The following is a 139,141-nucleotide window of genomic DNA, read 5'->3' on the forward strand; positions in this document are numbered from 1 at the left end:
TCCCTGAGGGGGTCAGGAGGATGGAGAATGAGGGGCCCTGAGGCAGGGGGACGTAGGCCTAGGAGTGGGGGGCCCCGAGGCAGGTGGGGAGCAGCCGGGAGTCGGGGGCCTTGAGGCAGGGGGGTACCGGCTGGGAGTGGGGGTCCCTGAGGCAGAAGGGCATTGGCCCAGGAGTGGGGTCGCTGAGGCAGGGGAGATGGCCCAGGAGTGGGCGGCTCTGAGGCAGGGGCTACCACCGGCCTGGAGTGGGGGGCCCAGAGGCGGGGGGACGGGCCGGGAGTGGGGGTACCTGACGCAGAAGGACATTGGCCCGGGAGTGGGAGGCCCCGAGGCAGGAGGGGGGAGCAGCCGCGAGTGGGGGGCCCTGACGGGGGAACGGCCAGGAGTGGGGGTCCCTGAGGCAGGGGGGGACCAGCTGAGAGTGGGAGTCCCTGAGGCAGAAGGCCATTGGCCCAGGAATGGGGGGCCCTGAGGCAGGAGGCGATTGGCCCATGGAGGGGGGGGGCCTGAAGCAGGGGGCGATTGGCCCATGAGGGGGGGCCCTGAGGCAGGAGGCTATTGGTCCGGGAGTGGAGGTCCCTAAGAGGACAGAGGGGGCCCTGCAGGGGCACTGGGTGGGAGTGGAAGGGGCACTGGCCGGGACACGCGACTAGGTAGAGGTGGGTGGTGCAGCCGGGCTGGGGAGCCTCCCCTAGTGAGTGTCAGGCCCGGTGTGCAAGTAGCCCTGCCAGTGTGAGGGCCCTGCCGAGGCCGGCGTGAAGCAGATGCCCTTTAAGGTTGCAAGAAAAGGCCCCTGCGGGTGGGAGTTGAGAGGCCTGAGTCTCTGCCTTCACTTTGGCCTTTTGTGTAAACTAAAATTCAGTGGGGTCATAACAATTTTCACTCCAATATTAAATCCCAAATGTTTTAAGGTGAGGCAGGAGCTCCTTGGTTTCCTTGAGATTTTGTGATCAGGACGATGGTGCTGCGGAATCCCTGGGTTCCAGCAGCCCAGCCTGGGGCATCCAGGCAGGCCCCTCAGGAAGAGCAGCTGTCCATCCTGGGACAGACCTTCCCCACGGGGGCAGCCGAGCGGCCGCACTGCTCAGGGCACTGCACCAAACACCTTATTGGGGGTGGGGTGGCCTTGTTCACACAAGTGTCCCTGATAGGGGCAAAGCCCCACAGGCCTTTTCCTGGCCAGTCCTCATGCCCATGGCACCCAGTGTGTGGGTTGTGATGTGAAGACTCAAGGGCAGGTAGGACCCCAGCCAAGGCCCCAGTGGTCAGTCCTGATCTAGGACTCCCTGCAGACACACCCTTGAGCTTAGGGGGTGCAGGCCACTGGGGCCCTGACCTCTTCTGCACCAGACCCAGGAGCTTCGTGTCACCTCCATTCTACAGATGTCTGTTTACCTGTGGCCAAACAAGCAAGCTGAGCCCGAACCCTTCTCTCCTCCACCTCAGGGAAGCCAGATGGAAACCAAGCTGGAGGTTCTCCACAACACAGAGCAAAAGTAAGACACAGTCTCATGAAAGAGAAGATGAAAAGACACGAAACCCTTCACAGAACAGGAGACGGGGACAGTGGCCTCTCAGACAATGGAGGTGATGCTCAGAGGAGTGAAGAACAAAGCCTCGAACGTAGGCGTGTCAGAGGGATACTCAGGAAGGCCTTCGGAGAGGATCTTCTTTAGAATTCAGACTGATCCTACAGAGGAGGGGTTGCCAAAATACTAAGAGAATTGAACCGTAACTCATACACAGTGAAACTAGCGTTCCAGTGAGACAGCAAAATAAAGGTGTCTTCACGGCCGGTTAACATCCACATTTACCACACATGCAGTCTGTAAAAGTACTAGAAGAAATACCTTAACAAAGTGAAAAGTGGACCCAAGAGTAAGACGTGGATGCCAGCAAATAAATCAGTCTGGTCCGTTAAAAGAAAATCAACCTGAGAGAAATCCCGGATGAACTCAACATGACACATGGTAAGGCGGGGCGCAGAAGGAAGTGAAAGTGCACGAAAGCTCTTGTATTGTTTGGTTCGAGGAGTTTAGTATCGATAGAAAAAAAGGTTAAAAATTTTAGCTGGGCATGGTGGCTCACATCTGTAATCCCAGCACTTTGGGAGGCCGAGGCGGGCAGACTACCTGAGGTCGGGAGTTCAAGACCAGCCTGATCAACATGGAGAAACCCCATCTCTACTAAAAATACAAAAAAAAAAAAAAAATTAGCCGGGCGTGGCGGCGCATGCCTGTAATCCCACCAGTTGGGAGGCTGAGGCAGGAGAATTGGTTGAAACCGGGAGGTGGAGGTTGCAGTGAGCTGAGATGGTGCCATTGCACTCCAGCCTGGGCAACAAGAGCAAAACTCCATCTCAAAAAAACAAAAAAAAAATTTTAACTATCAGAAAGTTTCCACAAGAATGGTGGAAAAAGAATTTACCACTTTCAGAACAGCTGAGGAAAAAGCGAAATGAAAAACGACAGCAACAACAACAACAAAAAGACAGGAATGAGTAAAAGATAAAATCATGATAAATACAGAACATAATATGAGTTGGCAGAACTAAGTTCAAACATTTGAGTAATCAGAGGAATGTGATTGGATTAAATGCATCTATTAAAAGACAACCTCTCTGAATGGAATATAAATACGGTGAAATACTCTTACAAGAAATTCACCTGAAAAATAACAGATGAAAAATAAAACGATGGGGCCAGGCACAGTGGCTCATGCCTGTAATCCCAACACTTTGGGAGACCAAGGCAGGTGCATCACCTGAGGTCAGGAGTTCAAGACCTGACCAACATACTGAAACCCCACCTCTACTAAAAATAGAAAAATTAGCCAGGCATGGGGGCACGTGCCTGTAATCCCAGCTACTCAGGAGGCTGAGGCAGGAGAATCACTTGAACCCAGGAGGCTGAGGTTGCAGTGAGGCAAGATTGCCCCACTGCACTCCAGCCTGGGTGAGAGAGCAAGACTCCATTTCGTAAATAAAAGGATGGAAATTATCATATGTTTGTTCCTCAAAAGGCACCATAAAGAGACTGAAGAATGAAAAACTAAAAGATATGTACACTTTGCAAATGATTAGTATTTAGAATATGTAGAGAACCCCTTCAGATCCATTAGAAAGAGACAAACAAGCCAATAAAATGATGCACAAAACCGAAATCAACAAAGAAACCCATGTCATAATCAGGCTTCTTGCAGAGAACATGGAAAGGCCAATCATCTTACTAGTAAATTTGGAAATGCAAACAAAAACCACACCAAATAGGCACCAGCGTTCATATGTGGCAATACTCAGCAATGGCAAGATGGCAGAGCAATACCCTGCTGGCCAGAATGTCGAGTGGGACAATTATTTGGTAAATATCTTGGCTGTATGGCGTTACCCAGTGAAAGTGGACATGTTTATCAGTTACCTCTTGCTGCAAAACAAACCACCCCCAAAACTTTGTAGCTCAAAACAACAGTCATTCCTTTTGTTCACACATCTGCTATTTGGGTAGGATTCAGCAGGTACAACTAGACTACTTCCTGCATCCTTATCTGGGACACCTCCACTAGGGGCTGGAGGAGCCGCTTTCAAGATGGTGCACTCACGTGGCTGGGACCTTGATCCAGGCTCTGGGCTGAGGGCCTTGAGAACATCCTCATGGAACAGTAGCCATGCTGCAGGAGCAAGGGTCTCAAGAGAAGCAGGTGGGACCTCTATCACTTTTCACACCCTAGCTTCTGAAGTCACACGCATCACTTCTGCTATAGGGACAAGCCTGTCCAGATTCAAGAGTTAGGGAGAATACAGACCCCACCTCTTGGGACATGTGTTATCATCACATTTTAAGAGAAGCATGCTGTATGGGAGAAGTTGTTGTGGCCACTTTGAGAAGATGCAAGCTCCCCCAGTGTGCATACCCATTCCCGGCTGTAGGGTTAAGTCAATTTGTATTCCTAGGTGCATTCCATGCCTGGGTGTATGCCTAAGAAACCTGTTCATCAGGGCCGGGCGCCGTGGCTCACGCCTGTAATCCCAGCAGTTTGGGAGGCTGAGGCAGGCAGATCATGAGGTCAGGAGATTGAGACCATCCTGGCTAACACGGTGAAACCCCATCTCTACTAAAAATACAAAAAAATAGCCAGGAGGCTGAGGCAGGAGAATGGCGTGAACCCAGGAGGCAGAGTTTGCAGTGAGCAGAGATTGCGCCACTGCACTCCAGCCTGGAGCAACAGAGCAAGACTCCATCTCAAAAAAAAGAAAAAAAGAAACTTGTTCATCAGGAAGCATGTGCATGAATGTTCAGAGCAACACTGTTTTTGGTGTTTTTTTTTATTTTATTTTAACCCTGTTTTTAATAGCAAATACTGGGAGAAATCTTAAATATCAAAGGATGGTGAAATGGACAAAGTGAGGTGTATCCACGCAATGGAATAGCACACAGCAACAGAAATGAATGAATTCCACCACCAACACGGCCAAATCTCAAACACATAATTTTAAATGGAAGAAAGAAATCTCAAAAGATTACAGAATATGATTCCATTTACACTCAGCAGACAGAGCTAGGAAATATGTAAGTATGTACACACACACACACCCCCCCATATCTTTTCTGATACCTCTTAGCAAACCTTGAGTTCATACTGATACCTGTACCTCCAGTTACAATCTAGCATGGAGTTGATTCTACCCTTCTCTGTTTCTACATAACTATCTATGCCTTCACTTAGTAGCTCAGTCCCCCGCTACATAACCATCTCTAGGCTATACAGGACAGAAACTTGGCCCCAGACACAACCACTGCCCCCCATTTTGCACCAGCCAAAAACGCGGTTCTGGGGACATCACTGCTCTCCAGAACGGTTATATCTGCAGGCTGAAAGCACAGCCCAAGAAAAGGCAAGGAGGAGGATGCTCATGTTGTTTCTGATATTCTGTTTCTGGCAGGAATAAGACAAAACCCTTCTTCTTTGATCTATCTCACCTTTAATTTATTTAATTTTTATTTTTACCCGGTGTCTGCAACAATCTACTTTAGGAGACTATCCTTTCACAAACATTAAAATGTTCTTTAAGTGGTGTTTTTCTCACTTCAGAATTCAGGAAAAATAGTTTTACTGACATTTACTTTTAATAAAAATGTAGTAATTTGCGTTGTTGCAGTAGAAATTTGTCCTCCTTGTCACCAGGATATAATCAGACAAATTAATAGTGGAGCCCAGGCCTTACATGGGTGTCGTATTTGAGAATAACTTTCCTGTGCTTCCACAACACGCCCACCTTTAAGGAACAAGGGTTGTGGCTTGTGTGCTGAACCAATGCCCACACAACCCTCAGACCCATACTGGCCGGGCACCTGTACTCTGGCACACAAAGCCTCAGCCTCACAAGTAGTAAGAAGGATACTTCCTGGCAGGCCAAGAGGCATGGCAGACACTGGAACCTTCTGGAAGATAGAAACTTGCACACGCACAGGTCCCGCGGGCACACCTGAGGGAGGTGGATTTGGTTCGGCTTCCTGGCCTAGGAATAGAAGAGCAAATAAGAGAAATTAAAAAAGAAAAAATCTCAGGTGTGATGTAGGCTCAGTCCTACATTCCTTATGATGACACGTCCAGACAGAAGTTGATTTTCCGGCTTGGTCATTGCATAACGCCATCTGGTTTAGCTGTGTCACCTAGCAAGGACACTCGTGTGTGATAATTACCACTTCTTGCAGCACCTGTGTAGATGAATTAGGTCAGAACGCAAGACTAGCTTTCTGTGGTCAAGGATAACCTTCGGAGATTATTTATCATCCCAAGAGGGAGCTAATAAAAATGTCCCAAATTAAGGATTAGACACCCCAAAATGAGTGTGTCCATTCAGTGGCAGGCTGTGTTCCTGAGCAAGCCTGCCAGGCAGATTTTCGGATCCTCTGGAGTGTGCACCTGCTTAACTTGCTATATACTATTGATTATGATATTTTACAACTCAGCAAGGGTAGACTTTAATTTGTTGAAGATAGATGGCTAAGTAAAATTATTCCTGTCTGACACCAATGCAAATAAATTTTGCCCAGTAGTGAGTGATAGAAATTATTTCTGTCCAGTGGAAAAGATTACAGTAAAAAAGGTTGCAGTTTGACTGGGCGCAGTGGCTCACGCCTGTAATCCCAGCACTTTGGGAGGCCAAGGTGGGCGGATCACCTGAGGTCAGGAGTTCGAGACCAGCCTGGCCAACATGGTGAACCCTTGTCTCTACTAAAAATACAAAAATCAGCCGGGCGTGGTGGTGGGCGCCTGTAATCCCAGCTACTCAGGAGGCTGAGGCAGGAGAATTGCTTGAACCTGGGAGGCGGAGGTTGCAGTGAGCTGAGATCAAGCTATTGCACTCCAGCCCGGGCGACAGAACAAGACTCCATCTCAACAAAAAAAGAAAAGAAAAAAAGAAAAGGTTGCGGTTTATGGCCCTGTAGAACATTAACCAGTTTTTTTAAGAATCTAAATAAGCAGAATTACTCAAACTTGTTTAAGTCACTACAAATACTTCCCTCTGTCTAATCTTTTGAACCAGCCTCACCATCATGCTGGTTTCCTCATTAATGATTAAAATAAATCTTTGACACGTCTTCACTTTAGAGTTGTATGAGTCATGTTTTTAACTTTTTTTTTTTTTGAGACGGAGTCTCGCTCTGTCACCCAGGCTGGAGTGCAGTGGCGAGATCTCAGCTCACAGCAAACTCCACATACCAGGTTCATGCCATTCTCCTGCCTCAGCCTCCCAAGTAGCTGGGACTACAGGCACCCACCACCATGCCCGGCTAATTTTTTTTTTTTTTTTTTTTTTTTGTATTTTTAGTAGAGACAGGGTTTCACCATGTTAGCCAGGATGGTCTCAATCTCCTGACCTCGTGATCCACCCACCTCGGCCTGCCAAAGTGCTGGGATTACACGCGTGAGCCACCACGCCTGGCCCTGTTTTTAACTTTTTAAAAAGTGTGCTTTGACAGCTCCAACATCTAGCTGCCTTCTCAGCCTCTCCTCCAGGATGTCCTGTAGGCATCTCGAACTCAACGTGTCTGGCACTCAGCTTTTGGTCTTCATCCCCAAACTTCTCTGCTGTCTCCCTCCTAGGTTATGGGTTGAATTGTGTCCCCTCTGCAAAAGGTATGGTGAAGTCCTAAGCACAGTACCTGGGAATATGAGCTAATTTGGAAATAGGGTCTTTGCAGATATAAAGTTAGGATGAGGCCAGGCGCAGTGGCTCACGCCTGTAATCCCAGCACTTTGGGAGGCTGAGGCGGGCAGATCACCTGAGGTCAGGAGTTCAAGACCCACCTGACCAATGTGGTGAAACCCCGACTCTGCTAAAAATACAAAAATTAGCTGGGCATGGTGGCGCATGCCTGTAGTCCTAGCTACTCACAAGGCTGAGGCAGGGGTATCACTTGAACCTGGGAGGCGGAGGTTGCAGTGAGCAGAGATTGCGCCACTGAACTCCAGCCTGGGCAATAGAGTAAGACTCCATCTCCAAAAATAAATAAATAAATAAGAATAAATAATAGGCCGGGTGTAGTGGCTCAAGCCTGTAATCCCAGCACTTTGGGAGGCCAAGGCAGGCAGATCACGAGGTCAGCAGATGGAGACCATCCTGGCTAACACGGTGAAAACCTGTCTGTACTAAAAATACAAAAATATAGCCAGGCGTGGTGATGGGCGCCTGTAGTCCCAGATACTTGGGAGGCTTAGGCAGGAGAATGGCGTGAACCCAGGAGGCAGAGCTTGCAGTGAGCTGAGATCGCGCCACTGCACTCCAGCCTGGGCGACAGAGCAAGACTCCATCTCAAAAAAAAAAAAGACATAAGAAAAAAAAGAATAAATAATAATAATAATAATTAAGTTAGGATGAGGTCATTGAGTTGGGCCCTAATCTAATGACTGGTATCCCTTTCTAAATTACAACCTGCTAACCTTCTCTGTATCATTCCAATTTTAGTATATGTGCTACTGAAGCAAGCACATGGTATTCTTATAAGAAGAGAAATTGGGACACAGACACACAGAGCAAAGACAGCTCTTTGTGACAGTGGAGACAGAGCAGAGTTATGTGGCCACAAGCCAAGGAATGCAAAGTATTGATGGCCACCAGAAGCTGAAAGAGGCAGGAAAGACCCCTCTTTATGGGTTTCAGAGGGAACACAGTCCTGTTGATGCCTGGACTTCGGGCTTCCGACCTCCAGAGCTGTGGGAGAGTGAGTTGCTGCCATTCTCAGCCCCCCAGGCTGTGGCGCTTTGTCATAGCAGCCATAGAACATGAATCCACTTTCTCAGCTAAGGCAACTCCAGGCTTCCTAGGTGAGAGGCAGTCCTGCACTGCTCATGTCTGACCGGCTGGCAAAGCCTGTCGGCTCCCCTTTCAAAATAAGTCCAGAGCCAGCCCTGTGTCACCTCCTCCTCTGTTCCCTCAACACCTCTCACCTGGATTATCCCAGTAGCCTGACCCACCTCTCTGCTTCACCCTTGTACCCCTCTGCCTCTTCCTCTCTACAGCAGCCCAAGTGACAGCATCTCCTGTGTTTAACACCTTCCACTGGCTTCCCGTCTCCCTCGGAATAAAAGCCACAGTCCTCAACTCCACAACAAAAAACACAGAACCTGATTTTTTTTTTTTTTTTTTTTTTTTTGAGACGGAGTCTCACTCTGTCGCCCAGGCTGGAGTGCAGTGGCGCGATCTTGGCTCACTGCAACCTCTGCCTCCTGGCTTCAAGTGGTTCTCCTGCCTCAGCCTCCCAAGTAGCTGGGATTACAGGTGCACACCATCACGCCTGGCTAATTTCTGTATTTTTAGTAGAGATGGGGTTTCGCCATGTTGGCCAGGCTGGTCTCGAACCTCTGACCTCAGATGATCCGCCCACCTCGGCCTCCCAAAGTGGTAGTATTACAGGTGTGAGCCACTGCGCTCAGCTAGAGCCTGATTTTAAAATGGACAAAGGACTTGAATAGACAACTACAAATAGCCAATAAGCAGATCGAAAGATGATCATCATTAGCTCTCAGGGAACTGCCAATCAAAACCACAATGACATCCTACTGCAGACCCACCTGGAGAGCTAGACCCAAAAAGTCAGGTAGTGAGTGTTGACGAGGATGTGGAGACACCGGAACTCTCTCATGCTGCTGGTGGGACTGTCAAATGGTGCACCTGCTTTAGAAAACGGTCGGGCAATTCCTCAAAATGCTGAACACAGAGTGGCCATAGGTCCCAGCAAGTCCAGTCTGAGGCATATCCCCAAGAAATGAAAATATGTGTCCACATAGACACTTGTATGTGAAGACTCATCGCAGTGGTATTTCTCATAATAGCTGAAAAGTGAAAACAGGTCATGAATGGATAAATCTGGCATATACATAGATGGTATATAATTTGGCAGTAAAAACCAAGTATTGACATGTGCTGCATCATGAAGAACCCTTGAAAACATGACGCAGCCACAAAAGATCACATATTGTAATGATTCCGTTTATATGAAATGCCCAGAATAAGCAAATAGGTTGCCGGGGTCTCAGGGAGGGGAAACAGGGCGTGAGTGCTGATGGGTATGAGGTTTCTTTTGGGGACGATGAACATGTTCTAAAATTGACTATAGTTAGGACTGGACAGCCCTGTGAATATACTAAAAACATTTCATTGAACTTGTTTTTGAGACAGGGACTTGCTCTGGTACCCAGGCTGGAGTAAATCACAGCTGCTGTAATCACAGCTCACTGCAACCTTGAACTCCTGGGCTCGAGGGATCCTCCCATATCAGCCTCCTGAGTAGCTGGGATTAAAGATACGCACCACCACACCCGGCTAAGTTTTTTTGTTTTTTTTAATTTTTTTGTAGAGACAGGGTCTCGCTTTGTTGCCCAGGCTGGTCTCAAACTCCTGGACTCAAGCACTTCGCTCTCCTCAGCCTCCCAAAGTGCTGAGATTATAGGCAAGGGCCACTGCACCTGGCCTGTCCATTTTAAATATACAGTAAACCGCATGGTATGTCTGTGAATTCTTTATCAATGAAGCTATTTTAAAATCCATAGAATAAATAATTACATAAATAGGCCGGGCGCGGTGGCTCACGTCTGTAATCCCAGCACTTTGGGAGGCCGAGGCGGGCGGATCACGAGGTCAGGAGATCGAGACCATCCTGGCTAACACGCTGAAAGCCCGTCTCCGCTAAAAAAAAAAAAAAATAGAAAAAAATTAGCCGGGCGTGGTGGCGGGCACCTGTAGTCCCAGCTACTCAGGAGGCTGAGGCAGGAGAATGGCGTGAACGCGGGAGGTGGAGCTTGCAGTGAGCCGAGATCGCGCCACTGCACTCCAGCCTGGGCGACAGAGCGAGACGCCATCTCAAAAAAAAAAAAAACAGTACAGAAATAAAAATTAAAAATAAAACCAGAGACTTCTAGCTCAAGAGGAGATGGAACGGACTCATCTCTCCGTGCTCCTCCAGCTACACACACCTTTCAGCACTGGGAGCCAGTACAGCAGACAATTGCAGGCCTCGAAGTGGGGGGAAGAGGGGAACCGGCCGGTGGGGACCGCGGACTGGAAAAAGCGCGGCCGCCTGGAGCCTCCCATCCCCGCCCGGCAGTGGAAGGCAGTCCAGGCCCAGTATCTCCTGACCCAAAGTGGTGTAAGGGGGTCCGGGCCTAGGGCCTCCTCTCCTCCCCTCGCCTCTCCCCACGCCTCCCCAGTAGCTGGGGGAAGCCCCACAGCCCTCCCATAGGGGAATCAGCAGAGGCGGAGCCGGAACTTGCTGGCACCAGGTCCGCCCACTCCCCACCTAACAGCTCGGAGAAGCCTGGAGAGGCGCCTCTATCCCCACCGGCAGCACCAGCCTAATTACGTAGACGCCTAAATAGCAGATCTAGTAGATAAACTAAATTCTTGTAGGAACCACAACCCACAAAAGTAGGCCAGGATGTGCTGCACCTCAACAGGGTGACTGCCTGCTAAAATAGCAGGTTTAAGTAGGATTCAGAGTCTGCTAACATACAAACTGTCCAGATGACAATTCCACAATCATGCATCACACCAAGAGCCGGGAGACTCATAACTTGACTAAGAAAAGACAAATAACGATGCCGACACTGAGATAAACCAGGTATCGGATTATCCGAAAATGATTGTAAAGCAGCCGTCACAAAAATGCTTCAACAAGCATTTACAAACTATCTTGAAACAACTGAAAAAATAGAGAAAAAAAGTTTTTGGTTTTTTTTTTTTTTAATGAAATCGGGGTGTGGGGAATGAGGGTAGGCGGCTGAGGCAAGAGAATCGCTTGAGCCCGGGAGGCTGAGGCTGCAGTGAGTCATGATCGCACCGCTGTACCCCAGCCTGGGTGACAGAGAGAGACTCTGTCTCAGAAATAAAGAAAGAAAAGAAAAGAAAAAAGAACCAGATGGAAATTGTAGAGTCGAAAAGTACAATAAACCAAACTAAAAAACTCACTGAATGGGCTCAATAGCAGCATGAATATGACAGAGGAAAGAATCCATGAGCTGGAAGACAGAACAATAGAAGTAACCCAATCTGAAAAAAAGGTGGAAAATAGACTGAAAAAAACTGATGGAACATAGCCTCAGGGAGCTGCGGGACTATTTTTAAAAATCTAGGCCAGGCGCGGTGGCCCACGCCTATAATCCCAGCACTTTGGGAAGCTGAGGACGGCAGATCACCCGAGGTCAGGAGTTGGAGACCAGCCTGGCCAACATGGTGAAACCCTGTCTCTACTAAAAATACAAAAATTAGCTGGGCACGGTGGCTCTTGCCTGTAATCCCAGCACTTTGGGAGGCCAAGGTGGGCAGATCACCTGAGGTCAGGAGTTCGAGACCAGCCTGATCAACATGGCAAAACCCATCTCTACTAAAAGTATAAAAATTAGCCAGACATGGTGGCAGGCACCTGCAATCCCAACTACTTGGGAGGCTGAGGCAGGAGACTCGCTTGAACCCGGGAGGCAGAGGTTGCAGTGAGCCGAGATCACACCACTGCACTCCAGTCTAGGTGACAGAGCAAGACGCTGTCTCGAAAATAAATAAATAAATAAAAATCTAAATTTTGTGTCATTGATGTTTAAGACGGAGAGGAGAAAGAGCATGGAGCTGAAAAAAATATGTGAAGAATGAACAACAAAATCTTCCCAAATTTGGCCAAAGACATAAACCTCTAAATTCAAGAAACTCAGAAAACCCAAATAAGAGAAATCCAAAGAAATCTATGCCGCACACATCGTGATTAAACTTCTGGGAACTAATGACAAAGAAAAAACCCTTGAAAGCTGGCCGAGAAACAACACCTTGCCTATGGGGAAGAACATAGCTTCGTATTGGAAACCACAGAGGCCAGAAAGAAGTGCTCTGGTGTTTCTCACGTGCCGAAAGAACTATCAGCCACGGATTCTACGTGGAGTGAAAATGTCCTTCGGGAACAAAGAGAAATAAAAAAAATTCACAGACCAAGGCACATGAAAAGAATTTCTCACTAGCAGAACTACCCTTAAAGAACAGCAAAAGGGGGGCCGGGCGCGGTGGCTCACGCCTTCATACCAGCACTTTGGGAGGCCGAGGTAGGCGGATCACATGAGACCAGGAGTTCGAGACCAGCCTGGCCAACATGGTGAAACCCCGTCTCTACTAAAAATACAAAAATTAGCCGGGTGTGGTGGTGGGCGCCTGTAATCCCAGCTACTCGGGAGGCTGAGGCAGGAGAATTGCTTGAACCTAGAAGGCGAGGTTGCAGTGAGCTGAGATCAAGCCATTGCACTCCAGCCTGGGCGACAGAGCGAGATTCCATCTCAAAAATAAATAAATAAAAGAATAATGATAAAAATAAAAATAAATTAAAAAATAATGGAATTGTCTATTTTCTATATATACTTAGTGCCACATCAGTGTTATAATTTTGCTTCAACCGTCCAATATCATTTTAAAAACTTACGAGAAGGCCAACCTAGTGTCTTTACCGGTGCTTACTCATTCTACCGTCTTCTTTCCTCCCTGAACATTCGTTTGTTGTCATTTCTTTTTTTTTTTGGAGACAGAGTCTTGCTCTGTTGCCCAGGCTGGAGTACAATGGTGCAATCTCAGATCACTGCAACCTCCCTCCACCTCCCAGGTTCAAACAATTCTCCCTGCCTCAGCCTCCCAAGTACCTGGGATTACAAGCACACGCACGCCACCATGCCCAGCTAATTTTTTGTATTTTAGTAGAGACAAGGTTTCGCCATGTTGCCCAAGGCTGGTCTTGAACTCCTGACCTCAGGTGATCCACCCACCTCGGCCTCCCAAAGTGCTGGGATTACAGGTGTGAGCCACCACGCCCCGCCCGTTGTCTTGTCTTTTCTGTTCGGAGAATTTCCTTTACCTGTTCTTCTTATTTTTTGAGACAGAGTCTCACTCTATCACCCAGGCTGGAGTGCAATGGCGCAATCTCTGCTCACCACAACCTCCGCCTCCTGGGTTGAAGAGATTCTCCTGCCTCAGCCTCCCGAGTAGCTGGGATTGCAGGTGCCCAATATCTCACCTGGCTCATTTTTGTATTTTTAGTAGACATGGGGTTTCACCATGTTGGCCAGGCTGATCTTGAACTCTAACTCTTGACCTCAAATGATCCACCCACCTCAGCCTCCCAGAGTGCTAGGATTATAGGCATGAGCCACCACGCCCGGCCAGCTAGGTGTAAATTTAACGAAACATGTATAGAACATGCTAAAAACTGTGAAATGCTGATGAAAGTAATCAAAGATCCAAATAAGTGGAGAGATAAACCATCTTCACAGATTGGAAAGCTCAAATAGAAAAAGTGCCAGTTTCCCAAGTATGGTGGCTCACACCTGTAATCCCAGCACTTTGGGAGGCTGAGGTGGGCGGATCACTTGAGGTCAGGAGTTCAAGACCAGCCTGGCCAACATGGTGAAACCCCATCTCTACTAAAAATACAAAAATGAGCCAGGCATGGTGGCAGGTGCCTGTAATCTCAGCTATTCAGGAGGCTGAGGCAGGAGAATCGCTTGATTCCAGGAGGCGGAGGTTGCAGTGGGCCGAGATCACGCCACTGCACTCCAGCCTGGGCAATGGAACATGACTCTATCTCAAAAAAAAAAAAAGAAAACAAAAACACCCAAAATTGACCATAGATCTAAAACGTGAAACTATAAAACTTTTAGGAAAAACATAGGAGAAAATCTTTGGGATCTTGGGCTAGGCAAAAAGTTCTTAGGTTTGATACCAAAAGCGTGAGCCATAAAATAAAATATTGATAAATGGAACCTCATTAAAACTAAAAACTTTTGCTCTGTGAAAGACCCTGTTCAGAGGATGAAAAGACAAGCTACAGCCTGAGAAAAAGCATTTGCACACCCCCTGTCTGACAAAGGACTGGCGTGTAGAATGTAGAAAAGCTCTCAAAACTTAACAGTAAAAAATAAAAATAAATAAGCAATCCAATAGAAAAGTCAGCAAAAGATATGCAGAGACATTTCCATGAAGGGAATATACAGAATAAACACACACGATGATGTCCATCATCCTTAGCCATTATGGAGGTGCAAACTAAAAGTGCAACAAGACATCACACCTATTCAAATGACTCATATGAAAAGCAGTAACACCACCAAACACTGGCAAAGACCTGGAGAAGCTGGGCCATTCATGCATTGCTGGTGGGAATGTAACATGGCACAGCCATTCTGGAAAACAGCTTGGCAGTTTCTTCAAAAACTAACCATCCGACTACCATGGGACCCAGCAGTTGTGCTCCTGGGCATTCATCCCCGAGAAAAAAAGACTTTTTTTTTTTTTTGAGACAGAGTTTCACTCTTGTTGCCCAGGCTGGAGTGCAGTGGTGCGAGCTCAGCTCACTGCAACCTCTGCCTCCTGGATTTCGGCGACTCTTCTGGCTCGGCCTCCGGAGTAGCTGGGATTACAGGTGCCCACCACCACGCCCGGCTAATTTTTTTGTATTTTTAGTAGAGATGGGGTTTCACCATGTTGGCCAGGCTGGTCTCAAACTCCTGACTTCATGATCTGCCCACCTCGGCCTTCCACAGTGCTGCGATTACAGACGTGAACCACTGTGCCCAAAAAATAAAGACTTTTGTTCACACCAAAACTTGTACACAAGTGTTCATAGCAGCTATATTTGTAACAGACCAAAACTGGAATCAGCCCAGATGTCCTTCAGCAGTGAATGGCTAAACACACCATAGTACTCCCATTCCACGCAGCTCTACTCAGCATGGAAAAGGAGCAGGCCGTTGGTACATGCAACTGGGATGAAGCATCGCCAAGGAATTATGCTGAGCAAAAATAGCCGATCCAAAAATGTTACTTACTATGTGATTTTTTTATTTTTTATTTTTTGAGACAGAGTTTTGCTCTTGTTGACCAGGCTGGAGTGCAATGGCGTAATGTCGGCTCATTGCAACCTCTGCCTCCCAGGTTCAAGCAATTCTCCTGCCTCAGCCTCCCAAGTAGCTGGGATTACAGGCACCCACCACCACGCCCGGCTAATTTTTTGTATTTTTAGTAGAGATGGGGTTTCACCATGTTGGCCAGGCTGGTCACGAACTCCTGACCTCAGGTGATCCACCCGCCTCGGCCTCCCAAAGTGCTGGGATTACAGGCATGAGCCACTGCACTCAGCCTACTATGTGATTTTTAAATGACACAGTTTTAGAAAAGAACAGATTTGTGTTTGCCAGAGATTCGTGTCAGGCTGGGGACAGGAGGGAGGCGGGTGTAGCTATAAATGGACGACATGAGCAATCCTGTGGTACTGGAGCCCTTCAGCATCATGACTGTGGGTGCACAAGCCTCGCCTGGTGATAAAATCATGCAGAATTTAATATACACATAAAAATGAGTAGACGTAGAACTGAGGTACTCTGAATAAGATCCGTGGGTCGTATTGACATCCATACTCTGGCTGTGACGTTCCACTCTAGTTTTGTAAAATGGTACCCTTGGGTAACACTGAGCAAACCATACAAGAGATCTCTCTATGCTATTATTTCTTACAACTGCATGTGAATCTACAATTATTTCAATACAATTTTGCACTGCAGCCAAGCACTGCAGCTCAAACTCGTAATCCCAGCCATTCAGGAGGCCAAGGAGAGAGGATCACTTGAGCCCAGGAGTTCAAAGCTGCATTGAGCTAGGATGGTGCCACTGCACTCCAACCTGGGGGACAGGGCAAAACCCTGTCTCAAAAAAAAATAAAGATTTTAAAACTTAAAATAAATAAATATTTAAAGTTTCCTGCCAGGAACGTTTTCTAAGAAAATACCCAGAGGATCTGCAAAGGAACAAAAATGATCATGCTCCTCTGGGAACTGTTTTTGATAGGGAAAGAGACACACTTCAGATCCTTGCTGAAAGGAAAAAAAACTGTTTTCCTCTCCTCTGTCACATAGAACAGTCTGCCTCCGACACCAAATGGGGGCAGAGGGTTCCCACATCAGCCACTTCTCCTAGCCCCTGGACACCAACTGCGAGTCCAGCAATTCACTCTGACACTCTCCACCTCCAGTTTGAGGCAGATCCCACAGGTTAGGGGCTCCGTCCCACAGCCTGCCCCCACTTCAGGTGCCAGTGGAAGGTCTGGGTCGCTGGTACTTCTGATCAAGCAAGTGTGATTCAGGAGTTCCTACAACCCCTTCTTTCGGTTGGATACTTTGCTATGAATAGAATGGCTTATGGAACTCAGAGAAACATGTTTGTTTGTTTGTTTATTGAGGCCCAGTTTCGCTCTTGTCGCCAAGGCTGGAGTGCAATGGCACGATCTCAGCTTACCACAACCTCTGCCTCCTGGGTTCGAGCGATTCTTCTGCCTCAGCCTCGCTAGTAGCTGGGATTGCAGGCATGCACCACCACACCTGGCTAATTTTTTATTTTTAGTAGAGACAGCGTTTCTCCATGCTGGTCAGGCTGGTCTCAAACTCCCAACCTCAGGTGATCTGCCCACCTCAGCCTCCCGAAGTGCTGGGATTACAGGCGTGAGCCACCGCGCCTGGCGAGAAACATGTTTATTATAAAAGATACAATAAAGGATAGGGATGAGGAGTCAGATGAAGGGTGCGTAAGGCGAAGTCCAGAAGCGTTCTCAGCACAGGAGCTGCCAGCCCTGGGGAGCTGGGGTGCTCCACTCCCCCCACAAAGAGATGTGTTCACCAACCTGGGAGCTCTCCAAACCCCACTGTTGAGGGACTTTTACGGAGACGTCTTCATGTAGGCATATGGAGCATTAGGAATGGCGCCTCTAGCTAGCCCGTCTCCCCTGCTCAGAGGTGGGGGTAGGGCTGAAGCTCCAGGTTTTTCATCATGCTGTGGTCTCGCTAGTGACCAGCCCCCATCCAGGAGCCCACCAAGAGTCACCCCATTAGAACAGAAGAAGCTCCTATTATCCAGGAAATTTCAATGGTTTTAGGAGCTCTGTGTCAGGAACCAGGGGCAGAGATGAAATATCTATTTCTTATTATGTCACGATCCCACAGGACTGTGTACGTGAATGTGCCATGCAGTGTCAGGCAGCCATTCAAAATGACCCCACACCGCCATCATCAGTGGCAGGCGAGGCTCTTTGCTAAGCAAAAACAGCAGTTTAGAGAAGAGAACACACACGGTGCAAAGCCCAGAGGTGCCACGTGGCTTCCTGCAGGGTCGCCATGAGTGCACTGGCTCAGCAAACGAAGCTCCTGAAATTCCAGACGAGGTGGGAGATTGGTTTCGGGGTGTCTGCAGCTTTGCCACAGATAGGAATGCTTTCTAGAGGAACTTCATCCTCGGTTCAGGATTCTTTGCTGTGGGAGTTTGGCTGGACATGAATTTGAGTGACGTCCGTTGGCCTCATGGCACCTCAGGCACAGAGATAGCCAAGTAGACAAGTGGAATCTTGCGCTGTACCTGAACCTTCCAGAAACACAGCCTACAACCTGTGACCACGAGATGTGCCACCAAAAAAGATGGCAGCTGAAGTTAGACTCCACCGGCCCCTTCCTCCCTGCCTGGCTTCCTTGCGTTCGTTGAGTGCACTCAGAGCTCCACTCCCTGGTTAGCAGTCAGGCCTCAGCTATGGTGCTGCCTCAACTCTGTAAAGTTCTGCACGTAGTTCCTAGGTTCTGCAGGGGGTGATTTTTGCTCTCGTCCTGAAGAATAACAACAGCATTTTAACAAGTGTTTGAAATAAAGATGGCACACATTTAGGCCAGGCACAGTGGCTTGCGCCTCTAATCCCAGCTACTCCAGAGGCTGAGGTGAGAGAACCCCTTGAGCCTAGGAGATTCAGGCTGTAGTGAGCCGACATCAAGCCACTGCATTCCAGCCTGGGTGACAGAGCAAGACTCTGTCTCTAAAAAAAAAATAAAAATAAATTATATATATGTATATATATATTTATATATGTATATATGTATATATATTTATATATGTATATATGTGTGTATATATTTATATATGTGTATATATATTTATATATGTGTATATATATTTATATATGTACATATATATTTTTATATATATGTACATATATATTTATATATATATGTACTCTTTTCTTTTGCCCAGGCTGGAGTGCAGTTGTGCGATCTCGGCTCACTACAGCCGACATGAACACTGCAGCCTCAAACTCCTGGGTTCAAGTGATCTTCCCATCTCGGTCTCCCAGTGTTGGAAGTACAGGTGTGAGCCACCATGTTGGCCTTCTTTTTTAAATCTATGGTCATATATAAAACCTAGGCAATGCCAGCTGGGCGCTGTGGCTCACGCCTGTAATCCCAGCACTTTGGGAGGCTGAGGCAGGTGGATCATGAGGTCAGGAGATCGAGACCAGCCTGGGTAACACTGTGAAACCCCATCTCTACTGAAAACACAAAAAATCAGCTGGGCATGGTGGCATGCGCCTGTAGTCCCAGCTACTCGGGAGGCTGAGGCTGGAGAATCGCTTGAACCCGGGAGGTGGAGGTTGCATTGAGTCGAGATTGTGCCACTGCACTCCAGCCTGGGTGACAGAACAAGACTCCGTCTCAAAAAACAAACAAACAAAAAACTAGGCAATGCCAGGTGCAGTGACTCATGCCTGTAATCCCAGGACTTTGAGAGCCCGAGGCAGGCAGGTTGTTTGAGCCCAGGAGTTCAAGACCAGCCTGGGCAACATGGTGAAACCCCGTCTCTACTAAAAATACAAAAATTAGCCAGGTGCCTGTACTCCCAGCTACTCAGGAGGCTGAGGTGAGAGGACTGCTTGAGTCTGGGAAGTTGAGGCTGCACTGAGCTATGATCACACCACCGCATTCCAGCATGGACAACAGAGCAAGACCCCGACTCAAGATAACAAACAAAAAACAAAAACCCTGGGCAATATACACCTAATTGTTCTTAAAGTTATTCCTTTAGGGATGTGTCATAAGTAGTTTTTTCACCTTTTTACATACTTTTGCTGTTGACTGGACTATATACAGAGAACAACATTTCTGTTATGATTAGGGTTGTCAGATAAAATACGGCACAATCAGTTACATTTTAATTCCACATAATAATTTTTTAGTATACATACGTGCTGTGCACTTTTTTTTTTTTTTAAGACAGAGATTCGCTTTTGTCGCCCAGCCTGGATGGCCCAATGTTGACTCACTGCAACCTTCGCCTCCTGGGTTCGAGCGATTCTCCTGCCTCAGCCTCCCTAGTAGCTGGGATTACAGGAGCACGCCACCATGCCCCGCTAATTTTGTATTTTTCGTAGAGCCGGGGTTTCACCATGTTGGTTAGGCTGGTCTGGAACTCCCAACCTCAGGTAATCTGCCCACCTCGGCCCCCCAAACTGCTGGGATTACAGGCGTGAGCCACGGCGCCCGTCCGGTCCCATGCAATTTTGTACTTTTATCCACCAAATCTGGCAGTCCCAGCTATGAACACAAGCTCCAAATCCCTTTCCACCCATGGACCCTCAGACAGAACCAAGGCCACCGTCAGCCTGGAGCAGCTGCCGCCCCCACCCCTCCCAGCGCGTTCCCTTAGCCCCCTTGCGTTCCAGCTCCCCCGGCTCCAGCACCTTCGTGACCTGAGCACCGGCGGGCTCCTGCTCACTGTCCAGCACCCGACGCACCTGTCCCCGCCGCGCAGTCCCTTCCCCCCGGCCTGAGCTTCCCTCCCGGCGCGCACTGCCCTTGTGACCCTTTCCCTCCCCGGCCACAGATGCAGCTCTCGGCCAGAAGCTCCACTTCCCCGAGGCCCTCGCCCCTGCCAGGCAGCTCCCCTGCGGCGTCGCCCACCCAGAGTTCTCCCCCTGGACGCTCCCTCAGTGCCCCCCTAGCAGCCCCGGCGGTCTTCTCCCCACCTTCAGCCCCCTCCCCGGTCCCCCAGGAAGGGGCCAGACTCCAGCTCAGCGCCCAGCGCTTCCTGGTCTTTCCCTTCTGGGCGCCCTCCCGACAGTTCCCTTTAGGGAAGTTGGCCCGCTGCGCGCTCCCACCCCCGGCCGCCGCCTGGACAGAGGCGCGCAATCCGGAGGGCACAGGCTCCGGCCCGGAGAAGGGGGTGCCGCCGGCGTTCCGATTTCTCAGGAATGGGGAAACAGAGGCACGGTGGATCCGGCGGCGGGGCTGGGTCTGGGGCTGGACGTTGACCTAGGACCCCGCCCCTGCCCGCCCTGCGCCGCGCCCCTCCCGGGCCGGCCTTGACCGAACGGCTCCACGCGGGCCCGGGGCTCGTCCACCCGACAGGAGCGGGGGGCTGCAGCCTACGAGCCCACGAGCCCGCAGCGACGCACCCGGAGTGTAACCCCGCAGAGTCACGGAGACACTTTCCCGGTGTGGGCGCCTCGCCGCGCTTCCTCCCCGCGGGCTGTGGCCACCCCAGGGCAGGACAGAGCCGAGATGCCCGGGTGGGAGCGATGCCCGCGTGGGGGCGATGCAACGGGGGAGATGCCTGGGGGGAGGGTGGTAAGGTGAAACCTGGTGGAAAACAATGGGGGTGGGTGGGCGATTCCTGGGGAGGTGCCCGGTGGGGGGTGTTTCTGGTTCGCCCGGGGACAGTGCGCGTCCCCCCGCCCGCAGCGCCCGCCCTGCCCGTCCCACCGAGGTCCCCCGGGAGCGTCTGGGCCCACGGCTTCGGGGGGTTTCTCCGAGACCTGGGCGCTGTTCTGGAGGAGCAGGGGCCCGGGCCACCAAGGTTCGTGCGGGCCGTGGGGTGTCCCACCCCCGGGCTCGGGGATCCCAGAGCCCCGCTTCCCTCAAGGGCGCCGCGCCCCGGACTGCAGGTGGAGACGGGGACCGGCCCTGCGGGGTCGCCGACAGGCACGGGGCGGGACAGGGTGGGAGGCGGCGGGGCGCAGAGTCCTCGGGTCGCCGGCGCGATCCGGGCCCCTTCCTGGAGGCGGCGGGAGCGCGGTCGCGGCGCCTCCGGGGTGGGGTCCAGGTTGGAGGCTCCGGGGCGCACCGCCTTAGCCCCACCCCGGCCGGGTCCCCGCGCTGCCTCTGCGGAGAGGGAGGGAGGAAGGAAGGAAGGAAGGCAGGCAGGCAGGCAGGCAGGGAGGGAGGGGACGGCCGGCAGGTGTGGGGTCCGCGGCGTCAGGGCTCCTTCCTCCCGTCCGCTCCATCCTGCAACCCGTAGCCCGGGCGGGGTCTCGCTGCCCCCTCCCCGAACGCAGCCGCCTTTTCCTCCCTCCCCAACCCCGAGCGCCTCCCTTCCCGAATGCGGGAGTCCATAGTGCACGGGAAGCCTCTTCCCCTCCCCACCGAGGCTACCCAACGCCCCTTCCACCCTCCGACCCCCCGCAACCATCCCTCAAATGCCCCGGCGGCCAGCAGGGCTGGGGTGGGCGCAGGAGAGCCAGGGGTCCTGCCCGCATGCAGGGGTTTGGGGTCGGTGTGGCCGAATGAACGCGCGGGTTCAGACGAGCCTGTGATGCCCCCGCTTTCCATCTCCTCGCGACCTGGCCCCAGAAGACAGTCTGAGAGGCCGGTGGCCGCGGATCCTGGACGCGCTTCCCTCCTGCCTGTGGTTTCCCTTTATTCCGGCAGCGCTGTGAGTCCACCCTTCACTTATAGGAGCCACATCCAGAACCTTCTCCTGGGGCCACAGCGTGGGCTTCCGAGACCTGTGTGACCCCAGCTCTGCCCCTTCAGGGCTGCGTGGTGAAGCCCTCAGGACCCTCCGCGTGGGTTGGGCGGGTGACGTGGATGAGGGACAACGTGGTAAGGTCCCCGTCATGGCAAAGAGTGACCAGTAGGTGCCCAGGGCCCAACCCTCCTCTGCACCCGAGAGAAACCATCTCCTCTGCAGCAGCCCCCACCTGGACGCTCTGGAGTCCTCCCCACCTCCCTCCCCAGTGGGGCGCACAGCATTCTTGCTACCCTGAAAGGCAGACGGGAGGCACAGGGTGGCAGAGGGGGGCCAGGTCTGAGATTCCAGATGGAAGGGACCATGGGGCTCCACCCCACCACCACTGTAGGCAGGGGACTGGCAGGTGTACACCCTCACTCCCGCGGGACCCAGGGACACAGCCACCCTCCTTTGAGGCCCTGGCCCCCAGGACCCTGCCACAGCAAGGTCTGTGCCTCCCCAGTGACCAGTGGTCACCGGGCTCGGGGTCACCCAGCTGCTTCCACATGTGACACCATCAGCTCCATGCCCTACCCCCAAGCTGGGCTCATGATCTTAATTCACAGCTAAGAAACTCAACCAAAGTCACATCACATGAGTGCGAACCCTCCAGGGCCACAGTGCTCCAAGCACGGAGGGCTCCCTGCCTTCGGAAGATGCTGTGGGTCCACCTGCAGCCTCAGTGGACAGAGGACCAGGGCACCAGCTGCTCTTCTGCCTCAGTGCTGAGCATCCCTGACTCGCCCTGCCCTGTACAGGTGGGGCTCAGAGTCTCTGCATGGAACTCAGAGAAAACACCTGGCCCTGGGATGTCATACTTTGGTTCAGATGAATGAAAAAATAAGATACTGACACTCTGGATGACTAAGAATCGACTTATGTCTTTCCCGTGATGGGAAACTGTCCCATGAAAAGCCACTTACATGATTGGATGGTCCTGTAGAAAATATCTTTTCTTCTCCTTATTGCACTCTGTATGATGCATAAGAATGCAATTTAAGACAAACAGCAAATAAATACCATCTGTGCATGTACCAAGCACTTGCAGACTAAAAAAAAAAAAAAAAGAAAAAGAAAAAATAAGATATTGTATCTTGGGCACACAGAAAGTGCCCATCAAAGATTAAATGAATGGACTGCAGCTGGTGGAGGCATGCGGTACTGGCTTGCCGAAACAGTCCCAGTTGATGCTGGGTCCTGGCCCCATGATGTCTAGTGTGCCCTTCCGTGCTCCAGGGTGTCCCATTTGGGCACTTAGTCCAAGGGCCACCCGACATACAAAACAGTATCTTCCTGTGAGGGGCCAGAGAATAGGCCGCACCTGGCTGCCCTGCACAATTTGGAAGGCACTAGGAGGGACCTGTCAACCTGCACTCACTCACTCACCGGCAGGCCCCTTTGGGAAGAGCTGTTGCTCTTTGGCCCCAGGAATCTTCTATTTCTGCACATGAGTGCCAGGCAATTGTGGGGCCCCATTAACCTACTCCACAAAGCGTAGGGGGCCTTGCTCTCGGCACTGGGCATGCTCCCTCAGCACATACAACAAAGAAGTCCCCCCTCCCACTGATTCTAGCAGGAGGCTGTTGGGGGGCAGTGATGACACAGGCATATACAGTGTGTCAGATGTGTCAGAGCCTGGACAGGGGATGAGGAGAGCGCAGTGTTATTTCCTAGAGCATGGCCCCAGAGAGCCTCCCACTATGCTGACATATGGGCAGCCGTCTGGGAGCTTGACACTGGCAGAGGGGAAGAGCAGTCCAGGCAGACAAGAGTCAGTGCGAAGACCCCAAAGCAAGCATCAAGGAGGCTGGGGGCTGCTACAGATCTGATGAGGGGATGGCAGGGGCAGAGCAGGCCTGAGAACAGTGGCCTCCACTCTGAATGAAACAGGGATCCCCAGGCTGGGCACGGTGGCTCACGCCTGTAATCCCAGCACTTTCGGAGGCCAAGGCGGGAGGATCACGAGATCAGGAGATCGAGAACATCCTGGTCAACATGGTGAAACCCCATCTCTACTAAAAATACATAAATTAGCTGGGCGTAGTGGCGAGCGCCTGTAGTCCCAGCTACTCTGGAGGCTGAGGCAGGAGAATCGCTTGAACCCGGGAGGCGGAAGTTGCAGTGAGCCGAAATCGCGCTACCGCACTCTAGCCTGGGGACAGAGTGAGACTCTGTCTCAGAAAAAAAAAAAAGAAAAAGAAAGAAACAGGGAGCCCTTTTTGGGTGTCAGTGCCTGGTCTCAACTCCATAGCTATGGTGGAAGGTAAAGCAGTTTACCTTTTAACTACATGAACAAGCATGGTGGTGTTCCAATTGAACTCCTTAGGAAACCGACATTTTAATTTAATTTTTTTTTTTGAGACGGAGTCTTGCTCTGTCACCCAGATTGGAGTGCAGTGGCGTGATCTCGGCTCACTGCAACCTCTGCCTCCCGGGTTCAAGCGATTCTTCTGCCTCAGTCTCCCGAGTATCTGGGATTACAGGAGCCCACCACCACGTCTGGCTAATTTTTTATTTTTTTTCCAGTAGAGACGGGGTTTCTCCATGTTGGCCAGGCTGGTCTCGAACCCCTGATCTCAGGTGATCCACCCGCCTCGGCCTCCCAAAGTGCAGGGATTACAGGCGTGAGCCACCGTGCCCGGCCGATATTTGAATGTCATATACTTTTCATATATCCTAAAATACTGTTTTAATTCTCCCCCAACCTCTTAAAAACGAGAAAAGCATTCTTAGCTCAGGCACCATAGAAAACCCGGCTGCAGGCTGGACGTGGACTTTGGAACAGTCGGCGTGCGGGTGAAGGGGCACAGCCGTGGGGCAGGGGCGGGCTCCGGGCAGAGGCGGCCGGGATAACTCCACGCTCCCGCTCCAGCCGGTGACCGCCACGCGGGCTCCTCTCACTCTCACACTCAAGCCGAGAAAATGCCGAAAGCCGTGTCACCAACGGGGGACCTCGGGGCCACATTCAGCATGCAGAGTTTATTTGGTCTGCTCAAACATTTGTGTTAGGAAATAACACATTAAAAGTGCACATTTCCTTCAGACCCTGAGAAGCGGGCGAGTCCCGTGCGCTCCGCACCGCCAGCCCCGGCCCCGCGCCCGCCCAGAGGGCCGCCCTCCTCCCGCCGACCCGGCTTGGGGCTTAGGCGTTAATCCCGTCCCCCGGGGGGGCCGCGCGGGGAGCCCCGATCGCCTTAGGGTCAAGGGCTTAGGTCCCAGCCCACGGGGCCTGACCGCACCGCACTGAGCGGCCTCTGCGCCAGGTAAGGGGGTTCGGGGCGGGACCGGGACCCGCGCTGCTAGCCGTCCCGGAAACCCGCGGTGGGCCGTTGGGTGAGCGCCGAGCCGCTGCCAACTGCCAAGCCACGGGACGAAACCGCGGCGCCCGCGCCCCTCCCAGCCAGAGCGCCTAGGCCCTTCCCGCTGCCCGCCAGCGCCGGAGCGCCCACTGCGCCTGCGTAGCTTGCCCTCCTGGACCCGGGGGCGGAGCCGAAGCGCGCATTGCGCCTGCGTCTTCCGCCCGGCCCCGCCCCAGCGGCCGTGCCTCCGGCGCTCCGTCCTCCCGCCCGGCCAGGGACGAGGCGGGGCGGGTACGCGGACACTGCGCCTGCGAGAGTAGGCCCCGCCCCCGATCGGCCCCGCCCCCGGCCAGCCCCGCCCCGCGCCGCGCGGGGCCCTGGGAGGGGCGCAGCGTCCGGCGGCGTCGCGGGCGGCTGGCGGCGGGGCCGCGGGAGGGGCGCGGGGGCAGACAAAGCCGCGGTAATGAATGGAGCGTCCGCCCGCGCCGCCGTTGTCCGCAGCCGGCCGGGAGCCGCCCCAGAGGCCGGGCCGAGGTGAGTGCGCGGGCGCCGCCGCCCCGCCGCCTGCCGCGAGCCCCGTCCCCCGCGGACCGCGCCGGGGCCGGGCCGGGCCGCGCCGCGCCATTGTCTGCGCCGAGCCGGGGCCAGGGCCGGGGCCAGGCGGGCGGGGGCGCGGTTCCGTGGCCTCGGGGTCCCCGCCCGGCGCCGCCCCGGACCCGCCCCCGCGCGGACCCCGGCCCTGACAGCTGGCGCGGGGGCGGCGCCGACTGAGCGGCCGAGTGCCCGGGGTCGGCGCCCGGCCTGGCCCACGTGCCCGCGCCGTTGCTTCCGGGCGGACGGGACGGGGCTCGGGCTCGGGGCGCCGCCCGGGTCCGCCGGGAGCGCGCTGTCCCGGCCACGTCGAGTTACCCCGCGAGCCCCGTCCCTGGGACTTCTCTGCATGTGTCATTCCCGTCCCACCTCCAGGAAGGGCCACCTGGGCCCTGCTTCATGTCTCAGCCCAGACGGGTCCTTGCGACGCGCCCCGAGGCAGGTTATTGTACGTGGTTCTGGGGATGACCGTTCACATTTAATGAATAAAAATATAACTTGCTTTGCGAACCATAATTTCAAATGTTTTTCGACTGCAGTGGTTTTCCTACACCCAAATGAGCTCGCAGTCAGTTTTGTTTCTTCTTTTGTCCCGTTGTGTGACCCACACCGTCTTCGTTGCTAAGAGAATCGCAGCCCCTCGGGCTCCCTTCTGCGCCTTTCTATTCCGGGTGGCCCTGGTAGACCCGGGCACCTCTATGGAAACACGTCCCGGCCAAGCTGAGCCGTCAGAAGCTTCTGTTGGTGTTCTCGTGTTGGTCAAAAGGGAAGTTATTTATTTTGAAGTTAACTCTGATCAGATTACGTTTTTAGAAATCCATTCAGACCTCATAATGAGGCCAGTTTGGTAAAGCAAGGGCATCCTGCGACTTTTTACACAGAAATGTTTTTTATTTTTTCTGTGTATGTCATTCATAGTGATAAAATTGAGACTAGGAAGGATTTGGTTGGGATTTTTTTTTTTAAGTGCTATGAATAAGCCACATTTTGATTATGAATTAATTGCAATTACTAAACAAAGTTACTTTGCAAGAGGAAAGTTTACAGGAGTTTGATTCCGTACTCCGAGGGTTTCCAATGGGACGTCCGTACAAGGCTGCACACTTCCCGTAGTCCTTAAACGGATTATATCTGCTTGTCATGATTGGCTTTTTTTCAAGAAAAGATCTAGCACAAGTTAAGAGAGATTCTGTGAATCTTGAAAAAGCTTCAGAGGCCCGGTCTTTGAGGTGAGGACACAGTTAATCTATATGGAAAGAAACCTAAGGCTTCTAGTCCACTTGACAGGTGGTTACAGGGTCTCCCCCAACACACACTCTTGTCCAGGTAATTCCTGAATAAGGTGGTTGATGTTGTTGGATGTAAAACCTCTGCTCTTTAAGGTTACCTCCTCCCCAGCCCCCTCCACACACAGTGAGTAACTCAGCTGTGCAAAGTATGCCCATAACACCTTGCAGAAAGACTAAAAAAATTACTAGGGGAGCGGACTGACTTCTGTGTGTGTGCGGAGGAGCTGAGAAGCAGCTTCTTTAGCGAAAGGTGTGTGTGCATGTGTCTCAGATCCTTGGTGAGGAGCCCTGGGGAGTGGACTCCTGGCGGCATGAGGAGCAGGAAGTGACCGTGGTCAGTGCCGTCCTTCACTTTGTTTTGCGTTTTTTTCTTTGCCTGGCTTTAGCTTCTGGTCTCATTCTCTTTGGTGTGGTGGTTGTCTTTTGAGAGGAGGGAGCAGGTGAAACAGCTGGGTGTGGCTCTGCCCAGCCCTGGGGTAGAGGCCAAGCTGGCCCTTCCTTACCAACGTTGTTTCCTTCACTGTTTAAATCTCAGGATCTGAGAATGTACCTATAGGAATTGCTCTTATTTACATTTAGCCCGTGACACCCCTTAGCGTTTTGGTTTTGGCTTTCTGTTTTAGTGTCTGTGGATTCCAGCAGCTTTCTGGCTTCAGCCCTTTCAAGGGTTCGGCCCTCTCTGCATCCCAGCCTTCTAGGCCCTTCTTCTGCTCCCCACTTTTTAGCACCTAGGTTTTTCTACATTCTGCAGTACCTCAGATCCCTTCCTTGGTAATCACTGGATATGTGCTTTTGTAGTTCAAATTCTGGGAGGCATTGTTAGGAATAAAATAAGCTCTTTGCCATTTCTGAGGCAGAGGGGAGCAGGGGAGCAGGAGAGACAGAGGTGCTTGCCTCTGCCTGCTGGGGCCATGGTGGTTTTCAAAGAAGGCCCTGGCCTTAGGGAACATGGTGGTGGTGAGGAGCAGCGTAAACCAGAGAAAAAGGCTCAGTAAGTGCTTCAAGGAGAAACACCGGCAGGTGAGAGTAGGGGTAATCCCAGTTTCTCAGGAAAGCGTGCTCCGGAGACCTCATGGGGAGAGGAGGTTAGAGTCCAGCCCTGAAGGGTCTGGGGGCGATGGCGGAAGCCCCAGGAGAGCATTGTCCATGAGGTGCAGAGGCAGCCTCACGGCATCCCAGTGCGCACCTCCTGCCCGGCCCAAGGGCCTGCTGCTGAAGCCGCCTCCCAGCTCCCCCAGGTTGTTTCGGGATTCAGGGGACATGCAGCCTAAATGACCCGCACTGGAATGCCGGCCGGCTTCCCACCTCTCATTCTAGGTGAAGGCTGAACTGGAATCCCGGCCAGCTTCCCATCCCTCGTTCTAGGTGAAGGCCGCGCTGCAATGCCGGCCAGCTTCCCATCCCTCATTCTAGGTGAAGACTTTTCAGCAGCCGTGGCCCATATCTTTCCCAGCAAAGTCTGTGTGCAATAGAAACAGCTGATGCTGGCCTGGCCCTGGGGGTGGGGTTGTGACTGCCGCAGCCCCCTACCTGATTAGGGTCGGGAGGACCTGGCCCCCCGCCCTTCCCGCCTTGCCACCTCCACAGACAAGCCCTGAGGGGCTGACTTCCTCCAAAGCTGCTCCTCATCGAGGCCCACCTGGTGGTCTCTACTCCACCTGTTTGCTGCAGGGAGCAGGGTCGGGAGCATGTGCATTTGGGAGAGCTCTGGTTGCTCCATCATAGAAGCCATGCTCCACATCCTGTAAGTGAGAGACTCCCCAGCAGCGTTCAGCCACAGCTGTGATGTCAGGCCTGTCACTAGTGGGACTGCCCGGACCCCCCAAGGTATGGGTACACGGCGAGGGTGCTGGTGTTAAATACAGGGGACCCACAAAACCACCTAGCAGAGCAATCCACATGACCCTGTCGTGTGACCCAGAACATTTCAGGGATGGAACACGGACCAGCTGACCTTAGCGTGGTCGCTGGCTTGCTTTGGAAGGTGCCGTTTCCAAGACGCCCTTACCTGGGTTCCTGAGCACGTCTGACGGAGCAGCTCTGACTCTGGGTTTCTGGAGTCAGACCCCTTGCCACTGTCTTTGACCTTTAGCTTTGGGTTCCCCTTCTCAGTTTGTTTGTTTGTTTATTCTCACTCTGTCGCCCAGGCTGGAGTGCAGTGTTACAATCTCGGCTCACTGCAACCTCTGCCTCCTGGATTCAAGTGATTCTCCTGCCTCAGCTCCCTGAGTAGCTGGAATTACAGGCACCCACCACCACACTCAGCTAATTTTTGTTTGTTTTTTGAGATGGAATCTTGCTCTGTCACCCAGGCTGGAGTGCAATGGCACAATCTCAGCTCCCTGCAACCTCTACCTCCCAGGTTAAAGCGATTCTCCTTCCTCAGTCTCCTTAGTAGCTGGGATTACAATAGGCATGCGCCACTGTGCCCGGTTAATTTTTTTTTTGCATTTTTAGTAGAGACGGGGTTTCACCATGTTGGCCAGGGTGGTCTCGATCTCCTGATCTCGTGATCCGCCCACCTTGGCCTCCCAAAGTGCCAGGACTACAGGCGTGAGCCACCGCGCCCAGCCAGTTTTTGTATTTTTAGTAGAGATGGGGTGTCACCATGTTGGCCAGGCTGGTCTCAAACTCCTGACCTTAGGTGATCCACCCGCCTTGGCCTCCCAAAGGGCTGGGATTACAGGCGTGAGCCACCGTGCCCGGCACCCTCCTCAGTTTAGCCCAGACCTGGATGTTGGCTTCTGTGTGGGCAGCTGTTGTGAGCCATGGCTCCTGCTGGAATTTGTGGCGGTTGATGCTGCTGTGCACCCCCAGAATAGGTGAAGGCTACTTAGGTGTAGCCCCGATGGTAGTTTATGTCCTCAGGAGGAGAAACTGCCATGTCCCCGTCTGAACCAGGCCCGGAGTCCTGATGCATAGCTCTTTGCCTCCCTGGGTATACTCGACAGCTTGTTGAGTGTGCGTGTGCTCTGAGTTGAAAACGAATATACTTCTGTTGTTTGAAGGTTATTATAAAGTTTCTAACTTACAGAGTTGGCACTCCTATGTCCCTTGCCCCCAGCTGGAGCTACCGTGACTGCCACCCGCTGCCACCTGGCACTTGCTGAACTGTCTTGAAGGAAACTGCAGATATCTGGACACTTCTCTAAGTGTTCTTTCTCCTAAGAAAGGGAAAAGGACATTCTACTGTCTAATGACAGTTGCGTCATCGATGGCGTCTACCAAACGTGACTGTGTCCCTTGGCATCGTCCAGTAGCCAGTCCACGGTCTGAAGTTGTCCCCCAACGTCTTTACTAGCTGTTTTTCCCAACCAGAATCGAGTCCAGGGCCACGTGTCACAGTGGCTGTGAGGTCTCTTTGCGTTCCGGTGCCCCCGGAGCACCCCCTGTGATCTGGCAGTGGGAGGCCTGATTTGATACAGGGGCACGTTTGGGGCGCAGGTGATGCTGTGTGTTGCACTGTGGGCGGAGGCTGTCCCATGAGGACGGATGCGACTTTGCTCACTGGCCCTTTAAATTGTGTCCCTGCCCCCCACAGTTGGCGAGTTAGATGAGGGGGTGTCTCGGGGTGTGTGGACACTCTGCTCCCATCAGACTTCCACATGCTGTTCGCTGGTCTCCCCAGAACCCGTGGGCAGCGGCACCTTGGCTTTAGTATGCTGTTGTTCTTTTTTTCTTTATTTTTATCTGTGTTTCCCTTCTTTGTTACCTCTTAGAAAATGCTGAGTTCTTTCTCTTTATTACCAATTCTTAGCGGAAAATGGTCTAGTAGACACCTCTGTGGGGGCAAATTTTTACTTTTCCTTTGTCTTCCTTGAGTATCAAGGTGGACTAGTGGACTTTTATTTATTCCATGTCATAATCTAGTAAAGCCTTTTGTTTTGTGATGCTCAAATAGCTATAAATGTGACCAGTTGGGAGCCCCTTCCACGCTGGCCCCTGTGTCCTTTTCACTCAGCACGTGGTCCTGGGAATGCATCCTTTCTGGCCCAGCCTCCCAGGCTCACGGTGATGTCTTTCCCAGGCCTGCGTCAGCTGCTTCTCCAGAGCGCCTGGGTTCCTTTTAGTGCAGAAAGGCATCTGGACACCGAGGTCCAGGCCGTAGATGTAGTCATTGTGTTCGTCTGTTTTTGCTTAATGCCCTCTTCGCGGACAGAGCTAGAAAATATGTATTCAAAACATTGTGAGTTCAGTCAATTTGAATTATAGTTAAAATTAATTTTAATTTTCGTTAAAATTAATTTTAATTTTCGTTAAAATTATGTAGTTTTGCAGGGTCTGGTGGCTCACACCTGTAATCCCAGCACTTTGGGAGGCTGAGGTGGGGAGACCACTTGAGCTCAGGAGTTCCAGACCAGTCTAGGCAGCATGGCAAAACCCCATCTTTACAAAAACATACAAAAATCAGCCGGGCATGATGGTATGTGCCTGTAGTTCCAGCGACTCAGGAAGCTGAGGTGGGAGGATCACTTGAGCCTGGGAGGTTGAGGCTGGGAGGTTGAGGAGGTAAGCTGCAATCACGTCACTGCACTGCTGCCTGGGCGACAGAGTGAGACCCTGTATCAAAAACAAAACAAAACAAAACAAAAAATACATATATATAGTTTTACTTAATTTCTTTGATTCTTAAATTATATGTTATTCTGAAAAATCTTAATAATATCATCGGCCTTGTTTTGTGCTTAAATGTGCATACAATAGGTTGTGGAATTACAGTACTCCTCCTCTAAGAAAACTGCTTAGTTAACTTTGCAGGTTTCTGTTGAGTTCTTTTTGTCCTTAGTTGTCTTCCACTTTGGATGAATAAAGTGCTGTATTTTAAAGTTCCTTGACAAATACTCTTGTTTTATTTTTTATTTTATTTATTTTTCCCAAGAAAGAAATAAGACAAATATTCTTTTCTCTGGTTATGTTGCCCATTTGTTTCAGATCATTTTTAGATTTAGGATTTTTTACAAATTTTATGTACAAAATAATTACCTGTTATAAAGGTCAGAACTACATAAAAGCTACCTTTCTCATCCCCACCACTCTTCTAAGCAACCTTTTTTTTTTTTTTTTTGAGACAGAGTCTTGCTCTGTTGCCCAGGCTGGAGTGCAGTGGCTCGATCTTGGCTCACTGCATCCTCGGCCTTCCGGGTTCAAGCAATTCTCCTGCCTCAGCCTCCCGAGTAGCTGGGACTACAGGCGCCCACCACCACGCCCAGCTAATTTTTTGTACTTTAGTAGAGATGGGGTTTCACTGTGTTGCCCAGGCTGGTCTCGATCTCCTGAGCTCAGGCATTCCGCCCGCCTCGGCCTCCCAAAGTGCTGGGATAATGGGCATGAGCCACCATGCCTGGCCTAGGCAACCCTTTTTACTTCTGCTACGTCCTGTAAAAGTAAGCAAAACACACCCACAACTCATTTCCCCTCCTGTCTTTCACAAAAGTTAGCATGGGCTGTTGACACTGTGTGTGTCTGGTTTTTCTTGTTTGTTTGTTATGAGATGGAGTCTCACTCTGGATTCAAGTGATTCTTGTGCCTCAGCCTCCTGAGTAGCTGGGACTACAGGCACCCGCCACCACGCCCAGCTAATTTTTATATTTTTAGTAGAGATGGGGTTTCACTATGTTGGCCAGGCTGGCCTCGAACTCTTGGCCGCAAATGATCTGCCTGCCTCTGTCTCTCAAAGTGCTGGGATTACAGATGTGAGCCACCACACCTGACCTGTTTGTTTTGAGATAGCGTCTGGCTCTGTTGCCCAGGCTGGAGTGCAGTGGCCTGATCTTGGCTTACCGCAGCCTCAACCTCACGGGCTCAAGTGATTTTCTCACCGTACCCTCCTGAGTAGCTGGGACTACAGGCGCATGCCACCATGCCAGCTGATTTTTTTCAAATTTTTTGTAGAGATGGGAGTCTCACTATGTTACCCAGGCTGGTCTTGAACTCTTGGGCTCAAACGATTTACCTGCCTTGGCCTCCCAAAGTGCTGGGATTACAGGCGTGAGCTGCCATGGCTGGCCCCTGTGTGTCTGGTTTTTCTGCGCAGCACATGTATGAATGTGTGGGTCCTATTGACGGGTTCTGATCCTTTGCCGTGGGATGCCGCTGTGACTGACGTTGCCGTGTGTTGCATTTTTTTGTGTTGTCTGGTGAGGACTGTCTTCAGGTCTGTTCGTAGCGTGTGGTTGCTGGGTGGGAGAATACATGTAATTTTGGTGAGTGCTTCCAGGTTCCCCCGCACAGGCCTGCACCCTGTCAGCACTGCGGGAGAGGGCCTGACCAACAGAGGGCATTACTAAGCATTTGGATTTTTGCTAGGATGGTAGGGTGAGAAGGGGTATCTTGAACGGGTTTTCATTTAATTTGCTTCAATCTGAATGAGAAAAATGAAAAAACTGTGCTTTACTGAATTGGATGTAGCACGGAGCACTTGAGATCATTGAATGCAAGTGGCTCATTTTGTTAGTAAGTCCCCGAGGGCGGTTGGCCCTGTGCGTGGAACCTGTACGCAGTGGCCCCAACGCTTCTGCCGCAAAGTGGCTTGGAAGGTGGTTTCTCTGTCTTTCTTATTTTTTGTATGGCGGAGGCCTTACTTTTTTGCTGAGACTGGACTCGATCTCCTGTGCTCAAGTGATCCTCTCACCTTGGCCTGCAAGTAGCTGGGACTACGGGCGTAAGCCACTGCGCCCAGCCTAGTGTAGCTTTATAAGTGTGTTTTTAAACCTTTTTTATTTTAAAGTGTGGCACAGATACAGAAACTGAATAAAACCAGTGTCTAGCGTAATGAGTCATATGATAAGATGAACACAGTTGTAACTGGTGCTTGGGTCAAGAGGTGCTTGCCAGCTTCCAGAGCCCCTGTGCGTGCCGCCCCAGCCCCTCCCAGCAGAGGCTGCCTCAATCTTACTGTTACAGCAGCTACTTCCTTATTCTTTGTTGTTTTGACTGAACTGAGTACCTCTAAATATTAGTTAAGTTTTTCCTTTTTTTTTTGGACTTAAGTCTTGCTCTGTCGCCCAGGCTGGAGTGCAGTGTCGTGATCTCGGCTCACTGCAACCTCTGCCTCTTGGGTTCAAGCAATTCTCCTGCCTCAGTTTCCTGAGTAACTGGGATTACAGGTGCCCACGACCACGCCTGGCTAATTTTTTTAGTTTTAGTAGAGACAGGGTTTCACCCTGTTAGTCAGGCTGGTCTCGAACTCCTGACCTTAGGTGATCCACCTGCCTCAGCCTCCCAAAATGCTGGGATTACAGGTGTGAGCCACCGCGCCCGGCCGGCCTTTCAGTCTGAATCTACAGGTTACCTTGTCCACCCCACCTGCCGTGGAAGTATTTTCTGAGGTAACTTGGTGGTTGGATTCGTGCATCTCACGCTCTAGATTTTGCTGGCTGCATTCTTCTGGAGAGGCCCAGTGTGTTCCTCTATCCTTTGGTTTCCTGTAGATTGTGTTTGGTTGGTTGGTTGCTTGGTTGGTTTTGAGGCAGGGTCTTGCTTTGTGGCCCAGGATGGAGTGCAGTGGTGCTCCCAGGCTCAAGTGATTTTCCCACCTCAGCCTCCCTAATAACTGGGACCACAGGCATGCATCACCACACCCAGCTAAGTGTGGTGGCTCACGCCGGTAATCCCAGCACTTTGGGAGGCCAAGGCGGGCGGATCACGAGGTCAAGAGATTGATACCATCCTGGCCAACATGGTGAAACCACGTCTCTACTAAAAATACAAAAATTAGCTGGGCGTGGTGGCGAGTGCCTGTAATCCCAGCTGTTCAGGAGGCTGAGGCAGGAGAGTTGCTTGAACCAGGAAGGAGGAGGTTGCAGTGAGCTGAGATTGCACCACCGCACTCCAGCCTGGGGACAGAGCGAGACTCCGTCTCAAAAAAAAAAAAAAAAAGTGTGATGTTCTGGCTGAGTTATTGCTTCCTTATGTAGTAGATGAACTATTAAAGATAAACCTCTTCTTGGCCACTCTCTGGTGTTATAGTTCATGGAGAAAACTGAAGATAAATGCCTGATTCTTTTTTAAAATTCATCAGTTTTCACAATGATGAATCATTTTCCTATCAGCCTCCAGAGGCGACCAGTTAGGGATTTGATGTTGGTATTGATGAACTAATGAATTTAAACATATTTGGGATGTTAAATTCTGTCCTCTTTGGACAGTGAGAGCCCCTACAGGCTGGCTCCTGGATCCTTTTGACATCATTCCTGAACTCTCTCAGAGGTTTCTGGCTGTCTGATATGTTCTGTGCTCATCTTGTATTTTTCCTGCTCCAGACCTGAAATAAGCCATTTCTTCAGCTCTGGTTTCTTTTAATGGCTTGGAAGTTTCAAAACCACAGTCTGCATGTGACAGGTGCTCACTGCTGTTGGGTTGGCCACTGGTTCTAGGCCTCTGCTGGAGTGTGTGATCTGCTTTCTGACGGCAGGGCGTTCACATGGGCGTGCTTTAATCTTACGTCTCCGTCCTCTTTTTCCACTGAGAGTGCTGGTCTCAAGGACAGTGGAGATGAGAGAATTGGAATATCGCATAATGTCTCATCTGTTTTATCTCTTGCTACAAACATCACAATCTCAAAATAACAATGGCAGTACAACTGCCACCTATATCGTTACTGAAAACAGTGAAGATATTCTTTGCCTAAGTCTTCCCATTCTGTGTAGTTATGCAGGGTCTCAACTACAGAGCGCGTAGCCATTACGTACTACAGATGCTCCGCAACTCAGGACACGGCCACGTCCGATAAACCCATCAAAGTCGAAATGCACTTAATACCTGATTGGAGCCTGGGCGTGGTGGCTTACGCCTATAATCCCAGCACTTTGGGAGGTTGAGGTGGGAGGATCACTTGAGCCTGGGAGTTTGAGACCAGCCTCAGCAACCTAGTGAGACCGCCTCTCTACAAAAAATGTTTTAAAATATTAGCCAGGGGTGGTGACACTCAGGTGTAGTTCCAGCTACTCAGGAGGCTGAGGCGGGAGGATTGCTTGGGCCCAGGAGTTTGAGGCTGCAGTGAGCTGAGATTGCGTACTGCACTCCAGCCTGAGCGTCAGAGTGAGACCCTGTCTCCAAAAAAAAAAAAAAAAAAAGCCCTGATTAAACCATCGTAGAGCTGAAAGATTGCGAGTCAAACCATCGATTAAGTTCAGATGCTCCTTGCTCCTTGACTGACCATGGGGTTCTATCCCAGCAAGCCCCCTCCCCCACACCGTGAAGTCAGAAACCACGGAGTCCAGCTATTGTGCTGTGTTTCTGCCCCGCAAAGCCTTGTTCAGTCCTAGCTCTGCAAGTGACGGCAGCCCCGGGTCTCACTAAGGGCAGGGGTGTGTTCTGAGAAATGCGTTACTCAGCGACGTTGTCATTGTGTGAACCTCATAGAGGGCACCTACACAAACCCAGATGGTATAGCCTGTCACTCCGAGGCTGCAACTCTGCACAGCAGTTACTACACTGAAGCCTGTAGGCATTTGTAACACCGTGGCAAGTATTTGTGTGTCCAAACAGAAAAGGCATAGTAAACGGACGGTGTTCTTATCTTATGTAGCCACTGTGGGGTGCGCTGCTCTTTGCCGAGTGAGGTGTTGCTGTGCAGCACGTGACTGTGTGTGTTAAATGCTTACACGGGGGCCGGGCGCAGTGGCTCACGCCTCTAATCCCAGCACTTCGGGGGCTAAGGCGGGCGGAACTCCTGAGTTCAGGAGTTCGAGACCCGCCTGGCCAACATGGTGAAACCCCGTCTCTATTAAAATACAAAAAAACAAAACAAAACAAAAAACAACCCGTCTCTATTAAAATACAGGCGTGGTGGCAGGCACCTGTAATCCCAGCTACTCAGGAGGCTGAGGCACGAGAATGGCTTAAACCCGGGAGGCAGAGGGTGCAGTGAGCAGAGATCACACCACTGCACTCCAGTCTGGGCGACAGAGCGAGACTCTGTCTCCAAAAATAAAAATAAATGCTCACATTGGGTCCTCATGTTTCTGTTGTGTTTTGGTTGAGGTTTGCTCTCCGGTAGATCTCTCAGGAAGGACTCATGGAACAAGATTTCTTGACTTTCTGCATCTTGATAGTAGTTTTTCTGCATTCATTGTGCTCGAAGGTCAGTTTGGCTTAGTATAAAATCCTTGGTTCACATTTTCTTTTTTTTTTTTTTCCCCTTTAATTTTTTGTAGAGCTGGGGGTCTCACTATATTGCCCAGGCTGGTCTCAAACTCCCAGCTTCAAGCAGCCCTCCCGCCTCCACCTCCCGATGCTGATTATACGCGTGGGCCACTGTGCCTGGCTAGTTCACTTTTTTCCTTGAATATCTTAACTATGTTATTCTATGGTCTTTAGAATAAAGCATTGCTGTCAAAATCATGACAGTTTTTTCTTTCCAAGTGACTTTGTACTTTGCCTGAGAGCCCAAAGGATTTCTTTTAAGTCTAGTAATTTTGTTAGAAAATAAATTAGTGTTATTAGTTGAGGATGGATTTTCTCAGTCCCTTTCACTATGTGGCTTGACAATTCCTAATTCAGGAAAGGTTTTTAAGTGTTTAGTATTCTGTTCTCTTGCCCTGTCCCTTCCTGTTTCTGGGGTGGCTGTTCTGATTGTACATATGTTGGATCTTCTTTACCTGTCTGTTAAATTGGTCCGTTTCTCTCGAGTCTTTTTTAATCCCCTCATTTCTTTTTCATTAAAAAAAATTGTGTTTCCCCTTCATTTATCTTAAGCTGTCATCTGTGGAGTTTGTTCTCCTGTTTCTTCTTTTTTAGGTCTTCATTCTTGAAGTCATATTTTACTTTTATTTTTAGTGTTTTTGTGGGACCTATAATATCACATCAGATTTTTTCTATCCTGATTTATGTTGTTTCTTTATATCATTTTCTTAATTTCTTTAGTTTCTTTGCAATAGGAAGTTACCGTTTTCATTTAATTTGAGGTCACATTTTTCTGTGAGCATATTTCATTATCTGCAGTGATGTTTTTCTGCTCTTTATTTTTTCTCATACCCTTCTGTGAGATTTGACAGAATTCTTTTCTGTTGCCTATTATATTAGTTTTCTAGTGCTGCTTTAACAAATTACCACAAACCGCGTGGCTTCACGCAAACGGAAATTAGGAGTCTGAAATCTGAAATGGGCCTCACTGGGCTAAACCAAGATGCTGGCGGCTGTTGAACGGTGGCTCTCAGGGCAAATGCACGTTCTTACCTCTTGCGCCTTCAGGAGGTCACCTGCCTTCCTTGGCTTGCATTGGTTTGGTTTGCTGTTTTTTCTAGTGTTTTCTTTTAGGTGAGTACTTTATTGACTGGGGGTCATCTTTTCTAACACAGGTATGTAGAGCTTTCAGTTTTTTGCTAACCACCACTTCAGCTGCATCTCATACATTTGGTGGGTTGCATTTTTATTGTCATTCAGTTGAAAATACTTTCCAGTTTCCCTCACAGTTTCTTTTTCACCCATGAGTTATTTAGAATTGTATTTTGTTTTCAAATAATTGCTTATTTCCCAGATTTCTTTCTTTTGCTTTATAATTTAACTCCACTGTGTCTAGAGGACTTGTATAGTTTCAGTCCTTTTGAAATGCCCAATGTGTATGTTATGGGCCGGCATGTGGTCTGTACTGTGGGAGGTTCCCTGGGCCCCTGAAGAAGCGTGTGCCAGGCGGTGGTGGGAGCGGCGGTCGGGGATGCACTCCAGTGCGTCCACTGGGTCAGTTGGCTGACGGTATTGCTCAAGTCTTCTCTGTTCTCGCTGACTTTCTGTCAGTTCTGGGTGGCCTGGTAGGCCCAGCAGCTTCTCTTCATGCGAGTTTTTGCCCCAGAAAGAAGTGTCAGCTGTTTTGTTTTGCCCCAGATCGGACCTTGGACCCTGACCCTCCTCTGCTTTGCAGATGTGCAGAAAGTCACCCACCTCAGCAGCTTGGTTCTGTGGGCCGTCCAGTGATACCTGTTGGCTACTTGGGGATGCTTGGTGTATCACACGCTTGGTGACGTCTTTCTTTTCCAGCTGCACAGATCTAATACCATCTAGGCCTTGTAATACTGACTGCAAGGGGGCTTCCATCCTGATATACCCATCATCAATTAAAAATACCCTCAGTGGAAAATGCATTTAATACACCTGATCTGCCGAGCATCATAGCTTAGTCTAGCCTCCCTCAAATGTGCTCAGACACTTACATGAGCCCACACTTGGGCAGAATCACCTGACACAAAGCCTGTTTTGTCATGAAGTGTTGAATATCTCATGTAAGAGTGTCACACCATATGTTGTTAGCCTAGGAAAAGATCAACATTCAGAATTCAAAGTACAGTTTGTACTGAATGCCAGTGGCTTTCACACCATCGTAAAGTTACAGGTTTGTAGGCTGAACCACCATTAAGTCAGGGACCCACTTACCCATATTCATGGTTTGTCCCTTCCACTTACATTTGTTGGTTAACGGAAAGACCTTGTCAGTCTTCTTTTTTGTTGTTGTTGATAACATCAGAGGATTGTGGTTTTACTGTTCTAGTTTTCCTTTTATTGAGAGATTTGGGGAAACTAAAAAATAAAATATAGGCAGTGTTACAAGCAAACAAATGAGCTTACTATATTTCAAATGAATAAAATAACTACACTTGAGGAAGGAAGCTGGCTGAGGCTGGTGGATCACCCAGGATCAGGACTTCGAGACCAGCCTGGGCAACATGGTGAAACCCCATCTCCACAAAAAATTAACTGGGTGGTGGCACACACCTGTCATCCCAGCTACTGAGGAGGCTGAGGTGGGAGGATTACTTGAGCTCATGAGGCGGAGGTTGCAGTGAGCCAAGATTGTGCCAGTGCACTCTAGCCTGGGCAACAGAGCGAGACTGTCTCCTCCAACAAAAAAGAAAAATGAAAACTGACCCAAGAAACTCTTGGACACGATGTGATTGTAAACTTTCAAGTATAAAGATAAAAATTATAAATGAATTGTGATCTCCAGCTAGAAGGCTTGTTTTCTTGGTGGCCTGGGTTAGTAATTCTGCAGCTACTTCCTGCATGTGTTGTAGGGTTGAGCAAATGAGGAAATCTGCCAGGAGAGTGGGAGCCCAGCCTCCCAGAGGTGGATTGAAACGTCACGGATGCAGGCCGGGCGCAATGGCTCACACCTGTAATCCCAGCACTTTGGGAGGCCAAGGCAGGCGGATCACCTGAGATTGGGAGTTTGAGACCAGCCTGACCAACATGGAGAAACCCTGTCTCTACTAAAAATACAAAAAAAAATAAAAAATAAAAATTAGCCGGGTGTGATGGTGTATGCCTGTAATCCGAGCTGCTTGTGAGACTGAGGCAGGAGAATCACTTGAACCCAGGAGGCGGAGGTTGGGTGAGTCGAGATCGTGCAATTGCACTTCAGCCTGGGCAACAAGAGCAAAACTGTCTCAAAAAAGGAAAAAGAAAAGAAAAGAAAAATCACGGTTGTGGAAAGGGGGATGCTCGGTCTTGTGATCTGAGGGTCAGGGCAGAGTTGGCGGTGTCAGTGTGAAGTTGTGGCTTTGATTCACGTACACACATGCATGTTGGTGTGTGTGTTTATGGGTTCTAGTGCTTCCTCTGGAAGGGCCTAAAGGCAGAGGCACCCATAACAGTGAGTGCACGGCTGCCTACCTCGTACCCGCATGGCGGTTATCCACCTCGGGTCTTTTTGGCAGCACTCGTCCTCCAGACCAGATTATTTCATCTCTGCCTGGAGAACACTCTTGCGTGGACTTTAGTGTGGGTCACTTAGAGACATGTTCTGTGTTTGGTTTGTCTGATGGTGTTTTTTAGTTCCTGTTTATTCCTCAGGGAATATTTGTGCTGCTTGCTGAATTCTGGTTTGGCTCTCATTTTTCACAGCTTTGAAGATGTCATTCCTCTGTCTCCTGGTTTACATTGTTTCTCTTAAAAAGTCAGCAGTGTATCTCATTGGTTTTTTTCTTAAAATAGCTGTCATGGAAATAATCTGATATACGTAAAAGTGGAAAGGGTAGCATAATAAACCCTGTGCACGCATCCCCAGCTTCAGAATTACCAGTTCATAGCCATTCCCATTTCATCTGTGTCCTCCACTCACTTTTTAAAAAGCTTTATTTTTAAAAAGAATTTCAACTTTGATTTTAGATTCATCAGGTGCATGTGCAGGTTCACGACATGGTATATTGCATGATGCTGAGTTTGGGATAAGAATGATCCTGTCGCCCAGATCGTCAGCATGGTACTCAATAGGTTGTTTTTCAGTCTTATCCCCTCCTCCCTTCCTCCCTCCCTCACTCCTCACTCTCGCAGTCCCAGCACCTGTGGTTCTCATCTTTATGTCCCTGTGTACCACATGCTTAGCTCCCACTGATAGGTGAGAACATGTGGTATCCGGTTTTCTGTTCCTGTGTTTGTTCACTTAGGATGATGGTCTCCAGCTGCATGCATGTTGCTGCAAGGGACATGATTTTGTTCTTTTTTATGGCTGTATAATATTCCATGGTGTGGATATACCACATTTTCCTTATCCAGTCCACCATTGCTAGGCACATAGGTTGATTCCATGTCTTTGCTATTGTAAATAGTGCTGTGATGAACATACATGTGTATGTGGGGTTTTTTTGTAGAATGATTTATTTCTTTGGGTACATACCTGGTAGTGGCATCACTGGGTCCAATGGTAGCTCTGTTTTTAGTTCTTCGAGAAAACTCCACACTGCTCTCTGCAGTGGCTGAACTCATTGACATCCCTGCCAGCAGTGCTTGAGTTTCCCTTTTCTCTGTAGCCTCTCCAACATCTGTTATTTTTTCTTTTTTTAATAAAAGCCATTGTGATGGGTGTGAGATGGTATCTCGTTGTGGTTTTGATTTGCACTTCTCTGATGACTGTTGATGTCGAGCATTTTTTCACGTCTTGGCTACTTTTATGTCTCCTTTCGAGAAGTATCTGTTAATGTCCTTTGCTTGCTTTTTAATGGGGTTATTTTATTTCTTGTTAAGCTTCTTATAGATTCTGGATTTCAGACCTTTGTCAGATGCATAGTTTGCAGATATTTTCTCTTATTCAGTGGGTTTTCTGTTTATTCTGTCGATGGTCTCCTTTGCTGTGATAGTTTCAGCTATGCAGAGGCTCTTTAGTTAGGTCCCAGTTGTCAATTTTTGTTTCTGTTACAATCCACTCAGTTATTTTGAAGCAAATACCCAAAATCATAATTCACGTAGCTACATTTCAGTAAGTATTTTTAAAAGATAGATTTTTTTTTTTTTTTTTTTTGAGATGGAGTCTCACTCTGTTACCCAGGCTGGAGTGCAGTGGTGCGATCTTGGCTAATTGCAACCTCCACCTCCAGGGTTCAAGCAATTTTCATGCCTCAGCCTCTCAAGCAGCTGGGATTACAGGTGTGCACCACAATGCCTGGCTAATATATTTTTTTTTAGTAGAGATGGGGTTTTACCATGTTGGCCAGGCTGGTCTCAAGCTCCTGGGCTCAAACAATCCATCTGCCTCAGCCTCCCAAAGTGCTAGGACTACAGGCGTGAGTCAATGTGCCTGGCTTAGAATTCTCTTTTAAAAGTTAATTCATCAGCACGTTGGGAGGCCAAGGCAGGTGGATCACGAGGTCAGGAGTTTGAGACCAGCCTGGCCAATGTGGTGAAACCGCGTCACTACTAAAAATACAAAATTAGCTGGGTGTGGTGGCACGCACCTGTAATCTCAGCTACTCAGGAGGCTGAGGCAGGAGAAAGCTTGAACCTGGGAGGCGGAGCTTACAGTGAGCCGATATTGCCACTGCACTCCAGCCTGGGCGACAGAGCGAGACTCTGTCTCAAAAATAAAAAAAAAAAAAGTTACATTTTCAGTATAATGTAGTCTGGTAAGCGTGCAATAGCATGACGTCTAAAACAATGTACCTACCTTGATTTTTAAAAAGCTTGTTGCTGAAAATGCCAACAGTCATCTGAGCCTTCAGCGACTCATAATCTCAGCTGGGAGGAGATGTTGCCTTGGTGTCCAGGGCTGCTGACCAATCAGAGTGCAGATTGCTGACCAGTCAGAGTGCAGATTGCTGAAGGGTGGGGTGGCTGTGACAATTTCTTTCTTTTTTTTTTTTTTTTTTTGAGACAGAGTCTTACTCTGTCTCCCAGGGTGGAGTGCAGTGGTGTGATCTCAGCTCACTATAACCTCCACCTCCTGGGTTGAAGCGATTCTCCTGCCTCAGTAGCTGGAATTACAGGTGCACACCAACATGCCCAGCTAATTTTTGTATTTTTAGTAGAGACGAGGTTTCACCATGTTGGCCAGGCTGGTCTCGAACTCTTCACCTCGTGATCCGCCTGCCTCGGCCTACCAAAGTGCTGGGATTACAGGCGTGAGCCACCGCACCCGGCTGAGAATTTCTTGAAATAAGACAATGAAGTTTGCCACATCGATGAACTCTTCTATGAAAGAGTTCTCCATAGTGTACATTGTACCCACAGTAGAACTTCTTTCAAAATTGTAGTCAATCCTCTCAAACCCTACTGTTGCTTTATCAATTATGCTTATAGAATATTCCAAAATCTTTATTGTCATTTTAACAGTGTTCATAGCATCTTCACCAGGAGTAGATTCCATCTCAAGAAACTAGTTTCTTTGCTCATCCCTAAGCAGCAGCTCCTCATTCACTCAAGTTTTATCCTGAGAGTACAGCAATTCCGCCGTATCTTTGGGTTCTGTGTATAATTCTAGTTTTTGCCCTTTCCACCAAATCTGCAGTTGCTTCCTCCATTGAAGTCTGAGCCCCTCAGAGTCATTCATGAGGGTTAGAATTGACTTCCTTCAACCCATTCTCCTGGTAATGTTGGTATTTTCCCCTCCCAGGAATCACACATGGTTTTGTTTTTGTTGTTTTTAGAGACATGGTCTTGCTCTGTCACCGAGGCTAAAGTGCAGTGTCACGATCACAGCTCACTGCAGTCTCAACCTCTTGGTCTCAAGCGAACCTCCCGTCTCAGCCTGCCAGGTAGCTGGGACTCCAGGTGTGTGCCACCAAGCCTGGCTAATTTTTTAATTTTTTTTTTTTTTTTCCTGAGATGGAGACTCACTCCATCGCCCAGGCTGGAGTGCAGTGGCATGATCTCGGCTCACTGCAACCTCTGCCTCCCAGGTTCAAGCGAATTCTCCTGCCTCAGCCTCCCGAGTAGCTGGGACCGCAGGCACCTGCCGGCTAATTTTTTTGTATTTTTAGTAGAGACAGGGTTTCACCCTGTTAGCCAGGATGGTCTTGATCTCCTGACCTTGTGATCCACCCACCTCGGCCTCCCAAAGTGCTAGGATTACAGGCGTGAGCCACTGCGCCCAGCCAATTTTTTAATTTTTTGTAGAGCTGGGGTTTTGCCATGTTGCCCAGGCTGGTCACAAACTCCTGAGCTCATGCAGTCCACCTGCCTTGGCCTCCCAAGGTGCTGGGATTACAGACATGAGCCACTACAGCCAGGGATTTCCTTCAAGAACTTTCCTTTGCATTCACGTCTTGGCTGTTGGTACAAGAGTCCTCACGTTGGCCTCTCTCAGCTTTAGACGTGCCTTCATCACTAAGCTTAATAATTTCTATCTTTTGAAAATGAGAGACGTGATACTTCCTTTCACTTGAACATGTAGAGGATTAATCGGCCTAATTCTAATTTCTCGCGTGTCTCAGGGAAGAGGGAGGCTGGAGGAGAGGGAGAGGGACGGGGAACTGCTGGTTGATGGAGCAATCAGGACACACATTTATCAGTTGAGTTCACGTCTTATATGGGTGTGGTTTGTGGTGCCTCATGTTAATTACAGTGGTAGCATTAGAGATTACTGATCACAGATCACCATAACAGATATCGTGATAATGGAAAAGTGTGAAATATTGCCACAATTACCAAAATGTGACACAGAGGTGGAGAGCCCGTGCTGTTAGAAAATGGCACCGATGGACGTGCTTGATGCAGGATTGCCACAAACCTCCAATTTGGGGGAAAAAAAAGTATCTGCAAAATGCAGTCAAGCGAGGTGTGGTGATACGAGGTGATATGAGGTATTGGGTCTTCCCACCTCCTCACCCGCACCCTGCAGCCCCAAGAAAGGCTCAGAGAGTCAAGACCAACCTAGAATGAGATGTCTGTTTTGAAGAGAGAACAGCTGGGTTCTTCTCGACCCACAGGGATGCACGGCCCACCTTGTAGGTTGGAGCGAGGAGCGTGGAGGACAAGATCATCCTGGAATGAGAACGTAAGGGCTGGGGAATGGGGCGGCGCTGCCACCAGGGAGGAGAGATGCCTGAAATTAGAAAGGACATTCCCGGGGAGCTGGCCCGTGCCGAGAACAAGAATGAGCTTGAGTCCTGTGGCCTCTCTGAACTCTCTTACTCTTTAGCTCTAGTTTTGTAGAGGCCTTACAACCTTTATGACATCGATGGCCCTGTCGTCTGCCCATCAAGGCAGTTCTGATTTTCTCTGACAGCCGCCTCCTGCCTGGGCAGACTCCCATCCAGTGCTGGGTAGAATATGCCGAGGGGAAGCACTCACTCTTTCACTGATGAGTATGATGGGAGCTGCACTGTTTTCCAGATGCCTCTCATAAGGCTGAAGATGTTTCCTTCTATTCCTGGTTTGTGCAGAGTTTTTGCTGTGAATAGAGGTGGAAGTGTTGGCAAATGTTTTTCTACATCGAATGACATGCCCATATGGTTTTCCTCCTTTTGCTAATGTATTGTTTTAATTTTTTTTTTTTTTTTTTAGATGGAGTCTTGCTCTATCTCCCAGGCTGGAGTGCAGTGGTGCGATCTCAGCTCACTGCAACTTCTGCCTCCCAGGTTCAAGCGATTCTCCTGCCTCAGCCTCCCAAGTAGCTGGGATTACAGGTGCCCACCACCATTTTTGTATTTTTAGTAGACATGGGATTTCACCAGTTTGGCCAGGATGCTCTTGATCTCCTGACCTCGTGATACAGCCGCCTCGGCCTCCTGAAGTGCTGGGATTACAGGCGTGAACCACCATGCCCAGCCTTTTTTTTTTTTTTTTTTTTTTGAGACGGAGTCTCACTCTGTCGCCAGGCTGGAGGGCAATGGCTCAATCTCAGCTCACTGCACCTCGACCTCCCGCCCAGGTTCAAGCGATTCTCCTGCCTCAGCCTCCTGAGTAGCTGGGAAAACAGGTGTGTGCCACCATGCCCGGCTCATTTTTGTATTTTTAATAGAGACGGGGTTTCACCATGTTGGTTGGCCAGGCTGGTCTTGAACGCCTGACCTCAGGTGATCTGCCCACCTTGGCCTCCCAAAGTACTGGGATTACAGGTGTGAGCCACTGCACCCGGCCTGTTTTAATTTTTTGACTATTAAACCAACCTTTTATTCCTGTGATGAATCATGACGTATTATCTTTGATACATAGTGCTTAATTTAATTTGTTACAGTTTTGTTAAGGATTTTTTTTTCTGTGTTCATAGGGTATCAAGTTGTTTCTTTTATTGTAATGTCTTTGCTAGTTTTGGTATCAGGGTAATGCTGCTGATATAAAGAATTGGAGGTGTTTCTTCCTTTATTTTCTGGAAGAATTTGTATTTTTTTTTTTATTTAATGTTTGGTAGAATTCACCACTGAAGTCATCTGGGCCTGGGAGTTTCTCTGTGGGAAGGTTTTTCAACTATAAGTTCAATTTGTAAATAAAAGGCTAATCAGCTTATTCTTGAGTTTTTGTAGTTTCTGTCTTTCAAGTAATTTGTCCATTTCATCTGAGTTGCATAATTTATTTATTTATTTTTCTTTTTTTTTTGAGACAGAGTCTTGCTCTGTCACCCAGGCTGGAGTACAGTGGCACCATCTTGGCTCACTGCAGCCTCCACCTCCCGGGTTCCAGGGATTCTCCTGCCTCAGCCTCTCAGGTAGCTGGGGTTACAGGTGCGCGCCACCACGCCCGGCTAATTTTTGTATTTTTAGTAGAGACAGGGTTTCACCATGTTGGCCAGGCTGGTCTCGATCTACTGACCTCAGGTGACCTACCTGTCTCGGCCTCCCAAAGAGCTGGGATTACAGGCGTGAGTCACCCCGCCCAGCTTGTCCATTTCATCTGAGTTGCAGAATTTATTTTTATAAAATTTTTTATATGTTTCCTTACTATCCTTTTGTATATGTAGGATCTGTAGTGATACTCCCTGTCTCATTCCTGGTAGTGGTAAATTCTGTCTTCTCCATTTTTTTCTCTAATCAATATTTGTAGAAGCTTATCAATTTTATTGCTCTTTCCCAAGAACCAGAGTTTGGTTTCATTGATTTTTTTTCTTTTTTTTTTATTTCATTGATTTCACATCTTTATTGTTTTTTTCTTGCTGCTTACTTTGGGATTAAATTTGCTTTACTTTTTTGATTTTTTTTTCTTTGATACTGCGTGTAATATAAAAGTGTTATTTATTTGAAAATAGTTTGGATTTTTTCAGATATTATTGTATTGCTGAAGTTTTATTCAGTTCCTTTGTCAGAAACCGTTCTTTGATTTTGGTTCTTTTAAATGTATTGAGGTTTGCTTTATTGTCCAGAGAAGAGTCTGTCTTGGTGAAGGTTTTGTGTACACTTGTAAATAATGTGTATTCTGTTGTTGTTGGACTGCTCAATAAATGCCCATTAGGTCAACTTGGATAATAGTGTTGTTTTGAATCTTCCGTGTCTTTACTGATTTTTATGTACCTGTTCGTTACTTATTGAATAGTTCTGTGGAAATCTCCATCTGTGATGATGACTTATCTTGTCTCCCTTTAGTTCTCTCAGCTTTGCTTCGTGGTTTTGAAGGTCTCTTTGCAGGTATATGCACCTTTGGGAGAATGCGCTCTGGATGAATTGACCCCCTTATAATTTTGTGATGTTGTTTGTTATATTTAGTATGTTATTCTTAAATCTTTACCCGGTATTAATGTCGCCACTCCAGCTTTCTCTCGGTTTGTATTAACATGGTATACCTTTTTCCATCCATTTGTTTTTAACCCTTTTCCTGTTTGCCCTGAGAACACTCACCGGCAGTGCTTGCAGCTGCAGTGTTTACCCCAAGATAAGTTTGCCACGAAATCTCTCGTTTTCATGATGACTTCTGCATTGCTCAAGTATATCGACTTTGGAAACAAAAGACCTCATTCTATTTATGGCATTCTGTTTTTAGTAGTGGTATTTCCATTTACAAAATATAGGAATTCTCAGTTGCTGAAAACGTCAAATCCCAGAAGACACAGCGTTCCCACACGTGGTGTTCACATCGTTCCCAGTTGCTGGCCAGAGAGTCCTTTGATGAATCCGATTTTTCCAAAATAGATGATTCTGATGATTCAGATGACTCTGATGTTAGTTCTGTTTAGAAATAATTCCAAGAACAGTTTTTATGTTTTATTTTCACATTGAAAATCAGTCAGATTTACCTCAGCCTCAAAGAGTGTGTTTATGTAAAAGTAAATGAACGCTGGCAGTGAGCTGCAATTTTTTTTCTTAAACGAGAAAAAGATTAAGCTGTTTGTGTCTTTATGTTTAAAGCGTGTTTCTTGTAGGCAGCATATAGGAAGTCTTGCTTTTTTATTCATTCTGACAATCCCTGTCTGTCTCAAAAAAACAGCTTTATTTATTTATTTATTTTGAGATGGGGTTTTGCTCTGTCGCCCAGGCTGGAGTGCAGTGGCATGATCTCAGCTCACTGCAACCTCCGCCTCCCAGGCTCAAATGATTCTCCTGCCTCAGCCTCCCAAGTAGCTATTATTACAGATATGTACCACCATACCTGGCTAATTTTTGTATTTTTAGTAGAGACGGGGTTTCACCATGTTGGCCAGGCTGGTCTTGAACTCCTGACCTCGTATGATCCCTCCCACCTTGGCCTCCCAAAGTGCTGGGATTACAGGTGTGAGCCACCACGCCTGGCCTAAAAAACAGCTTTATTTGGGTATAATTGATATACAATAAACTACACATATTTACAGTGCATAATCTGATAAATATATATCCATATCCATATAGTATGCATAAACAGCTGCTGTGAACATTTGCATATGAATCTTCATATGGACATGCTTGTGTATCCATAAACCCATCCTGCAGGCAGCATGGACGCATGCATCCCTCCTGACTGTGTCTTCTGCCCCTCGTGGCCCCTCCTCCCGCCAGCACAGACCTGCCCTTTGGCCTCCCGCACTCTGCAGGATTGTTTCGAGATTCATCCGTGTTGCGTGTATCCATTCATTCTTTTGTTATTGCTGCATAATGGTCCATTGTAGGGCTGTATCACAATTTGTCTTCTAGTTTTTAGATACTACATATAAAGCTGCTGTGAATTTTATATGTAAGTCTTAATACAGAGGCCAGGCGTGGTGGCTCATGCCTGTAATCCCAGCACTTTGGGAGGCCGAGATAGGCGGATCACCTGAGGTCAGGAATTCAAGACAATCCTGGCCAACATGGTGAAACACCGTCTCTACTAAAAATACAAAAATTAGCCAGGCGTGGTGGCAGGCACCTGTAATTCCAGCTACTCAGGAGGCTGAGGTAGGAGAATCGTTTGAACCCGGGAGGCGGAGGTTGCAGTGAGCTAACGCACCACTGCACTCCAACCTGGGTGACAGAGTGATACACTGTCTCAAAAAAAAAAAAAAGTCTTCATACAGAGATAGGCTTTCATTTCTCAAGAGTAATAATAACTGGGAGTGGAACAGCTGGGTTATGTGGTCAGTATAAACACCGAAGAAGAGATTGGTGGAGCGAATAGAGAATCCAGAAATAGATCCACACATATGCGAGCAACCAATTCTCAACAAAGTTACATGGGCACTTCATGGAGAAAGGATTGTCCTTTCAACAGATTGTGTTGGAACAGTTAGACATCCATGTGCAAAAAAATGAACTTCAATCCTTCAAAGATCTAAATATAAAACTTAAAACTTCTAAAAGACAACACAGAAGAAAGTCTTTGAATTAGGCAAAGATTTCTTTGGTACAAGCCCAAAAGCACAATCCATAAAGAACAAATGAGTGAAGTGGACTTCATCAAAAGTAAAAACTTATGCTCTTCAAAATACAGTAGTAAAAGAATTAGAAGACGAGGTGGGTGGATCACCTGAGGTCAGGAGTTTGAGACCAGCCTGGCAAACATGCTGAAACCTTGTCTCTACTAAAAATAAAAAAAATGAGCCGGGAGTGGGCCGGGCGTGGTGGCTCATGCATGTAATCCCAGCACTTTGGGAGGCCGAGGCGGGCAGATCACGAGGTCAAGAGATAGAGAACATCGTGGCCAACATGGTGAAACCCCATCTCTACTAAAAATACAAAAAAATTAGTCGGGCGTGGTGGCGCATGCCTGTAGTCCCAGCTACTTAGGAGGCTGAGGCAGGAGAATCACTTGAACTGGGGAGGTGGAGGTTGCAGTGAGCCGAGATCGCGCCACTGCACTCTAGCCTGGCCACAGAGCGGGACTCCATCTCAAAAAAAAAAAAAAAAAAAAACGAAAACAGGAGTGAAGTGGCGTGATCTCAGCTCACTGCAACTTGCGCCTCCCGGGTTCAAGTGATTCTCCTGTCTCAGCCTCCCAAGTAGCTGGGATTACAGGCACGTGCCACCATGCCCCGCTAATTTTTGTATTTTTAGTAGAGACCAGGTTTCGCCATATTGGCCAAGCTGGTCTCAAACTCCTGAGCTCAGTTGATCCGTCTGCCTCAGCCTCCCAAAGTGCTGGGATTACAGGCGTGAGCCACCAAACCCAGCCTAATTTTTGTATTTTTTTGCAGAGACGATGTTTTGCCATGTTGCCCAGGCACACACCACTATATCCGCTCTTACAATAGCTGTTTTAATGTCCTTGTCCACTAATTTTATTATTTGTCTTATGTCCGGGCCTGTTTTTATTGGTTGGTTTTTCTCCTGGTCATTGTCTGGGCCTGTTTCTATTGGTTGTTTTTTTTTTCTCCTGGTCAGTGTCTGGGCATGTTTCTATTGGTTGGTTTTTCTCCTGGTCAGTGTCTGGGCATGTTTCTATTGGTTGGTTTTTCTCCTGGTCAGTGTCTGGGCGTGTTTCTATTGGTTGGTTTTTCTCCTGGTCAGTGTCTGGGCGTGTTTCTATTGGTTGGTTTTTCTCCTGATCAGTGTCTGGGCCTGTTTCTATTGGTTGGTTTTTCTCCTGGTCAGTGTCTGGGCGTGTTTCTATTGGTTGGTTTTTCTCCTGGTCAGTGTCTGGGCCTGTTTCTATTGGTTGGTTTTTCTCCTGGTCAGAGGGTTTTCTCCCGCTTCATTGCAGGTCTAGTTGTTTTTGTCAGCCATTTTGTATTTTACTTTATTGGGGGCAGGATTTTGTTATATTCCTTTAAATGCTGTTGAGACTTGTTTTAGGTTGTAGTAAAGTTAGTCATAGACCGTTTCCTCCTCTTGAGGCTGGCGTTTAAGCCGTGTTCGGATGGCTCCTAACACGGCTTAAAAGAGCGGCCGTTGTTGTGAAGCCCACACTGTTCAGTCCGGACCCTTCTGACCCTGCTTGCTGTTCACTCTTGTTGGTGGAAACACAAGCTGATCCCAGCCTCCAGGGAGCCCTGGCAGTTCTTTTCCCCTGTGGTTCTCTGAGGGTGGCTTCCTCAAATGCAGATGCAGATCAGTATTCAGCCAAAGACACGAGGAACCTCCGCAGGTCTGCGTAGCTCCCTCCTCCCCCGCGCTCGGGACATGTTCGAGACCACCGGGCTCTGCCAAGTTCCGACTCCCCACCCCGCAGCCTGGAAGCCTGGAAGCCCCGCCGTGAGTGAGGGCAGGTGGGGCTCCCTCTTTAGCTTTCACACTTCTGTGATCACTGTCCTGTGCGTTCTCTTCTCCAGAGTCTGAAAACGTCGTTTCGTGCACGGCGTCTGGCTTATGAGTTGTCTGAGGTCAACCTGGTTTCCTTTGTTTTGTTCATCATGGCTAGAAGTGGAAGTGACTGTGAGTCCAGCTTTGTTCTTTCTTTCCAAAATAATTTTATTTATTCCTGATTCTTTGTATCCCATATCAATTGTAGACTTCTGTTTATCAGCTACTGCAAAAAGCGTTTTGGAATTTTGACTGGGATCATATTGAATTTATACGTCAATTTGGGAAAATACTGATATCAACATTGAGTTTTCTAATCCATGAACTTGGTATATTTCTCCATCTGTTTAAAAGCCTTTAATTTCAGCAGTGTTTTGCAGCTTTCAGTATACAGGTCTTGTTTTTAAGACCTGTATACTTGTATACCTGTATACTAAAACAAGCATATTTTTAAAAATTTATCTCTTATTTCATGCTTTCATGCATGCTTTTGGACATTATGTGTGGAATTTAAAAATGTTTCATTTTCTGGCCAGGCGCAGTGGCTCACGCCTGTAAACCCAGCACTTTGGGAGGCTGAGGCAGGTGGATCACGTGAGGTCAGGAGTTCAAGACCAGCCTGGCCAACATGGCGAAACCCCGTCTCTACTAAAAATACAAAAGGAATTAGCCGGGTGTCATGGCACACGCCTGCAATCCCAGCTACTTGGGAGGCTGAGGCAGGAGAAGCACTTGAACCCAGGAGGCGGAGGTTGCGGTGAACTGAGATCGTGCCGCCGCACACTGCAGCCTGGGCAACAGAGTGATCCGTCTCAAAAAAATTTTTTTTTCATTTTCTAATTCATCTATAGAAATACAGTTGCTGTTTTTTTGAGACAGGATCTCACTGTTGGCCAGGCTGGAGTGCAGTGGCACAATCATAGCTCACCACAGCCTCAAACTTTTGGGTTCAAATCATCATGTCTCCTCAGCCTTCCAAGCAGCTGGGATACAGGCACACACCACCGCACCTGGCTAATTTTGTTTGTAAAGACAGAGTTTCACTATTATTCAGGCTAGTCTTCAAACTCCTGCCCTCAAGTGATCTCCCATCTCAGCCTCCTGAGTTCCTGAGTAGCTTGGGACTACAGGCTCACCATACTCGGCATTTTTTGTTTGTTTGTTTTGTTTTTTGTTTTGTAGAGAACAGGGTCTTGTTTTTTTGCCCAGGCTGATCTCAAACTTGTGGTTTCAAGCGATCCTCCCACCTCAGCCTCCCAAGTACTAGGGTTACAGGCATGAGCCACCGCGCCTGGCCTGTGTTTTTTATTTTTCTTTTTGATCTGGCTGTACTTTGTAGAACTTATTGGGAATGCTTTTCAGAAAGAACCTGCATTTATTTCTGGGGGGAGCTAGCAGTTTTTATTAACCTTGGAACACTTTTTAGGGCAACCATACATCTTGCTTTGCTACAGATAGGTTTGGCTTAAGCCTGTTTCCCCAGCAGTATTATTAATAGCTCCCTTTCACTCTCAGAAATGCCCTGGTTTAGAAAATACATGATGTGGTGACTTCAGTTCTTGGTTCCTGCATGGTGGAGGAATGTCGGGTTCAGCTCCTCCCTGTGGGGGTGACCCATGCTGACCAGGCTAGGGATGGCGCACCTCTCCTGCCCATTTGCCACTCCCTGTGTCCCTTGAAGAGTTCTCCCACTTTCTGGCATGCCCAGTAATACTTTAAAAAGTAAGTTTGTGGCGGGCGCATTGGCTCGCACATGTAACTCCAGCACTTTGGGAGGCTGAGTCGGGAGGAGGGCTCACACCCGGGAAGTCGAGGCTTCACTGAGCTGTGGTCACACCAGTGCACTCCAGCCTAAGTGACAGTAAAACTCCGTCTCTTCAAAAAAAGTTTGTTAGAGGTTTTCTAGAGTCTGGTTTTATTATAGAATATTTATGCTGCCATATTACTGAAAACATGCTTTTGTTGCTACTTGGTTTTAGTTCCTTAGTAAACTGCTCCGTCTCCTACCCCACATGACTCCATCGTCCTCCGAGCTTCAGCTCAGTTACACCCTTACAGCTCCCGCCCCTGTTCTCCGTCTTGCCCTGCTCTCTCCTGTCTTTGTAACGCCATGTTCCTTCACTTCCAGCATTTACCATAGCTGGAATCTCAGGGTTCTTGGCTGTCGGGTCCCGTGACTGTCTCCTCTTGGCTGCATTCCAGCACGGCGCAGCGTCACTTGGGGACGGGGCATTGAATGGGTGACAGGAGGACGGGCTGGAAGCGGTTTACACCCACAGGACGCCTTTCCATTCTCAGATGCAGGAGCCGCCATGGTCCGTTTCCTATTCAGCTTTTCGTCTGGGTTGATGATTTCATACGTTAGCTAGAGTTTTTCAAATTCGTATTTCATGTATCAGGTCTTCTAGCAAGGTAGGATGAATAGATCTCAAGGAATTCAGCTTTGCTGATTATAGCAGCTGTGAGTACCTCTCATGAACTGTTTGAAGGATGAGGGCATAAATTCTAGATGAGGCAACCTCTTTATACCATTCTAGGTTTTAATTCATGCTCCCCAATCCTTCATTAATAGGCCACTTGCATTTTTTTTCATGTCTCTATTTTTTGCTTATTTTGCAATTTGGGGGTATTATCCTGTAAACAGATTGCAGGAAGTCAGAGAACAAGTTTTTCGATTCCAGTTTTCCATTATACAATTTTTTTCTATACATATTTAGGCTGATGGAGCCATGATGGTAGAGGTTAAAATGTGTGATTTAGTTCCATGCTTAATTTGATTTCATCTCTTATAGGTAATGCACAAGGGTTACGTGTATGCTCTCAAGATGATCAGGCAGATCCTGTCCTCAGGACCAGAAGCACGTCTCTGCTGCACACATCGTTGTCTACACCATGAGTATTTAGTAGCAGGACTCTTGGAAAGCAGTGATCTATGCTCTAAGACCATGAGTCACAGATTCTTTTTTTCAGTACTATTTATGATTAGCCATATTTCTAGAAACATCCTGAAAGATGGAATTATGACGAAAAAGTGAAGATAATCTACATTCGGGGGCACAAATGAGCATTTGGATCAGTGTTTTATGAACCTAAGATACAGCCGGAGTAGTTATGGTCAGTCATGGAGAATAACTTGAAAACTTGTCCCAAAGAGGACGGTGATTTCGTTTCTGATAAAATAAAGTTTAAAATAGAAGAGGAAGACGATGATGGAATTCCTCCTGATAGTTTGGAAAGAATGGACTTTAAAAGCGAGCAGGAGGACATGAAGCAGACGGACAGCGGTGGGGAGCGAGCGGGCCTCGGTGGGACGGGTTGCAGCTGCAAGCCCCCGGGGAAGTACTTGTCTGCAGAGAGTGAGGATGACTATGGCGCGCTGTTCTCCCAGTACAGCAGCACCCTATACGATGTGGCCATGGAGGCCGTGACCCAGAGCCTCCTTTCCAGCCGGAACATGAGCTCCAGGAAGAAGTCTCCAGCCTGGAAGCATTTTTTTATCTCTCCCCGAGACAGCACTAAAGCAATATGCATGTACTGTGTGAAGGAATTCAGCAGAGGCAAAAACGAGAAAGACTTGAGTACCAGTTGTCTCATGAGGCACGTGAGGCGCGCACACCCGACCGTGCTCATTCAGGAAAATGGCAGCGTGTCTGCCGTGTCCTCGTTCCCCTCTCCCTCACTCCTGCTTCCACCGCAGCCTGCGGACGCGGGTGACCTCAGCACCATCCTCTCACCCATCAAACTTGTCCAGAAAGTGGCATCTAAGATCCCGTCCCCCGATCGAATAACAGAGGAGTCTGTGTCTGTAGTTTCTTCTGAAGAAATCTCCTCTGACATGTCCGTTTCGGAGAAGTGCGGCAGAGAAGAAGCCCTGGTGGGGTCGTCTCCCCACCTCCCTGCTCTCCATTACGATGAACCTGCAGAGAACTTAGCGGAGAAGAGCCTTCCACTTCCAAAGAGCACCTCCGGGTCCAGGAGAAGGTCCGCTGTCTGGAAGCACTTCTACCTGTCGCCACTGGACAACTCCAAAGCTGTCTGCATTCACTGCATGAACGAGTTCAGCCGGGGGAAGAATGGGAAGGACCTGGGCACGAGCTGCCTCATCAGGCACATGTGGAGGGCGCACCGTGCCATCGTGTTGCAGGAGAACGGGGGCACAGGCATCCCGCCGCTGTACTCCACCCCTCCCACTCTGCTGCCTTCCTTGCTGCCGCCGGAGGGGGAGCTCAGCTCTGTGTCCTCATCACCGGTAAAGCCGGTCAGAGAGTCCCCTTCGGCCTCCTCCTCCCCTGACAGGCTGACTGAGGACCTGCAGTCTCACTTGAACCCTGGAGATGGGCTGATGGAAGACGCGGCAGCCTTCTCATCTTCCGACGACGTAGGGGAGGCCTCGGCGTCCTCTCCCGAGAAGCAGCAGGCTGATGGGCTGAGTCCTAGATTGTTTGAATCTGGCGCCATCTTCCAGCAGAATAAAAAGGTCATGAAGAGACTGAAGTCGGAGGTCTGGCATCACTTCTCCCTGGCCCCCATGGACAGCCTCAAGGCCGAGTGTCGGTACTGCGGCTGTGCCATCAGCCGGGGGAAGAAGGGTGATGTGGGCACCAGCTGCCTGATGAGACATCTCTACCGGCGCCATCCAGAAGTTGTCGGGAGCCAGAAGGGCTTCCTGGGTGCGAGTCTGGCAAACTCACCGTATGCCACTTTGGCCTCTGCAGAAAGTTCCTCTTCCAAATTGACTGACTTGCCAACAGTGGTCACAAAAAACAATCAAGTTATGTTTCCTGTTAATAGCAAAAAGACCTCGAAGCTGTGGAATCATTTTTCTATTTGCTCCGCAGACTCCACAAAAGTCGTGTGCTTGCACTGTGGCCGGACCATCAGCCGGGGGAAGAAGCCGACTAACTTGGGTACCAGCTGTCTTCTGAGACATTTACAGCGGTTCCATAGCAACGTGCTGAAAACTGAGGTCTCGGAGACAGCTCGGCCCTCCTCTCCGGACATCCGGGTGCCGCGGGGCACAGAATTATCAGGCGCTTCCTCTTTCGATGACACCAATGAGAAGTTTTACGATTCTCACCCAGTTGCCAAAAAAATCACAAGTCTCATAGCTGAAATGATTGCACTTGACCTCCAGCCATATTCTTTTGTAGACAATGTTGGCTTTAACAGGCTGCTTGAATACTTGAAACCTCAGTACTCCCTCCCCGCCCCTTCCTACTTCTCCAGGACAGCTATCCCAGGTATGTATGATAATGTGAAGCAGATAATTATGTCCCACCTTAAGGAAGCTGAGAGTGGTGTTATCCACTTCACGTCTGGAATATGGATGAGTAACCAGACCCGTGAGTACCTGACCCTCACGGCTCACTGGGTTTCCTTCGAGTCGTCAGCCCGGCCGCGCTGTGACGACCACCACTGCTCGGCGCTGTTGGACGTGTCGCAGGTGGACTGCGACTACAGTGGCAACAGCATTCAGAAGCAGCTGGAGTGCTGGTGGGAAGCCTGGGTGACCTCCACCGGCCTTCAGGTGGGCATCACCGTCACCGACAACCCCAGCATCGGGAAGACGCTGAGCGAGGGGGAGCACTCGAGCGTGCAGTGCTTCAGCCATACGGTGAACCTGATCGTCAGCGAGGCCATTAAGAGCCAGCGGATGGTGCAGAACCTGCTGAGCCTCGCCCGGAAGATCTGCGAGCGGGTGCACCGGTCGCCCAAGGCGAAGGAGAAACTGGCCGAGCTGCAGAGGGAGTACGCACTGCCTCAGCATCACCTCATCCAGGACGTCCCATCCAAGTGGAGCACGTCCTTCCACATGCTCGAGCGGCTCATTGAGCAGAAAAGGGCCATTAACGAGATGTCCGTCGAGTGTAACTTCCGAGAGCTGATCAGCTGCGACCAGTGGGAGGTCATGCAGTCCGTGTGCCGTGCGCTAAAGCCCTTCGAGGCTGCGAGCCGGGAGATGAGCACGCAGATGTCCACCCTCAGCCAGGTCATCCCCATGGTACACATCCTCAACAGGAAGGTGGAGATGCTCTTCGAGGAGACGATGGGCATCGACACCATGCTGCGCTCTCTGAAGGAGGCCATGGTGAGCCGCCTGTCTGCCACCCTCCACGACCCGCGGTACGTCTTTGCCACGCTGCTGGATCCTCGCTACAAGGCCTCCCTGTTTACAGAGGAGGAGGCGGAGCAGTACAAACAGGATTTAATCAGGGAACTCGAACTCATGAATTCTACCTCAGAGGACGTGGCTGCCTCCCACAGGTGTGATGCTGGCTCCCCGCCGAAAGACTCTGCCGCAGAGGAGAACCTGTGGTCACTTGTGGCCAAGGTGAAGAAGAAAGACCCAAGAGAAAAGCTGCCGGAAGCCATGGTGCTTGCGTATCTGGAGGAGGAGGTGCTTGAACACAGCTGTGACCCGCTCACCTACTGGAACCTGAAGAAGGCGTCCTGGCCGGGGCTGTCCACGCTGGCCGTCAGATTTTTGGGCTGCCCCCCAAGCATCGTCCCTTCAGAAAAGCTGTTCAACACACCCACTGAGAACGGTAGCCTTGGCCAATCCAGGCTCATGATGGAACATTTTGAAAAACTTATCTTTTTGAAAGTGAATCTTCCCTTAATATACTTTCAGTATTGAAACTCACGACGGCACCACTAGGCCAGAGGCGTGGCTGCCCCAGCGTTAGCAGCCTGCACCAGGTCTGTGACCCGCTCCGCCCAGGGCTGTGCACGACATCAGACCAGGCACTCTCAGGGCCGCTCTCCAGCTCACCACAGTGTCTCCACGTGCCTTACCCCTTCTCCTTCAGGCCAAGTTTCGCGGGGTGTTTTATTAAGACGTCCACTAGAAATAGCTTGTCCTGTCAACTATGAAATATGGTGACTAGATTTTAATTCATAACTGTAAAGTTTTTTAAAGTTTTGGGTTAGTAATTTGTTTTACTAGAATGACAAAGAAGATGTAAACCATTTTATTCTGTAGGCTTTTTACTCAGTTATGTACAAACCACAAATCAGGTACTGTATTTTAGTGAAGCATTGCTTTAATTGCAACAGAATAGCTTTTGTGGCTATCAAATGACATCTGTAAATAAGAGGTGGAGGGCAAGCCATCCTGACTGAGCAGTTTTTAACCGCAGGTTCTAAAGTGTCCTGCGGAGTACAGAAAATAGTCTGGAAGGTAACTGTTTACTACAACAGAGACGTGGCATTTGGAAACGAAACTTAGATGTTTCATGGAGCTTATTTTGAGAACTTTCCCATTTCAGGTTTCTGCATTCAGGCTTTACATGGTCAGTTAACTCAGAGATACCCCAGCTGTTTATCATCAGCTCCTCTGAAATGTGATCCCTTTGTAACTGTGCTCATCACTTCGCCAGTGTGTTCAATGACACGCTGATGGCAGGTGGTCCCTGCTGAAACCCCCACGCCTCCGCTTCAGCATCTCCACGCTCTGAAGCTGTCTTTCAAAATGTGTGCACTGACCCCCTTGTTTGATCAAATTTGTGTAAAATTTTTTTAGAAGAGATGGCTTATTAACAGGGAAGAAGCTTGTTATACTCCAGTTGTAAGAATAGCCTTAGTGTTTAGATTTTTTTATGATAGGGAAGATGCGGCCATCACTGGGATATTTTCGAATCCCAAGGACATCAGAGTGAAGTATCAGTTGTCAGATGATTTTAAAAATGATGTCTTCAGAGAAAAAAAGATTCATTTTCTCATTTTAAACCAATTAAATATTCTGAGTGAGACAAATCACTCATTTGCCTACGACCTTTTAGAAAAGTTGTTGTTTTGTTGAAATACTGTACCTACGCTTAATCTAAATTTGCATTGACTATGTTTTAGTGTATTTATAAATGGTGAACTCAGTTTCTGAAATTAAACTTTTTATTTGCAATTTTCTAGTGCTGGCAGACACTGGCTTTTTATTTTTAGGATAAGAAAACAGGCATATTCTTTGTGGTCCATTATCTAGAGCCCATACTTGGGCAGCATTTGAAATTTCACCTTAACCCCAGACAGGGCTCCGGGGAAGTGGAGATGTAATTCTTACAACAACAGTTCTGATCATGGTCATGGTGATGACTTTCCAGGTCTCGTGTTCAAGTGGTGCCAGAATGCAGGAGCCGGTGGGCAGCCCTGAGGGATTGCCTTGGCCGCAGCCTCTGTGCACGCTCTTCCTGGTGCCCTCTTACCCGGTAGCTGTGCGCTTGTTCCCGTGAGAACAGCCTGCTTCCAGAGTGCCCAGGAGTGCTGGTCAGGGACAGTGCCCGTGAGGCTGCAGAGGAGGTGGGGTCCATGGCCCACCCATCTCTCCCTCGCCAGCAGCCCTGGCCAGTGTCATCCTGGTGTAGAAAGGGTTGCGCACAGGATAGGAGGGAACCACAGTTCTTGCTTAGCTGTGCTCACGACCAGCTTGCAGTCCTGTGTTTCTTAAGATTGTATTTGGAATGGTAATATCCTTAGAATTTTGGGATATTGAGCTTCAGTGGCTTTTCTCTCCAAAACAAGCCAGCACAACTAACTGTAGCAGAATTGTATCCACTCATTCATTCAACTGAGATGAAGTGCCCTCCCTTTTCCAGGGCCTGGGCTAGTTCCTGGAGTGCAACAGAGATTTCTGTGGACACAGTCTCTAGTCTCACAGAGCATATAGTCTAGTCCACGATTGGCAAGCTGCAACCACAGACCCAGTCCGGCACTCTGCCCATTTTTCTAAGTGAAATTTTCTTGGAATACAGTCACAGCTGTTTTTTAACATGTTGTCTTGGCTACTTTCAGGCTGCAACAGGAGAATTGAATAGTTGTGACAGAGACCACAGGCCCACTGAAAGGGACAAACAGGGCTGAAAATACTCACTGTTTGGCCCTTTCCAGAATAGCAAGTTTGCTGGCCCTTGAGCTAGCCTGCCTTTATGGGTTTTTTTTTGTTGTTTTTTTTTAAGCTTTCAGCTTCATGCTGCTGTATTTTTAGTTGAAGTGTTCTGAGTAACAGTCAGTGTATAAAAGGGGATTGCAGAAAAAAATGAGGGCTTGCTTTACTCAACAGAAAATATGGCCCTTCCTGAATGACACTAGGAGAGTCATTTTATCTCGTACATTCCCTTCATTTGGTTGGTGGACGTTTGTTGAAACCGGCACTCAATGGTCAAACCATCTGTGCCCTCCAGTTGCTGACAGTCCTGCAGGAAGATGGCCAAGAGGCCCAGTGCGGACAGTCACACGACTCTCACTACTTGAATGAGGGGACTGTGGGTGCAACTAGAAAATATGTTGATTCTTAGCCATTCCCACCTTGCCTCTCCGTTCAGAACCCCAGCTGCGAGCTGTTTGTTTCCCTGCCTGGAAATTATGTTTTAGGCAGGTTCCTTAATTTCTCAGGTCTGTCTCAGATAATAAAAAGCTCTTTGTATGAGCCTCAGAACTGTCTCTTCAGTGAATGAAATTACCAGTCATTATACGAAGGGACTTTAAAAAATTTGTGGAAATATTGAAGTAAAAGATAAAAAAATAAAAACTTTATTTCTTGGCTGGGCACAGTGGCTTATGTTTGTAATCCCAGTACTTTGGGAGGCTGAGGTGGGAGGACTGCTTGAGGCCAGGAGTTCAAGAAATTAGCCAGGTTTGGTAGTGCATGCCTGTAGTCCCAGCTACTTGGGAGGCAAAGGGAGGAGGATTACTTGAGCCCAGGAGTTTGAGGTTGCAGTGAGCTGTGATCACACCACTGCACTCTAGCCTGGACAACAGAGCAAGATCCTCTCTCTTAAAACCATCAACAATGACAACAACAAAACAACATTTTTATTTCTCAATGTAAGCTCCATCAAGGTCAAGATTCTTTTGTAAGCTGTGACACCAGCCATTTAGTCCACCCCTAAAGAACTGTGGGCTCTGGGAATTTAACCATGTCAATGCAGCCTTTTTAACATTATTAACGGAAGAAAAAATGAGTGCTTTTAAAGATTTTTTAAAATGAGGAAACAAAGTCAGAAGGGGCAAAATCGGGACTGTAAGGTGGATGCCTAATGATTTCCCAACAAAACTCTTGAAGAATTGCCCTTATTTGATGAGAAGAATGAGCCAGGAGCATTGTCATCGTGGGGAAAGACACTGGTGAGGCTTTCCTAGGTGTTTTTTTGCTAAAGCTTCGGCTAACTTTCTCAAAACACTCTCATAATAAGATGTTATTGTGGCCAGATGCGGTGGCTCACGCCTGTAATCCCAGCACTTTGGGAGGCCGAGGTGGGCGGATCACGAGGTCAGGAAATCGAGACCATCCTGGCTAACATGGTGAAACCCCGTCCCGTCTCCACTAAAAATACAAAAAATTAGCTGGGCGTGGTGGCAGGCACCTCTAGTCCCAGCTACTCCAGCTACTCGGAAGGCTGAGGAAGGAGAATGGCATGAACCTGGGAGGCAGAGCTTGCAGCTAGCTGAGATTGTGCCACTGCACTCCAGCCTGGGTGACAGAGCGAGACTCCATCTCAAAAAAAAAAAAAATGTTCTTTGGCCCTCCAGAAAGTCAACAAGCAAAATGCATTGAGCATCCCAAGAAACTGTTGCCATGACCTTACTTTGACTTGTCCACATTTGCCTTGACTAGGCCACTTCTACCTCTTGGTAGCCATTGCCTTGATTGTGGTTTGTCTTCAGGATGGTACTGGTAAAGCCCTGTTCTGTCTCCTGTTATAATTCAAGGAAATGCTTCAGGGGCTTGATGCCACTTGTTTAAAATGTCCATTGAAAGCTCTGCTCGTGTCTGCAGCTGATCTGGGCACAACAGTTTTGGCACCCATCGAGTGGAAAGCTTGCTCAACTTCAATTTTGAACCAATTGAGATGTCTATGGTCTTGGCTATTGTTCTGTTAATCGTCAGTCCTCTTTAATCAGAGCATGAACAAGATCAATATTTTCCTTGCAAATTGATGTGGATGGTCTGCCACTGTGGTCTTCATCTCCAACGTTGTCTTGATCCTTCTTAAAACGAGGTATCTATGTGTATACTGCTGACTTCTTTAGGGCACTGTCCTCATACACTTTTTGTAAAGATCAGTGATTTTCACTATTCTTCCACCCAAGGTTCACTATAGATTTGATGCTTGTTTTTGCTTCAGTTTTTGCAGAATTCATGTTCTGCTAGGAGCCCTTTTCAAACGGATTCTTACTGCCTCAAACTAGATCTATTCAGGCATGTTATAACAAGTTAGTATGAGTTTATTTTGGAGCAAAAGAATTTTGAAATGCATGCATAGTTTTGTCATAATATGCATTTTCCATGAACTTTTTGAAGACCACTCCTGCAATAATAAAACATTGAACTTCATTTAAAGCTAAAATTCCCTTCTCTTCCACTTCTATGAGGCAGTAACTGCTATCAGACCAAACCTTTCCCAAGAACTATCAAGGCCATATAAAATATATTTTTAAAAAGAGCTTTTTGCATCCTGGCTAAAACAGTGAAACCCCGTCTCTACTAAAAATACAAAAAATTAGCCGGGTGTGGTGGCGGGCATCTGTATTCCCAGCTACTCTGGAGGCTGAGGCAGGAGAATGGCGTGAACCCAGGAGGCAGAGGTTGCAGTAAGCCAAGATTGTGCCACTGCACTCCAGCCTGGGCGACAGAGCAAGACTCTGTCTCAAAAAAAAAACAAAAAAAAACAAAAAAAACACAACTTTTTGAAGACATCAGAGAGTAATTAAGACAGCCAGGATTTGAGGAAACAAAATCCTAGTAAGATGAGACTTGCATAAAGGTGAGTCCTGTATTCACAACCTTTTTTCCTGTTGGGCCATTTGCTGGTGTCCTGCCCTAAGGCCTGACAGAAGGTGGAAACCAGAGCTGGCGTGGTGTCACTGGGCTGGGAGACCGGCAGCAACACACAAGCTGTCATGTTGGCCAGGATGCCAGGAGCCTCAGAGAAGTGGCCCAATTCCCAGTGTGCAGCTTCCCCTGCAGCAGGTGCCTATTCCTGGTTGCTGCTTGTGCTCGAGGCAAGAGGCTTGGAAACCCAAATATAGCAGCAAAAGGCTGGAAAGCTGAGACATCTTTGGGCAAGGGAGACAAAACTTGGGACTTCAGTGCCTGCCATTGAGAAAACTCTGAGGTTTCCAGGTGAAACCCCTGAAGGGCAAACTGGAGAGGGACCAACCCTCACCAAGTCTGGACATGGCTTGAGCCATCTCAGCCTTGATTGCATCAGGGCGATCTGCCTCACCTTTCTGCCAGAGGAAAACTAAATTTTCTTTCAATGAAAACATCAGAGCTCCTATAACTTTACAGATAAACAGTTTGACTCTCATAAAAAAATTATGAGACACACTGAAAAAAAGTACTAAGTGACTGAAAAGTAAGAGAATCATAAGACAATAGAAATAGTCTCACACGTGATCCAAATACTGGAGTTTTCAGACACGGACTTTATGATTTATACATTCAATAATATGGATGAGAAGGTGGAGAATGCCACCAGAGAGAATCTGTAAACGTGCTAATGCTGAAAAACACAACGATGAATGAAGAATTCCCTAGATGTAGTTAGTACCAAATTAGGCTTATGGATGAAAGGATTACTGAATTGGAAGACAAGCCAGTAGAAAACATTCATATTGAAGTACAGGGAGATGAAAAGTGCCAGAGAGACACAGTGCAAGGGAAAAGACTAGCACACAGCTGACGGGAGTCCCAGAAGAGGAGAGAGAAGGGGTGGAGCGCCATTTGGATGAGATCACAGCTGAGGACTTTCCAGAACTGTTGGGACATCAGCCATAGGTGTCAATATCTTTGAACCCCAATGAGGATAAATTGAAAATAACAACCTGCACCTAGGCACATCATGGCAAAGTGCTGAAACCCAAAGAGAAAGAGACAATCTTAAGCAGAGGGAGGGAGGAGAGACACTTTTACCTTCAGAGGAGCAATAAAGCTAGCAGCTGACTCTCTAAAACAAATAGTTGGAATGGTGGAGTGGCTTTTTTTAAATGCTGAAAGGAAATAATTACCAATCTAGATTTATATACCCAGTGAGAAGATTCCTCAAAAGTGAGGATGAACTTAAGTTTTTGGACAAAACAAAAAATTGCAGAAATTTGTCACCAGCCAACCAGCCCTAAAATATATCCTGGAAGGAATTCTCCAGGTGGACACTTGATGTGGGAAGGAACAAGGAATACTCCTGAAAGGAGCAGAAATGGGAAAGCTAAATAAATAATAGACTGCCTAAAACGATCTCTTAGAGTTCAAAATACAGGTAGACTTAAGATACATGGACAGTAAGGACAAAAGGTGGGAGGGAAATAAAGGATTGCACCATCCTGCAAGGGGTGAAAGTATGGATTTAAAGTAGATTCTGGGCCAGGTGCAGTGTCTCACACCTGTAATCCCAGCACTTTGGGAGGCCAAGGCAGGCGGATCACCTGAGGTCAGGAATTTGAGACCAGCCTGGCCAACATGATGAAACCCCGTCTTTACTAAAAAAACAAAAAATTAACTGGGCCTGGTGACGCATGCCTGTAATCCCAGCTACTTGGGAGGTTGAGGCACAAGAATTGCTTGAACCCAGGAGGCGGAGGTTGCAGTGAGCCGAGATGGCACCACTGCATTCTAGCCTGGGTGACAGAGCAAGACTTCATCTCAAAAAAAAAAATAGATTCTGACATCAGACGTGATCTCTAGGGTAACCGCTAAAAGCAATAAACATGTTGATGAAACTGGACTAATAACTACTTTCACTAATCCCAAAGAAGGTAAGAAAGGAAAAATAACCAGATGGGACACATAGGAAACAGAGGCACATGGTAGCTTTAAACCAAATGTGTCAGCAAGCATATTAAATGTAAGTGGAATGCAAACTCCAATTAAGTGTGTTAGATTGGATAGACAAAACCCAGCTGTGTTCATTCCAGGCTTCACATATCGAGTCCACGGATGCAGAGTGAATGCGAGAGGCCAGAAGCCAGGGCACCACCCACACATCTGCTACAGCTGTTCACATGTGACAGCACGGCCTCAGGCAGGAGGACTCATTAGAGATGGAGGGACAGCTCAGTGACCAAGTGGTGAGGTTAATGGGATGACACAACAATGCTAAACATAAAAGCACCAAAGAACACAACTCCAAAATGTGACTGGAACAGAAAGAACTAAGAGGAGAAATAATCACAGTGAGAGATCTGAACACTTGCCTCAGCAGCAAATAAAGTGAGTGTTGTTCCAGAATGTGTCCTGACTGACCACTCCCTCTGGCCCCAGTGACCATCCTGGCTGACGGCCGTCTCCTCCCTGGTTGAGCAGCCTTGAGCAAGGGTAGCAGTGGGCAGTGTGTGGAGGCCAGAGGCCTCTCACGTCCACCCACCCCAAAGGCACTGCCCTGGGGGACAGCTGAGTGAGGAGAGAGGGAGACACCCTTGAAGCAGGGAGGGGAGAGTTGGAGGGAGTCACGTGTGGGAGTGAAGCCCAGGAGGAGGAGGAGGGGCGGGAGCATTGCCGCTGGGGGCAGACACAGACAAGACAGGCTGATGGAGGGAGAGGGGAGGCTCTGAGCCCCAGGTGACACCATGCTGTACACATTGCTTTACAGCCTGTCTTTCTATGTTAGTAAACCCACTTCATTATTTTATAGGGCTCTGTGGCTGTATTCAGTATTTTATCACCATAAAAATTCTCATTGTTGCTTCTGAGTTGAGAGGCAGAGGCATTTGCAGGGGTGAGTCTTCCCATCCTCCTGCTCTAACATCCACTCGCTTCATTCTAGTTGTTTCTTGTTCGGGTCCTTTGTAGGGATTTTGTAATTTTGGTTGGATTTGTGACAGGGAATTTTATTCTGCTTCATTTTAAAAGTGGGCCAGGTGTGGTGGCTCACACCTGTGATCCCAGCACTTTGGGAGGCCGAGGTGGGTGGATCACCTGAGGTCAGGAGTTCGAGACCAGCCTGGCCAACGTGGTGAAACCCCAGCTCTACTAAAAATACAAAAATTAGCCAGGTGTGGTGGTGCACACCTGTGGTCCCAGCTACTCAGGAGGCTGAAGCAGGAGAATCACTTGAATCTGGGAGGCAGTGGTTGCAGTGAGCTGAGGTCGCACCATCGCACTCCAGCCTGGACGACAGAGTGAGACTCCATCTCAAAAATAAAAAAAAAAAAAAAGTGGTGCTGTAAGGAGAGTTTGTATCCTTGAGGGAAGACCATTTATGTTTACTTAACGGCTTTACAATTAACATTTAGTTTATTGAGGTTACTAATCAAAATACTAGGTTTTCTTTAAACATTTAAAGAATTGCCTTCTACTTATAAATGTAGTGGATTTTAATGGAGTAGGGCCAATCACTCTAAAGGAGTCTTGATTAATATTTGATCAGCTGCAGTTAAATGAGATTAGATTCACTCAGCCATCAGTCCACTTGGCAGTCTTGTTTGAGTTCTGGGAAGGGCAAATGCTGGGTCTCCTGTGAGCAGCCCCTCTGCTCAGCACTGTGCCCCAGGGAAGGGCCCGTGTCCCTGCTGGGTCTCCGCCCACCATCTCTTCCCAGTGAGCTGGTCCTGATGTCCATGTCAGCCTTTCAGTGACTGTTGCTGCACCTTCCTGCACAGTCTGTTAACAGACCAGAGGAAACCCACTGGTGTGGCTCAATAATTCTAAATATGCACGTGTCTCTTGCATGAGAGTTCTGGGGCGCTGACAACAGGGCCCTGGGCCTCAGTTTTCACCTAGGCGTCATCCTCATGCTCAGGAACGTCTGTGGCTAAATCTCTCCCCATGAGATGCTCTTTTTCTTCAGGAAATAAAGGTTTTTCCAGAAGCATCCCAGCAGACCTTGTTTGGCTGGAGTGGGTCCTGGGGGACCTCTCCAGTATCCTCCTATGGAGGTGGGTGAGGGAGGAGAGGCCACATGGCCACCTGCCCCCAGCCTCTGCCATGTCCATGGTCCCAAGGTCATGTGAGCCCTCACGCAGGCCCAGGTCCTGGTCCCCTGCTCCTCTCTGGCGTGGTCCAGCCCACTGTCTCACCGCCACAGCACCCTCAGTCTCACAGCATCAGTGAAGTCTTAATATCTTTTCTCTTTTCCTGTCAACATTTACCTTGGTACTTTGTTCTCTTAATTTTTTTTATTATTTTTTATTTATTTTGAGATGAAGTCTTGGTTTGTTGCCCAGGCTGGAGTACAATGGCATGATCTCAGCTCACTGCAACCTCCACCTCCCGGGTTCAAGCAATCCTCCTGCTTCAGCCTCCCCAGTAGCTGGGATTACAGGTGCGTGCCACCACGCCTGGCTAATTTTTGTATATATTTTTTTTTAGTAGAGACGGGGTTTTGCCATGTTTGCCAGGCTGGTCTTGAACTCCTGACCTCAGCTGATCCACCCACCTTGGCCTCCCAAAGTGCTGGGATCACAGGCGTGAGCCACACCTGGCCCACTTTTAAAATGAAGCAGAATAAAATTCCCAGTCAAAAAAAAAAAAAAATTCCTCAATGCTCCACCTACTCATCCTATCCTCCCTGCCAACCCCGGTCTTTTTTGTCTCCATAATTTTTCCTTTTCTAAAATATCAAATAGTTGGACTCATACACTATGTAGCCTTTTCAGACTGGCTTCATTCACTTAGTAATATGCATTTAAGATTCCTTCATGTCTTTCCATGGGCTAGTCATTCACTTATTTTTAGCACTGAATAACAGACGTGCCACAGTTTATCCATTCACCTACTGAAGGGCATCTTGATTGCTTTCAGGGTTTGGCAATTATGAATACAGCTGCTATGAATATCCTCGTACGAGCTTTTGTGTGGACGTTAAGTTTTCAACTCCCTTGAGTAGACACTGAGGAGCTTGATTGCTGGATCACAGGGTAAGAGTATGCTTAGTTCTGTACGAAGCTGCCAAACTGTCTTCCAAAGCAGCGACACTGGTTTGCATTCACGCCAGCAGTGAATGAGTTCCTGTCGCTCCACATCCGCACCAGCACTTGGCATTATCCATTTTGGATTTTGGCCATCCTAACAAGTGCGTAGTGGTGTCTCATTTTTGTTTTAATTTGCAATTCCCTAATGACCATATAATGAGGAGCATTTTTGTATATGCTCAATTGCCATCTGCGTGTCTTCTTTGGTGAGGGGTCTATTCAGATCTTTTGCCCATGTTTTCTTTTTTTTTTTTTTTTTTTTGAGATGGAGTCTTGCTCTGTCGCCCAGGCTGCAGTGCTGTGGTGCAGTCTTGGCTCACTGCATGGGTTCACGCCATTCTCTTGCCTCAGCCTCCCAAGTAGCTGGGACAACAGGTGCCCGCCACCACGCCCGGATAATTTTTTGTATTTTTTTTTTGTAGAGATGTGGTTTCACCATGTTAGCCAGGATGGTCTCGACCTCCTGACCTCGTGATCTGCCTGTCTTGGCCTCCCATAGTGCTAGGATTACAGGCGTGAGCCACCACATCCGGCCTCAATCACATTGTTTTCTTATTTTTTAGTTTTAAGAGTCCTTTGTAGATATTGGATACCAGTTCTTTTTTTCTTTTGTGAGACAGGGTCTCACTCTGTTGCCCAGCCTTGACCTCCTGGGCTCAAGCGATCCCTCCTGCCTCAGCCTCCCAAGTAGCTGGGACGACAGGCATACACCATCACACCTGAATAAATTTTTGGTTGTTGTTTTTTGTAGGGACGGAGTATCACTATATCACCTAGGCTGATTTTAGAACTCCTAGGCTCAAGCGATCCTCCTTCCTCAGCCTCCCAAAGTACTGGGATTGCAGGCGTGAGCCACCGCACCTGACCCAGTTCTTTATCAGATATGTCTTTCACAAATATCAAATATTTTCTCCCAGTTTGTGGTTTGTCTTCTTATTCTCTTGAGTGATTTTTTTCTTTTTTTTTGAGATGGAGTTTTGCTTGTCACCCAGGCTGGAGTGCAGTGACACGATCTTGGCTCACTGCAACCTCTGCCTCCCAGGTTCAAGCGACTCTCCTGCCTCAGACTCCCAAGTACCTGGGATTACAGGTGCCCGCCACCATGCCCGGCTAATTTTTGTATTTTTAGTAGAGACGGGGTTTCACCATGTTGGCCAGGCTGATCTTGAACTCCTGAACTCAGGTGATCCACTGCCTCGGCCTCCCCAAAGTGCTGGGATTACAGGCGTAAGCCACCACACCCGGCCGAGTGAATTGATTTTTGAGAAAAGTGCAAAGGCAATTCAGTGGTGAAAAGACAGTATTTTCTTTCTCTTTCTTTTCTTAAGAGATAGGGGTCTCTCTCCATCACCCAGGCTGGAGCACAGTGGTGCAATCACAGCTCACTGCAGCCTCAACCTCCTGGGCTCAAGGGTTCCTCCTGCCTCAGCCTCTCTAGTAGCTGGAACTACAGGCGTGCACCACTGAGGATAATGTTTTCAACAAATGGGGCTAGAATAACTGGATATTCATAGACAAAAAAAAAAAAAAATTGATCCATGCCTCACACCATGTTAAAAAATTAACCCCAGCCAGGCACAGTGGCTCACACCTGTAATTCCAGCACTTTGGAAGGCCAAGGCAAGCGGATTATTTGAGCCCAGGAGTTCGAGACTAGCCTAGGCAACACAGTGAGACCCCATTTCTACAAAAAATACCAAAAAATTAGCATATGAAAAGACATTCAACTTCACTCATAAGAAAAATGACGCAGGCCGGGCACGGTGGTTCATACCTGTAGTCCCAGCATTTTGGGTGGGAGGCCGAGGCGAGTGGATCACTCAGTCAGGAGTTCGAGACCAGCCTGGCCAATATGGTGAAACCCTGTCTCTACTAAAAATACAAAAAAATTAACCGGGCATGGTGGCGTGCACCTGTAGTCCCAGCTACTTGGGAGGCTGAGGCAGGAGAATCACTTGAGCCTGGGAGGCGGAGGTTGCAGTGAGCCGAGATCGCGCCACTGCACTCCAGCCTGGGTGACAAAGTGAGACTCCATCTCAAAAAAACAAAAACAAAAACAAAAATGATTGAAACAACGCCGAACCACCACTCACCCCTCAGACTGGCCAATTAAAAAGGCTCGGCTCTGTGGGGTTGCAAAATGGGACCACCCTGTGGAGGGAACGTGGCAATACCCAATGCAACCAATGCGCAATCACCCCGCAGCCCAGCACTGCCACACCTAGGAATTCACCCTGAAGACACACCTCAAACAATATGAAAGTACAAACGCACTCACTTATTCATGGGAGGGTTATCTGAATTTACAAAATATTGGAAATAACCTAACTGACCACAGAGAGGACAGCAGCTGAGGAAACTGCGGCTTATCACGTGGTAGAGTGCCAGCCGTGTGGTTCTAAAAGACAGTGAGAAATCCTTGCATCGACACCATGGTTTCCAGGAGAGAGTGTTATGTGAAAAAAACGGTGGCTGGAAGCTCACGCCTGTCATCCCAGCACCTTAGGAGACCAAGGCAGGAGGATTGCTTGAAGCCTGGAGTTCAAGACCATCCTGGGCAACATAGCGAGACCCCATCTCTTCAAGAAAAACTTTAAAAAAATTAGCTGGGCTTGGTGGCACACACCTGTAGTCCCAGCTACTTGGGAGGCTGAGGTGGGAGGAAGGCTTAAGCCCAGGAGATGGAGGCTACAGTGAGCTATGTTTGCAACACTGTACTCCAGCTTGGGTGACAGAGCAAGACCCTGTCTCTAAAACAAAACAAGCCAAAGTGCAAAAGAGCCTATAAAGAATGCTCCGTCTAGGAAAGAGGGGAATATATGTGTATATGTTTATCTTTACAAAATTAAACCCACGGGAGATAAACCAGGAGACAATTATGCTCGTTACCAAAAAGCGAGGAGGAGGTACAGGAGGGAGTGGCTCCCTGCATCTGTCTTCAGGGGCAGTTCTGACATCTAGAAGGATGGTCACACTCTACAAACCTAACAGGATGGGGGTGTGGGGTATGGTGGGAGGCACAAGACTGAAAGCAAACGGGAAGGATGAACGCAGCTGTATTTCCAATGAAGGCACCACTACACTGACGGTGGAGAAGCCGACCCAAGGAACTCATGAGCACAGTGCTTGACGGCACCCGCAGTTGCGGGCAGGGAGTGAACTGCACACAATCCTGACCTCTTCATGGTGGGTTTGTTTTTGCAATCCTGTGGCAAAGCTGCACTGGAGCTCTCAAGCAGGCGTGCACTGGACTCCCTAGCAGATGCGTGAGGATGCTGCTGTTGCTGGGGGCCAGGGTCCTCAGGGTGGAGATGGGGGGTGAGGGAGAACCGTGCAAGGTGGGATGGAATCCAGGCACGGTTCTGTGCTGTTTCAGATCTGTACACGCATAGTACATATGTACGTGTGCGTCTGCACGCAGCATGCCTGTCCTCCCTAGCCTGTCCACAGAAAGGGCCTAAAGCTCAGGCACCCCGTGGCATCGAGCACACCTCGTGTCTAGATCCTGGTCTCTAACGCTGTTCCCCACCAAAGGGAGCCAAGACCCACAGAGCAATGGCCGAGGCCAGAGGCCCAAGAGGACGCCCTGCCATGCCTGGTCATGAGGAGGTGCTCGAAGGAGAGGCACGGCGCACAGGCAGAGCATGGCAGGGTTCCCACCAGCAAATCTCGTACACTGAACACCAGGATAATCAAAGACAGGAGGGACTCACAGACCACTGAAGTTGGGAGGCAATCCACATGTGGCCAGCGATAAAAGAGAACAAACGAGCGTGGATAACCAGTGAATACCTGAGACACACAGGTGGATGGATGGGGGAGGGAGCCCATGTCTGTGGGATGCTGGGGCCAGGAAGCCTGCTCTCCAGCCCTCACCATCTGGCCTCTGTGGGAGTCAGGAAGTGTCTGCACAGATGTTCGCCAGATGCAATGGGAAAACCAGGAGGCATCAGGTGGAGAGGCAGCCCCAGGGCACCTGGGCAACAGCCACAAGCTCTCAAACAGCACAGGAAGAAATCATGTCTTTATGCACACGTGTATGCATGTGTGGTATGTATGCATGGTGTGTGCACGTGTGCATTGTGTGTGGATGTGTGAGGTGTGTATGCATGGTGTGTGCACGTGTGCATTGTGTGTGGATGTGTGTGGTGTGTATGCATGGTGTGTGCACCTGTGCATTGTGTGTGTGCATGCGTGGTGGGTATGTATGGTGTGTGCACGTGTGATTGTGCATGCATGTATGGTGTGTATGCATGGTGTGTCATGTGTGCATTGTGTGTGGATGCATGTGTGGTGTGTATGCATGGTGTGCACGTGCATTGTGCATGCATGGTGTGTGCACGTGTGCACTGGTGTGTATGCATGGTGTGTGCACGTGTGCACTGTGTGTGGTGTATGCATGGTGTGTGCACATGTGCACTGTGTGTGTATGCATGGTGTGTGCACGTATGCACTGTGTGCATGCGTGTGTGGTGTGTGTGCATGTGTGCATGGCGTGTGCATACGTGTGCAGCAGCACCTGGTCCCGTCTCCAGTGCCCAGTAGCGTCACACGCACTTTGGTGCTTTATAAATGCATGGTCAGTGAGGCTGACAGCACCAAGCTGTCCCTTTACCATGACACCTGGAATAGTCACCTGTGATAAGCTATCACATAGGAAACATTTATTTTAAAATTTCATTCTCATTATTTTCTGTAATCTTGAGAGGTTCCAATCAACATTTATTGCCTTATTCTTTTTATCTCATTCCTTTTTGAATGTGTTTATCTCCTAAAATTTTATCTGTGATGGAGATGGGATGCCTGTGAATACAAAAGTTGCAGTGGTGGCACCAGGGTGGGGGGGTGCGGCCGGGGCCACCATGGTCTCCCCTGAGAGGGGGTGCTGTCTTAGGTGCCCCAAGAGGCCCTCGGGCAGCAAGCGTGGGGTGCTGCCAAAATACAGCTCCCCCTGGGTGGGCAGGACACATGTGGCCTCCTGGCAGACAGGTGCCTGGGTGAGCCCGCTGCTCCTGATTAGTCATGAATGGCACCTGGTCTGGGCGACAGTCACCCGCAGGAAGCCCTGAGCTGGCCACCATCACCCTGGGCAGTGGCTCCCGGGGTGCCAACAAGACCTGGGCCCCTTGTTCTTTGGTGCTGAGAGCCCCAGCTGAGGCTGTGGAGGAGGCCCTGGACCTGGTCTGGTGTCTGTCAGAGGCAGGTGCCCAGTCCTTTGACTTGCTTCTCTGAATTGTCATAATTGTGCTGGAATTGTGCCAGAAACTGGTAGCGATAACAGCTCCTGGAAGGCCTGTGGCTGCTGAGGGCTGCCTGGTCCCCCTCAGAACGGCCGGGGGAGCCTCTCCAGAAGCACCAGCTTTGTCTGCAGGTGGACGTTGAAGGGGGGCAGTTGGGTCAGGTTCAGACTCACACCTGTGGTCCCCACGACGCTGGCCAGGACCCGGTGTGTGTCCCTGTAGAGGGCCAGGAGCCCAGGGGCCGCCTCCATGAGGATGTGTGTGTATGCCAGCATGCCTGTCCCCGGCTGCACATCCTCCCTCTTGTCGTACCTGTGGGATGAGAGCTGGTGGTCCTGCCCAGGGCCCCCACATCACCCTGTCCCCCGCCCCCAAGGGGCCCTCACATGGCCTCTGGGAGGGCCGTGCTGTGTGTGGATCCTACCTCCAGGCGCTGTTGACTTGGAGAAACCGAGACACACCTGTCTGGGCGGCTGCCACGTCAATGTGCAGAAGGACATCTAGGAAAACCAGGCCTGCCGTCAGAGCCCAGCCCTGCAGTCGGAGCCACAGCAGTCCCCAGGCAGTGCCCCCAGCACCCACCTGTCTGGGGGGGCACCAGCTGGTGCAGCCTCTGCATTGCGACGCCACCTGGGTAGTTGAAATGGGACACATACAGGGCCGTGGCCGAGTAGGCGGCATTCACCACAAGGTGTCCGATCACAAGCAGAGACCCCGCTTTGTACAGCCAAGACTTTTTATAGTTATTCAGCCTGAAAAAAGAATGGTTACACATCATAGGCAGAACGTGGTGACAATAAAATTAATCTACCTACAAAACATACTAGGAGCATAACCTGCTGTTCAACTTCACCAGGTCATAACAAAGAGCTCACCACCAAATAAACAGAGTCAGTAACCCGTAAAAGTGGTTAAGATACTGCCTCAAGAATTGTCTGTGAAATTCTACCCAAGATGCCAATTTAAAATTTAGATGAGATTTTAAAATATATATATATTTTTGAGACAGAGTCTTGCTGTGTCACCCAGGCTGGAGTGCAGTGGCATGATCTCGGCTCACTGCAACCTCCGCCTCCCAGGCTCAAGTGATTCTCCTGCCTCAGCCTCCCAAGTAGCTGGGACTACCGGTGCACGCCACCATGCCCATCTAATTTTTGTATTTTTAGTAGAGACAGGCTTTCACTATGTTGGCCAGGCTAGTCTTGAACTCCTGACCTCGTGATCTGCCCGCCTCAGCCTCCCAAAGTGCTGAGATTACAGGCATGAGCCACTGCGCCCGGCCTAAAAATATATTTTCAAACAATCCCAAGGCTGAGATTACAGGCGTGAGCCACCGTGCCCGGCCTAAAAATATATTTTCAAACAATCCCAAGTGACTGTGTAGGTCAGAGTGCCACCCGCGCGGCCAAGCCCACTCCCAGCAGGTCTGAGTGAACTCTCTGGGACAGGGTGCCGCCGGTTCTCTCACGATCGACTATGCCAATCTCAGGATCCTACGGCAGAGTTAGCAGCTGCCAGAGAAGTGTGGCCCACGAAGATGAGGCTCTTTATTAGCTGGTCCTTAACGGAAAAGCTTGCCAACCCTGGTCTAAACGCCCTGAACCCCCGATCAAGACTCACTCTCTTCCAAACCCACCAGGCTCCTCGGAGCCCTCTTCTCCACAGGCCCTGCCCTTTGCTGTGGTTTGGATCTGCGTGCCCACCAAATCTCATGTCCAACTGTGATCCCCAATGCTGGAGGTGGGGCCTGCTGGGAGGTGACTGGGTCATGGAGGTGGAGCCCTCAGGAATGGATCAGTGCCATCCCCTCCATGCTGTTCTCCTCACACCGAGTGAGTTCTCGAGAGGTCTGCTTGTTTGAAAATGGGTGACGTCTCCCCCGTCCCTCTTCGTCCTGCTTTGGCCACATAAAAGCGTGCCCGCTTCCCTCTCGCCTTCCGCCATAATGGAAAGTTTTCCCAGGCCAGCCTGGAAGTTGAGCAGACACCAGTACCACGCTTCCCATACAGCCTGCGGAACCGCAAGCCAATGAAGCCTCCTCTTTATAAATTATCCAGTCTTAGGTGTTTCTTTACATCAGTGCGAGGGCAGACTAGTGCACCCCTGAACAATCTCTGGTGCGGTTTCTGAGCTCGAGGCCCCACCTAGGATGACCGCAGCCTCCTAAGTGCCTGCCCCAAAGAGCTCAGCACTGCCAGGGCGTTCGCCCTTCGTTCCTGCCCAAACCTGGAGTGGGCAGTCACTGCGCAAAGCTCGCAATCAGAAACCTTCCACCCCCAGGACTGTCTCAAGGCCCTGGGCCCTGACACCGCGGGAAACGTCCTGCTCTTGCTCCCAGGGTGGCTGGGCTGAGGACCTGACTTCGGAGGGGGCCTTGCTCTACCCTGCACCCCCTCATTTGGACTCCCCAAGTTTGTCCTCCTCCGGATAAGGCCGACTGGCACAGCGGGGGTCCTTGCATGGAGCAGCCCCTCACGCCCAGCACACCAGGCCTCAAAGACACAGAGCTGGGTCCAGTTCCCACTGGATCTTCTTCCCTGCTGGAAAAGCCTGTCACCGAATACAATCCATCTGCGCCGCTCTCCCCGTCTTTCCTACCCTCTTTTCCATGACTCCGGCTGGGGTCTGCTCCTCCTCCAGCCCTGAGCCGACCCGAGACGAGAGGGAGCCAAAGGCACAGAAAAGCAGAGGCAGAGCTCCCAGGAGCCCCCACTGAGGCGTGGCTACAGCAGCCGGAGGAGCCCCCAACCCAGGCACGGCCATGGCAGCCGGAGGAACCCCCAGCGAGGAACAGTCACGGCAGCCAGAGGAGCTCCCAGGCCCGAGGGCAGTGCGGGGCAGTCGGAGCTGGGGGGCACCGTCCCCTCCCTTGTAACAAGTGTCACCGGAAAGCACCTGACCGCTGCCTGAGATCAGGGACCGCATTGTGGGGCTTCCTCTCCAGCCAGAGTGGGCACCTCTCAATGCCCCAGGCCGCGGCCCTCCTGGCCTGCAGCCCTGCCGCCCCTCAATGCCCAGCGTGGCCTGAGTTGGCCTCCTGTTCCCATCAAGGCAGCAAACTCTGAACGGGCACAGAGCTGGCCAGCCTCAGCCCCGGGTCCTTCCCCAGCACCCACAGGGCCAGCAGTGATGGACTCTCCTGGGCCTGAGCCCCGGGTCCTTCCCCAGCACCCACAGGGCCCAGCAGTGATGGACTCTTCCTGGCTCCCTGAGGCTTGCGACACTGAGTGGCAGCCGCGCTCAGACCACCCCACCCTCAGCCCAGGCAGTGCCCTCCCCAGGCCCTGCCAGGCCCCCAGCTCCACCTCCATCACCTGCTGCCTGCAGTCCCTCCCCGCAGGAAGCCCCCTGCCCTCCACAGGACCTTGAGCCTGGGCCACGCTGGGCCCTCTGCACCCAGCCATAGGCACCTCCCTCACCATCCCCCTCTTCCAGCCAGATGAGCCGCCTTGACAAACGCCCTCAAGCCCGAGGCCCTGTCAGGATGGCCACGAACGCCATTCCTCTACCTGACCTGTTGCCCTCAGAGCCTCCCAGGCCTGGCTGCCCCTGCCCTCTGCCGCTGCTACCTATGTGAGCGTCCCTCTCCCATGACAGAGACTGGGACCGCTGGTGCATCACCATATGTGGACCAGTCACCAAATTAACCCAAGACAGAGACCACCTGAGCAAAGCCCTCTGTCAGCACAACGCCAGGCCGGTCCCATCCCATGCAGCCCTCAGGGAGGAGAGAGGACTGGGGTCACCCTCTTTTGACATAAGCGCCTAGTTCAACACACCCTGTGTTTATCTTAAAAAATAGCCCTGGTGGCTCACACCTGCAACCCCAGCACCAGCACTTTCAGAGGAGGAGGCAGGAGGATGGCTTAACCCCCTAGGAGTTGAGGGGTGCAGTAAGCCTCACTCCAGCCTGGGCGACAGAGCAAGACCCTGTTTCAAAAATTAAACACACACATACATCCCCCCAACAGTAAATCAGTGAACCTGTTTCCAATGAAACTATAAAAATGCATGTCACAAAAAGAGCACTCACAGGTAGGAGCAGCCTCTGGCAGCCGTGATGTTGAGCATGGGGAAGGCATAGATGATGAAGCGTAGCTCCTTGTGTGGCAGGAGGGAGTAGAGTGCCATGAAGCCCAGCGCCAGCACCGTCAGCGCGTGCGTCCTTCTGTCTACCAAGCCCAGGGGGACGAAGAGCAGGCTGCAGCCCAGGCCGCGGGGCAGGGCTGAGTAGAAGTACCACAGCAGCGGGGAGGTCTGCGGGCTGGGTTAAGGAGGCCACGCACCTGTCCACGCATGAGCCCATGGGCTGGGTGGCAGGGTCAAGGCGGAGAAGACGCTTGAAGACAGTTGTGCTGAGAGATGCAGCCTGGACCATGGCTCGTGTGCACAGACACCACTCAGGCCTCAGGCCCCTCCTAAAAGACAGAGCCCAGGCCACAGCTCGGGTGCACACATACCACTTGGGCGTCGGGCCCCCTCCAGGCAGGACCAAGGCAGCAAGGGCCACGGAACGTTCGGTCTCTGTACCCTTTTCTTCACTGTTAAAAACAGATGGTCGGCTGGGCGCAGTGGCTCATGTCTGTAATCCCAGCACTTTGGGAGGCCAAGGTGGGTAGATCACGAGGTAAAGAGATCGAGACCATCCTGGCCAACATGGTGAAACCCTGTCTCTACTACAAATACAAAAATTTAGCTGGGCATGGTGGCATGTGCCTGTAATCCCGGCTACTCAGGAGGCTGAGGCAGGAGAATCACTTGAACCAGGGAGTTGGAGGTTGCAGTGAGCCGAGATCATGCCACTGTACTCCAACCTGGCGACAGAGTGAGACTCTGTCTCAAAAAAAAAAAAAAACCAAAAAACAAAAAACAGACGGTCACGGGTGACACACGTTGGGGATTCGTTATGCTGTTCCATCTATGCGTGTACGTTTGACATAATTCCTAAGAAAGCGCTTTTTAAATGCAGATTGTCCGGGCCGGGCGTGGTGGCTCACACCTGTAATCCCAGCACTTTGGGAGGCCGAGGCAGGTGGATTACCTGAGTTCGAGAGTTCAAGATCAGCCTGACCAACATGGTAAAACCCCGTCTCTACTAAAAATACAAAAATTAGCCAGGCGTGGTGGCGTGCGCCTATAGTCCCAGCTACTCATGAGGCTGAGGCAGGAGAATTGCTTGAACCAGGGAGGTGGAGGTTGCAGTGAGCCGAGATCACACCACTGTACTCCAGCCTGGGCGACAGAGCGAGACTCAGTCTCAAAAAAAAAAAAAAAAAAAAAGCAGATTGTCCGAGGAGCAGAGGAGAGGCTGGGGTAATCTGGGGCAGGGCTGTTTCCAGCCCTCAGGCTGTTTCCTGGCTGAGAGAGGGCAGCCAGGACCTCACCTCCCATGGCCAGCATTTCCCAGGAGCAAGTGGGAGGGAGGGGCTCCATCCTGACCCTGCAGCCACGCTGCACAGAAGGGAGAAGCAGCTGCTTCCACTGCCCACGGAGGCCCAGGAGATGTGGCTGGGGGTCCCACCCATCGCCCTCCTGCACGGACACTGAAGGATACCCCCCAGTTGGAGCTTTTGTTCAGGACAGTGTTGTACCAAAGCACCTTTCCTTCCGGCCAAGTGAGCTGCCGCCAAAAATAAGAGTCCACAGCAACCGTCAGTCCTGACAAAATAAAATACAGTTTCTTAGTCGCAAACACAGCCATCAGTAAACATCCCGCCACAATGCAGCCCCCATCACTACAGAAACTACAAGCTGCTTTCATATAAAAGAGGTTGGGCTGGGTGGGAAGATTGCTGGAGCCTAGGAGTTCAAGGTTGCAGTGGGCCATGATCACGCCACTGCACTCCATCCTGGGTGACAGAGCAAGACTATCTCTAAAACAAAAAAAGAAAAAAGACACCAACTGTGTCGAGGACACCACTGCCCAGAACCACCGCCTGGCGCAGGGACAAGCCGCCCTCCACTCTTGTGGCCTCCCCCAGCCCAAGGACAAGGGACAGACCAGTGAACAGGGGCTCCTAAGGCGCACGGTGGGTCCCCCTGGAGATCCCCGGGCAGGGGGCTTAGGATCGAAATGTTTTAACACTGCTAAAGTTAGGGTCATTTTATTTCATGGGGATGAAAACCTCCCAAATTTCTCTTGACCTTTGTAAAACAAGGCGAAACAAAATCCAGTTAGAAGCATCCCACAGCGACTGACTTACCTAAACAGAGGATCCCTGCTGGGATGGCGTGGCGAAGGGCTCTGACTACAGAAACCTTTCGGTTGCCCAAGGCCAGCAGCAGCAGGAGGCCCAGGAACAGGCACAGCTCCGCCCTGAACACGATGATGGCGAAGGCTGACAGCCAGATGAAGCGGGCCCACTCGTGCTGCAGCCAGGCCGCGAGGGCCAGCAGGACTGCAAGACAGTGCGGGAGGGGTGCTCGTCAAGACACAGGGCCCACCTGGCCCAGAAAACACCCGGGGAAGTGAAGGGTGACTCCTTTTCCTGTTATAAAAGCCACACAAATATCCCAGAAAACAAACTGCTCAGAGCCGCCCCCCGCACCTATGCTGTTGGCCAGGAAGTGTGTCCCAACCCAGCATGGAAAACAAAGAGCCTGGTTTCAGGTCACAGACCATCCTGAGGAACCCAGTGGGGAATGGCCATTACGGGGGAGGCACTGCCATCAGCTGCACAGCCCGACTCAGGGGAGCCCCTGCCCAGCACCGCGGGTGTGCAGGCCCGGCCAGCAGCTACGTACCTACAGGCAGGGCCAGCACATTGGGCAGTGTCCGCGTGCAGTAGAACATCAGGTGGAACTGCATGGCCGTCACCCAGCAGAACATGGTGGCCACCATGGCCCCAAAGTGCCGTCTCACTTCCTTTTGTAACGTCCAGAGTCCAAAAATCACGCCGAGTCCGAGCACTCCTCTAACTAAACAAAGACAGTGACAGCACCTGAGCCTGCAGTGGAGGAGTATCCAGTGGGGCCTCCTACATGGGGCCTCCTACATGGGTCCTTCTACACAGATCTTTCTATATGGATTTTTCTATGCTGCTGCAATGCCAGCTGACGGCTACGTCAGGCAAAGCAGCCTTGAGGGCATTGTCTCCATGTTGAAAACAGACGACTGGCCCCAGGCCCCCTGCACTCCTGTCGGGAACTGAGGACCCTTGCGGGGGCTGCTCTCTGAAGCATGAGGGAGGACACACAACTTGGGGGTGCCACGAGCTGAGCCCTACACTAAACCAGAGACCCCACCAGGCTGTGGCATCTCCAGGGGCAATGTTTGCAAAGGCCAGGCTCAGACCTTGCTCTAACCAGCAGCCATGAGGAGGTGGGACGTGGCACGAACACAGGCTCCCAGGCAGGAAGGGGGTCAGGACCCCTCTCCCCATTTGACAGCAGGAGCCACCTCTGGGCTGGTGGTCTGATGAGGAGGTGGTGAGGGGGCAGGTGTGCCCAGGACAGTACCCAGCTGACCACACATCCTCACCGTGGACCGGCCTGTCAGCCGCTGGCAAGAGAGACTGAAAACAGGAAGAAAAATGAACTTCTGGGTGGCTCTTGCTACCTTTCCAGAAGGCCAGAGGAACTTCAAAGCCATGTGAGAAGCAACTGGGTCCAGGCAGCTGTGGGGGCCAATGGGCAGAGATACCCAGGCACTGCCAAGGGGGCCACAGATGTCTGAGGGCTGGACCTGCTGTTCCCAGAATACCCCATGTGCATACCAGGCATTTTCTTTTCACTGATTGCTGGATTCGGACGGCAAATGTCTTTTTTTTTTCTTTTTAAGGACAGAGTTTCCCTCTGTTGCTCGGGCTGGAGTGCAGTGGCATAATCTCGGCTCACTGCAACCTCTGCCTTCCGGGTTCAAGCAATTCTCCTACCTCAGCCTCCGGAGTAGCTGGGATTATAGGCGCATGCCAACACGCCCGGCTAATTTTTGTATTTTTAGTAGAGACAAGGTTTCCCATGTTGGCCAGGATGGTCTCAAATTCCTGACCTCAGGTGATCCCCCCGCCTCGGCCTCCCAAAGTGCTGGGATTACAGGCGTGAGCCACCGTGCCCAGCCTGAATGTCTTAATAGGACATTTTTCACTGATACTCATGAGTGGGCCTGGCTCCAGCTGCTGTATTTTTGGTGCTGGAATTTCCCCTGGGCTTTTAAACAATTCACAGACCCCGGCAAAGCTCCGCTTCCCCTTTTCCCCATCAGGTCCATCCCCTGCGTCTCTTCTGTTGGTTTTCCATCTTCCCAAATGCCCAACAATCTCAACCCTGTGCCCAACAAAGGTAGCCTCGGCCCCAGGATCAGCCTTGGCCGCGGGATCACCCTCAGCCCCGGGATCAGCCTCGGCCGCGGGATCACCCTCGGCCCCGGGATCAGCCTCGGCCCCGGGATCAGCCTCGGCCCCGGGATCACCCTCGGCCCCGGGATCAGCCTCGGCCCCGGGATCACCCTCGGCCCCGAGATCACCCTCGGCCCCGGGATCACCCTCGGCCCCAGGATGACATGCTCTTCATCCAGAGACGAAGGATTTTGGCCTGTGGCAGGGGCTGGGGGGGCACTAGCAATTCCAGGTCACCTTAGTGGGATCAGGAAGGACACAGGGTGGGCTCCCGTTCACCAGCTGAAGCTGCAGCCCTCCAAGGTTCTGTCCAGCTGGAGTCCGCCCAGCTCTGCCCAACCGCCCAACCTCTTGCTGCCACCCCTGGAATAAGCAGAAGCTTCCAAGGGAATGTGGACTCAGCCCCAGAATTGCCTGTGGACTTCCTTTCCCTGGCTCGTGGCCCCCCAACTCCTCCCCATCTGGGGCTTCCTGATGCCTCTACAGGACATGCACGACTTGTCCAGCTGTCCCCGTGCCATGGTGGGTTTCCGTTCCCAATCTGCCCCTTCAAGAAGCAGAACTGCTCCTTCCCCAGGAACGTGCTGCTTCTTAAAGCTCTCCACGCAAGCTGGACTGACTCGCTGGAAGCATGTCTGGGTATTAAAAGCAATAAAAGTGTACTGCAATGAAAAAGTGGTGATTGCTGACTTCAAAAACTCAGGTTGTGTGACTGGGCATGGTGGCTCATGCCTGTAATCCCAGCACTGTGGAAGGCTGAGGTGGGACAATCACTTGAGCCCAGGAGTTCAAAGCTGTAGTGAGCTATGATTGCACCACTGCACTTCAGCCTAGGTGACACAGCAAGGCCCTGTCTCAAAAAAGAAAAAAAAATCGGTTTTCAGAACAATATGTACAAAACGTTCTAATTTTTTTTTTTAAAGTCCTCATGTGGGCACAGAGAAAGACCCAGGATTTGCACACAGGCCCTGCAGTGGCGGCCTCTGGGAATGTGAGGTTTCTGTTTGTAACGTTCCCCAAGGCAAATGGTGCTGCTTCTGCAGGAATAAAGGCTGTTGACCCCATGGGGGCTTGCCAGGTGAGGCGGGAGCAGCAGGCTCAGGTGGCGAGAGCTGCCTCACAGGCAGTCGGCATTTCTCTTGTACCTGCCGTCACCCCTAATTTCAGTCAAGAGTGTGGAGGCACAGAGGGGCTGACTCAGACGTCCCAGGCCTGACCTGAGCGCCTGCTCTGAGCCTCCATGCCACAGTGATCGAGGGCAGGCAAGACTGTAACAGACAGCGTTCCTGGGCAGGAGGGACCGTGGCCTCACTGAGGTCACCCGATGACACCACAGTCCCTCACTCCCTCCTCCTTTGTTGAAGACCCCCTTACCTATTAGCTGAGAGTAAAACTTGGACATTTCTAACAGCGAAAGCACGTAAACCGCGGGGCTGGAGAACACTGCAATCACCACTGGCCCAAGGAACGTCCTGGGGACGACTCCGGGGAACTCGAGATGGTCGTACTGTGAGGAGAAGGGCAGGTCAGTGCACCGGGGCCCTGCCAGCTGGTAACATGAGGTTTTCCCCAAAGACAGCAGGGGCCCCTCACCTGCTCCAGGTCTTGCCAGTGGTAGAGCAGGTCATGTGTGGCCTGCAGGTTGAAGCTCTCCTCCACTTTGGTGTAGGGACAGATGACCAGGTGGACAGTGGCTACGGCCACCAGCAGCCCCAGCAGCAGGGGCCGCCTGCCTGATGACCCCTTTCCAGCCATTCCAGGCTTTCAGCTTCACGTACCTTCACAGGCCAACAGTGCGAGACACCAGCCGTTAGCACTGCCACTCCACGCATGCTGGAAAAGTGGAAACAGATTCCTGAGGATCGAAAGTCACTCTTGCGCTCACGTTTGGGAGATCGGGGTAAAGGGTTAGCAGGAATTCTCTGAACTACTGTCTTAGTCGCACTACTACAAATCTGAAAACGCATCAAGATGGAAAGTTTGGAGAAAAAATCACACTTGAGAAGCTTTCATACTGTAACCAGTGATGTGACACTTCCAGCTCTGTGAATGTTTTTCTGGGGAGAAGGATCTCAGTCGCAGAACCCTGAGTCTGACCAGGCCTGGGCCACGAGGGCAATGGAGGGTGGTAAATGGCCCCTGCCCCCCAGTCTAAATCTGGCAGGAGAGTCAGCAAAACCCAGGCTTGGCCCCGAGGGAACCGGCTGAAGAAGACGGAATGGGAGGCTGAGGGGTGCCGGTTAGCTGGGTGGGAGGCATCAAGCTGGAGGGTGGCGGACAGGGGCCCCGGGAGGGCAAGAAACTGAACGTAGTACAGCTGCCGGGACACACGGCTCGAATGGCCAGCAAAGCCCCCGCTCCCAGGAATGGTGGGATGGGGCTGTGGACGCCTGCGCCGAACCCCACCCTGGGGGCTGGGAGAAGCCATGGCCGGCTTTCCCAAAGGTGGCACCACACTGGCCATGAGCCTGCATGTGAGCCTGGGAAGACTGGCAATGGGTCCCCCAAACACTAACAGGACAACCTCAGGGGCCCGTGGCACGGAGCTTCCTGAGAGGCCAGCAACATGTCCAGCTGCTACACGTGAGAGACCGAGGGAGGGGAGGGGGCAAATTCTTCACGTTTCTGGCTTCTTTTAAAACAGGTTTGATTTTATTCAATCCAAACCAGAAGGGCCAGAAGCAAAGGGAGAGAGAACCCCAGGGCTTACCATTTATTAAAACTACTTAAAAAAATTTTTTTAAGAGACAGCATCTTACTCTGTCACCCAAGCTGGAGTGCAGTGGCGTGATCATGGCTCACTGCAGCCTCAAACTCCTGGGATCCTTTTGCCTGAGCCTCCTGAGTAGCCGCAGCTACAGGTGTGGGTCACCACACTCAGTTTTCTTATTTTTTGTAAAGACAGGGTCTTGCTTTGTAGCCCAGGCTGGTATGGAATTCCTGGCTTCAAGCTATCTTCCTACCTTGGCCTCCTGAAGTATTGGGATTACAGGCGTGGGCCACCATGCCCAGCCAAAACTATCTTTTGATCAAACGGAGAGTTAAGAAGTGTACAAAGATGGCAACCAAAGGAAAATCTGTAGATTAGAAGGAAGGGGAACCCTATTTGATATGGTGTGCAGGGGGTGGAGAGAAAGAAAAAAGAAAGCTTTAATAATTTTACGACTGAAATGGTATGCAGTTCTCTCCTTTGCCAAATATAAAAACCTGGGGCCGGATGCAGTGGCTCATTCCCGTAATCCCAGCTCTTCGGGAGGCTGAGGTGGGTGGATCACGAGGTCAGCAGATCAAGACCATCCCGGCCAACATGGTGAAACCCTGTCTCTACTAAAAATACAAAAATTAGCTGGACATGGTAGTGCACGCCTATAATCCCAGCTACTCGGGAGGCTAAGGCAGGAGAATCGCTTGAGCCCAGGAGGCAGAGGCCGCAGTGAGCCGAGATCACACCACTGAAATCCAGTCTGGGCCACAGAGCGTGACTCCATCTCAGAAATAAATAAATAAATAATAAAAAATTTAAAAAAATAAACTTGGTATCAAACAAAGAGAAAGGTCGAAGGACTAGGTTAGGAATCACTAACTGAGGGAGGGCCCACTCAGCTGTCTCCCACTTGCTAAGACACAAGCTTTTTGACGGTGGGGGGTTTTTGATGCTGGATGATTTTTCCCACCAGCGCAGCCTCAGCACCAAGGGCAGAGGCCAGCCGCTGTGGCCTGAAGGCTGCCTCACTGCCACCTCCCCTGCTGGACTCATCCTGCGGGCAGGACTTGCTTGGTGGACTCACTGCTGAATCAGCAAAGCCTGCCGCGCAGGAGGCACTCGACAAGGCTGCTGAAGAAGAAATCGGTAAAAACTCCTACACGGGGATCTCATCACACCAGCTCACGTGCTTATTAAAAATATGTTCCAGCAGCCGGGAGCGGTGGCTCATTCCTGTAATCCCAGCACTTTGGGAGGCTGAGGCGGGTGGATTACAAGGTCAAGAGATCGAGACCAGCTTGGCCAACATGGTAAAACCCTGTCTCTACTAAAAATACAAAAAAATTAGCTGGGGTGGTGGCGAGTAGTCCCAGCTACTTGGGAGGCTGAGGCAGGAGAATGGCGTGAACCCAGGAGGTGGAGCTTGCAGTGAGCCGAGATCGCGCCACTGCACTCCTGCCTGGGCGACAGAGCAAGACTCCATCTCAAAAATAAATAAATAAATTAATTAAATTAAATAAAAATATGTTCCAACGGCCGGGCGTGGTGGCTCATGCCTGTAATCCCAACACTTTGGGAGGCTGAGGTGGGTGGATCACGAGGTCAAGAGATAGAGACCAGCTTGGCCAACATGATAAAACCCCATCTCTACTAAAAATACAAAAATTAGCTGCGTGTGGTGGCGGGTGCCTGTAGTCCCAGCTACTTGGGAGGCTGAGGCAGGAGAATCGCTTGAACCTGGGAGGCAGAGGTTGCAGTGAGTGGAAATTGCGCCACTGCACTCCAGCCTGGCGAGCAAGTGAGACTCCATCTCAAACAAAAAATATGTTCGTGCTTTGATTTCCATAGGGGATGACAGAACACTCACACATGACTTCCTGCTTCTCTCACTATCATGAGAGAAAAAAATTAGTTTAAAGAACAGAGGCTGGGCACGGTGGCTCACGCCTGTAATCCCAGCACTTTGGGAGGCTGAGGTGGGTGGATCACAAGGTCAGGAATTCAAGACCAGCCTAGCCAGCATGGTGAAACCGCATCTCTACTAAAAATACAAAAATTAGCTGGGCATGGTGATGTGCGCATGTAATCCCAACTACTTGGAAGGCAGAGGCAGGAGAATTGCTTGAACTTGGGAGGAGGTTGCAGCAAGCCAAGATCGCACCACTGTACTCCAGCCTGGACAACAGAGCCATACTCCGTCTCAAAAAAAAAAAGAAATAGGAAGCAAGCCGGATGTGTTGGCTCACGCCTGTAATTCCAGCTACTCAGGAGTTCAAGACCAACCTGGGCTACAGAGCCAGACCCCATCTCCACAAAAATAATCCCAGCTACTCAGGAAGCTGACATGGGGCGGACTGCTTGAGGCCCGGAGTTCAAGACCAACTTGGGCTACATCATGAGACCCCATTTCTAAAAATAAAAAATAAAACTGAACGGGGAGCATCTACGTGCCAAGATGTGGGAGGTGCACACAGCAAGTGCGCTTGGCAGTCCCCCCGAACCCCACTCCACACCTCTCCACCCAGGGGATTTCCCCAGCAAGGAAGAGTTCAGCTGTGGAGTGAAAACATTACGTGCTGACTCTGACACTCCTGGCGGGCCCCCAGCACCTCCTCGGACCCAACAAGGTGTGCCTTCTGCTGATGACCAGCACAGCTCACTTTCGAAGGCATGAGAAGACCAAGGGTGAGTCTGGATTCTCTGCCAGGAGCACGGGAAGACCAAGTCGACACCAGCAAGCACGAAAACCACGACGAACCCCCCACCAGGCGAGGGTGAATGGACACTGTCCTGCACTAGCCCACTCTGCTGGGCAGCTGCTCAGCAGCTGTGGCTAATCTAAGTGACAGGTGCCTCGGGAGCATCCACAGGTTAAAACGGGCCCAGGCCATGACACTTTAAAATGGTAGTTTACAGAACAATGGCATCTCAGATTAGGGAATGACCTGCAAAGACCCTCTTGTCCCCATCAATCCAGATTTTAAGGCCTCTACCGAAATTGATCAAATCAGGCTAGGCATGGTGGCTCACGCCTGTAACCCTAGCACTTTGGGAGGCTGAGGCAGGCAGATCGCTTGAGGTCAGGAGTTCGAGACCAGCCTGGCCAACATGGTGAAACCCCGTCTCTACTAAAAATACAAAAATTAGCCGGACCTGGTGGTGGGTGCCTGTAATCCCAACTTAGGAGGCTGAGGCAGCAGAATCACAGGAACCTGGAAGGCGGAGCTTGCAGTGAGCTGAGATCGCGCTACTGCACTCCAGCCTGGGCGACAAAGTGAGACTCCGTCTCAAAAAAACAGAAAAGAAACTGGTCAAATCAGATGTTGCTATTTTTTTTTTTTTTAATGTGCAGTGTTATCTGCACTCCTTCCTTCCACAGGCAGGAGTTCTCTGAAATCCAGACGCTGCACGTTTTATTTCCCCTAATTTAAACCAGGGGTTCCTGAACATGAGCGAGTGTTCATCACCTCAAGCGCCTGTAGAAATGCAGATCCCCAGCCCCCAGAGACCCTAAGTGGACCCCAGCCCCAGCTGGAAAGTCCAGCCCCCAGGTGAAAAACCCATCCCCCAGGTGAGAGGTCCAGCCCCAGGGTGAGAGGTCCAGCCCCAGGTGGGAGGTCCGGCCCCAGGTGAGGAGCCCGGCCCCAGGTGAGAGGTCGGGCCCCCGGACGAGAGGTCCGGCCCCCGGGTGAGAGGTCCAGCCCCAGCTGAGAGGTCCGGCCCCAGGTGAGGAGCCCGGCTCCAAGCGAGAGGTCCGGCCCCCGGGTGAGAGGTCCGGCCCCCAGGTGACAGGTCTGGCCCCCAGGTGACAGGTCCAGCCCCAGGTGAGGAGCCCGGCCCCAAATGAGGGGTGCAGCCCCAGGTAAGGAGCACGGGGCTGTGACGCGTGGACATGCGCGGTGAGGCCTCAGGAATCCAGCGCCAGCGCCAGCTCGGGTCGCGCCCTCGCCCGCCTCCTCCCTGGTCTCGCCGCGCGCCCGCCTGAAGGCCCCGGTCGCGGCAGCGCGCACTGACCTCCGCAGCTCCCGGCGGCGTCCTTCGAAGCGCGGCTGCCTGGGCCAGCCTAGCCAGGAAGCGGGACGGCGGAAACAGAACAGAGCCCGAATCTAAAGTCCTTGCCCGAATCTAAAGTGGCTACCGCAGCCCCGGCAGCTACGGCCGCAGAGACCCTCTGTGCCCTGAGTAAAGATGGCCGCCGCGGGCTGCGCGCGAGGGGCGGGGAGCCGGAGGCGGGGTCGGACCTGCACGCCCCGCCCCTGGCCTCCGGGCGGACGCTGATCCGGGGCCTTCCCATTGGTCGCCTCTCGTGGCGAGCTCGGATTGGGCCACATCAGGCCGGGGCGGGTCCCATCGACCAATAGCGGCGCGGGGCTGGCGGGTGGGGCGGGGCCTCGCCGGCGCCGTCAAGTAGCCTGGGGGACCGGCCGGCGCGGCTCGGAGCGGGTGGGCGGCCGGGAGGCCGGAGCAGCACGGCTGCAGGACCTGGAGCTCCGGCTGCGTCTTCCCGCAGCGCTACCCGCCATGCGCCTGCCGCGCCGGGCCGCGCTGGGGCTCCTGCCGCTTCTGCTGCTGCTGCCGCCCGCGCCGGAGGCCGCCAAAAAGCCGACGCCCTGCCACCGGTGCCGGGGGCTGGTGGACAAGTTTAACCAGGTGGGAAGGGGCCGGGCGGGGTCAACCTTGGGCCCGGGGTCCCCCTCACCCTGGATCCGGGGTCGCCCCACCTTGGGCCCGGGGTCGCCCTCACCCTGGATCCGGGGTCCCCTTCACCCTAGACCCGGGGTCCCCCTCACCCTGGATTCGGGGTCGCCCCCACCGTGGGCCCGGGGTCCCCCTCACCGTCGATCCAGAGTCCCTCCACCGTGGTCCTGGAGTCCCCCTCACTCTTGACCCGGATCCACCCCCACCGTGGAACCAGGGTCGACGCCACCGTGGGCCTGGAGTCCCCTCACCCTCACCTGGGGTCGCCCCCACCCTGGACCCGGGGTCAGGTGGTACCAAGCACTATGGGCGCTGTCTCCTCGCAGGGGATGGTGGACACCGCAAAGAAGAACTTTGGCGGCGGGAACACGGCTTGGGAGGAAAAGACGCTGTCCAAGTACGAGTCCAGGTGGGTGCCCTGGAGCACCCTTGTGGGTCTTGGCCTGGCGCTGTCCTGGGAAGCCGTGTCCTGCCTTTGGTGCCTGTGTTAATGACAGGGAGACAGAACAGCCCCCGAGGCACCAGTCACCCGTCCGAGTCGCCTCGGCTTCTCCCTGAGGACTAATGGCTGGCCCCTCTCTGGCCTTCCAGCTTCTGCTCTGGTCCCAAACCCCTCAACAGACAGTGGCTTTTCAAAATGTAAACTGGAACACCAGCCCCACTTGTGGGAACCGCTCCTGGCTTCCCCTGACAGTGGGGTCCCCTTATTCTCTGTGCCCGGAGTCCTGGCTCCCTGGCCCCTGCACCCAGGTTGGCGTATTGGTTCGGATTTTTCTTCACTGCCTTGGAGGCGCTGACGGTGGGCCCGTGTGGGCCTGTGTTTCAGCGAGATTCGCCTGCTGGAGATCCTGGAGGGGCTGTGCGAGAGCAGCGACTTCGAATGCAACCAGATGCTAGAGGCGCAGGAGGAGCACCTGGAGGCCTGGTGGCTGCAGCTGTGAGTGCCTTAAAACCTCTTAGAAGATACTTTTTATTTTCCAACTTAGAATTTGAAATAACCTCAGACTTAGAAAGGTACAGGAACAGTATGGAGCTCCCACCTGCCTCGCACCCACCTTACCCCTGCATTACCGTTTTTTATCACCAGAGTCAGCGATCAAAACCAGGAAATTAAGGAGAAGATTCTGTCCACACCTAGACTCTTGCTTCCTGGACCTTACAATACTCTAGAGCATATGTTACGTTCAGCTGCATGTTTGTTTTAAAGAACCGTGTCTGCTGGGATTCAGTGAATGTTTTCCTCCATCCTCAGGAAGAGCGAATATCCTGACTTATTCGAGTGGTTTTGTGTGAAGACACTGAAAGTGTGCTGCTCTCCAGGAACCTACGGTCCCGACTGTCTCGGTGCGTTTCTCCTCAGGGAAATCCCATCTCCTACGTCACTTCCCCTCTTCTTCTCATGATTCTTGGGAGGTAAAAGCACAGAGGGGACCTGGGGTGCATCAGCTTTCTGTAGGGTCTGGGACCCTGCCGGATGGCTGCCTCCCCCATCCCCAGCACAGCTTGGAGCACTTTGCACCCTCTGGCTGCAGCCTCACCACTAACCTCACGCTTTAGCGTAAAACTCTGAGTATGTCGTCCCAGCTGTGCTGTTAATTCAGGGGTTCACAGACTCAGGTTGTTCACAGCTGAGTCCACTCACCTGAGAGTCTGTCCTGACTGACCTGTCCAGGTGCTTCTCCCGGTGTGCACAGAGGTGACTACACCACAGCTTCTGTGGCTGCCATTGCAGAGAGCCAGGGCACTGGGTGTCTATCAGGCTGGGCACATGGCCTTGAGCCCCAATGGGTGCCGAGGGACAGGGCTCTTCTGTGAAGAAGTGTGCATTGAAACTGAAGTCACAGTTTACTGTTTATAAAAGCCAATCACGTGGTCAAGCGAGATCAGGTAGCAGAAGTTTCAGGTTCAGACCCCCCACCCGCCCACCATCAGCCTTCTGCCAGCCCCTGCTGCTGTCCCTGGCATGCACTGGAGGCCGCAGCTAATGTTCCCACTCTCCCTGCAGTCCCCGCGCCTGACGCGTCAGTGTCCCCATCACCATGTTTCAGCTGAGGCTGCCCAAAGCCACACAAAGTGCAGTCATGTGTAACGACCAGGCGTGTTCTGAGAAATGCGTCATTAGGCGACTTTGTCATGGTGCAAACATCACAGCGTGCACTCCACACGCCACACGCCTAGATGGTGCAGCCGCTCTGTACCTAGGCTGCCTGGCAGGCCCTGCTGCTCCCAGGCCGCACACCTGCACGGCTCGTGAGGGTCCTGAGTACTGTGGGCCATTTGGCACGTGGTAAGAATGTGTCACCTGAACACATCTAAACATAGAACAGGTAATGAGGCATATTGTGATGTCACTAGGCAATAAGAGCCGCTCAGCTTTAGTATCATCTTAGGGGACAGCTGTGCTATGCAGGGTCCCTTGTTGACCTAAACGTCATCATGCAGCACGTGGCCATAGTGAAGCCCAGGAGCCTGTGGCTTGCTCCACTCAGGCGATCCACCGCCAGCCCTGCAGACCCAGGAAATCAGTTTCCCCAAACACCCACTCCAAGCCTTCAGGCTCATGTATGTCCTCAGAATCGTACAGGGTTTGGGTGCCATGCGTTCTCTCCGTGTGAGAACACCCCACCGGTCACCACCAGGTGTGCTCTGAGCATGGTTTTGTGTCCCCCAAAGCGTGCCAGGGCGGATCCCAGAGGCCCTGCAGCGGGAATGGACACTGCAGCGGAGATGGGAGCAGACAGGGCGACGGGTCCTGCCGGTGCCACAGGGGGTACCAGGGCCCGCTGTGCACTGACTGCATGGACGGCTACTTCAGCTCGCTCCGGAATGAGACCCACAGCATCTGCACAGGTACGGGCTACGCCTGGGCTGGCCCCGGGGTTAAGGCGGGATGACAAGAGCCCCTTGCTGGAGCTGCCTGCCTAGATGGGAACAGGGGCCTGTTGATCTTTTAACCCCAGATGTCCAAGGAAGCTTCGGGGGCCCAGAAGGATGAATGAAAACATCAGAGGATAGAGGCAGAGGTTGTCAGGGGCACTTCCTGTCCCATAACAGCCCTCAGAAGGGAGAAGCTACTCACCTTTCCCTCTAGTTCAAGGTCCGCCCCGACCTTGAGTGGTGATGGGCCATGCAGTGCACAGGTCCTGGAGGTGCCGTGTGGGCCCCGCACCGGCCTAGAGAGCAGCATCTGTCAAATCCCCGCAGGCCGTTATGAGTGGCATCTTTCCAAAGGACGTTTTCTCCCTGGTTGTCACTGATATGTAGGAAAACTCTGAGTGTCTCGGACGTGAGTGTGTGGTTGGCCGGCAGCCCCTAGGCTATTCTGGGCAGACGGACCCATGGATCACCAGTCAGGACTGGCCTCTCCGATTGTTATGCCCCTCACAGTCAGGACTGGCCTCTCCGATTCTTACCCCCCTTGCTGTCTGTCTCTTGGATGTTGGCGTGGTGTGGGCCACGCATGGATCCGTGGCCGGAACACGCACACCCAGCCAGGCTATAGCTCCAGAGTATGGATAGCTGCCTTCTCTCCAGGTTATTAAACATTCCTTGGAGTCCTGGTTTGCTGAGAATTTTAAATTCATGGGCACTGAAAACCCCGTGTTGCTTTTCCCTCTTAAATTCCTCACTTTTAAACGAGCCTTGTCCCCAAGCTGCTACCTGAGAGTGGGGTTTGCACCCAGGCCCGCCTTTCCCTTCCAGCCTGTGACGAGTCCTGCAAGACGTGCTCGGGCCTGACCAACAGAGACTGCGGCGAGTGTGAAGTGGGCTGGGTGCTGGACGAGGGCGCCTGTGTGGGTGAGGAGCGGCCCGGGGGTGGAGGAGGGCGCCTGCGGGAGGCGTGGGGGGTGTGAGGGGGGGGCGGGAGGCGGGGGGGCGGGAGGCGGGGCGTGAGGCGGGGGGGGCGTGAGGTGTGGGGCTTGGGGTGTGGGGGGTGTGAGGTGTGGGGGGTGTGAGGCGTGGGGGCGGGAGGCGGGGGGGCGGGAGGCGGGGGGGCGGGAGGCGGGGGTGTGAGGTGGGGGCGTAAGGCGTGGGGGGTGTGAGGCGGGGGGGCAGGAGGCGTGGGGGCGGGAGGCGGGGCGTGAGGCAGGGGGGCGTGAGGTGTGGGGCTTGGGGTGTGGGGGCCGTGAGGTGTGGGGCCGTGAGGTGTGGGGGGCATGAGGTGTGGGGGCGCTCACTGTCTCACTCTCACACAATGTGTCGCCATCCTCATGGGGCGCCTGCCCCGGTTGGCACTGAGTGTCTAAGGACAGGGCCTGGCCATCGCCTCATCCCCTCCCCTGCCGCGTGGGGACTCCGAGGATGGCATTTGAGATGATTCCTCCTCAGGGGCTGCCCTCCTCCCTGCCCTTCCCCAGCCGGCCCTGGCCATGGGCTGTGTCAGGCCATGATGGGTCCTTCCCCGCTCCCTGGCCAGGCTGTCCTGGGCCGCTCACAGCTGTGCCGCTCTGTTCCAGATGTGGACGAGTGTGCGGCCGAGCCGCCTCCCTGCAGCGCTGCGCAGTTCTGTAAGAACGCCAACGGCTCCTACACGTGCGAAGGTGGGCCAGACGGGCGGGTCTGCACTCCGGGGTCTGCACTCCGGGGCCTGCCGGGTTCCGTTGCTGCCTTTGTCAACATTGATTTATGGCTTCTTAGCATCACTTCCATACATCCTGCCTGCTCTGAGAACACTTAGGGTGGCAAAGTAAGTCATAGGTATTTGCTGCAGGAAAATCAGAAAATTCAAGTAAGATGAAAAGAAAACAGTTAAAAACCCAGGAATTCCCTGGAGGGCGCACCCTGCTCGTGCCTCCACTGCTCGTGCCCCACCAGCGCCCCCGCAACGTGCCTTGCGTGACTTTCCGCAGCGCCTGTCGGGTGTTTTCCACTCAGCAGCTTGTTGTGAACGTCTCTGCGTCCTGTGGTTTCTCTGTCACGCTAATGATTTTGGAGCCATTATTTCATACTTTTACAACAATGTCTATTGCTGGACGTTTACGTCATAACAATTTTTCAACTTATAAACTGTGAATACTTGAAGGTAAACTTTTCACATTCCTTATGATTTTCTTTGGATTAATTTCCAAATCGCTCAGTCAAGGGAATGTGTCTTTTAGAGCCATAGTGCCCCAGAAAAGTTGTGCTGATCCCCAGTCCCAGCAGCAGGGAGGAGGCCACCTCTGCCCCGTGTGTGTGACAGCCCCAGGCAGTTTTCACTGTTGGGAGTGCAGACAGTGGGTCCCTCAGTGAGCCACTAATACTGGAAGCCATGCGAGAGGCTCTGGTTATTCTTAGGAAGCTCCTGGCAGGCTGGCAAACCAATGGTCACCGAGCTGGAGGTGGGTTTGTTTCTAGAATCTCTGTAGCACCCAGTTTCTCCCAAAGAGTTCCAAGCCAGGTGGTCTGCACCATGGCTCTCCAGGAGCACCTGCCGCACAGCAGGATGCGAGTCTGTGCTTTTGCCGGGAGACAGAGACAGATTGTTATAAAGTCACTTGGTGATGAATGAGGAGAAAACCCAAATCCTGGCGGCACTGGTGCCTTGTGCGTGTCGGGGTCTGACGGGCACTGGTGCCTTGTGCGTGTCGGGGTCTGACGGGCACTGGTGCCTTGTGCGTGTCGGGGTCTGATGCTGGCTCCCTGTTGCAGAGTGTGACTCCAGCTGTGTGGGCTGCACAGGGGAAGGCCCAGGAAACTGTAAAGAGTGTATCCCTGGCTACGCGAGGGAGCGCGGACAGTGTGCAGGTCAGTGATGGGGTCTGTGCTGGACGCTGGTGGACCCTTCCCAAGGGACCATGATGTGAATGGCCCCAGCAGGTACTGCCAGGGACGGGAAGCAGCTGAGACCCGTCCTGCAGACGTGGCTCCCCCAGGGTCACTGCGCACTCGCCCTGAGGTCCACATGAGACACAGAAGCAGTGGGGGTGGGGGCGGGCTCTGCATGGCCGACCCCGGTGTGGATGGCGCTGCTGCACCAGCCTCTCGCCGGTGGCCTCGTTCCCCAGGTCCACCGCCTCTGCTCTCCCTCCAGCTCCTGGGTGGCGCTTGCCCCGAGGCTTAAGGCCAGGCCTGCCATGGTTGTGGGCTGCCTGGGTGAGCCTGGGCGTGGCTGGAACCTGGTGGAGAAAGTGGGTTTCCTGGGCAGGCGCGGTGGCTCACGCCTGTAATCCAGCACTTTGGGAGGCTGAGGCGGGTGGATCACGAGGTCAGGAGATCGAGACCATCCTGGCTAACATGGTGAAACCCCATCTCTACTAAAAATACAAAGAATTAGTCGGGCGTGGTGGCGGGCGCCTGTAGTCCCAGCTACTCGGGGGGCTGAGGCAGCAGAATGGCTTGAACCCGGGAGGCGGAGCTTGCAGTGAGAGGAGATCGTGCCCCTGCACTCCAGCCTGGGCGACAGAGCGAGACTCCGCCTCAAAAAAAAAAAAAAAAGGAAAAGAAAGTGGGCTTCCTGGGCGCATGCTGGCCTTCCGGCCCCACCTGGAGGTCTCTTCTCTGCATTTTCTACCAGTTGAGGGCCCAACTTCGAGACGTGAAATTCTTCCCTCTCGAAGCCTTTCCTGACCTTTGCTCCTTTCTGTAACGTGACGTTTGTCATCGTTGTGATTTCTTTATGTGAATGAATCTGAATGAATGAATTTCATAATCCGCTGCGCGTCTGCTGAGTGAAGTAATTATGAAAACGGAGTCTTTTCATTTTAGATGTGGACGAGTGCTCACTAGCGGAAAAAGCCTGTGCGAAGAAAGACGAAAACTGCTACAATACTCCAGGGAGCTACGTCTGCGTGTGTCCTGACGGCTTCGAAGAAACGGAAGATGCCTGTGTGCCGCCGGCAGAGGCCGGTGAGTGGCACGGCTGCCCTCCACACAGGCTGCCCTCCCCTGGGCCGCAGGGCTTGCACGTAGACTGGCTGCTTGGTCTGAAATCCACACAGATGGTGGCCTTGAGATGGTGAGAGGGGGATTCCCGGAAGACAGGTGCATGACACCTCTGTGTGGGCACGCTTGCACAGAGAGGTACTGGCTTCCTGAGGATGAAGCCCCAGGTTCACAGCTCAAACGGAAGTTAAGGCGATGAAGGGGGAAGTCTCTGAAGCTCAGACCTTGGCGGGCGATGAGCAGAGGAGCAGACGCAGGAGAAGAGGCGGCTAAAGAGCTGGAAAAGTCATCCGGGGAAGCTGCCCAGGGTGCCGCAGAGACAGGGACAGGCAGGAAGTGGTGGAGGGCAAGTGGGTCCCCCATACCTGTTTCCTGGGGCTGCCTTACCAAGAACCAGGAACTTGGGGCTCCAGCAACAGAAATGTGCCGCTCACAGGAGCCAGAAGTCAGAGGCCCAGACGCAAGCAGGCTGCTTCCTTGGGAGGCTGGGCGGGCGCGTCTGTTCCGGGCCTCTGTCCTCGCCTGGGGACGCCACCTGCTCCCCGTGTCTTCACGTGGTCTCCATGCGGGTGTCTGTCTCTGTCCAAACCTCCCCTCTTTGTAAGGACACCAGTCACTAATGCCCTCATGTTAACCTGGCCAGTGGTAAAGACCCTAATACCAAACAAGGTCACAATCACAGGTACTGGGAGTAAAGACTTCAGCGTGTTTTGGGGGACATAAATCTGCCCGTGACAGTTCTCACAGAAGTCTAGAATATAGAGAGTGGGAAAGAAGCAGTGTTCAAGGAGATACTGGCTAAGGGTTTTTCAGAATGAATAAGGCACAATTCAGATTCCAGAAGCTGTTTCCTGAGCAGGACAAATAAAAGCAATTCCACATCTAGAAGCATCGTAGTAAACAGCAACAGCAAGACAGAACTGAGGGGTTGGCAGAGACGGACAGGCCAGAAGACAAGGCTGCCTGCTACCCCCTCGGTCCCCTCTGCCCTGGCGTGGCCCTGCCTCTTGCCCCTCCCTCCCCCAACCCTCGATCCCCTCTTGCCCCTCCCTCCCCCCACCCTCGATCCCCTCTTGCCCCTCCCTCCCCCCACCCTCGGTCCCCTCTTGCCCCTCCCTCCCCATACCACCCCCGGTCCCCTCTTGCCCCTCCCTCCCCATACCACCCCCGGTCCCCTCTTTCTCCTCCCTCCCCCCCACCCTCGGTCCCCTCTTGCCCCTCCCTCCCCCCACCCTCGGTCCCCTCTTGCCCCTCCCTCCCCATACCACCCCCGGTCCCCTCTTTCTCCTCCCTCCCCCCACCCTCGGTCCCCTCTTTCTCCTCCCTCCCCCCACCCCCCGTCCCCTCTTTCTCCTCCCTCCCCCCCACCCCCCGTCCCCTCTTTCTCCTCCCTCCCCCCACCCTCGGTCCCCTCTTGCCCCTCCCTCCCCCCACCCTCGGTCCCCTCTTGCCCCTCCCTCCCCCCACCCTCGGTCCCCTCTTGCCCCTCCCTCCCCATACCACCCCCGGTCCCCTCTTTCTCCTCCCTCCCCCCACCCCCCCTCCCCTCTTTCTCCTCCCTCCCCCCCACCCCCCGTCCCCTCTTTCTCCTCCCTCCCCCCACCCCCCGTCCCCTCTTTCTCCTCCCTCCCCCCACCCTCGGTCCCCTCTTTCTCCTCCCTCCCCCCACCCCCCGTCCCCTCTTTCTCCTCCCTCCCCCCACCCCCCGTCCCCTCTTTCTCCTCCCTCCCCCCACCCCCCGTCCCCTCTTTCTCCTCCCTCCCCCCACCCTCGGTCCCCTCTTTCTCCTCCCTCCCCCCACCCCCCGTCCCCTCTTTCTCCTCCCTCCCCCCCACCCCCCGTCCCCTCTTTCTCCTCCCTCCCCCCACCCTCGGTCCCCTCTTGCCCCTCCCTCCCCCCACCCTTGGTCCCCTCTTGCCCCTCCCTCCCCATACCACCCCCGGTCCCCTCTTTCTCCTCCCTCCCCCCACCCCCCCTCCCCTCTTTCTCCTCCGTCCCCCCCACCCCCCGTCCCCTCTTTCTCCTCCCTCCCCCCACCCCCCGTCCCCTCTTTCTCCTCCCTCCCCCCACTCCCGGTCCCCTCTTTCTCCTCCCTCCCCCCACCCCCAGTCCCCTCTTTCTCCTCCCTCCCCCCACCCCCGGTCCCCTCTTTCTCCTCCCTCCCCCCACTCCCGGTCCCCTCTTTCTCCTCCCTCCCCCCACCCCCGGTCCCCTCTTGTCCCTCCCTCCCCCCCTCGGTCCCCTCTTTCTCCTCCCGCCACCACCATTGTTCAGGCTCCCATTCTGCCAGGCCGCAAGGAACCCCTTGCCGCTCCCAACTCTGCATCCTCCACACCCACGGCAGCATGGGGGCTCTGAAATGCCGTCTGCCTCATCTCTCATCTGCTTTGTGGGAAACGGGGGTGTCCGAGCTGCCCTTGGATGGCTGTGTCCGGGGCCTTGAGCCAGGACTGGACGGGCAGGCCCTGCACATGCGCTGCTGTCCCGGGAAAGGCCTCATCCCCAGGGCCCTTTGTGCTCAGCTTTGACGACCTGTGCTTGTTTTCTGACAGAAGCCACAGAAGGAGAAAACCCGACACAGCTGCCCTCCCGCGAAGACCTGTAATGTGCCGGACTTACCCTTTAAATTATTCAGAAGGATGTCCTGTGGAAAATGTGGCCCTGAGGATGCCGTCTCCTGCAGCGGACAGCGGCGGGGAGAAGCTGCCTGCTCTCTAACGGTTGATTCTCATTTGTCCCTTAAACAGCTGCATTTCTTGGTTGTTCTTAAACAGACTTGTATATTTTGATACAGTTCTTTGTAATAAAATTGACCATTGTAGGTAATCAGGAGGAGAACGGGTGTGGGTTTGTCTCATTAATCAGGACGGACCTTTACCACTGAGTTTGCACCTGTCCTGCCAGAGCCGGGAGGTGACCAGGGCTGCCGAGGTCTGCAGAGGCAGCAGGTCCGGTCCTGGGTTGGTGGCTCTGCTGTCCCTGAACAGGGCTCACATGCCGCTTGGGGGAGGAGGGGAGGGCCCTGCCTTGGGCGAGAACCTGAAGACGTGGCTAGGTGGGTTTCAGGGGTCCAACCTATGGGCCCCTCTTCAGTGATTCAAAGGATGTACAAGCAGGGACCCTCAGGCAGGGGAAAAGCATCTTTGGGGGCTTCACTGGAGGAAACAGCCACTCACAAACCCCAGGGCCTGCCCGTTCCTCATCTGGGAATGAAGACACTGCAAGAAGAAAGCTGGCTGCGGGTGAGAGGCTGCAGGCTCTGGGAGCTCCATTCTGGGGGGCCACGGCCTCCTCCCTGGGCTCCTCATAGCCCCGAAGTCCCACTTGGCCTGGTCCCCACCACCCACTCCTCGGTCACACCGCCCCTCCTGTCGCCTCCCCCCCCAACCCCGCCGATGTCCCCCAGTGGTAGGTGGCTGTCCTGCTCCTGCCCTGGTCCCCCCTTCCCAGGCCGTGCACCATCCTGGCACTACTGACCCCCATGTCCACACTGTTCTGTACCCACGAACCCCATCTCAGTGCACCTATGCTCACTGGGCCCCAGGTGGTCACGCTTACCTGGGTATTGGAAGAGCCCCTGCGGTAGGACTCTGCCCCGTGGGTCCCTGGCCGGCAGAGGCAGCCACAGCCCACTTGGGCAGGCCGAGTAGTGCCTGGCCCTGCATCTTGCCTCTGGCTCTTCCTGAGTCAGTTGCACTCAGCAGCCTCACGGCCTCTCCCTTTCTCCCTCTAACCCTAGGCCAGGGTGCCCCAAATCCCTAGAGGGGGCACAGCTCAGCTTAGGCGAGGTGGGGGCTGCTCTTGTCCACTTCAGACCTCTCAGGCAGTCTCCGCTTCATGTGCTGATGGGACCACCTAGAGATGGGGTCCTGACGGTGCGACCAAGGGCAGAGGCCAGAGGGGCGGGGGCTGGGTGGGCCCTTGGGGGGCTCAGAAAGTGGGATCAGAGCATGGTGGAGAGTCCACAGGGATGGCCGTGGAAAGAAGTAGGGAAACACCAGCTGAGTCCCTGGGGGGGCCAAGCACCTGTCTCCCGTGGGAGGGTGGAGCCACCCACGGGTGGGTGGGAACTAGGCGACCCCAGCGGGAAGCCCAGAAGGCAGGCCCTGTCCCTGGGGGGTACCTGGGGGAGGAGGAGAGGGCGCAGCCAGGGAAGAGGACGCCCCAGGGGAGAAGAGGAGCCAGGCAGGGGCTGGCCCAGGGCCACCTTGTGCACCCTCACGTGCGTGGACAGCGGCGGTACAGGCGCCTCCCATGTCCCGCGCGTCCCTGCCCGGCTCAGACCTGCGGAGCCGCCATTGATCAGGTGGGACCGCGGCCGGGTCTGGGACCCCCGCCCCACCTTCCAGCCGGGACCTCTGTCCTGCTCCTGCCCTGGCCCCCCCTTCCCAGGCTGTGCACCGTCCTGGCACTACTGACCCGCATGTCCACGCTGGAGACGGCGACCCTCCTGGGCCCGGTGAGTCGAGGACGGGAGGTGAGGGGCTGCGGTTCCGGACGTTGGGAGCAGGACCCCGGGCGCGCATACCCACTTTGTCGCCAGTGAACCCTAGGGAGTCCTCGGAGGGGGTCGGGGCCAGGCCAGGAGAGGTCCCCGCGGGACACGGGGGACGAGGACTGGTGGGGGCGGTTGAGCAGGAATGGGGGACGACCCCGCAAGACCCTGCGGCAGGGCCGAGGCGAGGGCGCAGGCAGGGTCCTTGGGACCGCGGGGCTGGGGTCCACCTGCCCAGGTGCTTGAGGGGCGCCTGCGGGGCTGGGGCTGGGGCTGGGGCTGGGACCGGGAGCGCCGCCTCCTGGGGGGGCTCTGGCCCGCCCCTCTCCACGCGGCGCCCCCCGCGCCCCGCCCGCTCCCGCCGGACACAGCGGACCCTGCCTCGGATCGCGACCCCTGCCCGGGCCCAGCAGGTGGACCACGAGGCCGCGCGAGGTACCGCCCCTCGGAGCCGCCCGGCCTGGGCCGGGGACCGGGACGCGCGCGGCCAGCAGGTGGCGCTGTGGGACCGCCCTGCTCGGCCCGGCTCCCGGGACTCGGCCGGCCCCTGCCCGCTGCACCTGCCCCGTCACACCTCGAAGCTGCCGGGGCGTCTTTCTAAAAGGGGAACTTGGAAGAGGGAGGTTGGGGTGAACTGTGGACCTCCGCTGTCCTGGGCCCAGGCAGAGACCCTGCCATAGCCCTGGGTGAGCCCCACCCTCTGGGAGCCAGGACTGGGGTCTGCAGGGCCGAGAGGGCCTCCACTTTGGTTCCCAGACCCCGGCATCTTGCTTTGGCACATACGCAGGTCCTGGAGATGGCTTCCATCCCCACAGGGCACTCCTTGTCAGGCTAGAAGCTTCTAGAAGTGCCCCCTGGTCAAGCCCACCCCTGGCTTTGCTGTAAACGCGTCCCTTGGTCGAATGCAACAGACAGTGGGCGGGATCCGCAGGATGAGACGTTCTGTGAGCCAGCGGTTCTCAACAGGCAGCTGTTGTGTCCCCCAGGGGACAGGGGACCGCCTCTGGAGGTGCTGTGGGTTGTCACGACCTGGTGAGGAGTGCTTCTGCCAGGGCACAGGACACCCTGCCACAGAGGATGGCCCCCACCAGAGGACAAGCCAGCTCCCGCTGCCACCAAGGCAGACAGATGCTCACAGCAGTCCCTGGACAGCGGCCTGGACCTCAGCCAAGGCGTGTTAGACAGGGAGGCGGCCATGGTGTGAACGTGGGTCTGCTCTGGGAACACGAATCATGGGGTGGGGTCCGCGCAGGCCGGGACCACCTATGTGTGCTGCGTCCTGCTGTCCTGGATGTACCACATGCCCCTGAAGATGACCGTTGCCTGCTCAGCCTCATGACAGGGCCGGTCTAAAAGCCAGTGCCAGCGGGCAAGGCAGAGACACAGCCATGGGGCATCCCATGGCCAGGCTGTGCATCTCCACAGGGGCCCAGAACCACAGCAGGAGTCCTCGACGCAGGTACACACTGAGGATGGCATGGGCCTCCTCTGCACTGTGTTTGGGGAGGGTCTTCCACGGGCACTTGACCCTAACCCCCCCTTTACCACCCGTGCCTTTGGTCTGCGGAGTCAGATCGTAAGTAGCAGCCGGGACACCAGAGTTGGGCTTGGACGGCGGTGGAGCTGGTCCTGCTCTGTGCCTGTTCAGAGCTGTCCTTTTGTGTCCCCCAGTATTGGGTTGGAACAGAGTCCCCAGATGTGGAACATGCTGTTCCAGCTCCCAGAAGCCTTCCAGGTGCCGTGCGTCCTGGCGGGGGCTGCAAGAGGCAGCCACTTATCTGTCCTCTGCTTTGGAGGGGATTTTCTCGCTCAGGAGGGCCCAGTGTGCTCACCACGTCTTGGTCATCTAGTTTCATTAGTACAGCACCGTCGATAGAGGGGCCACTGTGACATCCTGGGGACATTCCTTCAGCTGGTGCCAGTCTCTGGATTATTGTGAGAGAGGGCAGGAACGTTACCATAGCCCTGGGGAGGAACTGAGTGTTTCCTGTTTTGAGTTCCAAGGCAGTGTGACTGATCTTCCTGCCAGACAGGAGATGGAGAAGAATGCGCACCCAGCAGTGGCCTCACCGCACACCTGGGGCTGGGGAGCCTTCTCTAGCAAAGGCACCACAACTAGCTGGGTTGTTTTTGCAACAGTCCACTCTCCTCCAGGACCCACCCACCTGCCTTTTGCAGTGGTCAGATTGGTGGAATAAAAGGAGATCCTTGGCCGGGCATGGTGGCTCACGCCACTGTATTCCTAGCACTTTGGGAGGCCAAGGTAAGTGGATCACCTGAGGTCAGGAGTTCGAGACCAGGAACATGGCAAAACCCCATCTCTACTAAAAATACAAAAATTAGCCAGGCACGGCGGCAGGCACCTGTAATCCCATCAACTCAGGAGGCTGAGGCAAGAGAACCGCTGGGACTCGAGAGGCGGAGGCTGCAGTGAGCCGAGATCCCTCTGCTGCACTCCAGTCTGGGAGACAGAGCGAGACTCTGTCTCAAAAAAAAAAAAAAAAAAAAAAGGAGATCCTTGCATCCTTTAGATCTTTAGATGTGTCCCTAGTTTCCCCCAGTTTTGATTTACTATTTTGGGTGGGGATTGTCACAGATTTGCACTGGACTTACCCATTATGATGGCCAAGGAAATGGTGTCTACCATCAAGAATGTTGGCTCCATCCGTCCTGTGACTGGGGAAATGACCCACTGGGTGAATGTGCAGACTCGAGGCTGGTGGATCAGACCTGGCCCGAATTCCACTGCTTCCCTGGCTCCTGTCAGCCCCTCGCTCTAACGGGAGCCATGAGGATGCTTCAGGCCTTCAGATGCCAGCATCGCTCAAACCCTGTGTCCAGCACTTCTGAAGATGTTTGCATATTTCCGTTGCACTGTGTCCGGTTACCGAGGTCGGCGGCCACAGGCCGTTTGGTGGTGGTGGCGGGCGGGGGCGGGGGCAGGGGGGCCAGAATCATCATGGTGCGGATTTGCCTTGGCGTTGCACATCTTCCTCTTAGGGACTCAGCCTTCACTTTAGTGAGATTTCTCTGGGTCAGAAACCCACTCAGGTCTAGAAACTGGGCAGCGTCATGACTTTTTATTTATTTATTTTTATTTATTTATTTGAGACGGAGTCTGGCTCTGTCACCCAGGCTGGAGTGCAGTGGCGCGATCTCGGCTCACTGCAAGCTCCACCTCCCGGGTTCACACTACTCTCCTGCCTCAGCCTCCCGAGTAGCTGGGACTACAGGCGCCTGCCACCACGCCCGGCTAATTTTTTGCATTTTTAGTAGAGACGGGGTCTTGCCGTGTTAGCCAGGATGGTCTCGATCTCCTGACCTCGTGATCCACCCACCTCGGCCTCCCAAAGTGCTGGGATTACAGGCGTGAGACACCGCGCCCGGCCCTATTTATGTATTTTTGAGACAGAATCTCACTCTGTAGCCCAGGCTGACAGTGCAGTGGCACGATCTTGGCTCACTACAGCCTCTGCCTCCCGGGTTCAAGTGATTCTCCTGCCTCAGCCTCCTGAGTAGCTGGGATTACAGGCATGCACCACCACGCCTGGCTAATTTTTGTATTTTTAGTAGAGATGGGGGTTTCACCACATTGGTCAGGCTGGTCTTGAACTCCTGACCTCGTGATCCGCCCACCTCGGCTTCCTAAAGGGCTGGGATTACAGGCGTGAGCCACCACGCCCGGCCTTATTTATCTATTTTCGAGAAAGAGTCTCTCTGTGTTGCCCAGGCTAGAGTGCAGTGGTGTGATCTCAGCTCACTGCAACCTCCGTCTCCCAGGTTTAAGCAATTCTCCTGCCTCAGCCTCCCGAGTAGCTGAGATTACAGGCACCTGCCACCACGCCCAGCTAACTGTTGTATTTTTAGTAGAGATGGGGTTTCACTATGTTGAGCAGGCTGCTCTTGAACTCCCGACCTCAAAGTGATCCACCTGCCTTGGCCTCGCAAAGTGCTGAGATTACAGGCTTGAGCCACCACGACCGGCCATGACTTTTTATTGGAGCGAGTGCCCTTGGCCTCCGCATCACACAACCCTGATTTATTTTGCTCCAACAAGCTGAGCAGTCTCTTGTGGGCTGCCTGTCCCTCTCCCAGGAACATGCTGTTCTATCAGCCACCTCCACAACCCCACGCAGCTCTGACCCTGGGCCCGCTCCAGCCCTGCAACTCATTAGAGAGCTAGCTGCCTTCACAGCCACTGATGGTCAAATGCTGCTGCCTGGCCATCACCCCCGTCCCTGTCAGCCAGTCCAGTGCTGTGACCATCCCCTGCTCTCGGTTCCAGAGGACAGCTGGGATCTGTGGTGTCACATGCCTTTCAGCCCCCGTCTGCGGTGGCTGTTCTGACATTCACCCCTCCTCACGTGTGTCCCACACTCCAGGAGCCTCTGGGCCGTGAAACAGAGCAGCAGAGGACACCGCCTCCTGGGGTCCTAGTCCTCAGAAAAGGGCCCACAACCCGTCAGCTCTCCGCCATCCACCGCATGCAGCTTATCTGGCTGGGCACAGCTTCGGGTCCCGGGCTCCTTCAAGCTGTGGCCCCTTTGTCACTGGGCCAGCATGTCCCCACCAGGATACACTGCAACTTAATCCCAGGAGGGTCTCGGGCAGGTCCTGGGTAATCCCAGGAGGGTATCGGGCAGGTCCTGGGGAGCCGGGGCAGGGGGCCAGCCTCTCCCACGGAGGAGGCACGGTTTGGAGACATCCTGTTTCTTCCCAGCCAGCACCGAGGCCCGGGCACAGCAGACCCCCGGGGGTGGGGTCACCTATTGGTGGCCCCTCTGGTCACCGAGTCTGTGCGTGTTCTCCTGGCCTCTCCATGCAGCCTTCTGTTGTTTTTCCAGAGCTTCAGGGGCGGGCACCAGCAGCCCCCCGAGGACACTGTTCTCAAGGTTGTGCCCCCTGGACTCTCACCCCGGGCTCACCCACCCCAAGAGTGCAGGCCCCTTCCCGTCGCGTCCACCGCCAGTGGTGCCCGCTGGACAGAGTGCCTTTGCCTGCATACCTCCCTGGCGCTGCCTGTCTGTGGCTGGCTCCAGAGTGGCAGGCGGTCTTGGCGCCTCAGCCATGTCCTCAGCTGACCTGGGGGCTGGGTGAGGTGAGGCTCCCTGAGACTTCTTCAGCATGCTGAGCTGTGAGGAGGGGGCTGGGCCTTTGGCCACCACAGGATGACTCAAAGGGTGTGACCTTCAGCGGGGTGCTCTCCTCAGCCTGCCCCTGCTGCTCCCCCAGCCCCCCTGGTCCGGCTCTGTCCCTTTTCAGACTCCAGACCCCGCAGGCCTGGGGTGGGGACTCTGCCTGCCACCTGGGAACGGTGGTCGTCAGTGGGGCGACTCAGGGTGGAGGGCCCTGGCCCAGTGGCCCTGCCATCCTCCTCATATGCCCATGGCCAGCACGCGGGTGTGGACTGAGCCTGTGCCAGGTGGGCCCTGGGGGTCGGGGGGCAGAAGGGCCCAGGTCCTGCAGGGGAGTGGGGGGCGGTGCTGGGGCCCAGAAAGGCTAAATGTAATGTGGCTGGTGGGGGCCACCGGCTCTCAGGCCACACACTCCCCCTCCAGGCCCAGCGCCCCTCCCCGCCTCCCTGGGGCTGGGGTCTTCCCAAACCCCAAGCCGGCTGCTCTGCACCAGTGAGGGGCCGGGCGTGGCCTGGCCTGAGGAGGCTGCAGGGCACCCATCTCTCCAGAGACCCCCTCCACCCACTCCCGGGGGATCCTTCTGGAGAGACCGTTCCCAGCCGGCGAGCAGGGTCCGCTCTCCCCCCCACCCCGGTCTGGCCTTTGGGAGGATCCCCCCAGAGCCAGGGAGGGGTATCTGGCCCCTCACCCCTCAAACGGCAGTCCAGGGCCAGCGTCTTTCTGCGCTCACCCACCTGCCTGCGACCGGGCTCTCTGGGCCACAGGGCGGCCACCACTCGAGGGTCACCCGCAAGCGTCGGGGTCCCTGCTCGGAGCGGGGGCTGGTGGTCGCAGTGGGGGTGGGGAGCGGGCACCCACTGGGGATTCACCCCACCCGGGCCCCCCTCCAGCCTCTGCCCGGCGCCCGGGTCTTCGGTCCGCCCTTTGCAGAGGAAGGACCCCGCCCTGCGCAGAGCGGGCTTGAGGGACCCGGGCGGGCGGCGGGGCGCGGGGTGGGGCGCGGGGGGCGGTGTTGCTCCCGCGGGCGGGAAGGGCAGGGAGCGGCCCTGCCGGGAAGGGGGCGGCGCCGGAAGCGTCAGCTGGGCTTTCCCCGGCGGGAGGGGGCGGGGAGCAGATGGGGGTGCTACGAGGAGGTGGGGGGAGGGGACGCAATGGAGGTGCCGGGGGTGCGGTGAAGAGCGAGACTGGGGCAGACGGGCGCGGGGACTGGGGCAGGGGGATGAGGGTCTGGGAAGGAGCAGGTGTTGGGGGCGGAGGGTGGGGGCGGGGAGTGGGGGCGCAGGGAGGAGCAGGGTGGCGGCGGAGGGGAGGATGGGGGTCCAGGAGGAGCAGGGGCGGGGACGGAGGGGAGGGTGGGGGTCCAGGAGGAGCAGGAGTGGAGGCGGAGGGGAGGGTGGGGATCTGGGAGGAGCAGGGGTGGGCAAAGGGGAGGGTGGGGTGGTTCAGGATGAGCAGGGGTTGGGGCGGAGGGGAGGGTGGGGGTCCAGGAGGAGCAGGGGTAGGGGCGGAGGGGAGCCTGGGGGTCTGGGAGAAGGAGGGGTGCGGGGTGTGGGGCCTGGGGTGAGCAGGGGTGGGGGCGGAGGGGAGGATGGGGGTCCGGGAGGAGCAGGGACGGAGGGGAGGGTGGGGGTCTGAGAGGAGCAGGGGTGGAGGGTGTGGGGCCTGGGCCGAGCAGGGGAGGGGACCTGCAGCCCGTGCCCAGCCCCACAGGGACCCGCCCGCGCTCCTCCCCCGCCGCCCCGGCCCCGCGCTCCTCGTCGCTGGGAACCCCCTGCGGGAGCAATGACGATGAGCAGGACGATGGCTGTGAGGGCCCAGCCCGAGCTCTGGGGCGTGGGCCGGAGCGTGGTTGGCCTTGACCTTCTTGGAAAGCCCTTGGCGGCAGGTGACTCCGCTTAGTCACGGCCCCGGGGGCGGGGGCTCCCCGAAGGAAAGGAGCCCCCGCGGAAGCAGGCGCTGAATGAGATGCGCGAGCGCCACCGCCGCCGCCGCACACCCCCCGCCCCCCCGGGGTGGAAGCCAGGACCTGCGTCCCCAGCTCCCCCAGGCCCGGCGGTGGGCTCTGGACACGGCCGCCCACAGGGCGCCTGGCTGGGCCTCCGAGCTTTCCTGTTTTCTCTGCAGCCTGGCTGGGCTTAGGGAGAGGTGGGGGGTGCGCCTCTTGATGCTGGGGACGCGTGTGGCACACGGAGCCGGGTGCAGCCAAGGCTTGGAGGGGTGCCCCCCGCCCCACCCGGGTCACACTTCACCCTTCGTGGGGTCGGGATCTGGTCTTTTTACAAGCTAGGCGCCCCCCCCCCCGCCTTTTTTTTTTTTTTTTTTCTCAAAAATGATCACAGGGAATGAGCCTCAGCCAGGACAGGGGGCTATGAGGCTGCCTGTTGCCCCCACCAGCCTGAATTCTGGCAGGGCCCTTCTCCTCCACCCACACCCCTCCACCCACAGCCCTCCATCCACACCCCTCCAGTGGCTCCAAGGCCCATCTGACTTGGCCTCAGTTCACCTGTTTACTTCAGGGACACCTGGTTATACTGCCAGAGGCAGGTTGGGGGGCCTGCAGGGCCGGCCTTTCTCAAATCCACTTCTGGCTCTGCGGTCCCCACAGCACTTCCTTACCCCTTCCCCATGCTGGAATCTGAGAACCAGATATGGGGGTCCTGGTCTCAGCATCCCTCTCCATCCGGGGTGCCCTGCTGCTGCCAGCTCACGTGCCCACCATCCCATCCTCCTCAGGGTCAGTGTGGCTGCAGAACGGCCTCCGGGGAGAGCAGGGTGGGGGCTGTAGTCTGGTGCACCCCCAGCCTGCTGTCCCAGGTGAATGCAGACCCCTGGCTCAGCTGCTGACCAGATAACAGTGGCCCTTGTGCTGCAGCCTGGGTGGGGGCTGGGGTACCAGCCCCGGGTGTCTCCGGGCACAGAATGGCACCCACCCCCACCCCACCCGCAGGCAGCGGCCAGCAGGAGACATTGTCCGTCCCCCTCAACCCTGGCTATTAATAGCTCCTCTGGGCTAGGAGCGGCTATAAATAGCCCCAGCCCCTCACACAGGCCCATTCAGGCACCCGCTGCCTGGGTGTGCACAGCAGCCACACTTGTGCTCACTCAGAGCCGTGCACGCGGGAACCGTGCCACTTCTGCCCCTCCACGCCATCTGCACTGCACAGATCCAGGCTGTCCCTGCAGCCCTCACCGGGTCTCCTGTGGCAGGGGAGGGCCCTGAACCCTCTGGAGGCTTTTCCCTTGCCCCCTCCTGCCACGCCCAGGGTCCCCTTGGGACTTCTAGCTACTCCAGGGTCTTACTCTGGGGCTTCTGGAAGTCAGACGCATTCACCCAAAGCCAGCCTGCGGAGGGGGGAGGTCCACCTGGAGGGAGGCCCAGCCCCTGCAGAGACCTAAGCCTGGCCTCTGCCCCAAGCACTGCTGCCTCGGGCCATGAGGCTCACAGGGTCTCCTTAGCCCAAGGCTGGTCCAGCCTCCCACCTGCCCTGTGGGGCAGACGTCACTGAATTGCCACTCCTTGCCCTGGAGGCCTCATTGCCGTCAACAAGGCTATGGCCCCCACTGTGACTCCCACTCCCAGGGTGACAGAATGGGCACATGGTCCAGGAAAGCCTGCTCTGTGGACCCCCTACCCGTCCACACTGTCCACGCCCCATGGCTGGTGGTGACAGGAGACAGGATGGGGGGCATGGGGGCTGCTGTTATTGTGTCCAGAGGAGAAAAGGAAAACAATCCTGTTTACGGAAAAGGAATGTCCGTCCACTGCCGCCAGCCAGTGGCCTTCCTGGGGGGACAGAGGCCCTTTGTTGGGAAAACAGGAAGCGAGGATTTCCAGGATCTGCCAGGCCGCCCGCCGGCCACCCGCCCCACTTCCGCCAATTCTCGGCAGCCTGCGCTGGCCACCAGCTGCCTGTCTGTCCATCCACGTTTGTCTATCTGTCTGACCGTGGGGCCCAGGCGTACAGCCTCAGCACATCCTGCTCTATGTGGTGCCTCAGTCACACAGGGACAAACACCCACAGGGTCCTCGCAGGGCCTGGGAGGGCAGCCTGGGAGCTGAGACCCAAGGAGTGAGGACCCGTGCCCCACACAGGGAAGGGCAGTGCCAGACATGGAGAAGGCGGATGGGGCAGGGGCCACGGGGCAGGAACCAGGGAGGCGGGAACAGCCAAAGGGAAGCTGTGCCAGACTCTCCCCTCCCCACCCAAGAGCCAGGGATGGTTTTGGGGTTAGGTGTCACTGTGTCCTTACTACCCAAACCCACTTGCAGTCCATGGCCCACGCGATGCTAGCCTGTCACTGACCCGGGACAGCATGGGCTCACTCGTGCATGAACACCAGATGTGTGCACACTCAGCGGACACTCACCTGTGCACACACGGCACACACGTGCACACACCAGCACCCATCAGCACAGATGCAGGCACCATTATGAGCACGGAGACCACCCCAGGACACCAACAGCTGCACCCCCCGGCAGGGCTGCGCTGGCCGACGGTGCCCAGGGGACTGCTCCCAGCCCCTGTGGGGGGCTTCTCTGATTCTGTGTGGGTTCCTGTGTGCCCTGTTTGAGCTCTCACCGGTCAGAGGGGGCTGGCACAGTGCCTGTGACCTCAGTCCTGGGCAGGGCCAGGAGGTGCCAGGAGCAGGCAGGCCTGGGGCAGGACTCTGTTTAGGGCCAGCTGGAGGACCCTCTGCCCCCACCTCCATATCCCAAGTCGGCAGCTTCCTCCCACTGTGGTGGTGATACAGGAGATAGAAAGAAATTATTTAGGTAGATAATGAGGGCAAAAGAGTCCTCAGCAGAACCTCCCTTCTAACAAAAAGCAGGCCGGGCGAGGTAGCTCACAGCTGTAATCACGGCACTTTGGGAGGCCAAGGCGGGCGGATTGCCTGAGGTCAGGAGTTCCAGACCAGCCTGGCCAACATGGTGAAACGTCTCTACTAAAAATACAAAAATTAGCCAGGCATAGTGGTGTGTGCCTGTACTCCCAGCTACTCAGGAGGCTGAGGCAGGAGAAGCACTTGAACCTGGGAGGCGGAGGTTGCAGTGAGCCGAGATCGCAGCACTGCACTCTCAGCCTGGGCAACAGAGAGAGACTACGTCTCAACACAAAACAAAAAAAGCAGAAAGCAGCCCAAGAAATCACTTCTTTTTTAACAAAGAGCAGCCTGGAAGATTAGGCTGCAAACAGATCAGGCTGGAAGCTTGCACAGGACATGGAGGCAGCTGCACAGATAGAAAGGGCTCCCTGGGGCCAGGAACGTCCACCCTGGGGCTCCGTGTCCCTCTTAGTTAGCACACATGCACAGTAAGAAGAAAATGAGCGGCAAGGAGTAGCTGCCCACCTGCATAATAAAAGACTGGGGTGCCGGCCGGTCACGGTGGCTCACGCCTGTAATTCCAGCACTTTGTGAGGCTGAGAAGGGCGGATTACCTGAGGTCAGAAGTTCAAGACCAGCCTGGCCAACATGATGAAACCCTGTCTCTACCAAAAATACAAAAATTAGCTGGGCATGGTGGCGCGTGCCTGTCATCCCAGCTACTCAGGAAGCTGAGGCAGGAGAATCGCTTGAACCCGGGAGGCAGAGGTTGTGGTGAGCCGAGATCGTGTCATTGCACTCCAGCCTGGGCAACAAGAGTGAAACTGTCTCAAAAAAAAAAAAAAAAAGATTGGGGTGCTGCACTATGTAGATGGCACGCCCAGTCCCAACCAGTTTTCCGTGCCCTATGTAGATCAGACACTGCCTCCCCACTAGCTCATCTATAAAAAATCTCTGCATTTCATCTTGGATGGGCAACCGATTTTTCTGGGACCCCTCCCTGTAGCAGAGAGCTGTTCTCTGTCTTTCTTTTTCTTTTTCTTTTTCTTTTTTTTTTGAGACGGAATCTCACTCTGTCACCCAGGCTGGAGGGCAGTGGTGTGATCTCAGCTCACTGCAATCTCCATCTCCCAGGTTCAAGCGATTCTCCTGCCTCAGCCTCCTGAGTAGCTGTGATTACAGGCGTGCACCACCACGCCTGGCTAATTTTTGTATTTTTAGTAGAGATGGAGTTTCACCATATTGGTCAGGCTGGTCTCAAACTCCCAACCTCAGGTGATCAGCCTGCCTCAGCCTCTGAAAGTGCTGGGATTACAGGCGTGAGTCATCGCACCTGGCCTGGACAACCTGCATTTAAAAAGCACTTTCTTAGGAAGTATGTCAAATGTACATGGCTTGAGCCACCACACCCAGCCTATTCTCTTTCTTTCTTTTCTTTCTTTCTTTCTTTTTTTGTTTTTTGAAACAGAGTTTTGCTCTTGTTGCCCAGGCTGGAGTGCAATGGCACAATCTTGGCTCACCGCAACCTCCGCCTCCCGGGTTCAAGTGATTCTCCTGCCTCAGCCTCACGAGCAGCTGGGATTACAGGCATGCGCCACCATGCCCAGTTAATTTTGTATTTTTAGTAGAGACGGGGTTTCTTCGTGTTGGTCAGGCTGGTCTCGAACTCCCACCCTTAGGTGATCTGCCCACCTCAGCCTCCCAAAGTGCTGGGATTATAGGCTTGAGCCACCATGCCCAGCCTATTCTCTTTCTTTTGCTGATTAAATGTCTGCTTTAACCTCACCCTTCTTGTGTCCTCGTCCTTGATCTCCGTGGCTGTGAGACCAAGAACCTTGGGTGTCACCCCAGAAAAAAGGCTGCTTCAGCAGTCCATCTTCTGACCCGGGAGACCCCTGCCCTGGTGTAGGTGAGGGAGGCCCACGTGGATCTACGATGCCCGGTGGGGAGGAGGACAGGTGTGAGGGGACAGCTGGAGCAAGACCCCTGGTTGGGCGTGCCTCAGTTCAAAGGCCCATACAGCGCAAGCAGAAGGAGAGGGTGCTGGGAGGAGCCGTGGCAGAGGCCAATCCAGGGCCTCTGGGCCCAGTGAGGGCTTGAGGTTCACTCCCATCAGGTGGGGCTGCACCAAGAGGCTGTGGCTGATGCTCAGGGGGTCTGTGCTGCTGAGCACAGGTGGGGACTGGGAGCAGCAGGCTGTGAAAGTCCCGGCCCGTTAGGAGGACAGGCAGTGGCCTGGCTGGATTCCAGGTCTGTTTTAATGTGGAACTGATGGAACTTTCGGAGGCCGGGGTGAATGGTGAGATGCAGACAATTCCAAGAGCGGACATGGCTGGGGGGGCCAGGGCCTCAGTTCACACCCTGACCTGCCTTTGCACAGAGGGGCTCCCAGGAAATCACACCCTTTCTGTGGCAGACACAAAAGTCAGGTGTGAGGGGGCAGGTGGACTGGGAGTTGGAGGAAGGGGAGGGCCCGGCCCTGTGAGCAGAGGGTGACCCTTCCCTGGCATCTGCTGCTGCCACGTGCCCCAGAACCATGAAGGTGTCTGGGTCCCACATCCACGTGCAGGCCTTGCATCCATGCCTAGGTCCCACGTCCAGTTCCAGGCCCGACATCCTGGTCCCTGGGTCCAGCCCATGGCCTTCCTCCATGGGCGTGCTGAGGGCCTGCAGCCCGTTCTCTGCTGGCCTGGCCCCTAACACAAGGCATGACCCCAGCCTCTCACCAAGGGGACCCATTAGCCACACTGCATCAGGCCTATGGCAGGTGCTCAGTGCAGTGTGGGCCATGATCCCGGCAGGCCCCACACCTCTCCAGATGCTTCCTGACCCCAAGGAGCCTGCATGCTGGCCAGGGTGGAAGCAGCTCTGAAGAGTCAGCACTCGCGGTGGCCAGGACCAGAGAGGAAGGCAGAGTGCCTGTGTCCCAGGAATGAAGAGGGCATGGCGCCCAGCTGCGGGGCTGCTCTCAGGGCAGCAGCTGCTTTGGGGACACCTCAGCTAGAGTCTCAGGTCAGGGAACCCTTATGTCCACACATCCACCTGTCCATTCACCCAGGGGTCCACCCATCCAGCCTTCTGCAGTGCTGACATCCATGGGCTCCCCAGGTTCATTTAATGGTGAATGAATGAATGAGCCCACTGTTTATCCAGGCACCACTGAATCTGTGGGCCATGGCACAAGTGGGCTCTCAGGAAAAACTACTTATCAAATGATGAATGAATGAATGTGTGAGAGACAGAGTGAGTGAGTGATTGAGTGAGTGAGTGATTGAGTGAGTGAGTGAGTGATTGAGTGAACGAGTGATTGAGTGAACGAGTGATTGAGTGAATGAGTGAGTGAATGAGTGAGTGAATGACTGAGTGAATGAGTGAGTGAATGAGTGAGTGAATGAGTGATTGAATAAATGAATGAGTGAGTGAATGACTGAGTGAATGAGTGAGTGAACGAATGAGTGAGTGAATGAGTGATTGAGTGAACAAGTGATTGAGTGAATGAGTGATTGAGTGAATGAGTGATTGAGTGAATGAGTAATTGAGTGAACAAGTGAGTGAGTGAATGAGTGAACAAGTGAGTGAGTGAATGAGTGAACAAGTGAGTGAACGAATGAGTGAGTGAATGAGTGATTGAGTGAATGAGTGAGTGAGTGAATGAGTGATTGAGTGAACGAGTGAGTGAATGAGTGATTGAATAAATGAATGAGTGAGAGAATGAGTGATTGAATGAGTGAGTGATTGAGTGAATGAGTGAATGATTGAGTGAACAGATGAGCGAATGAGTGAGTGAGGGAGGGAGTGAGGGAGGGAGGGGGTGAGTGAGTGGGGGAGAGAGTGAACTGGCCTCCCAGCCCCCCAGCTGCTCTCTGCTGACCCAAGATCTGGAGGTGCCCAGCTTCCGTCCTGCCCTCCCAGGTCAGTGGTGGCTGCATGTGGGAGGGAGGAGTGGTCCGAATGTTGTACTGTGACTTCTGAAGCCACAGGCAGCGCCGGAGTGTCTGGGGAGGACACAAAGCCAGGCTGTTCCCTGCGCAGGGGCTGGGCCTGCCTGGAGGTGAGCCGGGGCCAGGCAGGCTGGGGCCCGGGAGAGGGAGGGCCGGCCTCGCAGACAGGACACACTGTGGTGCGCGCCGGAGCCTCCAGACCCGGGGTCGGCCTCGCCCATGCCCAGCCGGCTGGTGTGGACCCCCAGCTGTCTCAGGTGGGGTGGGGTGGCCCCTGGGTGGCGGAGTTTCTGCAGCCCACCGGGCCACAGGCCGAGAGGGGCCCAGGGAGACTGGAATGCCAGCTCCTCGTGGAATGGCCTTGGTGGCTCTGAGCGCTTTGCCTGAAAATCACTCTTTCCTAAAAATCACTCTAAGGAATTTGCTCCCCAAGCCTCCAAACCCAGAGCAGAGCCCCCGAAGCTGCTTGACAGGCGGGTGAGTGGGTGGGGCCGTGTGGTAAAGATCGTCTCATCTGAACAGCCCCCGCAGGAGGCCCTGGGTCGGCCTGGCCCCTGGTCGCTGAGGAGTACCCAGCTCTCCAGGCCCCTGCAGGTCCCCCCAGCGCCCCACACCAGCCCTCCAGGGTGGGCCTGGCTATTGTCTCATTTCCAGCCAGGCCAGCTCTGGGTGCCATGCAGCCCATCGTGAGCTGAGAGCGGAACTCGGGGCCCTCGAGGCCCCCCCGCGCCCCGCCGCCCAGGCCTTTAGGGAAGGACCCACCCACCAGGCATGTCAGGAAGGTCAGGTTTTCTCCACGGATAAGGATCCCCACCTTCGGGGTCATCGGAGGTCACGCTACCCAGAAGGAATAAGGTGAACGCAGGCCGTAGGGCTTCCTGGAGGAGGGGACCCCAGGGAGCAGCACCCAGCCAGCCAGACGCACAGGGGTGGCACGTGTGCATAGGCGTGTGAGTGCTGGCATGCATTTAGTACCAGGGAGGGAGGCCCAGACTCAGTCTTGCCAAGCTAGACACCTTTAGCCCTGGGCCCCCAAGAGGGGCAGCAACCCGGCGGGCAGGCTCCTGGCAGTCTGAGGAACAAGGCCTGGCTGGTAGGGATGGACATTTCCACCTCAAGACCCGCCAGAATCCCCCACCTGCGGGTCACCCAGGCCACGGCTGGCCACAAGCCACCCTGCTGGAACTGCATGTTCTCAGTGTGGGCCCGAAAGGGATGGGGAGGCTCCTGCTCATCCTCAGCTGCACTCCCGCCCCCACTGCCCCTCTGGGAAGCCCCTGGCGTCTAACATCCCATCAGCCAAAGACTTGCCAAGCACAGGCCCAGGCCTGGTCACCGCCAGCAGGGTCACCTCACTCTGGCCATGGAGGAGGTTGTGACACAGGATGGCCAGGCCTCAGCCCCACAGAGCTGCCTCCCTGAACCCTGTCCTGGCCTGGGAAGACTGGCTCTCACACTGCTGGGCCTGGGGACCAAGCCTGTGGGCAGAAGCGGCCCTCTGACGCTCAGGGCAGGCCTGGGGTTGTCCAGGCCTCCCGGGTCCTGCCTCCTCCTGGACCTGGCCTTGGTCTGAGCACCTGTTCTCTCCATGCGGGTACCTGGGCCTCTGAAATCCCCACTGGTGGAGGTGTTGGCGCCCAGGATCACCAGCACACCAGGTGGCAGCCTCCACCCCAGACCTCAGGCTGCAGTGCCAGGCACCCAGAGTGCCAGGAGCCCACCGCAGTCACAGTGACAGCCGGGCCGTGCATCTTGAGGTGAGCTTGCGCCAGCCCAGAGCTCCTGACCGCATGATGTCCTGGGGGGTTGGGACCCAGAAAAAAGTGTCACTGCTCACCAGGTCCCCAGGAAACTCTACGCCCCTTTACAGTGTCACTGCTCACCAGGTCCCCAGGAAACTCCGCCCCTTTACAGTGTCACTGCTCACCAGCCCCCCCAGGAAACTCCGCCCCTTTACAGTGTCACTGCTCACCAGGCCCCCAGGAAACTCCGCCCCTTTACAGTGTCACTGCTCACCAGGCCCCCAGGAAACTCTATGCCCCTTTACAGTGTCACTGCTCACCAGCCCCCCCAGGAAACTCCGCCCCTTTACAGTGTCACTGCTCACCAGGCCCCCAGGAAACTCCGCCCCTTTGCAGTGTCACTGCTCACCAGGCCCCCCAGGAAACTCCGCCCCTTTACAGTGTCACTGCTCACCAGGCCCCCAGGAAACTCTATGCCCCTTTACAGTGTCACTGCTCACCAGCCCCCCCAGGAAACTCCGCCCCTTTACAGTGTCACTGCTCACTAGGCCCCCCAGGAAACTCCGCCCCTTTACAGTGTCACTCCCCACCAGGCCCCCCAGGAAACTCTGCCCCTTTTGGGGCCAGAGATGCTGTGAGAAGTGGCCTTTTATTATATAAAACTGTTTTATGCAGAATTTAAGATGTACATGTGACCCCTCAGATTAAACCACAGCCCCAAACAGCTCCCTAATTTTAGCCTTGTAGGAGACCCTGGGGCAGAGGGAAACTGCTAAACCAGACTTGGATTCCAGACCCACCGGGAAGTCATAAATGTGTGTTGTTTTAAGCCACTAAAATTTGGGTCGTTTGTGACACAGCAGAGCAACAGATTACCATCATGGTGTTGAAGGTAGAGCCAGCTGGCCTTGCTGGCTGACTCCAGGGCATTGGAGGACACCAGAGCATTGACCTGAGCCCCTGGCAGGTGCGGCTGTCAGCACTGGGACAAGGACAACGAAGGCTGCAAGTCAAGAACTCTGCGCTGGGGCCAGGCGGCGGCTCACACCTGTAATCCCAGCACTGTGGGAGGCTGAGGCTGATGGATCACCTGAGGTCAGGTTTGAGTTCAGCCTGCCCAACATGGTGAAACCCCGTCTCTACTAAAAATACAAAAATTAGCCAGGCATTGTGGTGCATTCCTGTAATCCCAGCTACTCAGGAGGCTGAGGCAGGAGAATCACTTGAACCCGGGAGGGGGAAGTTGCAGTGAGCCGAGATGGCACCACTGCACTCCAGCCTGGGCAACAGAGTGAGACTCCGTCTCAGAAAAAAAAGACTTTGGATAAATGTGTGTTATCCAACAACTTTGGATAACAGAAAACACCATGACAAGTTGAGAAATGGATTACAGAAAAAAGAACGAGCTTCGTATGTTAGCACCTATAATGTCATTTCATCCTGCATTTTGAACAATGAACCCTGAATTCTCATGTGCGCTGGGCTCTGCAAATCATGTGGCTGCTCCCCGTAGTCAGGAAGGAGAGTGGGACTCAGGGGAGGAGGCAGGACGAGCTGAGACCCAGGCTGCCTGTCCCTACCACTGACCAGGACAGCGTTCCAGCCTCCCCGTCTGCTCAGAATCTGCCCTGACCTGCTCCACACCCCCGCAGGCCCACAGGGGAGGGCAGAACTAGAAGGGACCAGCGCATAGGGACCTGGGGGTGCTGGCACTGAGGTCTCTGGGCCTGGGATGCTGACCTTCCCGGAGCCCTGAGCTGGGCCAGGACGAGGTCTTCCCATCAGACTTGCCACTGGCTAGGTGACTGCCCTGTCTCACAGATGAAAATATATTCTGAGGCCCAAAGGGGGCCTAGGCCCTGACTTCGTGGCCCAGAGCCAGGTTCTCCCCGTAACCAGCAGGCTTCTTTACCCACAGGCCACTGTCCATCCAAGCCCCGCAGGCAGGAACCCTTGGTATTGGGTGGCCCTGAGTTTGGGATTTGCGGCTGGCTGTGTGGCCCCTCGGAGCCAGTCCTGCACACCCGCAGGCACACACACATGCGCACTCGCATACAGCCACAGATTACACAGGCACCAGCTTCCTGGGAATCCATTTGTCATGCAAATGCCCCTCCTGGGGCCCCTCGCCTCCCTAGAGCTGTGTCTGTCCAGGGTGGGGCCCAGGTCCATGGAGTCCTGCAGTTTCCTGGCCACAGCTATTGGCAACTGAGGGATGTCTCTCCAAAGAGGACCCAGATCCACGTCCAGGCTGGCCTGGGACCCGATCCCTGCCCAGTGCGGGGGCTGCAGCCTCAAGGCCCAGTCTGGCCACCGCCAAGTCCACTGGGAGCCAAGTGTGGCTTCATTCCCTCGTGGCTTCTGGTGCACCAGTGGGGTGGGGGGCCAGGCCTCTTTCCCTCCTTGGCTGCCTCCAAAGCAAGAGGGAGGGACTCTCAGCCCTGTGCCCACTGACAGGCCCAGTCTCCATTCCTCCTAAAGCCCCTCTATGGCCCCCCAGCCCTTGGAGCTGAGCTTGTGAGAGCCGTCCCCTACAGGGTGGGCTCGGGAGGCAGAGCTGTGAGCCTGCTCCCCGCCCACCTAGAGCCCAGCTGGGGCAGACCCAGGCATCCAGGCCGGCAGGGTGAGCCTGTGCCCAGGTTGGGCAGCCCCCTATGCTGGGGGTGGCCAGGCTCTGGGCCTAAGTGCTGCCGGGAGACAGGGTGGCTGGGCGCTAGGATGCTGGCTGAGGGACACAGGCTCCCTCCTGTCCTCCGGGGCCAGTGGACCCTGGGGCAGCCCCCATGCCTGCTGTCCTGTCCCCACACAGCCTGTGAAGCAGGCTCCAGGCACACATGGGGGCCACGGGGGCAGGTGGTCCAGATGGCTCTCAAGGCAAAGCTGGGAACACTGTCCTATCCCTCTGGAACCTGCCCTGGTGAGGGGTGCAGGGGCCCTCAGTGGCCACCTCATAGGACCGGGCACCGGGCACTTCATGAGGCTGTCTGCTCAGCCACAGCAGCCCTGCTGATGGAAGCCAGCCCTGGGCCCACTGCAGCTGAGCCACCTAGGGGCCTGGCTACCCAGAGCTTCCCTGATAGGCTGCGCTGTGCCCAGAGCCCCCCAGTGACTGTCTCCTGCCCAGCCAGGTCCCAGACCCAGGGCAGACTGCAGGACCCCGGGCCTCCACTCCCGCCACCAGAGTGTCTGTCCTGCTTCTGCCCCGCCCCTGCCTACTGGCAGCCGCAGGCCTGGACGGGCCTTAGCTGTGGGCTTTCTCAGGGTGTCTGGGTGGGGCAGGCAGGGCTGCTCTCTGGGGGGTTCCCATGGTCCCTAGAGGGTGGGCTCAGAGGCATCAGCTGCCAGAGAGGCTGACCGGCCCTCATGGCTCTTGACGGTATGTGCAAGAGTTTGCCTGGCGTGGTGGGGGGTGTTGCTGGCCAGGAACTTTCTTGCCATCGTCTTTCTTGGTGTCTGTCTCCCCTGGGTTCTCTGGACCCTGTCAAGCCTGTATGCTGAGGGTATGCTGTTACCAGGTGGCAAGGTGTCTCAGGCACTCCTTCAGGGTGAGCAGTCAGCTCCTGCTGCTGCCAGGGCAGAGGTGCAGAGAGTGGGGAGCAGCTGGAGGTGCCGGAACCCACAGCAAAGCCCCCGCCCTCCAGCCCTGCCCCTGACACACCCCCGATGGCCTGGCTGAGCATCCCACCAGCCCAGCAAGAGGGCTCCTCTCCTCACCTGCCCAGGTCCCCTGGGGGAGGGGCCATCCCTGTCCCCGCTGTCCCCCAGCCCTGGCCAGGGCTGTCCTCAGCACAGGCCCCCGCCACCCTCTCAGGGCCACAGGCCTGGGGCAGGCCAGAGGGCTGGGTGAGGAGCCCTGGCAGGGCCCACCTGCAGCTCCCACTGGCGCCCCAGAGAGACTCCGCACCTAGGAAGGGCCTCGGCAGGGACCAGAGCCAAGCCCTGCCCGCTTGGCCTCTGCCCCAACCCAGATGTACTGAGAAAGCCCAGGGCTGAGGCCCGTCCAGGGCTGCAGCTGCCTGTGGGCAGGGGCGGGGCAGATGCAAGACAGGCACTCAGGTGGTGGGAGTGGAGGCCTGGAGTCCTGCAGGCTGTCCTGGGCCTGGGGCATGGCTGGGCAGGAGAGGAGTCGCCAGCAGGGCCGGGCAGAGTAAGCCACTCTCCCTGACAGGGCTCCTTGGGTGGACCTGGTGGGGTGGTCAAGGGGGTGGCCAGGGCACGAGTGCCACACCCAGGCTGCAGCAGGGACAGCTCCACATGGAGGCCTACGGGCACTGGAACCCTTGGGCGCGTGCCCTGGCCTTGCAGCCACCCTCCCGGCTGGCCCCACGCCACGGCCGCGTCCCAGGACACGGTGTGCAGCCGGGAACAGGGCGTGTATTTGCTTAGGGCGCCCAGGAGCTGCGGCCTGTAGGACAAGGGCCCATTGTATGCCCAGCTGCCCCACCCCCGGGCCTGTCCACGCCCCTCGAACCCCGTCCACACGGCCCCCCACACATGACACCCTCCGCCAACCCTGCTACCCAGCCCTCTTGGCCTGTGTCCCCACCCTGCTCCTCCACCATCGCCCCTGCCTGCGTCCCCGCAGCCAGTCCTCCATGTTTCCTCACTTCACCCTGACACCCCTCCACCCACCAGGACCCAGGTTCTCAGAGCAGAGGATCAGATTTCCGGCATTGCTGCCCGGGCTCCACGCATCCGGGCCTCACTCACGGGTCTCTCTATACACAGGTCTCCACTATACAGAAGGCCGATCAGTGGCCCCTGCCCCTGGAGCAGAGCCCCTCAACCGGCGGGGACACAGGCTTCCCACTGGAGGGGCCCTGGGGAGAGGTCCTTGGCTGGAGAGGGGGGTGGGCCATCAGAAACTCCCCAGGCGGGTCCAGCATGCTGGGGGGCAGCACAGGGCCAGGGCTGGGACCCTCTGCAGTGTGGGTCTCGCAGTGTCCCCCCGCTGGCCAGAGGTGAGACCTCAGGTGTGGCGGGCACAGGCCATGAGAGCCGCACCTGCCCGAGGGCCCTGGCTGTTGGACTTTCCACTCTAGAGGGGCTCAGGGGAGGCTCTGACACCAAGGGAGCTGGACCTCCTGCACCGTCCTGGGGACCCAGGCCCTCGGATCCGCCAGACAAGCCCGGCACAGCCACTGCAGGGCCTCATGTCAGGCACACCCCTCCTGCCCTGCAGTAGCACAGGGGGATTGGGGTCACCATCAACCACGGGAAAGCACAGAGGGGTGGGGGGATGTGGGGGACAGGGGGGTATAGCGGGGGGAGGCGGGCATGGGGCCTGGGCCAGGCTGTGTTATGGGGGAGCCGGTGCAGGGGGTGGGGCCTGGGCCAGGCTGTGTTGTTGGGGGTAGTAGGGGTGGGGCCTGGGCCGGGCTGTGTTTGGGGCTGTGGGGCCTGGGCAGGGCTGTGTTATGGGGGGTGGGGGGGTGGGGAGCCTGAGTGGGGCTGTGTTTGTTGGGGCAGGGGGGTGCGGGGCCTGGGCTGGGCTGTGTTGTCAAGGGCACACTGGCTGATGAGGGAATTCTCTACCCAGCTAAGCAAGTAACTAGAAGGACCGGGCCCAGCCGCCTGCTGGAGCTGCCGGGGGTCCAGGGGCAGCCGCCCTGCCAGGCCTGCTCTGTGGCAACATGGAGCGTTTGCAGCAGCTTCTCCCAGGCCCTGTGGGCCGAGGGCTCAGCAGTCCAGGGCAGCGCAGGACGGGCTCGGCTGGGGGCCCCTAATAGCCAGAAGGGCCCCTGGTGAGGCCAGGCAGAGGGCGGCTGCTTTTCCACAGTCCATCCGCCCACTCAGCCACATTTGGGGGTCTCTGCCCACCGGGCTCCACCCTCCTCCCACTCCCCACCCCAGCTATGACATCTTCTCGTGCCAGCCTCACAGGGGCCTTAGACTGGACGGCAGCGTTTGGCTCGCAAATGAGGAACCGAGGCTGGAGGCTACCGGGACGGGGGGGGGAGGCTGGTGGGGGCTGAGGAAGGGTGTTGGGAGGCTAAGGTGGTGCTGAGGAAGTGGGTGGAAAGGCTAGTGGGGGACTGAGGATGGGGGCGTGGAGTCTGGGAGGCTGAGGCCAGGGGCGGAGAGCTGGAGGGCTGAGGACGGGGGCGGGGAGGCTGGGTGACTGAGGACGGGGGCTGGGAGGCTGGGGGACTGAGGACGGGGGCTGGGAGGCTGGGGGACTGAGGACGGGGGCTGGGAGGCTGGGGGACTGAGGACGGGGGCTGGGAGGCTGGGGGACTGAGGACGGGGGCTGGGAGGCTGGGGGACTGAGGACGGGGGCTGGGAGGCTGGGGGACTGAGGACGGGGGCTGGGAGGCTGGGGGACTGAGGACGGGGGCTGGGAGGCTGGGTGACTGAGGACGGGGGCGGGGAGGCTGGGGGGCTGAGGACAGCTTCCTGGCAGGCCTGGCTGCGTGGGCCCCTCCTCAGGCCAAGGGCCGGCCAGGTAAAACCAGCCTGACCGGGTGCTGCGTGTGAGCCTGCGTCTGTCTGCGCACTTGTCATGTGTGCTGTGGACTGCGGCCAGGAGGAGCTGCGTGCGTCACAGCAGTGCCCTGTGGCAGGAGGTTGGGCGGGGCCCACCTGCGCGAGGCCCACCTGCCCAGCCAGGGCGGGGAGCAGGTACCAGCAGCCAAGACTTCAGGGCTGGGCCCCAGGGGAGGGCAGGGCCGAGGCCCAGGCAGAGCCCCTCCACCTGTCTTCACAGGCCAGGATGCAGAGACGGGTATCCGGGCACTGAGTGGAGGCCGAGAGAGGCAGGGAGGTCACCAGGCCCCATCAGGAGGCCAAATTTGGCCTGGGGCCTGGCCCTGAGTGGGCTAAGACTCAACTCCATACCTCCCACCCCTGGCTGTGCCCACCCACCTCAGCCCAAGGGTAGCTGACCAGTGCCCTCCAGAGCCCTGAAACCCCGGGGCAGGGCCAGTTGGAAGGGCCACCAACTCCCGCACACCTGTGGCTGGTTTCTGCCCAGATCTCACTGAAGGGATCCACGCCCAGGCAGCCTGCTGAGTCGCCTCTGTTGGGAGCTCAGGACCCAGGTGGGATTTCAGGACCGCAGGCCCTCCACTGAGGCCCGTGTGCCCCCACTCAGCCCAGCCCACCTCCCTCCCACCCACATCCTTCCAAGACTCAGCTCCTCCCAGTGCCCTAGGCCTGGCCAGTGGCAATGCTGGGGTGTGACCACAAGGCCCATTTCACAGCTAGGAAGGTGGGCTCAGGGTGGAGGCCCCACCGGGCCACAGACTCCATCGAGGTGCCTCTGATCTTGGGGCTAAGTCAGTGACCAGGAAAGAGAGGCCGCCCGACTGAGGTGTAAGGAGTGCCTGGGCCCTAGCAACTGCAGCCCTCACTCCCACCATCAGCAGGCCCGGCCTCAGCAGAGCTGACACAGAAGAGTGGGTTGCAGGCTGAGCTGGTCCTCCAGGGCCCAAACCAGGCCTGGCACCCACGACCCTGAAGAGTGGGTCCTGCTGGGACCCCAACCACCCCAACACCTAGTCGGGGCAGGGCGGCAGGGACGGGAGGGAGCTCTGGGCTGCCGAAGGGGCCAGGGCGCTGGATGGGGAATTTCCTGGAGGTGGAGGAGCCCAGCAAGAGTAAAAGTGCAGAATTCTTTCCATTCTTTGCATTTCTCTGAGATGATTCTGCAGTGTGTGCCTGGAAGACCCATGGTGTCTGTGTGTGTGCACGTGTGTGGTGCGTGTGCATGTGTGAACATGTGTGTGGTGTGTGTGCATGTGTGTGGTGTGTATGCACGTGTGTGGTGTGTACTTGCGTGTGTGTGTGTGTGTGTGCGCGCGCGCGCGCGCAGACTGCCCCTGGTGCCTCATCCCCCCCTTCCCCCTGGGAGCGGCCCCGCTGTGCTGGCAGCTCGGCCCCCACAGGTCTGCACTGGTGAACCCTCATGGTCCCTCAGGGAGCCCGGGAGAGGTGAGGAGGACCTGGATAGGGCCCAGGCCCAGATGCCTGCAGGGGAGAAAGCTCCACACAAGGGGTTTGTGAGGCCTTGCCCCAGCCCCAACGAGATTCAGGTGCCCGGCTGTGGGATATGGGGACAGGCAGGTGACGCCCCGGCTCTCAGGCTCCCCATCTGGATGATGGATGGACACACGTAAGCAAGACCCTGAGGCCCTGTCCCTCAGCTTCCCCAGGCAGGGCCGCAGTGCCCTCCTCCTGAGGGCTGGGAGGCCACAGCGCCCAGTGGGAGGAGGGGGCTGGGCACAGTGGGGCTGGCTCCAGAGCAGAGGGAAGGAGCCGCGGGAGCTACACCCCCTGGCGAGGGGTGGTGTGAAGGTGCCTTTGGAGGCACCTGCCTGGCACGTATGGCTGGCTGCACGCACACACCCCCACGTTCACCTGGGACAGGTGTGCACACAAGCACTTGCTCCCTGAGCCCTGACCTAGACTGACCCTCCGCCGAGACTGCCCGGACGCCCTCCAGGCCAGACTGAGTCCTTCTCAGCTCCTCGGCCCTGGGTCACCCACAGCACTGCCATCGGCTTGGGGTGCAGCCAAGAGCAGACAGGGTGTTCAGGATGAGCTGGGCGGGCGCTGGGGCCTCCCCATGTCAGAGGCCGCTTGGCTTCTGGGTACCTGCCCTCCTCTCCCCCTTCCTCTCCCCCACCCCCAAATGTCACTTCCCGGGAATAGGGAAGTGGACCTGAGGCTGGAAAACAACTTGGCCACTTCTTCTGAACATCACACTCCACCCAGGCTACTTCACGGCCCCACGTCAGGGGGGCTGGGGGGGACCCTGGACAGAGGTGGGGACAGGGCAGGGCCCCTGCCTGCCAGGCCTCAGCAGGTCCCTCTGGACTCTCCCAGCCTAGACCCAGGGGCAGCCCTGGGATCCGCCTCCTTCAGCCACTCTGGCACTCCTGTCCCCCCAACATGGTCAAGCAGGAAGGGCCTGGGAGGGCACAGCTCGTGGGGGTTCCAGGAAGCAGCAGTGGGGCCGGGAAGGGCTGGCAGGCTGGGTCGCCACTCAGGGTGGCCAGACCCCCCTACCCACCGCAGGCCCTGGATGTTGACACAGACACACCCACAGGTGCCCCTTCCTGGGTCCGGGAACCCCGTCCTCTGCTCCTGCTGCATCCTGGGGTCAAAATGCCCCCGGGGCCTCTTGGTGGCCACCCAGGCTGGCCCTGGGGACACTCCTAGGAACAGACTCAGGTCCTTCTGGAAAAGGCCACAGGAGGAGAGTGTGGAAGGTCCCCGCAGAGCCACACAGGCACAGCCTGGAGGACATCACTTCCTGGGGCTCATCCAGCTGACTTGTCCCCAGCCCTGGCCCAGTGTCATGTCCAGGCGGTGGCTGCCAGGATCCGGCCCCTAAACACAGCCTGGGGGCCACTCCCAGCCGCCTGGAAAGGAAGAGACAGGCTTGCGCTGGTGCTGTCCTTGTTCTTCCTCCGCGAGCAGAACTTTGGGCCACATAGGTCCTTTCTCGGAACCACCGACTGCCCCCACCAAACCCAGGTGTGGGGGACTCTCTCCCCTCCCCCAGGCCCATTTCTGAGCCATTTGAAGAGGACATCCCAAGGGCCTGGAGTGCCCACTTGCCAGCTCCAAGCTGTGTGGATTCTGCCCGGGTCTGGCAAGGAGGGGCCAGACAGAACCCGGCCTGACGCTGTCACCTGTCCTGCCCTGAGCTGTCTGTGGGCAGAGCTCAAGCTCTGGCAGCAACACTCCAGTCTGAGTGCCCAGCTTGGCCAGCTGCCATTCACAGGCCTGACCTGCCCCCAAGTCCCCATGCCTGGGATGGCGGCTGCCCCCTCTGACAGGAGTGGGGATCCAGGAGCCCCGGAGGTGCGTGCATCTCTGGGGTGGTGACGGCGTTCTGAGCCTATGCTCTGAGGGAATGTTTGCTGTGATCAGGCCCCCTGGGGGGTCCGAGCCCCTGGGACTCCATCTGCAGGTCCAGCTCCTCATGGCTGGACACTGGCTGGAGCAGTCCTTGGACCATCCTCGGAAGCTTCAGAAACTCTTCCAGGAAAGCGTTACTCCTGCTGCAGGCCCTGGGCTTCCGGCTTCTCAAAGCGCCCCCTGGGTGGCTCCAAACCGTACAATCCTGACTGGGGACCCCCGGCCTGGCTCTGGGTGGGAGAAGAGCACCCCACTCTCACCTCTGCACATTCTGTGATCCCCCAACACCCTCCTGACCTCCTCCGGGGAGCCCCTGGGTGAGACCCACGGGGGAGCTGGGCTCGGTGTGTGTATGAGCCTGCAGCAGCCACACAGACACCCTGGAGGAGGGCCAGACCCGGCTTCCGGCTCCTGGGGAACCCCCACCACCACCTCTCCTGAGTCTCTTCCTCACCAGAATGCTGGGGGCCAGAGCCAAGTGGCTGGGGCCTATCCTGTCTGGGCACCAGGCAGAGGCCACCCAACTCCCTGAGTCCTCCAAGGTCTCCAGCCTGGGCCCAGAAGCTGAGCCCTCGCAGTGGGGTCAGATGTGAGCTGTTGAGGGCAACTCTGCCTCCCCAGCCCCGTGTGGACCAGGCCAGGACAGGAAGAGCGAGTTGGGGCCCCCATGACCAGCTGCGGCTCTTGGCCTGCAGGATTTCAGCAGGGAGAAGGCAGAACTGCCATGTGGCACGCTGAGCACTGCCCAGCCGCCTCATCCCAGGAGCCCTCCTCCCGGGGTCTGTGCCCAAAACCACAGGTTCTTCTACCGGGCGCCCACTGGGTGCTGTGGGATGTGCTGCTTGGTACAATGTCGTCAGATTCTCCGCACAGCCTCCACAGAAATCGCAGTGCCTCTCCAGAGACTGAGCCTGATAGAGTCTGGGGATGTGTCTGTGACTCTGGGCTGGGTCAGCAGAAGAGCAGGGACCCAGGCTGAGGTGCCAGGAGCCTGATAGAGTCTGGGGATGTGTCTGTGACTCTGGGCTGGGTCAGCAGAAGAGCAGGGACCCAGGCTGAGGTGCCAGGACGGCCCCAAAGGGCCACCAGGGAAGGCAGTGCAGGGCCAAAGGCCAACAGCTATGAAGTGGGCAGGGCTGTGGTCCTGGCCCAAGGCCAGGGTGGCCTGTCCCTGGTGAACAGGTCAGAGGTCCCAGGTGAGGGGGCCCTGCACGCCTGCCCTGGCGCCCGGCCCAGGCCTGGGCCACACAGGCCACGTAGCTCCAGCTCAGGCTGAGTCGTGGTCTGGGTGGTGGCAAGGCCACAGCTCTCCAGGTTGGCAGATCCAGTGAGGCTGCTGCACTGAAGCCACAGTTCCTACCATCGCTACAGTTCCCACCATCGCTGCAGCCCCCGGGTGACCGACAGAGGCAGCCGCCCTCCAGCTGGGTCTCAGCACCTGCTCCACCGAGGACAGGGTTCAGGACGGGACACTCCCACAGCGTCTTCTATGTTTGTGCAGGACTCTTTCTGCAGAGTCCAAGCGACGGATGCCAGGCGGCCATGCTCACTGGGGCCCAGGCCCCGGGTGGCTTATGGAATATAAATGGTCTGTGCTGGTAGCAGGTGGGGGTAACCTGGTGGGAACAGCTGCCTCTCTAACACAGGCCAGGCCTCAGCTGAGGGGTAAAACTGGTGTCCTCCAGGCAGGGACAGAGGCTGGAAGAGGCAGCCAAAGTGGCTGGGCCGGAGTTCATGCAGGCCGCCCACACCCCCGGCTCCCACTGACTAGGCGCCCCACTCCACCCCAGGCCCAACCCTGGGATGCCTTTGGTGAAATGTTGCAAAATCCTGGCACAGCTCTGCTGGCTCCTATCTGCAGCGGGTGAGAGGCTGCGACGACCCAGAGTGGAGGCCAGAGGGGAAAGGGCCTCTCCCCACAACAGGCATTGCCTGCCCCCGCCACTGCCCTGGGAGCACCCAGTCTTGGCCACTGCAGCCTGTGTGGGCTGGAAGACGAGGTGCAACACGTGCCCATCCCAAGCTGGGAACAGCTGGGGGAGTCCGGTCTGCGGGGAGATGACGCAGAGCTCCAGCCCAGGGCCTGGGGCGGCCGTACTGGGACATTGATTCTGGGTGGCAGCAGGTGCTGGTGGGGGCCAGGCCCATGGGCTGGGGAGGAGGGCCTGTACCCTGGTGACCCAGGGGAGCCACAAAGGGTCCAAGGCAGGACTGTGAGGGGCTCACAGTGGGAAAAAGACCAGGGTGGCCAAGGGGGCTCACACTGGGGCCTGGGATGAGGGTGGGAGTGGGCAGGTGGGTCGGCAGGAGGGAGGTTTGGGAAGGGGATAGGCCTGGGTAAGGGCTTGGGGGCAGGTGAGGGGACGCCCCCTCCTCAGGCATGGCCTGGGTTGGAAGGGCATCACATACAGACAGGACAAGGTCGGGCGACCCTGTGGGACAGGCACGGGGCAACTGGAAACAGGCTGATTAAGGAGGCCTTGGTCATTGGCTTGGAGACTGGGGGTGGACAGGATCCCCAGGGAAGGAGGGAAGAGGGGCGGGATGGGCCGGCGGGGGGCAGGACAGTGGGGACACAGCCTGGGGAGTGGGAATGCGGGTGCCCGTGGAGCATGAACCCTGTTAACACTCCCCTCTGCAATGCCCCAGCTTTGAGGGGGTGTCTATAAGTGTGATTCTGTGTGTGAGTGTTTGTGAATTGGTGCGTGTGAGCAGTGTCAGCATGCGTGTGTGTGTGGGAGACTGTAAGTGGCCCCAGCCACCTTCCATTCCACCTCCTCATCCTCCCGAATCCAGGCAGGCCAGCTTGGCTTGGGTCACCATGGCAAGAGCGTGACCCTCCTTCCAGCAGGACAGGGGACCTGGGGGGACTCGCCGTGTCCACTGCGGAGCAGGGCCGGCTGTTTCCAGGTCAAGCAGTCGGGATGGGATGGCTCAGGGGCTGGGCTGGGGACTGGGGTGTGCAGACCCTCTGACAAGCTCTGCTCCATTCCCCTGTCCCTGCCCTGGGAAACACCTGCTCCAAGGACAAGCAGAGGCCCTGGCCCTGGAGCAAGGCTGCCCCTCTCAGCAGGATAGCCCAAGGGAAGGAGGCACCCAGCCATGCTGGCCTGAGCTTCAGGTGGGGTGGGGGGTGGGAGGACACAGGAAGGGGCTGGGCTGGGCCCTCTGCAGTCAGTACCCAGGTGGAGCGGCCCCCACACCAAGACCCCGCCAGGCCCTCCTCCTGGCTCACCTCCTATCTGCAGGAGTGGCCCCAGCTCTGGCCCATGGGCTGGGCCTGCCCATGGGGCCCACTGGATGGGCCATTCATGAACCAGGAAAAAACAGGCAGGGCTGGTGTCCTGCACTGCTGGGGACTTGGCCGGGGGGTGGGGTGTTGATGGGACCTGTGGGAAAGGGGTGGCCCAGGGCAGAGGGTGAGAGGCCCTGAGGCCTCTCAGATTTTTCTTGCCCTGTATGCAGAGTGCAGATGCTCCACAACTGGGATGACCCATATCTGTTTGCCAAGCTGAGGAACAGGCTGGGCTGTGCCCAATGGCAGGGGAGGGGCATGACAAGGTGAGCAGGGTTATCTGGGGTTACTGGGGACCCCAGTACTCCAACTAGATCAGATGTGGTGGCCTGGGCCAGACAGAGTCTAAAAGAGGCCTCAATGTCAAACAGTCCTGGGGGAGAGGGAAGGGCTGGGGTCCACGCTGACCCCGCACGGAGCTCACCGTCAGTGCAAGGGTCCTCGCCGCACACACAAGCACGTACAACAGTAAATCTACAACATACACCAGTGTCTGGACAGACGTGGTTACAAAAATGTCACACTTTAGGGAAAGGGCTGCCTCCGGTCCTGCCCTGCCCTGCCCTCCACTCCAGGGCCAGGCTGCTGGACCCCCACGCAGGAGCCCTCCGGAGGCTTTCACAGAGGCCTGTGTGGCAGGAATCCCATCTGGAGGCCTGGAGGAATCTCCAGCACACCTGGAGTGAGCGGGAGGAGGGCCGTGGACAACAGGCACACTGTGCTTTCTGAAGGAGCAAGTCCTCCTGGCTCTTAGTTAAGGGACACTTGAGGGTTTCAGAGCAAGACCCGGGGCCTAGGGAGAGCCAGGGTGGGGTGCCTGCCCGCCAGAGCCTGGTCTTCTATGGCCAGGATGACTCAGGGAAGACTGGCCTGGAGCCTGACATGTCAGACTCAAGGAAGACTAGCCTGACATGTCAGGCTGAGGACCCTCGCCCCTCCAGACTGACATGAACTCAACTGTAGTGGTCACCCCCTAGACCTACAGTGCTCTCCAGCATCTCTGCCCACCTCTGCTGCGTGTCCAGCACAGAAGAGGGCGGCCCCACTGGACCCTCAGGTAGGTCCCTGGGAGGACCACGTGGGCAGCAGCCCCTCCTCCTTCGCAGGTGCTGTGTGGATACTGCTGGAGGGGTAGGCTTGGGGTGTCATCCTACCAGGTATCTGATCTCGGGGGAGCCCTGTGCTGGGTGCGTGGTGGGTGGGGGAAGGCTAACCTACCAGCCCCAACCCTGCCCTCGTACTGCGGGAGAGAACTGGACAGAGCTCTAGGAAGCAGGGGCTGGAGGAGCAGGGGCCTGGGGGACAAACAATGTCGGGTTGGCTTTGATCCTTAGGACCCAAGGGACAGGAAGAGATGAGCCAGGCAAGAGAGGAGCCCCCAGGAGCACAGGCATGGGCCCAGGCAGTGGGGGACGAAGCGAGCCCCAGAGGGCGCCCAGATGGCAGGTGGGCCTGGGCCAGTCCCGACAGCCACAGCCTCAGAAGGGCTGAACAGGGGAGTGGTGTGAGTGGTCAGCGCAGGGACAGCGATGGTGACTGTATAGAGGTGAGAGGTCAGACGTGGGGGAGGCTGGAAGCTCCGAGGCAAGTGTGTGTGCACGCTGACGGTCACACCAGACCGCCCGGGGATGTCTGCCACAATACTCAGACCCCTGAGGGCCACTGAGAACGCCTGGCAGTGCCAAGAGGACCAGCTCCTGGGCCCTCTGGCCCCCAACTCTCAACCCACTAGCCCTGGGGCTGGCGGGTGGCCACTCACGTCCTGGAACCCTGAGCTGCTCTCAGGCCGGTGACTTTGGACCAATGTTGGCAATCTGTGGGTTTGCACCAAACCACACAGGTGAGTCAGACTTCTGTACAGAGAGCAGGGAAGGGGCACGACAGGGTGAAGTCCAGACCAGGGCAATGTGTACCCCGGCTGTTCAGCCTTTGAGTGCAGCTGTCGCAGCAATCAAGGTGGGCTCCCTGGTGGAGGTGGACAGCAGCTGCTAGAGAGCCCGGAGGGCAGCCAGGACCGTGTCAGACAGCAGGAGTCGGGCGGGGCCACTCCAGGCACCGGCCAGCAGGGCAGAGGTACCAGGGAGGGCCCTCGGGCTGCGGACGTGAGGTCAGAGCCCAGGGTGAGGAGGAAGCATCTCTAGCCAGGTGCGCTCTCGGCCCCCGCCGGGGCTGCGAGGCTGGGGGCGCTGCCGCTGGGAGGGCTTCCAGAGGAGCCGGCGCTACCTCCCCGCGCGCCCGGCCACGTGCGCGACGGGATGCGCAGACAGCCGGGGACGCAGACTGGCGGCGTGTGTCACCTCGAGGCCGCGGGACGAGCGGAGGTCGCCTCCCGCACTCCCACACCCCCAGGAACCCTGCTCGGGGCCGGCGGGTGACCTTCCTAGGCACTGCTGGGGGCTGAGCCAGGAAACGGCTCGCCCCGCCCTCGCCCCACCATTGGCTGGGGCGCCGGATTTCTTTAAAAACTCCGGCTTCCATTGGCTCGTGCAGCCCCTCCTCGTTCTGCCCGAGGCGCCGCGGCCGCCGCCCGCGCGGGCACTGCGCCTGCGCGGAGTGAGAGCGTGAGCGCGGAGAGCGGTCCGACGCGACGCGCCGTGCGCCTCCGCGGCTGCGCTACGGCAACGAGTCCCGGAGCGGCCCCGCGCCCGCCGCACCCGGCCCTCGCCCGCCCGAAGACAGGCGCCCAGCTGCCCCGCCGTCTCCCGAGCTAGCGCCCGGCCGCTGCCGCCTCGCGGGCCCCGGGCGGAAGGGGGCGGGGTCCCGACTCGCCCCGCCCCCGCGGAGGGATACGCGGCGCCGCGGCCCAAAACCCCCGGGCGAGGCGGCCGGGGCGGGTGAGGCGCTCCGCCTGCTGCGCGTCTACGCGGTCCCCGCGGGCCTTCCGGGCCCACTGCGCCGCGCGGACCGCCTCGGGCTCGGACGGCCGGTGTCCCCGGCGCGCCGCTCGCCCGGATCGGCCGCGGCTTCGGCGCCTGGGGCTCGGGGCTCCGGGGAGGCCGTCGCTCGCGATGCTGCTCTCCAAGTTCGGCTCCCTGGCGCACCTCTGCGGGCCCGGCGGCGTGGACCACCTCCCGGTGAAGATCCTGCAGCCAGGTACGCGCGGGGCCGGCGGGGCCGGGGCCGGGGCCAGGGCGGGGACCGGGGGCGCCCCGGGCCGCACCAACCCCGCCCGCGCCTCCCTGCAGCCAAGGCGGACAAGGAGAGCTTCGAGAAGGCGTACCAGGTGGGCGCCGTGCTGGGTAGCGGCGGCTTCGGCACGGTCTACGCGGGTAGCCGCATCGCCGACGGGCTGCCGGTGAGTCGGACCGCCGGGCGGGCCCGGGGTTCTCGCGCGCCTTGCGCCTCGCTTGGCCCGACCTGACCCCCGCGTCTCCGCAGGTGGCTGTGAAGCACGTGGTGAAGGAGCGGGTGACCGAGTGGGGCAGCCTGGTAAGTTGGGGCACGGGCGGCGGCGGCGGCGGGGGGCGGGCGCGGGGCTTTTGCTGACCTCCGTGTCCCCCAGGGCGGCGCGACCGTGCCCCTGGAGGTGGTGCTGCTGCGCAAGGTGGGCGCGGCGGGCGGCGCGCGCGGCGTCATCCGCCTGTTGGACTGGTTCGAGCGGCCCGACGGCTTCCTGCTGGTGCTGGAGCGGCCCGAGCCGGCGCAGGACCTCTTCGACTTTATCACGGAGCGCGGCGCCCTGGACGAGCCGCTGGCGCGCCGCTTCTTCGCGCAGGTGCTGGCCGCCGTGCGCCACTGCCACAGCTGCGGGGTCGTGCACCGCGACATTAAGGACGAAAATCTGCTTGTGGACCTGCGCTCCGGAGAGCTCAAGCTCATCGACTTCGGTTCGGGCGCGCTGCTCAAGGACACGGTCTACACCGACTTCGACGGTGAGCGCGGGCGCGGGGCAGGGAACGTTCCGGGGGCCTTGCCGGCGGGTTAACGCCTGCAGGGGCGGCGCATGGAGGAGCTGATGACTGTTGGGCGGCCGCGCGCCCTGGGTCTGCTTTCGTGGGGGCAGAGGCCCACGCGCTATCCTGGGGAGGGCTGAGCGAGGGATCAAGAGCGGGATCGTGCTGGGTGGGGGCTAGGGGCGCGCTCAATATTGCTTTTTCCACCGCGTTGCGGGGTACGGGGCCTCTTGCCCCGGTGTGGGAGGCGCGTGACATCCTTCCGGCCCGAGAGACCCCCGGCTGGGGGCGGTAGCGGAGGAGTCTCCGTGCGTGACGCAGGGCGCAGCCGGGCTGGGTCTGCGCCGGGAGCCTGGAGGCCCCCGCGGCGCGGTTGGAGTGGCGGGGCCTCCCCTGCGTGGGGGCGGGAGCTGCGTGCGTGCGGAGCGCGGGGGCGCCGCGGCAGAAATCCCCGCATTGCGGAGCTTGGGGAAGCCGGGGCTCCCCGCCCGCCCCTCCCTCCTCCCTCCCTCCTCCCTCCCTGTCTCCCCGCCCCCCGTTCCCGCAGGCAGGCGCGCCGGGCGGTAAGGGACCCCGCGCTGTCCCCCCCCCCCACCAGGTAGCCTCACAGCGCATCTGTTTGTTGTGAAAGCCGAGCCCTTGCTCATGTGACCTGCTCCTCCCCCGCGGCCAGCGGAGGGGGACGGCCGGCCCCTCCCCCAGCCCCCCCATCGCCTGCCGGGGTTTTTCCAGGGTGATGACGAGCAGGATTTTGAGGCCTGGCTCTGCTTCCTGTGACTCAGGCCAGGCAGTTAACCAGCAGGGACCTCGCCGTCTGTTGAGCGGCTCTGCCTCTGTGGTGGGCGTGCTAAGCCCTGCGTCCCCTTAGGCACCCGAGTGTACAGCCCCCCGGAGTGGATCCGCTACCACCGCTACCACGGGCGCTCGGCCACCGTGTGGTCGCTGGGCGTGCTTCTCTACGATATGGTGTGTGGGGACATCCCCTTCGAGCAGGACGAGGAGATCCTCCGAGGTCGCCTGCTCTTCCGGAGGAGGGTCTCTCCAGGTGCGTGGGGGCTCGAGGCGGGGGTGGGGGCCTCGCCCTGCCTGGGCCCTCCCTGACCTCTCCGCTCCGCACAGAGTGCCAGCAGCTGATCCGGTGGTGCCTGTCCCTGCGGCCGTCAGAGCGGCCGTCGCTGGATCAGATTGCGGCCCATCCCTGGATGCTGGGGGCTGACGGGGGCGCCCCGGAGAGCTGTGACCTGCGGCTGTGCACCCTCGACCCTGATGACGTGGCCAGCACCACGTCCAGCAGCGAGAGCTTGTGAGGAGCTGCACCTGACTGGGAGCTAGGGGACCACCTGCCTTGGCCAGACCTGGGACGCCCCCAGACCCTGACTTTCTCCTGCGTGGGCCGTCTCCTCCTGCGGAAGCAGTGACCTCTGACCCCTGGTGACCTTCGCTTTGAGTGCCTTTTGAACGCTGGTCCCGCGGGACTTGGTTTTCTCAAGCTCTGTCTGTCCAAAGACGCTCCGGTCGAGGTCCCGCCTGCCCTGGGTGGATACTTGAACCCCAGACGCCCCTCTGTGCTGCTGTGTCCGGAGGCGGCCTTCCCATCTGCCTGCCCACCCGGAGCTCTTTCCGCCGGCGCAGGGTCCCAAGCCCACCTCCCGCCCTCAGTCCTGCGGTGTGCGTCTGGGCACGTCCTGCACACACAATGCAAGTCCTGGTCTCCGCGCCCGCCCGCCCGCCCACGGGAGCCGTACCCGCCGCCAACTCTGTTATTTATGGTGTGACCCCCTGGAGGTGCCCTCGGCCCACCGGGGCTATTTATTGTTTAATTTATTTGTTGAGGTTATTTCCTCTGAGCAGTCTGCCTCTCCCAAGCCCCAGGGGACAGTGGGGAGGCAGGGGAGGGGGTGGCTGTGGTCCAGGGACCCTAGGCCCTGATTCCTGTGCCTGGCGTCTGTCCTGGCCCCGCCTGTCAGAAGATGAACTTGTATAGTGGCTAACTTAAGGGGAGTGGGTGACCCTGACACTTCCAGGCACTGTGCCCAGGGTGTGGGTTTTAAATTATTGACTTTGTACAGTCTGCTTGTGGGCTCTGAAAGCTGGGGTGGGGCCAGAGCCTGAGCGTTTAATTTATTCAGTACCTGTGTTTGTGTGAATGCGGTGTGTGCAGGCATCGCAGATGGGGGTTCTTTCAGTTCAAAAGTGAGATGTCTGGAGATCCTATTTTTTTATACAGGTATTTCAATTAAAATGTTTTTGTACATAGTGGATAATCTGTATTTATGGGGCTGGGCATCCTGGGGGAAGAGAGGGGCTCTGAGGAAGGGGTTCTGGCTGCTGGGTGACCTGACAAGTTTCCCGTGGGGCTGGTAGTTTTGCCCACGGGGGAAACGGGGGAGGCCCAGCTGGGTGCCAGCCTCCCCAGTGCCACAGGCTACTTCATGTGGCTTGTGGCCCACCCCACTACCCCGTGCTGCACCCAGGGAGAGGAGCAGCTGCCTCCTGGGGTGCCTCCGGGAGGTGGAGGCAGGGAGCCAGGCCCTGAGGATGCAGCAACCCCCACTAGTCAGGAGGTCATTCCTCGGTGGTCCCAGGAGGATCTCTGCAGCCCCCACCCAGGGAGGCCTTGCCAGTGGAAATGGCCACACTTGCATCCTGGCTTGGTGGAAACAGAGACTTGCGGGGGTGGGGGAGGGAGTCCATGCTGCCTCAGAGGGTGGCTGGGGGTTTTGAAGGACAAAGAGTTTGCCAGGCACATGGGGTGGGAGTGTGTTCCGGGCAGTGCCAAGGACGTGCGGAGGACATGAGGGTGGGGTCTGGTGGAGGGTATCGGGGTGTTGAGTCAGTTATAGTTAGACCCTGGCCTGGCGGGTGTGTGGTGAGAGAGTGGGGTATGAACCAGGTTCGGGTGTGTCAGTGGGCCTGGCCACAATGTTCCTGGTGGGTAGAGGCGGCCTGGGTGGAGGGTCCCAGTGAGACTGCTCCCCCACCCCCACCCCCACCGCCACCCCAGGGGCCTTCTGCTCAACTGCCCACCCTGTGCTGGGCTGTGGGGTGCCCCATGTTGGCAGTGGACCTGCACCTGGGGCATCACCCAGTCTGCCAAGCGCACCTACTCGGCTCTCTGGCTCCTGGAGCCCTGTCTGCCCCCTGCCTCCCATCTGCTCCTCCGAATAAGAGTCCCTGATAAACAGCCCGGGGCAGGCAGCACCGTACTGGACAGAAGACTGTCCCAGGCCCGAGGCCAGAGGCTGTGGCAGAGGCGGGAAGTTTGGGAGAGAAACAGGAGCAGACGAAAGTCACCCTTCCCCTGGAGAGCAGGCAGAGAGGGCTCGGGTGGGGGGCTCCCGCCTCAGGTTGTGACTGTTCAGGGCATCAGTGGGTGTCTATGGCCTCTGCTGTGGAGGTCCAGGAGCGCCTGGAGGGCAGCTGCTCAGTTAGGCAGGTCCCTCGGGGCCCTCATCTTACCCTACAGCCTCAGCCCAGCAGGGGAGATGAGGAGGTGCCGGGAAGGACAAGCCACCGGTTCCCATAGACCTGGCCCAACCAGCGTGCCCTGAGTCCAGTCTGGTCCAGTGAGGCTTTTCCCATTACCCCACCCCCCACTGCCAAAATGGGACCCTCGGGCAGCAGCCATTGCCGCCCACCTGCTCCTGGGCCAACTGCCGTGGGCATTCCCCAGCCCCCAGCCATGGGCATCCCCAGCCCCAGCTTCATCCAGGCAAAGGCCCTCCACGCAGGTTGCTTTTGGGAAACTGAAGCCCAGAGAGGCAGGAACCTTGGGCAGATGTCAGAATAGGACTCTGGTCCTTCCCACTGCTGTGCCCCACACACTGCTGCTGAGGGCTGGCTGGGGACCCCTCTAAGGTGGCCTACAGGGTGGGGACATCTTCCAGGGCCCTGGGAATGGGTGCAGGGCGCTGGGCTGAGGCTCTCAGCGAGATAGCTCTAGCCTTCTAGCACAGGGCATGGCGCGCTTGGGGGGGCCTCTGGACATAGCCCTCCACCCCCTGACTCAGGAGGAGACAGGGCCCAGCCAGCCTCGGGTCCTTCCTCAGGCTCTCGGCCACAGGTCATCTGCCTGGCTGAGCACCACGGCCCAGGGGCGGCAGGAGCTGGTGGAGGATGCCTGTGGGCCTTTTCTGGCTCCTGGGGTGGCCCATAGTGAGCTTTCAGAGACATCTCTGAGGGCACCATCCTGGTCCCGAGACAAGCAGAGCTCCAGAGCCTAAGCGCCAGGAATCTGCTCCCCTGCCAGCCCCACCCCACCTCCGCTGCTTTGGCTCTGCTGGGCCACTTGACTTAGGGTACTGGACGAAGGGGAAGGATTCAGGGCCTCCCCAACCCTTCCCTGGCCCCCTCCAGCCCCCCAGCCGTCTGGGCTCCCGCACGCCCTTCCCCTAGACACTCCCTGGGGCTCTGGCAGGATCCAAGTGACCGTAGGCCTGGTTCCTCCCCCCGGCCCCCACCCTAGACCCTGAGGTCTGGCCTCTCCCTGGGGGTCGAAGCCCAGCAGAATCCACTGTGCTCCTGCAGGGCCTCTGTGGGCTCCTAGGTGGGTCCTTCCCTATGGACTGGGCCCCTCCCACCCTGCCTAGGAGCCTCCAGGGCTGCAGCACCCCTTGGCCACTCGGGTTGAGGGATGATGTGTATCCCCAGCCATGCTCACCCCTGCAGGGTGTACACCAGGTGACTGGTCTGGACCTGCTGCCTGTAGGATCTGGGGCCAGAGTCCAGGTCAGAACCAGCCCACCGCCCTGAGCCTCTCTCAGGGGAAGATGGGGTACCCAAGCACATCCACCCCAGGGCACCCTCCTCCTAGCTTGCAGACCTGGGCCTGCTTGGCCGCTTATGACTTCGGGTGGGCGCCTGGCCTCTGAGGCTGTTTCCCCAACCTGGGTCATTCAGAGCTGGGTCCAGGTGACCCATCCCCAAGGGAGGCCCCTTGCTTGTTCATGGAGGAGCAAACCCTCACCCCACCCATCCTGGTCGACATCTGGGGCACGGCACCCTGGGAGAGGCTTTCCTGCAGGGCCCTGGCCAGGAGGAGGGCAGTGGCCAGGCTGGAGGGGCAGGCCCTGCCCCCACCCTGCCCTGTCAGGCCTGACTGCCGGGAACCCGGGGGGCAGAGGCTGTTCAGTTGTGAAACGAAAGCTCAGGGTT

At 54.7% G+C, this 139,141-nt stretch overlaps 4 protein-coding genes across 11 annotated transcripts; 3 read left to right on the forward strand and 1 right to left on the reverse strand.

Moving 5' to 3' along the window:
* The first annotated feature begins 25,776 nt into the window (after positions 1 to 25,776).
* Positions 25,777 to 59,957, forward strand: ZBED4 (zinc finger BED-type containing 4). Its single transcript, XM_031005560.3, has 2 exons — positions 25,777 to 25,947; positions 54,847 to 59,957. Exon 2 carries the CDS (start codon positions 55,176 to 55,178, stop codon positions 58,689 to 58,691), a length of 3,516 nt encoding a protein of 1,171 aa, XP_030861420.2. The 5' UTR covers positions 25,777 to 25,947; positions 54,847 to 55,175; the 3' UTR covers positions 58,692 to 59,957.
* Positions 31,500 to 89,475, reverse strand: ALG12 (ALG12 alpha-1,6-mannosyltransferase). 5 transcript variants are annotated; one of them, XM_055374456.2, is made up of 11 exons: positions 89,248 to 89,450; positions 84,123 to 84,362; positions 83,904 to 84,036; positions 80,938 to 81,111; positions 80,397 to 80,591; positions 79,748 to 79,851; positions 78,227 to 78,450; positions 74,776 to 74,945; positions 74,618 to 74,693; positions 39,693 to 39,806; positions 31,500 to 31,853 (listed from the first exon to the last, which is right to left on the reverse strand). In XM_055374456.2, the coding sequence occupies exons 2-10, from the start codon at positions 84,282 to 84,284 to the stop codon at positions 39,719 to 39,721; spliced, it is 1,326 nt and encodes a 441-aa protein (XP_055230431.1). In that variant the 5' UTR covers positions 84,285 to 84,362; positions 89,248 to 89,450; the 3' UTR covers positions 31,500 to 31,853; positions 39,693 to 39,718. The 5 variants fall into 5 exon arrangements, with proteins under 5 accessions (XP_055230431.1, XP_063560670.1, XP_063560671.1 ...); XM_063704600.1 differs by lacking the exon at positions 31,500 to 31,853 and adding an exon at positions 32,702 to 33,469; XM_063704601.1 differs by lacking the exons at positions 31,500 to 31,853; positions 39,693 to 39,806 and adding an exon at positions 47,507 to 48,592.
* A 140-nt stretch (positions 89,476 to 89,615) lies between these two features.
* CRELD2 (cysteine rich with EGF like domains 2) lies at positions 89,616 to 99,633 on the forward strand. Of its 4 annotated transcripts, XM_055374471.2 has the most exons (11): positions 89,625 to 89,883; positions 90,258 to 90,340; positions 90,758 to 90,868; positions 91,184 to 91,275; positions 92,605 to 92,781; positions 93,319 to 93,465; positions 93,634 to 93,729; positions 94,389 to 94,472; positions 95,563 to 95,658; positions 96,619 to 96,759; positions 99,348 to 99,633. In XM_055374471.2, the coding sequence occupies exons 1-11, from the start codon at positions 89,755 to 89,757 to the stop codon at positions 99,398 to 99,400; spliced, it is 1,209 nt and encodes a 402-aa protein (XP_055230446.1). In that variant the 5' UTR covers positions 89,625 to 89,754; the 3' UTR covers positions 99,401 to 99,633. The 4 variants fall into 4 exon arrangements, with proteins under 4 accessions (XP_030861338.1, XP_055230446.1, XP_055230445.1 ...); XM_031005478.3 differs by lacking the exon at positions 93,319 to 93,465 and having other exon boundaries at positions 89,616 to 89,883; XM_055374470.2 differs by lacking the exon at positions 93,319 to 93,465 and having other exon boundaries at positions 90,258 to 90,328.
* Positions 99,634 to 132,629: 32,996 nt separating this feature from the next.
* On the forward strand, positions 132,630 to 136,246 carry PIM3 (Pim-3 proto-oncogene, serine/threonine kinase). Its single transcript, XM_031006899.3, has 6 exons — positions 132,630 to 133,187; positions 133,280 to 133,389; positions 133,473 to 133,523; positions 133,597 to 133,966; positions 134,856 to 135,032; positions 135,107 to 136,246. Exons 1-6 carry the CDS (start codon positions 133,103 to 133,105, stop codon positions 135,292 to 135,294), a joined length of 981 nt encoding a protein of 326 aa, XP_030862759.1. The 5' UTR covers positions 132,630 to 133,102; the 3' UTR covers positions 135,295 to 136,246.
* The last annotated feature ends 2,895 nt before the right edge of the window (positions 136,247 to 139,141 follow it).

Source organism: Gorilla gorilla, chromosome 23, assembly GCF_029281585.2.
Source record: "Gorilla gorilla gorilla isolate KB3781 chromosome 23, NHGRI_mGorGor1-v2.1_pri, whole genome shotgun sequence".
In the NCBI taxonomy this organism is placed as follows: Eukaryota; Metazoa; Chordata; class Mammalia; order Primates; family Hominidae; genus Gorilla; species Gorilla gorilla.

Excerpts from the sequence above, each read along its gene's own strand:
- ZBED4 (XM_031005560.3), top strand. The coding sequence starts at position 55,176 with ATGGAGAATAACTTGAAAACTTGTCCCAAAGAGGACGGTGATTTCGTT.
- ALG12 (XM_004063671.5), bottom strand. The coding sequence starts at position 84,284 with ATGGCTGGAAAGGGGTCATCAGGCAGGCGGCCCCTGCTGCTGGGGCTG. Across the intron at positions 79,852-80,396 it reads AGCAGGGATCCTCTGTTTAG|GACTGACGGTTGCTGTGGAC; the intron begins GTAAGTCAGTCG and ends TTATTTTGTCAG. Across the intron at positions 78,451-79,747 it reads ACAAAAGCTCCAACTGGGGG|ACCTCCCCGCTGCTGTGGTA; the intron begins GTATCCTTCAGT and ends CCCAGCCCGCAG.
- CRELD2 (XM_055374471.2), top strand. The coding sequence starts at position 89,755 with ATGCGCCTGCCGCGCCGGGCCGCGCTGGGGCTCCTGCCGCTTCTGCTG. Across the intron at positions 94,473-95,562 it reads CGGCTCCTACACGTGCGAAG|AGTGTGACTCCAGCTGTGTG; the intron begins GTGGGCCAGACG and ends TCCCTGTTGCAG. Across the intron at positions 95,659-96,618 it reads GGAGCGCGGACAGTGTGCAG|ATGTGGACGAGTGCTCACTA; the intron begins GTCAGTGATGGG and ends TTTTCATTTTAG.
- PIM3 (XM_031006899.3), top strand. The coding sequence starts at position 133,103 with ATGCTGCTCTCCAAGTTCGGCTCCCTGGCGCACCTCTGCGGGCCCGGC. Across the intron at positions 133,188-133,279 it reads GGTGAAGATCCTGCAGCCAG|CCAAGGCGGACAAGGAGAGC; the intron begins GTACGCGCGGGG and ends GCCTCCCTGCAG. Across the intron at positions 133,967-134,855 it reads GGTCTACACCGACTTCGACG|GCACCCGAGTGTACAGCCCC; the intron begins GTGAGCGCGGGC and ends GCGTCCCCTTAG.